This window comes from Anas platyrhynchos, chromosome 36 (assembly GCF_047663525.1).
Source record: "Anas platyrhynchos isolate ZD024472 breed Pekin duck chromosome 36, IASCAAS_PekinDuck_T2T, whole genome shotgun sequence".
NCBI classification, from domain to species: Eukaryota; Metazoa; Chordata; class Aves; order Anseriformes; family Anatidae; genus Anas; species Anas platyrhynchos.
The window spans coordinates 3,323,766-3,463,462 of NC_092624.1; the positions used below are offsets into that span (position 1 = coordinate 3,323,766).

The 139,697-nt window shown below is 48.0% G+C and overlaps 8 protein-coding genes across 13 annotated transcripts in view; 5 read left to right on the forward strand and 3 right to left on the reverse strand.

Moving 5' to 3' along the window:
• Positions 1-1,658: 1,658 nt before the first annotated feature.
• On the forward strand, positions 1,659-30,253 carry LOC119715110 (scavenger receptor cysteine-rich domain-containing protein DMBT1-like). Its single transcript, XM_072032092.1, has 18 exons — positions 1,659-1,831; positions 3,002-3,322; positions 4,446-4,775; positions 5,178-5,492; positions 5,909-6,223; positions 6,615-6,929; positions 7,166-7,480; positions 8,362-8,676; positions 9,542-9,856; positions 11,077-11,223; positions 21,338-21,499; positions 23,105-23,434; positions 24,787-25,134; positions 25,846-26,178; positions 26,671-27,000; positions 27,126-27,455; positions 28,124-28,240; positions 28,412-30,253. The coding sequence occupies exons 1-18, from the start codon at positions 1,759-1,761 to the stop codon at positions 28,462-28,464; spliced, it is 4,764 nt and encodes a 1,587-aa protein (XP_071888193.1). The 5' UTR covers positions 1,659-1,758; the 3' UTR covers positions 28,465-30,253.
• A 2,150-nt stretch (positions 30,254-32,403) lies between these two features.
• LOC101804154 (scavenger receptor cysteine-rich domain-containing protein DMBT1) lies at positions 32,404-49,415 on the forward strand. Its single transcript, XM_072032141.1, has 18 exons — positions 32,404-32,678; positions 35,199-35,528; positions 35,617-35,946; positions 36,779-37,108; positions 37,518-37,832; positions 38,368-38,697; positions 39,013-39,342; positions 39,947-40,285; positions 40,915-41,244; positions 41,950-42,279; positions 42,815-43,138; positions 43,842-44,171; positions 44,984-45,322; positions 46,147-46,476; positions 46,972-47,301; positions 47,573-47,902; positions 48,864-48,980; positions 49,146-49,415. Exons 1-18 carry the CDS (start codon positions 32,564-32,566, stop codon positions 49,286-49,288), a joined length of 5,322 nt encoding a protein of 1,773 aa, XP_071888242.1. The 5' UTR covers positions 32,404-32,563; the 3' UTR covers positions 49,289-49,415.
• Positions 49,416-52,979: 3,564 nt separating this feature from the next.
• LOC101804334 (uncharacterized) lies at positions 52,980-62,058 on the reverse strand. 3 transcript variants are annotated; one of them, XM_072032143.1, is made up of 3 exons: positions 62,036-62,058; positions 59,111-59,210; positions 52,980-56,563 (listed from the first exon to the last, which is right to left on the reverse strand). In XM_072032143.1, exon 3 carries the CDS (start codon positions 56,524-56,526, stop codon positions 54,826-54,828), a length of 1,701 nt encoding a protein of 566 aa, XP_071888244.1. In that variant the 5' UTR covers positions 56,527-56,563; positions 59,111-59,210; positions 62,036-62,058; the 3' UTR covers positions 52,980-54,825. The 3 variants fall into 3 exon arrangements, with proteins under 3 accessions (XP_071888244.1, XP_027326255.3, XP_027326256.3); XM_027470454.3 differs by lacking the exon at positions 62,036-62,058 and adding an exon at positions 60,725-60,880; XM_027470455.3 differs by lacking the exons at positions 59,111-59,210; positions 62,036-62,058 and adding an exon at positions 60,725-60,872.
• Positions 62,059-63,680: 1,622 nt separating this feature from the next.
• Positions 63,681-88,149, reverse strand: LOC101803440 (uncharacterized). 4 transcript variants are annotated; one of them, XM_027470530.3, is made up of 3 exons: positions 66,547-67,103; positions 65,847-65,962; positions 63,681-64,690 (listed from the first exon to the last, which is right to left on the reverse strand). In XM_027470530.3, the coding sequence occupies exons 1-3, from the start codon at positions 66,709-66,711 to the stop codon at positions 64,180-64,182; spliced, it is 792 nt and encodes a 263-aa protein (XP_027326331.3). In that variant the 5' UTR covers positions 66,712-67,103; the 3' UTR covers positions 63,681-64,179. The 4 variants fall into 4 exon arrangements, with proteins under 4 accessions (XP_027326331.3, XP_027326330.3, XP_038035152.2 ...); XM_027470529.3 differs by having other exon boundaries at positions 65,847-65,965; XM_038179224.2 differs by lacking the exon at positions 66,547-67,103 and adding an exon at positions 88,044-88,149 and having other exon boundaries at positions 63,683-64,690; positions 65,847-65,987.
• Positions 78,937-81,616, forward strand: LOC101803633 (sulfotransferase 2B1). The gene is made up of 6 exons (XM_072032144.1): positions 78,937-79,116; positions 79,760-79,968; positions 80,347-80,473; positions 80,830-80,924; positions 81,012-81,192; positions 81,447-81,616. The coding sequence occupies exons 1-6, from the start codon at positions 78,981-78,983 to the stop codon at positions 81,560-81,562; spliced, it is 864 nt and encodes a 287-aa protein (XP_071888245.1). The 5' UTR covers positions 78,937-78,980; the 3' UTR covers positions 81,563-81,616.
• Positions 87,339-93,949, forward strand: LOC101803976 (soluble scavenger receptor cysteine-rich domain-containing protein SSC5D). Its single transcript, XM_005021808.6, has 7 exons — positions 87,339-87,471; positions 89,097-89,123; positions 89,876-90,202; positions 90,650-90,979; positions 91,438-91,767; positions 92,402-92,731; positions 93,656-93,949. Exons 1-7 carry the CDS (start codon positions 87,372-87,374, stop codon positions 93,688-93,690), a joined length of 1,479 nt encoding a protein of 492 aa, XP_005021865.4. The 5' UTR covers positions 87,339-87,371; the 3' UTR covers positions 93,691-93,949.
• A 2,368-nt stretch (positions 93,950-96,317) lies between these two features.
• LOC101804519 (scavenger receptor cysteine-rich domain-containing protein DMBT1) lies at positions 96,318-114,522 on the reverse strand. The gene is made up of 10 exons (XM_027470371.3): positions 114,289-114,522; positions 111,208-111,531; positions 109,511-109,834; positions 107,683-108,006; positions 105,975-106,298; positions 104,964-105,287; positions 102,647-102,970; positions 100,384-100,707; positions 99,254-99,577; positions 96,318-96,688 (listed from the first exon to the last, which is right to left on the reverse strand). The coding sequence occupies exons 1-10, from the start codon at positions 114,398-114,400 to the stop codon at positions 96,318-96,320; spliced, it is 3,075 nt and encodes a 1,024-aa protein (XP_027326172.3). The 5' UTR covers positions 114,401-114,522.
• A 24,647-nt stretch (positions 114,523-139,169) lies between these two features.
• LOC106017786 (butyrophilin subfamily 3 member A3) overlaps positions 139,170-139,697 on the forward strand; it is an 8,648-nt gene continuing 8,120 nt past the window's right edge. Inside the window, exon 1 of the mRNA XM_038179216.2 lies at positions 139,170-139,302. Coding sequence (XP_038035144.2) covers positions 139,272-139,302 — 31 coding nt within the window. The 5' untranslated portion in view covers positions 139,170-139,271. The remainder of the gene's footprint in view (positions 139,303-139,697) is intronic.

Sequence of the window (139,697 nt, forward strand, 5' to 3'; positions counted from 1 at the left end):
CCAAAAAGTCCTAGGAGATGCCGGGGTGCATTTAGAAGAGGGTTGCCAGCAGCTCAAGGGAGGTGATATGCTCTAGGTGATCCTGCGCAGCAGAAGGTCAGGCTAGATGACCTTCAGAGGCCCCTTCCAACCTCAGCCATTCTGTGATTCTGTGGCAAGTCCACCATGGTCATCATGTTTTCCAACCCTTTCAACTACGTCATATCCCACGTTGAGTTTTGGCCATTCTGTGATTCTGTGAACACACAAGCTCCACACACTGCAGGAAGCTGCATCCAAAAATATGCAGACGCACAGCTCTGGGAAATTCAGTGTAAGCACCAGAGGCTGGCTGTTTTGTTATCACGATTGTAAGAAGCCCCAAGGGAGCTGCTCACACTACTTAGGACATCACGGAAGGAGTGGGAATGCAAGAGGATGCTGAGCAAATACCAGTGTGTCCTGTAAGCTAAGTGGGCACAGCAAGTTATGGCTTAATTTTCCAATATTTTTTAGGTATCAAGAAATCATACCCTAGTAACAGATATTTATTTATTTATTTATTTATTTATTTATTTATTTATTTATTTATTTATTTATTTATTTATTTATTTTAACAGCTAGGGAACAAGTATTTGGCAGAAGGAGCTTTTTTGTCTTCCATCCTCCATATGAAGTTCTTCTTAGCCACTTGCAATCCTAGAATCCTAGAATCATGATGCAGCTTCTGCTCTGGCTCCTGGAGCCCCTCCTGCCCTCCTTCTTCACTGACCTGGGTGCCTGCAGGGTTCTTTCTCTCTCACTTTATCTCATAGCTTCTGCTGTCCCTTTTCAACCTGTCTGGAACTGGCTTGTCTCTAACATGGGGCAGCTTCTGGTCTTTTGTCACAGAGGCCACCCCTGCAGCTCCCCCGTGCTACCAAACCCTTGATGTGGAAGCCCAATACAAGGATTTTCATTTATTTATGTATTTGTTGGTTTATTTTGAGGAAGTTGGGAATGATGGCAGGGCCACAGGAGGGTGGTGGCTGCAGGTCCAGGGCATGGACATGGGCATGTCTACAGGCCAGGAGGAGCCTCACAACCCACATTTAAATTCATATAAGCATTTAGTTTGTAAAAACCCTCTAAATCCAACTGTTAGCCTAACACTGTCAAGTCTACCACCAAAGGAGGTCCAGCAGGTCCCCAGGCACCATCTCTACATGTCTTTTGAGTACCTACAAGGATGGTGACTCAACAGCTTCCCTGGGCAGCCAGTTCCAAAGGTCCACAACCCTTTAAGTAAAGAAAGTTCTCCCCATATCCAACCTAAACCTCCCCCTGTGCAACATCATATGTTACAGAGGGGGTAGGTTGTTATGCTGGACCTAAGCTAAGACTGTACCCAAGCGCTGCAACTCTCCCAGTCCTTCCTGTCCCCTCTCTCTTGTCCTCTTGTGAAATGTACCCATAGGACATCTCCGAAGTGCCCACAGTGTCTGCTCCCAGAACATGTTTGCTCATCACCAAGGGTCAAGCTGAAAGCAGATTCGGTTCCCCCTCAGAAACTCGGCTCCACGTGCTGCAAGTGCAAGCAGGGATGGGAGGAACAAGCAGCAGGGAGGAGCAGTGTGGGAAGCATCCTCCTGTAGCTGCCTCTATCGGTCTTTGCTATATTTCCTCCCCAGCTGGTAAGGGTGGACCTGAGCTCAGCCCCTGCTGAGCCACCTCCTCCTTTATTCCTGCTGGACTGGTAACAACTTCTCAAAAATTCTGCTGCTGCTGGATGAAGCACCCATGGGTGAGAGGCTGTCTGCTCGCGCTGGGCTTGGGACTGCAGAGGTCGTCCTCATCCTAGCAGGGCTGTGTGGTGAGTGCCTTGTGCAGTCTCCTCCCTGTGCTGGCTGCAGTCTATGTTTTCAGAAACACCATGTTGGGTTGCTGCTTCTCTTCATTTCTGTGCAGCTTAATTATCGTTATAAGGTACTTGTCTAGAGCAACCTGCATGGGCTTTGTGGACGCTGCTGGAAGTGGCATAGATGCAGAACTCCCAAGCCCTCCTGCCAAGGGCAGCTCTCTTCCAGCTGGTTGCTGCAGAAGGCTTGAGTTTTCCTCAGAAGTGCTGATACCTTCTAGAAGGTGGATGTCACAAAGTGGGAGAAATTTTTATAGTGGTAGAGTCACGTGGCAAATTAGGAATGAGAAAACAACCTACTGGGAATGGAGAGGAGTGCTGCCCAGCTGCCCTCATCATACATTGATGATCAGAAGAAAACAGTGAATTGCAAAGGGATGGCAGAGGGAGCCAAGTAAAAATTGGGAAAGGTATAGAAATCAAGTGTGGTGAGTGAGTGCGGTGCTGCCTTCTCAGTAGTGTCAACTACGTGTTGTAGAGCTTGAATGGCTGAAAAAAAAGAGGGGGAATTGGAAATGAGGGGTAGTAAATGGTGTGGGGTTGATCTGCTTGGGCCAGACTGATCTGAGGAAGCAGGATAGGGGTTTGCAGAAATAAAGGAAAATAAAGGACCTCTTCTGTTCCTTATGCTGTGGTAAGGCTGTTCATTCAATAAAGCCAACCGAGATTTGTGAATGCAACATTTCTGGCCCATGGTGCTCTGAGTGCACAGCCTCACTCAAAATTGCTCCAACAAAGTGCCTGCAATTCAAGTATTCGCTACTTTTTTTTAAAAAAAATATTATTTTTATTTATTTATTTATTTATTTTGAGTAATGTAAATTCATCCTGAAGCCTGTTCACTTGAAAAAATTGGTCTTAATGTATTTTGGTTTTCCTTGTTTTGAGGGACCATATTTTCACCTGTCAGTAGGTGGAACAGCCTGGGGTTTGCTCAAGGGCTATCTGTCACGTGTCCTTGCCAAAATTATGATAATAAAGTTATAAGTGCTTGTGTCCTTCTCTTGCTGGTTCATCCCTATTCCTTTCAGCCAACAGGTAGAGACCGTCAAGATGTTCCTTAGCATTTTCTTGTCCAAGATATCCTACTAACTTTTCCTTCCCTTTGCTCTCCCTCATTGCCAGCATCAAGTCCTGCCCAAATAAGACTTGTGAATGGCCCTGACCCCTGCACGGGGCGACTGGAGGTGTTTTACAATGGCACCTGGGGGACGGTGTGTGACGACCACTGGAGCCTCGCGGAAGCCCGTGTGGTGTGCCGGCAGCTGGGCTGCGGGATGGGCCTGTCTGCTGTTGGCGGGGCTCGGTATGGGCGAGGAGAAGACCCCATCTGGCTGGACAATGTGCAGTGCAGCGGGACAGAAGCTGCTCTTTCTGAGTGCCGGGCACGGCCCTGGGGAGATCACAACTGTGGGCATGGGGAAGACGTCAGCATTGTGTGCTCGGGTGAGTCTGGCTCGTACCGCGTCTTGGACCAGATGACCTCCAGAGGTCCCTTCCAACCTAAACCGTTCTGTTATTTGGTTCTGCAGCAACTGCTGGAGACAGCTGAGGGATGAAATTATGGGCAGGACAACTACTGTTCATCCTAGGAAGATGTGCTGCTAATGTCAGGTGGTCCTGATCACAAAGCAGCCCCATGGACCATGCAAGATCAGTCTTAGAAGACAGGTTTCTGTCTCACACCGTTGTTTCCAATGGGTGCCAGATCAGAATTATAGAGTGGTTTGGGTTGGAAGGGACTTTTAAAGATCCAACCCTCCTGACATGGGCAGGGTAACCCTTCACTACATCCGATTTCTCAGGGCTCCAGCCAATCTGACCTTAAAGATTTCCTCTTGGGGGCATCCACCTCCTCTTCAGGAAAGCTGCTCCAGTGTTTCACCAGTCCCATAGTACAGAATGTCTTCCTTATATCTATGGCTTGAGTTCACCTCTCTGAATATCCCTGTCTGCAGTCATCTGCTTTGGAACAGTGCAGTGCACTGTTATAATGAGGTCTAATCAATATGGTTAAAAGTGTTGGGACATAAGTCATGCCATCCTAAAGCAGCATTTGCTGGAGCACTCAGTTCTCCATCAGCACCTATTTTAGGAAGAGATGGACCTCTTGTCACCCCCAGATGATGTTGTTGGCTGGGTGTCCTCTGATTGTGCTGTGAGTGTTGGCACCTGGCTCACAGATTTTGAGCTGAATCCTGCCCCTACAGGTAGGCAGAATTACTTCCCTCACATGATTTTGCAAAGAATTCACACTCTTCACACTTGCTCCAGATAACTTCCAAATGTTATTCTTGGATTCAAGACCTCTTTATATCTGTCATGGAGTCTGCATTCCCCTGACTATTTCTCAGCTTCAACACCTCCTGACTTCACAGGGAATAAACCCTTCATGGGTATACCCTGACTGTCAGACACTGTCCAGAAGGGCCTTTGAGAATAAACTGAGCCTAAGAATTGTAGGCAACTGCATGCTCAGCAAAGTTACTGATCATTTGCTCCTAAGCACTGTAAGCAGCTGGTTTTCCAGCAGAGGCTCTGACTGTTTTCTCCTTGGTGGTGTTTGCAGGGGCACCTGCTCCAAGTCTGACCCGTGCCAGGCTGGTGAGTGGCTCTGGCCCCTGCTCGGGCAGAGTGGAAGTCTTCCATGACAGCAGATGGGGCACCGTGTGTGATGATGGCTGGAACCTGCTGGATGCTGAGGTGGTGTGCAGGGAGGTGGGCTGTGGCTCAGCTCTATCAGCTCCCCCTGGCGCTGCCTTTGGGCAAGGGGCAGGACCCATCTGGCTGGATGAAGTGACCTGTGCTGGGACAGAGGCTTCCCTTTCTCTGTGTCAGGCCAGTTCCTGGGGAAGTCATAATTGCAAGCATAGTGAGGATGCTGGTGTTGAATGCTCAGGTAACTGCCTCTCCCCCCCCTCCCCCCTCCCCTCCCCCCCCCCCTTTTTTTTTTTTAAGGGATTAGTGGAGAAAAAAGAAGAGTTTGAAATGTTCCTAGTTGTAGACATGTACATTGTAGCCCTGCAAATGGAGCTGGGAGAAAACCTGTGATGGGCTGATGTGTGCAAGGGAAACGAACAGGGAGCTTCAGAGGTGGTATTCATCCAGATGTTACACTCGTGGGATGAGTGGGGAGGAGATGAGAGCCCTAGGGAAGCCTGCTCTTCTCAGCTTGTGTCTGCAACCTTCTCACCCTCCAGCTGTGAGATTCTGTGATGATTTAAGCACTGGGCTTCCTGCTCCCAGGGCAGCTCCAGTCCTGGCCTGGATATCCAGATATTTGGTGCTTGTCTCTTTCCAGAACCAACTCAAGTACGTTTGGTGAATGGCTCCAGCCATTGCTCAGGGAGAGTTGAGATCCACCACAACCAGCAGTGGGGGACAATTTGTGATGATGGCTGGGACCTGAGAGATGCAGAGGTGGTGTGCCGGCAGCTGGGCTGTGGGATGGCCGTGTCAGTCCCTGGCAAGGCTCACTTTGGGCAAGGACACGCTCCCATCTGGCTGGATGAGGTGAACTGCACAGGGACAGAAGGCGCCATCACAGAATGTAGATTGGAGCCCTGGGGGGAACACAACTGCAATCACAACGAAGATGCTAGCGTTGTGTGTTCAGGTAAGTGACCAGGTCATGGTGTCAGAAAGGAAAGTGAATCTAATTTTAGTCTGTTCCCTGCATACATGTTGTTCTCCTTTGTGTATGATGCCATTGCAAGCAGCAGTGCTTGGGAGGTGAGGTAACTCCACTCCTGTAGGCATCAGCACAGATTATCTGGATGCACCCTTGCGTGTCTGTGTTAATCCTCTATCTGACACCGTAAAATGTCTCTTCTCAAGTGGCTTGCCATGTCCATCATGTCATCATCCTCTCTGTATGTTGAAATGTGTGCACTCAGATGAGTCATTTGGCCTTTGACACTTGCCATACGTGGCTGCAGGCTATTCCATTTCTACGTGCCAAATTTCTTTTGGATCTTTAGAGGTGGTGCAAGATTGGAAGATATTTATTAATTTATCTCATTCCCTTTTTAGAGCCCACAGAACTGCGGCTAGTGAATGGCCCAAATCGCTGTGCTGGGCGGGTGGAGGTGCTTCACCACCAGCAGTGGGGCAGTGTGTGTGACAATCACTGGGACATGGAGGATGCCAAAGTGGTGTGTCGGCAGCTGGGCTGTGGTGCTCCAATCTCTGCTCCAGGCTGGGCCAAGTTTGGCAGAGGCTACGATCCCATCTGGCTGGAGAAAGTGACCTGCTCGGGGACTGAGGCTGCCCTTAGTGAGTGCGAAGCCCAGACATGGGGAGTCCACAACTGCCACCACGGGGAAGACGCCAGTGTGGTGTGCTCAGGTAACCCTCTGCCACATTCCTCCTGCCTGTCTTCACGGAGAACTCTGCTGCCCCTTAGACACGGATGTGTCTTCTTCAGAAGGCAAGGGGATAATAATAAGATTCCTGCTGCCAAGAAGCGTTGCGAGGAGGATCCCATCACTGCTGCTTATCCCATTTTTCCTGGCTCATTTTCAGCTTGAGTGAATAGTCACTGAACTTCTTGCGGAGCTCCCATAGTGCAAAAACCTGTGCTGAGTCTCATGGGAATCCCTGTCTAGTAAAGGCATGATATCAGGGAGCTCAGAGCACAGAGTCACCATCTCTTGCAAGATCCCATGCCCAAGCTTGTCTCCACCAACTCTTCCTGAAGGTTTTTTTTTTTTTTTGTGTGTGTATTCCTTTGTTTCAGAACCAGAGGTGGTTCGGTTGGTGAACGGCCCAAGCCGCTGTGCTGGGAGAGTTGAAGTCCTTGAGCAGCGCCAATGGGGGACAGTGTGTGATGATGCCTGGGACCTGCGTGACGCAGAAGTGGTGTGCTGGCAGCTGGGCTGTGGGACAGCAACTGCAGCTCCAGGCTTGGCTTACTTTGGCCAGGGATATGGTCCCATCTGGCTGGCCAAGGTCAACTGCACGGGGACAGAAGCTGCCCTCTCCAAGTGCAGGGCCAGGCCCGAAGGAGTCCACCTCTGCCACCATGGAGAAGATGCTGGTGTGGTGTGCTCAGGTAGCTGTTGATCATCTGCCCATGAGCTTGTGGGTTCCAACACTGCAGGAGCTCAGTGGATTGCTTTTCCTTTCTTCTCTATGTCACTGCTCTTCCCACATGTGAATCTTGAACTCCAAGGCTAGACCGATGCTGAACAAGTGGGGATTCCCCCTCGCTGTCATATCAGGCACTTGGTCTCTCCTTTACCAGGTCCGGCACCAAGAGATGACGTGCTCTGCCTCTTTCCATTTCAGAGCCTCCTGAGGTCCGGCTGGTGAACGGCTCCAACCGCTGCTCTGGGAGAGTCGAGGTGCTGCATAACCAGCAATGGGGAAGTGTGTGTGATGATGACTGGGACCTGGATGATGCACAAGTGGTGTGCCGGCAACTGGGCTGTGGTACAGCTATCTGGGCTCCACGTGCAGCTCGGTTTGGGCTGGGGAATGACCCCATCTGGCTTGATGATGTGAACTGCACAGGCTCAGAGGCTGCCCTCTCTGAGTGCAGGGCCAGGCCATGGGGTGACAACAACTGTAACCACCGAGAAGATGCCAGTGTGGTGTGTGCAGGTAAGCCACCTTCATTCCTTCATCACAGAAGCACAGAATTTCTCGGTTGCAAGAGACCTCAAGATCATCGAGTCCAACCTCTGAGCTAACACTAGGAAGTCCTCCACTAAACCATATCACTAAGGTCTACATCTAAACGTCTTTTAAAGACCTCCAGGGATGGTGACTCCACCACTTCCCTGGGCAGCCCGTTCCAATGCCTAACAACCCTTTCGGTAACGAAGTTCTTCCTAAGATCCAACCTAAAACTCCCCTGGCGCAACTTAAGCCCATTCCCCCTCGTCCTGTCTCCAGGCAGGTGGGAGAACAGACCAACCCCCACCTTGCTTCATGGTGCAGCTCTGGAAGGAGCAATGTTGGCAGCCCTGGTGAACTCGGTATGTTGCTGTGTCTCTTATGGGAAGCATATGGATGGCTCTATTTTGCTTGTGTCTCTTGCCTCTGTATAGAGACCTATTTTCAGGTCCCTTTACACATTGACCCTTCTCACTACCTTTGGTCCATGTAGTCTTGATGGACTGCCAGGCTCTTGCTCTGTATTTCCATAGCACTATGTTGCCATAGCACTTTAGGTCGATGTTCAGGTTTCTCCACGTGAACTACGTGGCTGAGCCACCCCCTCCTGTTCAAGTCCAGGGTGGCCTTGTTGATACAGCTAATGAATGTTGAATGAACTCCAGACTGGTGTAGGTCTTCCATTTGTCCCTGTATCCTGTCTGTTCCCTCCTCATGGTTTCTTTGGATGCCTGAGAACACATCAAATGGGATTAGATACCTCTGTTTATGCCAACGGGAGCCTTCACATCACATTGTACCTGGCTACCACTCAAGGTCCTGTCTTCTACTTGGTTTTTGACCTGCAGGTGTCTTTTGAATTCCAGGACCACTCCAGCTCCAGCTGGTGAATGGCTCCAGCCGCTGCTCTGGGAGGGTCGAGGTTCTTCACAACCAGCAGTGGGGGACTGTGTGTGATGACGACTGGGACCTGAGAGATGCAGAGGTGGTGTGCCGGCAGCTGGGCTGCGGGATGGCCGTGTCAGCTCCAGGCTCAGCTGAGTTTGGGCAGGGCTCCAGCCACATCTGGCTGCAAGGTGTTGAGTGCACAGGGACAGAAGCTGCCCTCTCTGAATGCAGCTCCAGGATGGGGCAACAGAGTTATTGCAACCATGGTAAAGATGCTGGTGTTGTGTGCTCAGGTAAGTTTTTTTCTTGAATATCAGTATTCAGGAGAGCATTGAGTGTGCTAGAGGAAGGAAGAGCATGACTTTGCTGGTGACTCACTCTTCCCCTATTCTGGGTAATGCTAAGCCCCATAGAAGAGTTCAGGTCGCTGTTCTGCAGAGGTTTGGTCAGTGGCTGGGCTTGCCAGTGAAACCTTAGGGAGATGGGAGATCCTGAAAGAGTTTGAGCTGGTGTTGGGAATGAGAATCTGAGCAAAGCAATGGGAGACACAACCGAGCCTCCAAGGGATAGGAAGAATAAGGCTTTGTTTAGGGACCTATTGGATGGGTTTTAAAGTTTGATGTGATCAAGAAAACAAGTAAAAAATGTCAGATTAAGAGCAGGTAGGAAGAAAGGCTCATCTTACAAAGATCAAAAAGGGAGATTTTTACAAATTGCTCTGTTTTTATTCTTTTCCAGCAAGCATGCCCGAATTTTCTCTGTCACAGAAGTTTTCTTATTATAGTTGGTACTAATTACATCTTAGCTTTAAATATTCAAAGTCCCTCTGGAGTTTGGGGATGTTCAGTATAATAAAGGAATCAGACACCTCCTTCACAAAGGTCCAGGTAATTCAACATCTCTGAACAGCATGAGAGCAGCAGCATGCCTGCTTTCACTTTGATGCTAAAGGAGTCCAAATTGCAAGGTTGTTGGCTAGTGCAGAAGCTTTTTGGCATGTCATTTTCAGTGGCTGGAAATGCATACAGAAGTTCCTCAGTTACAAATGTCATAAAAGGTACAAAAATCAGTGACATGCATTAGCTATATGATCTCTGTGAGCAGTGCAGACATGGATGGAGGCTTCCAAAAAGTGCATTCATTTATTTTTTTTTCCAGATCCTGTGGCACTACGACTGGTGAATGGCTCGAGTTTCTGCGCTGGGAGAGTCGAAGTGCTCCACAAGCAACTGTGGGGAACCGTGTGTGATGACGGCTGGGACATGAATGATGCTGCAGTCGTGTGCAGGCAGCTGGGCTGTGGGGTGGCAGTCTCAGCCCCTGACAGAGCTTGGTTTGGGCGAGGGCATATTGCCATCTGGATGGATGACGTGAACTGCACAGGGGGGGAAGACAACCTCTTGGAGTGCCTGGCCAAACCATGGGGGGAACACAATTGTGACCACGGGGAAGATGCTGGTGTGGTGTGCTCAGGTAAGGTGGCCCTGTTGGTATGGAAAAGCCTTTGGGCATGCAGGTGTCATCTCCTTGCTGAATTAGTGCTGCTCTGAGAGTACATGCTTGCTGGTGGCTGAGGAGGCAGAGACAAATGGAAAATGAAGATGGAATTTCCTTCAACACAAGCTGAGTCTGACCTTGCTAGACTCCACCTGACCTACAGGATTAGTGGATCCATGGTCTCTGTGGTCAACACCATGGTCACCATGCACCATGGTCAACAGTGTCATCCCAGGATGTGGGTAACTTGAGTATGTGCTCAACACAAGTTGCAGGGATGATCATGACAATAGGGATAAAAATGACGAAAACCTTTCAGAAAGGCTGAAGGAGAAAAGACTACACCATGGGGAATATCCTTACAGCTGAGCTGGGAAGCTGAGAGTCATGATTGGCAAGACTTGTCCTGGCATTCCCATTTGCTCCACTCTTTCCATCCACTTTTGGACAAATCTCAAAATGTGTTCTCCTCATGGCCAGTAAAATAGCAAGTTGTCTCTAGGACATCTGTACGCAGTGAATTATCCTGGAATGGATGCACTTGCTTGGAAACCACCCAGACTGAGGTACTCTCCTTTATGCATCTGGTACATCCTGCAGAACACTCCATCTTAACTGGTCACCCAGGTTTCTTTAAGGAAAGAAACCCGTGGTTGTGGGATGTGGTTTGCAGAAAGGACCATTTTGCAGTCATCCAGCCCTGCCAATGCCCACTGCAAATAAGTTGCTCTACAGAACGAGCAGTCAGACCGATGGCACCTTGAGTGGCCTTGACTTCCCCTTGAGTGGTCCACCAAAGTGGTCCACCTCTGAGGCAAAGGCAGCTGTGATGCACAGGGACCTAACAGAAGCTCTCTTGGTGTCTCCTCTTTGGAATCATATATCACAGAATAATACAGATTGGAAAGGATCTCTGGAGAACACCGATCTAGTCCTCCATTCACTGTGAGACCAACTAAACCTTGTGAATGGCCTTGACCAGTGAAAATGTAAAAGTCCCCAGGGATGAGGGTCCTAGTGCCTTTCTGGTCTCTGTTACAATATTTAACCATCCTTATGTGGAAAAAGAATATTTTCCGCTATCTAATGTGAATTTCTATTGGTGCACATTGTGCCTGTTTCTTCTTGTCCTTGTGTACTGCTAATTATCTCCTCGATTAGCTCTGGATGAAGGAAAATTTGCTTTTTCCCTACAGGCTATGCTTCAATCACACCATCACAGACTCTGCCACTGCTCCCATTGCTGGTCTCAGTCATTTGTCCAGTGTTGATACTGGTCTGTGGGGCTGTTCTGTGCCTGAAGAGGAGGCAAATGCGAAATAGGACTTCTAGTCCCTCTCCAGGTGAGCTCCGTTGTGGATGAAGAGGGAAATGAAGTTTCCAGAAGGGTATGGTTGGAAGTAGGATTGCTAAAATGTTGATGTCAGCATACTTTGGGCAGATTTCTTTCCTATGGCTCATATTGAAAGGGACTTCCTATTCTACTTTGAGTCCTTTGGTTCCATTCTCTTTTCTCTTTCTATCCACTGTCCCTCTTTCACATTAACATCTTATTTCCAGCTGGGTGGAAATATGATGCTCTTGGTGGTGGGATGGTCCTTCAAGTGGGAGCACCTCCTTGAATGCTCCTCTTTGTTGCCTGCTCCACTTGTTCATTAAGCGGGAGCTCTGAGCTTTGCTCTGTTCCCAGCTCCCCCTTGGGAAGGATATCGGGGATATTTCATCTTTATCCAACAGCTGAGAAAGGATCAGGAACTGTGTCTGTGCCTGAGTTTTTAAGGATGTGGTGGAGACTCTTGGAAACCAGGGTTGAGTGGTTGGAGACACCTTTGTTGAACATCTGCATGTTGTCTTTTTGGGAATGAGGGATGGGGTTGGGTATGATGCTGCCAGTTTTACCAGCGTTGTTCTCAAGCTTTTTCACCTCAGGAAAAGGACAGGGCAGTGGGAAGGCACCAAGACTGAGCAGATCCAAAGGGCTGGGTTGTCCAGAGATGTTCCTATGAGTGGTGTGTTGGAGTCCAAAAGAACATGCCCATCTATCTCACTCATGGCAAGGTCACTCCTAGGCCCCTGTGTGACCCAACCAAGGAGATATCTTTTCACAGAATCACAGAATCACAGAATTTCTAGGTTGGAAGAGACCTCAAGATCATCGAGTCCAACCTCTAACCTAACACTAACAGTCCCCACTAAACCATATCCCTAAGCTCTACATCTAAACGTCTTTTAAAGACCTCCAGGGATGGTGACTCCACCACTTCCCTGGGCAGCCCATTCCAATGTCTAACAACCCTCTCAGTAAAGAAGTTCTTCCTAACATCTAACCTAAAACTCCCCTGGCGCAACTTTAGCCCATTCCCCCTCGTCCTGTCACCAGGCAGGTGGGAGAACAGACCAACCCCCACCTCACTACAGCCTGCCTTTAAGGTATCTGTAAAGAGCAATAAGGTCGCCCCTGAGCCTCCTTTTCTCCAGGCTGAACAAGCCCAGCTCCCTCAGCCGCCCCTCGTAGGACTTGTTCTCCAGGCCCCTCACCAGCTTCGTCGCCCTTCTCTGGACCCACTCAAGCACCTCGATGTCCTTCTTGTAGCGAGGGGCCCAAAACTGAACACAGTACTCGAGGTGCGGCCTCACCAGAGCCGAGTCCAGGGGGACGATCACCTCCCTAGCCCTGCTGGTCACACTGTTTCTGATACAAGCCAGGATGCCGTTGGCCTTCTTGGCCACCTGAGCACACTGCTGCCTCATATTCAGCTGACTGTCCATCATCACTCCCAGGTCCTTCTCTGCCTGGCAGCTCTCCAACCATTCCTCTCCCAGCCTGTAGCTCTGCTTGGGTTATTGCGCCCCAGGTTCAGGACCCGGCACTTGGCCTTGTTGAACTTCATGCAGTTGACCTCAGCCCATCGGTGCAGCCTATCCAGATCCTCCTGCAGAGCCTTCCTACCCTCGAGCAGATCGACACACGCACCTAGCTTGGTGTCATCTGCAAACTTACTGAGGGTGCACTCAATGCCCTTGTCCAGATCATTGATGAAGATATTAAAGAGGACCGGCCCCAGCACCGAGCCCTGGGGGACGCCACTAGTGACCGGCCTCCAGCTGGACTTGACTCCATTTACCACGACTCTTTGGGCCCAGCTATCCAACCAGTTTCTAACCCAACGAAGCGTGCGCCAGTCCAAGTCCAGAGCAGCCAGTTTCTTGAGGAGAATGCTGTGGGAGATGGTGTCAAAAGCCTTGCTGAAGTCAAGGTAGACCACATCCACAGCCTTTCCCTCATCCACCCAGCACGTCACTTTGTCATAGAAGGAGATCAGGTTCGTCAAGCAGGATCTGCCTTCCATAAACCCATGCTGACTGGGCCTGATCGCCTGCTTGCCCTGCAAGTGCTGCGTGATGACTCTCAAGAGGATCTGCTCCATGAGCTTCCCTGGTACTGAGGTCAAACTGACAGGCCTGTAGTTTCCTGGGTCTGCCCTCCGGCCCTTCTTGTAGATGGGCGTCACGTTTGCTAGCTGCCAGTCAACTGGGACCTCCCCCGATAGCCAGGACTTCTGATAAATGATGGATAGGGGCTTGGCCAGCTCCTCTGCCAGTTCTCTCAGTACCCTTGGGTGGATCCCATCCAGCCCCATCGACTTGTGCACATCCAAGTGCCGTAGCAGGTCACCAACCAGTTCTTCGTGGATAGTGAGGGTCACATCCTGCTCCCCATCCCCTTCCACCAGCTCAGGGTACTGGGTATCCAGATGACAACCGGTATTGCCGCTAAAGACTGAGGCGAAGAAGGCATTAAGCACCTCCGCCTTTTCCTCATCTCTTGTAACTAAGTTTCCCCCCCGCATCCAGTAAAGGATGGAGATTCTCCTTAGTCCTCCTTTTTGTGTTGATGTATTTATAAAAACGTTTTTTGTTATCTTTAACGGCAGTAGCCAGATTGCATCCTGTTTCTTTGCCAAGTGCTGAACCTTTGTTTTGAAAGGAATGCCATCTGTAGGCTCTTTGCATGTAGGAGGAAGCTTGGGTGGGTGGATCAGCATGTAGTTTTGATGGTGGGAAAAATCTTTGGGATGAAGGGTGCTGCGTGTGGACCAAACGTTTGATCAAGGGTGGTTTCTGCAAAGGAGACTTCATGTCTGAGTACTGGCAGTCAACAGTGTATACCCTGTGCTGCTGGTATTAGTCAAGTCAACTTGATTTGTGCTGTCTCCAAAGCAGTGAGCATCCTCAATGGTCTTGTAAAAGAGGAGGAAAACTCAGGCAGCACTGCCTAGGATGCCTAGATCGACCCACTGACTGAATCCTTGTGGTCTGCAGGCTTTGTACACATGGACCAGCTGGCTGACATGTCCACCTAGATGCCTGGAGCAGAGCAAGTGGAGGCAAAGGAGTCTCACGCTGATGATGCCAGCAACAAGTGAGCTCAGTTCCTGTGACCATCCCAGATACAAGACTCCAGCTGATGCAGCTCCATCCCAGTGCACAGCCCTGTCACCATGAAGGGCCCTGGACGATCCCTTCTCTACAGAGTGAAATCACCAGAGATTGACCCATTGTCAGCTCCATGCCCACATCAGCCAGCCACCCGAAGTGATACAGGGCATGAAGCACCAGCTGGCAGAAATGGTCTGTGTGCACAAGAGAAGTGATGCATAGAAATATTTCAGGTTCCTGTTTTCATTTTTTTTTTCTTGGTGCATTTGTGAAAATAAAAAAATAATAATTCTGTAACACATAAGCAATGTTTTACTGTTTTTTTTCTTTCTTTCTTTTCTTCTTTCTTCTCCTCTTTTATTTTTTTGTTTTTATTTTTTTTTTAGTCAATGGAGGCTGCAAAGCTTTTCCCTACATATATGCAATGGCTTGTTTCTGTTCACCTGTGAAGCTGAGTAGCTTTACTAACTCCACCAACTGAAAGCTCAGGTGAGGCCTCACATAGACATTTAGAGCCACCTTAGATGTCCTAGGTCTCAGACGCTGGCATGGGACTGTCAAATAGGACAAAGGACCTACAGGTAACTAGATGTGTCTCTGTGTGGGCAGCTAGACCATGCTGAGCTCTTCCTTCTGCTGCATGCCCAAATGTTTCTGCATGTTGTCCTTGGAGAGTAGTCTTGTGGGGCACCTGAGACAACAGTGCTCTGACAAAAGAAGAGCTTGGAAGGCACAGAGATGCGAGCTGGATATGCAGAGGGATGCTGGCTGGGGTTTTAAGCAGCACTGGTCATAAAAAGATGTGCTGGGTTCTCCAGTGGCTAGTGATACAGCCCATCTCACACAACCCAAAACAGCTGCTTGGAAGCATCAGAGAAAGCCTCAGCATGGGGACTCAGGCTGTGACGGCTATGATAGCTGTGATGAGTTAAAAGCATGAACACCTGGAAGGCCGGGGAGGAGGGGAGGTGAGCAGGAAACAGGATGCCTGCTGAGTCATCGGGACTTAGAAGATGAAGGCTTGGAATGCCCAGGGATGATTTAATCTAGAAAACAGAAGATTACTTTTGTTACAGGTAGGAATGCACCTTATTGCAGGCACTTTGAGATGATGCTGTCCTGGTTTTAGTTAGCACAGAATTAATTTTCTTCCTAGTAGCTGGTGGAATGCTGTGTTTTGGCTTAGGATGAGAAGAGTGCTGATAACACCCCGATGCTTTAATTGTTGCAGAGCAGTGCTTATACTAAGCCAAGGACATCTCAGCCTTTTGCTCTGTCCTGCCAACGGACAGGCTGGGGGTGCAGTAAGAGCTGGGAGGGGACAGACCCAGGACAGGTGACCCAAACTAGCCAAAGGGGTATTCCATACCATCTGACGTCATGCTAAACAATATATAGGGGTGGCTAGCCGGGGGAAGGGGGCTGGACTGCTCGGGGTTAGGCTGGGCATCGGTCAGCGAGTGGTGAGCAATTGCATTGTGCATCACTTGTTTGTACATATTATTATTATTTCCCTATTATCACCATATTATTATTATTGTTATTATTGTTATTATTATTTTGTTATTATTATTTTCCTGTCTTATTAAACTGTCTTTATCTCAACTCACGGGCTTCACTTTCCATTTCTCTCCCCCGTCCCAGAGAGGGAGGGGGGAGGGTGAGCGAACGGCTGCGTGGTGTTTAGCTGCCGGCTGGGTTAAACCACGACAGATGCATACATTGGTCCTGCTGTCTGCTAATGAGCACGATAATGGTTGTTACCCTTGTGACCTAGTGACCCTAAAGAGGTCAGGGTAATGGAGAGGTCTTTCTCCAGAATGCAGGCAGTGCTTGCAGAATTAGCTTTTCTTTGTTCTCGTTCCTGAAGCTGCAGTTCTCACCCACTTTGACACGAGGTTATCTTCTTCCTAGGAATCACAGTTCCCTTTTCAGCATTTTCCTGGCATGGTTTTGAAGAGTTCAGCTGCAGGGTCCCCACCCATGGCTGGCTAGTGACCTTGTGCTGCTGCAGAGCTTCCAGTCCTTCATCTGCTCAACAAAAGAACGATTCTGGAAACTTCCCTGGATTGCTCCAGTTTGATGTGAGCTGGATACGTGATCAGGGAGGTTCATCTGGCTCTTTGCAGGGGTTTGGGAAGTAGAGGCATTTGAGATAGGGGAGCCCACCAGTGTGGTGGGACTAGTAGTCCATCCACCACCCAGCAGCTCCTCAGGTTTTATGAATCTACAATCAGCCCATCATACAATTTATGTACTTTTGTTTAAAGGGTGGCAAGTGAGAGTTAAAAGTGGAATAATGCTCTCTTAATGATAGAAATGGGATCTAGGGACCTTAGTCTATGAGTCTAGAAACACTGAGGCAAGTAAGGGTACCTTGCAAAAAGAAATTCACATGTGTGTAGGTCCCCAAAATGTCTGAGCTTGGAGTGTGCAATTTACACACATGCACTTTATAGCCTGTCCCTGAAGTCTCTTTTCAGTGTCATCTGCAAATGGGCCATGGGGTAACCCCAGAACATGCCCTGCTGTCCCAGGATGCTGTTACTTCTCCAACACATTGCCTTCTCTGTGGGGTGGTAAATGAGGGTCCTTGCTAACAGACAGGCATCTCTGTGGGAGTTTCATTTTTATGTTTCTTGAGTATCACTGCAGCGAGGATCCCATGGGAGGCAGCTTCTTCAGGAGGCCCTCTGGGGAGGTTCAGTATGGGGGACACCAAAGGATGAGCAGATGAAGGGGAGTTAGAGTCTGGGCAGGCTCAGAATGGGAAGAGTTCTTCATGACCTGCTCCCACATTCCCTGTCCTCTCTCACTTAACCATTTCTGAAGCCATGCAATTGCCAGTACTGGGGCATCTGAACTTAAAAAATTAAAGCTGTGAGCTTCCTCTGTCCTTGTTATGGCTGATGGACTTACTCTGGCTCAAACCATTCCCTGAGACCTCTTCTTTACCTGTATTATTTATACCAGTTTTCAATAGATTAGTTCATTGTTGAAGGGGAGAATGAGAGAATTTGTCTGCTGCAGGTTAGCAAAAGACACTGAAATGCAAAAGCTGGGAGGGACAAGATGAGTCTGTGTTAAAAGCCTTGCAGCAGCTGGGGAGAGCTAACCCTGGAGATGCTGGCACAGGCAGAGCTCAACCATATGGAAAGGCTCCATGGGCTCAAGTGCAGATGTCTGTGCTGGACTGCTGCTAGAGTCACTGGGAGTGTCAGCAGAGAAAAATGAACCACATGAGAAGTCCCTGATGGTTTCCCTCATCTTGTATTCCAGCCTCTCAGAAAACCATACACAGAGCAGTCCCGGGGTAATGCTTCTGAGAGTGCTTGCTCTTGAATAATGAAGTGATTTCCTGCCATCTAGCTATACATCAATGAAATGCAACAAAAAGGAATTGATAGTACAACACATCTGGCTTTGAATGTTTCATTTTTCTGGTACACAACTGCTAGCATGTTGCCTGAAATCATTGCCTCTGTATGTCGTAACAGCTAAGGAATTAAGGAATCCAAAGAAATATTGTATACTTTAAGAAAGGTGTCAAGATGAAGACAAGGGGTTTAATTTTGCCATGTTATACAACTCTGGATTTTCCACGTCTTCTGTTCTGCGAGTAGTTCTGGTTGCCACATCCCAGGAAGGATGTACTGGAACTAGAGCAGGTCCAGAGACTGCACAAAGGTCTGGGACCTTCTGGAAGGTAGCGGAGTTGGGGTTGTTCTCTTCTCCCAAGCAACAAGCAATAGGACAAGAAGTAATGGCCTCAAGTTGCACCAGGAAAGGTATGGATTGGATATTAGGAGAAATTTCTTTACTGAAAGGGTTGCGAGGCATTGTAATAGGCTGCCCAGGGAAGTGGTTGAGTCACCATCCCTGGAGATATTCAAGAAACGTGCAGATTTAGAACATAGTAGACTTAGAACATGGTTTAGTGGTGGACTTTAGGACTAGGTTAAAGGTTGAACTAGATGATCTTACAGGTATTTTCCAACCTAAATGGTTCTACAATTCCATGGAATTCATACATGGACACCCTGTCCTTCTGCAGCTTCCCCAGCTTTACTGCAGGCCCACTTTAGGTACTGGAAGGCTGTTCTAAGGTCTCCCCAGAGCCATCTCTTCTCCAGGCTGAACAACCCCAACTCCCTCAGCCTGTTTTCACAGGAGAGGTGCTCCAGCCCCTCGATCATCTCTGTGCCCTCCTCTGGACTCGTTCTAATAGGTCCATGTCCTTCTGATTCTGGGGGCCCCAGAACTGAGCACATTACTCCAGGCGGGGTCTCACAAGAGCTGAGTAGAGGAGGAGAATACCCTCCCTTGCCCTGCTGGCCGTGCTTCTTTCAATGCATCCCAGGATGCGGTTGGTTTCTGGGCTACAAGCTCACATTCCCAGCTCATGTTGAGCTTCTCGTCAACCAAAACCCCCAGGCTGTTCTCCTTAGGACTGCTTTCAATCCATCCTCTGCCTGTAGTTGTGCTTTGGATTGCCCCAGACCAGATGCAGAACCTTGCCCTTGGCCTTGTTGAACTTCATGAGGTTTGCACAAGGCCACCTCTCAAGCCTGTCCAGGACCCTGTGGATGGCATCCCTTCCCTCCAGCATGTTGACTGAACACCCAGATGGTGTCACTAGCTAACTTGCTCAATCCCACTGTCCGTGCCACGGCCAAAGATGTTAAAAATCCCAGATGTTTGTAGCATTTGGTATATTTGTAGAAACAAACAAACAAACAAAACACAAAAACAAAACAAACAACAACAACAAAACACCCTAGCTCTCTGTGACATACTTAGAATTCATGTGTGTCTCCCTGAGAGGGGCTGAAGGCTCTCAGAGAGCAGGAGCTGAATGGATGCAGTCCTTGGGGCACTAAGAGGAGGAAGGGCTCTGGTGGGTGCATATGAAGGCATCTGGATGCAGAAAAAGGTTGCAGAGCATCCCAGCAAAGAGCACAAGATGCCAGCATTTAGTCAGTTAGTATTCAGCAACGAACATCTCCGCTCACAAGAGGCTGCCTGCTTCTAGGAACCACTTTTTCGCAAGCACAATAATATAAGAAATAAAAAAAAGGTTCACAGGAGATTTCTCTTCTGTGACAGTTTCAGCTATGTCTTGGGTCTTGGCAGAACACAGGGACTGCAGAAGGAGCTGGTGTGGGTGCTGCAACAAGGAAGCTTTTTCTTGGCTGGAAAGTGGGACATATGTGCGCAATGAGTCTTGCATGTGTGCAAGATTGCATGAGATCTTGGAAACCCTGGTGCAAAGGGTTAATTATGGACAGACTTGCTGATTGGGTTTCTGTTAGGATGTGAAATTTATGGGCTGCAATATTCACGGGCTGTGATGCAGCAATAGGAAGTGTGGGAAATGTGTGGCTGTGTCATGAAAGAAAAACGTCTTGGCACGGACAGCTCCGTTCACTTGCCAGAGAGGAGCTTTTCCAAAAGACATGATGGATAAATGGGGCAAGAGACATCCTTTCATTTCCTTTCAGACAAGCTGCTGCACCTTATATGTTTTTAGTCAGGCTAAATTGAGGAGGAAGGCCGAGGTGGCTCATTATACTATTTGCTGAAAGCCTGAAGTGTAAGCACAGGGAAAGGCTCAGGGTGTTGTGCCAAAGCATCCCATGGTTCAGAGATCAGCCAGGAAAATCTCTGAATTCACTTATACTGGGGGTCAGAATCAATGCAATAGGGCACCCATAACCTGGACATGCTTATAACTAAACCTCAGCAGTTCATTCATGATTTCTGGAACCCCCTCATTCTTTACATGATACTCCCAGAATACAGACTGTGTATTTTATGTGTCTTTTAGTGTGAGGGGTCAGGTCTCATCAACACAATTTCTGATAGTGGCCTTGGGGACAGACAGACTTCAGCTGGAGCAAGCTCTTCCATGTATGTAAAGGACCTGCTCCTTAGAATTCCTTATTTTGGCAGGGGAAAGGAGACTTTCCTTTCCTCACCTATATGGTGAGGCAGATCTTACCTTCAGCCCTGAAGAAAGAGATCTGGGGGTGCTGGTCAACAGCAAGTTGAATGTGAGCCAGCAGGGTGCCTGGCAGCCGAGAGGGCAAACATCATTTTGGGATGCTTTTAATACAGCATAGACAGCTGGTAAAAAAAAATAAAAAATAAAAATAAATAAAATAAAATAAAAAAGAGGTGATTCTCCTGCTATATATTACTGAAGCCTCACTTTGAATATTGTGTGCAGTTTTGGTCTCCACATCAAAAGGATGTGAAGATTGTGTCCAGAGGAGGGCAACAAAGCTGGTAAAAGAGCTGGATGGCATGTTCTGTGAGGAGAGGTTGAGGACACGTTTTTTTTGAGAAAACTCTACTCTACTCTACTCTGCTCTACTCTACTCTACTCTACTCTACTCTACTCTACTCTACTCTACTCTACCCCAATTCTACCCCACCCCATCCCATCCCATCCCATCCCATCCCATCCCATCCCATCCCATCCCATCCTCTGGTTTTATGAGGGTCTCAGTGAGAACTGAACTCTCCTAGGACATACTTCTCCCCACCTTAGCATCAAGGACTCCAGGTGAAGCACCCACTTTTCCCCCAGCTAGCTTTAATGGGGACCTCAGTGTATGGGCCTAAATGAAGCCCCAGCTTCAAAGACATTTAAATTAAGGGAAATGATTTCCACTCCTTTTCAATAGATGAACATATATGCTTATCTGGGACAATGGTGGTTGTTTATTAACATTCCCTGAAGAACAGGAAGGCTTGTCTTTTCCCAAGGCTCCAAATCCCCAGATGTGAGAGTTGCAAACCTTCCTGCTGCAGGACCAGAGCTGGCTGGAGGGTCAGGGAAGTGGGGATGAAAGGGGGAGTCTCTGAGCAGGTACTGCTGCAGCGGAGAGGCCACTTAAACCAATTCAAACTGGAGGGCTCGATCCCAGGGACAGCAGGGAGGAGGGATCAGTGCAGGAGGAGGGATGAGCATGGGACAAACACAGGTCAGAGGAGGGGACTGACCATAACCTTTCTGGCAGTGGCATTGTCCAGCTCAGCTTGCAGTTCTCACTACAAGGATAACCTGCCCTAAAACTACTGGCATGGGGTGCTCAGGACATTTTCTGCCCCTGCAGATCACCCTGGCTGGTTGTGCTGGAGCAGGGCTCCTCATCTACTTGGCATGCCTCTGTGGTGAGTAGCTCATGCATGGGGGAAGGTGCATTTTAGTAGACCATGTGCATGGGACGAGAGAGGTCTGTGATATGTAGGAATGGGGGGTCTGGGCTTGCAGACAAACAGGGCAAAGACTCCTTTGACCTGCCAGGCTTTAAAAGGAAGGGAAAATGGCAGATGGGGAAGGAGACCTTATTGGCCAGGTAATTATTTTGGCCTCTGTGCTGTTGCCCTTGTGCAGAGTAGTTGGGAAATGTTTGGAGCCTTACCAACCTGTGACAATTAGGACCAGAAATTGCATATTTGTGTTGGCCACTTCTTCAGGGCCAGCCTGTATATTTAGAAATATGGGGCCCAAAGTCCTCTTTCCTCCAGTGCAAACAGGAACAGGCACTTCTACTACTCTCCAACCCACAGAAAGGAGGTGAGTGGTTGTGCTGTACATCCTCTAGCAGGTGGGATGCTGAGTTGCTGTTATTTTTTCCTGCTTCTGCCTACTTCATTTTTTGTTCTTTTTTTTTTTTTTTTTTTTTTTTTTTTTTTTTTTTTCAAATAACATCCCTTGGCTTTCCAGTCCACCAAAATTCATTATTTCTGTGCACAGCAGGAGCGCTTGCTCTTGTGCATGATGGGCAAAAAAATCTGATGCTCTGTTGTTGGCTCCATATCACAATATGTATACAAATGTAATTAAAATGCAAGGCTGCACACAGACAACTCCCATTGCTGTCTTAGCACAGAAACACAGAATCATGGAATGGTTGAGGTTGGAAGGGACCTCCTTTGGTCCAGCACCTCTGCTCCAACAGGGACACCCAGAGCAGGGTGCCCAGGACCACGTCCAGGTGGCTTTTGAAGATCTCCCAGCAGAGAGACTCTACAACCTCTGGGCAACCTGTGCCTGGGCTCCATCACCTGCACAGCACAGATGTTTCCTGATGTTTAGACAGAACCACTTGTATTCTAGTTTGTGCCCACTGCATCTTGTCCTGGCACTGGGCACCCCTGAAAAGAGCCCAGCTTCATCTTCTTTGCACCCTTCCTTCAGGGATTTATGGGCATTGATAAGATCCCCGCTGAGCCTTCTCTTCTCCAGGCTCTCAGCCTCTCCTTGTAGGAGAGGTGCTCCCTTGATCACCTTGGTGGCCCTCCCTTGACTCTCCCCAGCATGTCCATGTCTGTCTTGGACTGGGGGCGCAGCACTGGACCCAGCACTTGAGGTGCAGCCTCCCCAGTGCTGAGCAGAGGGGAAGGATCACCTCTCTTGACCTGCTGGTGATGCTTTGCCTAATGCAACAGCCAGCTGACAGACAATCCCTATGTCCAGAGTTCTCAATCCAGACTGCAGTGTGGTCTTTTTTTTTTGTTCCTGAATTTGTTTGGGAATATCCAGTAAGAATATCCAAAGCCACATTGAAGATTGATGTCTTTTATTAGGAATATGGGATTTGCAGAGCATTTTTTTCTCCTAGATCTGGATTTTTTGGGGTTTGCCTACCAAAGGAGAAGCATGTTGGTGGTGCACATAAACCATAGCTATTTGCAGAGCCCATGTGAAGCTAGCACAGGTAGTGTAGGCTTTCTCAGCTCTTCTGCATGGGGCTGTTTCTGCATTCTGTGCAGAACCAGTTGCATCCCAGAGGGTTCCCCTCCGCTTGCTGGATGGACCGCACCGCTGCGCTGGCCGAGTTGAGGTGTACTACAGCAACAGATGGGGCACGGTGTGCGATGACCAATGGGACCTGGATGATGCCAACGTGGTGTGCCGTCAGCTGCACTGTGGCATCGCCTTGTCCACCAGCAGACCTGGCGAGTTCAGGGCGGGGTCTGGCCCCATCTGGCTGGACGATGTCAACTGCACGGGGACGGAGGTGGCGCTTTCCTACTGCAGAGCAAATGACTGGGGGAAGACCAATTGCCACCACGGTGAAGATGCTGGTGTGGTTTGTGCAGGTAACACCCTGAAGAAATTATGGGTTGGGAGGACACAGTTAGATGTTTTGCGGTTTATCTCACACAGCACAAGGGTTTGCAGGTTTGGAAACGTTAGCAGCCCAGGAAATCAGTGTTAATTGCATCTTGCAAGTGTCCTGAGATGATGAATTTCCCCTAGGGGGTGTGTACTCTCCAAGATCTTTGTTTTGTCTGAATTTCTGGGGGAAGTGGACACAGATAGAGATACAGCCACCCATTCTGTTTTGCCGACAGGCTCCATAAAATGCATCCCTAGGCAGAGGAGAGGGGCCAGAAGGAGACTTTGACTCCTCCTTGCTGCCACCAATATAATGGATACTAGATCATTTCCATGCTTTTACCTCTGGCAATCTCCAATCAGCTTGGGATGCTGGAGAATGTCCAAAGAAGGGCAACAAAGCTGGTGAAGGGTCTAGAGAGCAAGAATTATGAGGAGAAGCTGAGGGAGCTGGGGCAGTTGAGCTTGGAGAAAAGAAAGCTCAGGGGACACCTTACCTTTCCACAATTACCTCAAAGGAGGTTGTAGTGGAGTGGGAGTTGGTCTCTTCTTCCGAGCAACAAGCAATAGGACAAGTGAAAATAGCCTCAAGTTGCACCATGGGAAGTATAGTTTGGATATTAGAAAAAAAAATATTAGGAAAAAAAAAAAAACACACACACACACAAAAAAAAACAAACACTAAAATGGTTGTGAGACTTTGGAATAGACAGCCCAGGGAAGTGGTTGTCACCATCCCTGGAGGTATTCAAAAAATGTGTTAACGTGGAGGGACCTGGTTTAGTGGTAGACTTGGCAGTGCTAGGTTAACGGTTGGACTTGATGATCTTAGAGGTCTTTTCCAACCTGAATCATTTTGTGATTCTATGATTCTATGTTCAGATGGAACCTGTTGAGTTCCAGTTTGTGTCCATTGCTTCTTTTCTCAGTCCAGAGGTAGCTGCATGTTAGCGATTACTGGGTGCAGCCAGCAAACATGGTGGAGTGCAGAATGGTCATGCTGGATGTTGCAGTGCCCCAAGGAGGGGCAGAAGAGGTTTAGGTTGGATATTAGGAAGAATAATTTTCTTTACTGAAGTTTTCTTTACTGAAAGGGTTGTTAGGCATTGGGATGGGCTGCCCAGGGAAGTGGTTGAGTCACCATCCCTGGAGGTCTTCAAAAGACATTTAGATGTAGAGCTTAGCGATACGGTTTAGTGGAGGACTTGTTGGTGTTAGGTCAGAGGCTGGACTGGGTGTTCTTGGAGGTCTCTTCCAACCTAGATAATTCTGTAATTCTGAGAAATGAGGGACAAGGAAGGGTTTCAAGGTACATCTCCTGTGCTTCTCGTAGAGTCAGCCAGCCACCACCAGGACTCCAGAGCTGGTTCCACAGAGCTGCGCCTGGTAAACGGCCCAAACCGCTGTGCCGGGAGAGTGGAGCTGCTGTATGGTCATGAGTGGGGAACCGTGTGTGATGATGACTGGAGCTTCACAGATGCCAAAGTCGTGTGTCGGCAGCTGGGCTGTGGGACGGCAGTCTCAGCTTATAGCTCAGCATACTTTGGCCAGGGAACAGGCCCCATTTGGCTAGACAACGTTCAGTGCAGTGGGACAGAAGCTTCCCTGTCTGAATGCCAGGCCAAGCCATGGGGAGTCAATAACTGTGACCACGGAGAAGATGCTGGAGTTGTGTGTGCAGGTAACCACTGGTAGATAATATCAGGCTTGATACCAGAAGAAGAAGTTCAGTGGAGGATGCTTGGCTCCAAGGACTAATGCCACTTTGACAGCATTAGCCAAGGGTGAAAGGGTGACCTCGTCCCCTCTCTTTTTTTTCTGAAATGCACTCCTTAGAACACAGGTCATCCTTTTGCAGTAAGTAAGGAGCAGCAGTGATGATGAGGGGTAGGTAGCATACAAAAAATATGCTGGTATGGGCAAAAAGAGCATACACCAAGGACAGAGGGAGAGCACAGGGCTGGGTGGCAGAACTGCTCCCCAGCAAGGTCCCAACCCTCTGTGCTATAGGACCAGCAGCTTACAAACTCATGGGCAAAAGTGAGGAGTCCTGGGGCCTTTTTGAAGAAAGGAAAGAAGCAAGGGGGTCTTCAGGAAGCTGGAGGTTGCTGGAGTCACCAAGCCAATGTTATAGGTTCCTGGATCCCTTAAAACCAGATTGCAGCAGCTTACAGGGACAGTTTGCTTGTGTTCATGTTGAACATGCATGGGCTTTGAGGTCACACAGTTGGTTCATCTACACACCTCAACAGGTTTGCATGGACATGAGAACCCTCTCAAGCAAAACACGGGGGAGTACCCCCTGGGGAAGGTGCTGAGGGCATGGGTGGCATGTGGATGTGCTTTCAGATCAGGTCTGATGCTCCTTTTCTCTCTCACCCTGTGCCACCAGAAGGCACAGCTGTCAAAGTGCCAGCTCAGCTGCGCCTGCAGAATGGCCCCAGCCGCTGCGCAGGAAGAGTGGAGGTGCTCCACGAGCATCAGTGGGGGACGGTGTGTGATGACGGCTGGAGCCTCAGCGAGGCCACGGTGGTGTGCCGACAGCTGAGCTGCGGGACGGCAGTCTCAGCTCCGGTTCTGGCTCACTTTGGGCCAGGGTCTGGCCGTGTCTGGCTGGATAACGTGAACTGCACCGGGGCTGAAGCCGCCCTCTCCGAGTGCCATGCCAGGCCATGGGGATCCAACGACTGTGACCACGGGGAGGATGCTGGAGTGGTGTGCTCAGGTGAGTCATGTTCATAAGTACTGTGCAGCTTGGGTGCAACCTGATCATGTCCTCAAAAGCCAGAAATGGGGGCTTTTTCCACACCCTGGTGAAAAAAATAAATAAATAATAATAATCAGAGAATGGTGTGAATGCCACACCAGGTGATGCTATTCCCTGTGCAAGACCTTAGGAAGGTTTTGTGCAGAAAGAAGCACAGTTAGAGAGCCATTCTCCTATCCCTTTCTGATAGCACTAGCTGCATAAACTCATCTGTCAGTGCCTCCTACCACTTTTTGTGGTGGGTATTGATCCCAATACCCTTTGTTGGGCACTGAATCCCAGGCTCTGTAGCTGTGGTCCCTTTTTATCTGAGCTGAGAATCTTTGTCAATGTAGAACATTTCCCAGGCCTCTTGAAAGGATGTTCTAGTTTTTTCCATGGCTCAATGCATTTCAAAGCCTGTCTGCAGCTGATGATCAGGTATGAACGTGCACTTTGCTCCCTCCTCAGACACGGACACATCGAGGCACCGTCTGCTGCGGCTGGTGAATGGATCGAACAGCTGCATTGGGAGAGTTGAGGTTCTTCACGACCAGAAGTGGGGGACCGTGTGTGATGACACGTGGGACATAAACGATGCTGCAGTTGTGTGCAGGGAGCTGGGCTGTGGGACGGCAATGTCAGCACCGGGCTCAGCTCATTTTGGGCAAGGGTCGGACCCCATTTGGCTGGACAATGTGCACTGCGTGGGGACAGAGTCAACCTTTGCGGAGTGCGGGCTGAAAAGCTGGGGAGAGCACAACTGTGGCCACAGTGAGGATGCCGGTGTGGTGTGCTCAGGTAAATCCACAGGGACCAGGGTGGGCCATCCAGGACAGGCTGAATTAATTCCTGTCCACTCAACATGGGGTTGGACACCAAAGCTGTCCTGCCTGAGACCTCACCCCCTCTGCTCTCTGCTGCAGGCACCAACCCCTTGCAGCTGCGGGTTAAGGATGGTCCAGGTCCCTGCTCAGGGCGTGTGGAGGTGCTGTACAATGCCACCTGGTACGGCGTCTGTGACAGTGACTGGAGCTTGCTGGAGGCGCAGGTGGTCTGCAAGCAGCTGGGCTGTGGGCCAGCACGGTCTGCACCCATCGGAGGCCAGTTCAGCCCAGAACATGGCCACGCTTTGCTGGAAGGGCTGAGCTGCCGCGGCTCAGAGAGTCTGCTCCTGGAGTGCCAGCATAGGAACATGGGTCCGGGGCAGTGCAAGCACGGCTTTGCAGCTGGAGTGGTGTGTACGGAGATGGAAGGTGAGTGCCAGGAACCTCTGTTGTCCTACTGCAGATGGCACCGCTCTTGCTGAACTAGTGGCCAACTTAGTGTCTAGGATGGGCAGAGCCAAGTAGCCACTGCAGTGATAACACACCGTGGGGTAACACTCCTGTCTCTGTGCCAGTCTTAGCAGAAGTGATGCCAGAAACCTCCCTGACAGAAACCATTAGATGGACAGGATGGAGGCACCTGGAGGAAAAAAGCTGTAGGTGATGGAGGGGGATTAATTAGGAGAAGGTGTGGATATCATGCTGATATGCTCCCTCAGAAAGTCTCCCTCCATGGGCAGGGAGAGACAATTCCTAATGCACAGAGATTTCTGTTAAGGTGCAGCCTCTTGCATCTAAACTAGTTCTGCCATGCCTTGCTGTATCCCACGTAGCATGGGTGTTTGGAAATGCCAAGGGTTCCCCTTGTGGATATGTTCTCTTGGCATTAATCCAAGTTGGGGGGTCCTTGCACCCATCCTACAAAAGTGGAGGGCAAGCCAACAGGGGTAAACCCCAGCCCCATGGAGTGCTGTGATGGAAGATGTTGAGAGTCCCCCAAAAATGTGCAGCAGAAAGGAAGGGTGAGCAGGAACCCTGAGGGATGGCGCAGGTCTGACCATCCAACCAAACTGCTCTGAGCTTAACTCTTTCCACAGATCTCACCCAGGCCTGCTCAGTGCTGTCGGGTCTGCTTGGCGTGGTGGCAACACTCTGTGGGATCCTGCTGGTCCTGTACCTGGTGAGGTGTGGAAGACAGGCTGGCCGCTCCCATGGTAAGAGCAGGACCTCTGTGCATGGTACATCTGGTGTCCCTACAGGGCTCATGGTGCTTTTGGCCTCACTTCTTGGGCTGGGGTTGGGGTTTGCACATTGTTGGTCTGTGCAACACTTCTTGGGTTGGGATTTGTACCCTCTGAACATCACCCTGCTCCTTTGTTTTACAGAAAAATCACAAGCAAAGAAGGTGGATGATGCCGGGACATCATCTGAGGCTTAGGTGGCCACACTCCTGGTAATGAAGGCAAGGCTCCCTAGGACCCCAGAAGGCAGCAAAGACACTGTTTTGTGGAGCCAGAGCAGAGCAGCCCTTCAAGGATCAGCAGAGATGATCTCCTCTGGCAGAGTCCTGTCTTGTGTGCCCTAAAGCCCCCGGCCCACTGCACTGAGCTTCTGGGGGTCCTACTTCCCCCACGGTCACACACAGCACCATAAATCCCCCAGTTTCCAAGCCAGGTCTTCTCAGAGTGATAACCCCTATCTGGTTCTCCAGGTAGGCTCCAGCATCCCAGCTCCATCTGCTTGCACAGATGCTTCATTCCCACCACTGCAATCCTGTGCCTTCACCCAACAGCCACCCCTTGCCATCACCCCAACAGTCATCATACTTTTTCCTCTAATCTCCCATGGAAATGGCTTCATGATCCAAGAAAAAGAGAGCACAATGCTCTACTGCACTGCACATAGCTAACTTTGCAAAAGGAGCAATGCACTTCGAAGTCTGTCCAGCATGGGCTGGGAAGTACCTCGTCTGTTGTATTTATTCAGTATAGTTTTGAATACCAGTAAAGTATCCTGAAACCTGAAAGAACAAGAATGAAATATTGTATGCATGTTCAGGGTTATGTAGTGACTTGGCCTGAAGTTTAGGCAAAGCGTATGTGATGAAAGAATGGGTTCTTTGGCTACAGAGGGAAGATTGGGTCACATATTGGAGACTGATGATTGCTAATTCTGGGTGAGATATGGTCCTGGCCAAAACCAAGGAAGGGTCTGTGGGTGGTCACACTCTTAATAGAGCAACCCATAAGTCAGGTGTGAGCCCCAAACCACCCACCACTTTGGTGAAGCCAGAGGGTCCCACGGTCAAGATTGGGGAACATCCCAGTGCCACAGGGAGGGAACAAATGACCACAAGCTTCATCAGATTGCGATGAAGCCACAGAGAAAGAAGCATTGTCTTAGGGACCAAAGAGCCTACTTGACATGGCAACATCTCAAATTAGCTGCTGGAAGAGGTAGAAAAAGCTGGCAAGGATTTCACCAGGTAGAAGACAAAGCAGGAAGAGAGGGGCCATTAGGTACATGCAGAAGAAGATGAGTATTTAGAGCACTGTGAGGTGCAGCTGAGGACATGACAATGAAATACAGAAGGCAGGAAACGGCATTGCAGGTTCTTTTCAGCAGTGGAGAGGGCTTGGGGAATTAAGCTAGACCTCCCATGCTCTCTGTTCAATGACAACGTTGCAGGATCTGTTCAGTCCTTCCAACAGCAAGGTTGCCTTTGCGAACTGGTGGGGCAACAGGGTCTTGTTATCCTCCTCTCCTGGATTCGGCTAGGATAGAGTTATTTTCCTCCTAGTAGTTGGTAGAGTGCTGTGTTTGGGATTTAGGGTGAGAATAATGTTGATAACATGCTGATGTTTCAAATGGTGCAGAGCAGTGCTTACTGAGCCAAGGGCTTTTCAGCTTCTCACACTGCCCTGCCAGCAGGCAGGCTGGGGGTGCAGCAGGAGCTGGGAGGGGACAGACCCAGGACAGCTGACCCAAACTGGCCAAAGGAGTATTCTGTACCATATGGGGTCATGTTGAACAATTAATACAGGGGGCTGGCCGGGGTTGGGGGACTGGCTGCTCAGGGATAGGCTGGGCATTGGTCAGCGGGTGGTGAGCAATTGCATTGTGCATCACTTGTTTTGTACACATTGTTAGGAGTATTATCATTATTATTATTATTATTATTTTCCTTTCTTTTCTGTCCTAATAAACTGTCTTTATCTCAACCTGCAGGGTTGCATTTCTTTGTAATTCTGTCCCTCATCCCAGAGAGGGAATGGGAGTGAGTGGGTGCTGCCAGATATGTTAAGCCACACCACCTACCACCTCTCATTTCCTTCCAGCCAGCAGTTGAAGCTGTTATCAGTTTGCATCTTTCTACCTGTCCTAAGCCTCAGCCATGCAGTCCCTGGCCCCTTCTGTCAATGTGTGGTTGCAAGGTCATCTTCTGGTCCTCCCTGGACATCCTAGGACTTTGGGATTTCTTATCCTTCTGCTGGCACTTGAATCTTTTAATTTTTCTTCTGGCTGATCCGGCAGACCCAGTTCTCCAGTCTTGTTTGTCCCAGAGTTTACACCAAAGGCTCAGCACTCCTGAGCTCTTATAGGTCTGTGCGTCTGCACATGAGCGCCTCAGAATAGGAGGAACTTGGACCCAATTGTCTGGGGTGTTTTCACTGCCTCGGGAAAGGAGGAAAAGACTGGAGCCCAAGTATCAGAAAGCACCAACTGTCTGCATCATTGTGTGTGTTTAATCACAGTTTGGAGAAGACCTTTACAACTGAAAAAGATCTGAGTTTGGGCTGTGGACTACTCTGCAGAGATTCCACAATATCTCAGGAAGGGGTTTCAGCCTTCCCAAGGGGACACAGCACACAAATTCAAAAGGAACAGAACAGACATAGGAAGACGACGCATTTCCAGAGCACCTATTTGAACAAACTACTGAAAACTACCAGCAGAAGCACCCCTACTCACAGCTGCATTGGCCAGGTCAGGCTTTGACAGTTTATAGCATTTTTGTGATGATGTCGGGAATTTCTTTGTTGCTGGCCTCTTTGTTTACAAAAGAGAGGCACAAAGTCCTTGGGCTCACTGAGCCTCAGGACAAATGAAAACACCTTTCCCAACTGCTCTACTTTTTATTAGCTTTGAATCGTTTCCAGCTGATTTTTTCACCCACTCATTCTCATACCAGTATTTCACTGTTTTTTAACACACATCTTTTTCCCTTTGGTCTGCAGCCCCTGCTCTGCTCACTCTCAGCATTCCTCTGCAGTTTGGACTTCTCTTATTTTCTCTTCCTATAGGTAGTGATCTTCTCTTTAATACCTCTCTTGGATTTTGCCAGGCTGAAGAGTTCAGTTCAGCCCAAGACCTCCCTAGCCATGCTAGGTCCTACTCCCGTAACATGCTCCGGTTTCATTTCTTATTTTTGCAGACTTGTACTTCCTGGGGCAATATCCTTTCTCATCCCTATCTTCAGTGCACCAGTAGTGCAGCATCCACCACAGCCTTAACATTCCCATTCGGAGCAACAAGTGATATTTATCTAATGACTTTTCAAACTCATTTTTCCAGTGCCATGCTTACTCTGGCTTCAGGCCCTCTTCTTGCAAAACATCAACATGCCACAAGGATGTGCACTCTGCAAGTGATGGGAGAGAGGGGACAGCAAACTCTACAGCTCACCTTCTTCCTCTGTTGAGCAAGAAAATAATGTCCATTTTCCCTCCACCTATGAATGGCCCGAACTGCTCTGCACTACCCTTCCAAATGGTTTTCCGTTGCTTATTCTAGTGGAAACCTACACTGGGTTGGGGAAAGTCCTGGATCACAGACTCTGCAAGTTTTCTTCATGTGTATGAGGAATTTTCTTTCCTTCTCTCCTGGCTGGAGAGGTGCTTCCTGCCCAGCTCAGCATCATATTAGCTCCAGCCTTCACAATAAAGGCATTTCCAAAATTTAGTAACATATTTGCTTGTAGAAGGTGGTCCCTTACACCTGAAACCCCAATAAAATACATTTTAATGAAGCTAAAGTAGCTAATTTTCCCCACTTCTGTGCAAAAAGGCTGCATTTACATTGTCAGAGGAAGGTCTCCTGCACTATCCCCAGGACACTGCTGGACAGCCGAGGTGCCTTTGGGGCTGTCACGTAGAACACGGGGCCTGGGTGCAGAGGGAGTTTTGTTTGCTCTGCCTTTTCCTGGAACAGCTCTCCATTTCACAACCCAGTGACAGGATCAGACGGCGGCACAGAGCAGAGGGTCACCTTCTGGCATGGATTCACACAAAGCCCAAGCCAATGCCCTGTGGCCTGGGGGCAGAGGAAGAGGAAGGCTAGCCAGGCAGGGAAAAGCACAGGGCAAAGGAGGGAACAGGAGGAGGGTTTGCTGCTGAAATGCCCATCACTCCCAACCCTGGGCATCTGCCTCGATCCCTCTCCATCCCTCCTAGTCAGCCAGCAGGACACAGAGCTCAGCTGCTGTCTCTCACCAGGACTTTCTGCTCCAGCTTCCAGCCCATGGCCAACCTGTGAAGATGGGGATGCCAAGTGGTCTCCATCCCTCCCCCAGGTACCCCTGGGGCAGAAACCAACCCACCTGCTCCGGAGCCAAGAGCGTGGGGATCCTCCTCCTGATGGTGTGCCTTTGGGGTGAGTGGTGTTTGCCTTTGCTTCTGATCCCAGGTGCCCCTCTGCTACGTGTGCTCCTCCAGTGTATTCATTTGGTGCTTTGTGGAGGACGGCTTGGTCTGGCCAAGGGTCCTGGGTTTCATTCATCAGTCTGGGGCAGGAAGGAATGGCTTGTGATTGTTTTGGAGGCAGAAGAAAAGTCTTTATGTGCAGCTATCCCTGCAGACTGCTCTCAAAGTCATGTATTGCCTATTTACTGCTACACATGTGGTTTTGCCACATAAATGAAGACTTGGGACTTAAGAGTGGAGAGAATCATGCTGAGTTTTGCCTCCTGAAGCTGTACCATAACTATGCATGCTCTTCTGCTCTGCTTAACCTTGTCTTATTCCGGACCTTGTGTGGCAAATTTATGGTATTGCAGGGTGGAGAGGGCCTGGACAAACTCAACGCCCCTGTACACAGCAAAAAGGGGCAGCTCCTTGTAAGATGAGGGGGTGACAAGTAGGGACCACAGACCTCAATTGCCAGGACAAGGCTGGGTGCACTCTGCCAAGCTGTGGTTTGTCCACCCAGGCACGGGCAGTCAACGCACCTGAGACTGCCCACAGTAAAAATGAAATTTCATACAAAGGCTCCCTACCGAAGGTAGTGCTTTCAGGAAACATGCCAAGAAGCTCTGCTAAGTCTCAGCTATGGGGTTGATCTGTTATTGCTTATCAATGGGTAACTCTTGGTAAAAATGAAGAAAATGAGCAAAAGGCCTTTAAGACTGCTTTTAGCCTGGGGTAGGAGAGCTTGCAAACTGAGAAGTGAATGCATGCCGCGCACCTGGTTCAGACTCATCTTAAATTTTAATAATATAATAATCTTAATTTTTAGGGTTGTCTTTGCAAAGATATTTTCATGCTCCCCAGGGCACATCCCTTATAAATAAGAGAGTTGAGCTACTGAAACCTGCATGCAGAGTGCCAGCTTGTCCCCTTTGGCAATGCTACAGCTACCCAGACCTTGCTTGGACCTGGGAATGACTCAAGGATTTAATTTCACAGATTTCACAGAATTTCTAGGTTGGAAGAGACCTCAAGATCATCGAGTCCAACCTCTAACCTAACACTAACAGTCCCCACTAAACCATATCCCTAAGCTCTACATCTAAACGTCTTTTGAAGACTTCCAGGGATGGTGACTCCAATTTGTAAACTGTTTCTTCCTCTTTCTGGCCTCAGTGACTTCCTGAGTGCTGTATCTGATCCTTTGCTTATCATCTGGGGAAATCCTTGCAGCTTACAGACCAAGGGTGTCAGGCCATCACTGAATGTCCTAACTCAGGCTTGTGATGTATCTTTTGGAGAGTGACAGGCCCCCACAGAAGGCAGGTCCCATTTTGGGTGGGCAGTGTTGCCTATTGCTCTGCACTGGTATTAAAAGGAGAAGAGGAGGAAAAAGCGTTTAGCTGCTCAACTTTAAGTATCTTTGGAGCATGGGGCACCTGGCTTAGGGAGCACATAGACACCAGCTCCTGACAGAACTTATGGGAGCAGCAAAACTGCTGGACGTCAGCACAGATCAGTGCCTGAACACTTTGGAAATCATTATCTGCAGTCAAAAAGGTATTTACAGAATGCAAACACAGTCCTCTTGAGCATTTTTTATGTGGACCTGGTTAGGAACTTGCAGCTAACTTATGGCTCCTTTCTGCACAGTCTCCACTTTTTTTAGTGCTCTTGCTAAGTGTATGTGAGGGGCTGGAGGCAATCTTATGCTGTAGATCCTGTAAACTGTGAAGACCTTCCCATAGCTGAATCACTTTTCCACTTCTCTCAACTCTCTGTGTAGTTATACCACACAAAGTTACTCTATGGTGAAACTATATCTTTGTTACCGACAAACAAGCATTTGCCTGTCTTTTTACATGAGTGAGAAAAAGACTCCTAGGGTGTCGGATCCACGTTGACATTAGGATTATTTAATTCAGGCATTTAGATACAAACATGAGACTCAGCTGCCTAAAAACAGACACCCAGGACCATCTGAGATGCTTCAGGACATGTAGAATCGTAGGGTATACCAAGTTGTAAGGGACCCACAAGGATCATTGAGTCCAACTCCTGACTCCATGCAGGGCAACCTAAGAATTAAACCATATACTTAAGAGTGTTGTTAAAAGGCTTCCTGACCTCCAGCAGGCTTGGGGATCTCCCTGGGGAGCTGGTTCCAGGGCCTGACCAGGCTTTCAGTGAAGATCTGATCTCCTAGCTGAACCTAGAAGTTCATGGAGGCAGCTCCATGACATTCCCTCAGGTCCTACTGCTGGTCACTAGCAAGAGACTAGCTTCTGCTCTCCCTCATGAGGAAGATGTAGGCTGCAATGGGGTCTTCTCTAAGCTGATGCTAAGTGTAGGATGTTCAGCTACTTCTCTGAAACCCTTTCTGAACAGCAGATAGGGGACAGCAGGCATCTCAAACGCATAAAGAGTTGAACCCCATCTACTCTTAGGATGTCACCTCCTTCTCCTTCTCCTCCTCCTGGCTCTGCAGGCACAGCCTCCCCAGATCCAGAGGGGCTTCGTCTGGTGGACGGCCCCGGCCGCTGCGCTGGGCGAGTGGAGGTGCTCCACAATGGGACATGGGGGACAGTGTGCGATGACAACTGGAGCGTCCATGAGGGACAGGTCGTGTGCCGCCAGCTGGGCTGTGGGACGGTGCTGTCCGTCTCAAAGGGGGCTCGGCACGGAGAAGGCATGGGCCAGATCTGGCTGGACGATGTGAACTGCACGGGGACGGAGGCTGCCCTCTCTGAATGCCAGTCCAGGCCATGGGGACAGCACAACTGCCACCACGTGGAAGATGCCAGCGTTGAGTGCTCAGGTAGTCCCAGTGCCCCACCGTGCAGCACCTCTGGGTCTGTCCCCCATGCACAGCCACCCTACAACTGATCCTCTCGGGGTGTTTGCAGACTCCAGGACCTCGGAGTTGGGCACGCTGCAGCTGCTCAATGGCCCCAACCGCTGCGCGGGGAGAGTGGAGGTGCTCCATGACCACATGTGGGGCACTGTCTGCGATGATGGCTGGGACCTCATGGATGCCACTGTGGTGTGCCGGCAGCTGGGCTGCGGGACGGCGCTGATGGCCACCAAGGGGGCTCACTATGGGAGAGGCCAGGACCCCATCTGGTTGGATGAGGTGAACTGCACGGGCACAGAGGCCACCATCTTCGACTGCAAGGCCCGTGCATGGGGGGTCAACAACTGCTACCACGGCGAGGATGCTGGTGTGGTGTGTTCAGGTAACTCTTGCTTAGACCTTCCAACACAGAAGGCTAAAAGTCAGCACCCTAAAATACTTGTAGGGGTTTTGAAAGGGGTGTCTGGAATGCTCAGAAGCACTGGGGGCATGAGGTGCATCTTGGAGTGCTCTCCTGCAGCATCCCTTTGCAGAGCTGGAGAGCACTTGCAGCATGCAGGCAGGCAAGTTGCAATGAAAAGACTTCTCCCACCTTTGCAGCCATGTGTCCAGTGCTGAGCTGCAAGACAAGTGAGCTGTCTGGGCTTCCCCTCTCACTGGATTCAGATGACCATTTGCAGTCACACGCAGGAGTTACCAAGCACCTGCACCAAGATCTATTGGTCTTGGGGACTATAGGCTAGTCAGCAAAAACCTTGCAAAGTTTTCTGCAGCTATAACTCACCCCAGCAAATCATAGAATCAGAGAATGGTTTGGGCTGGAAGGGACCCTTAAACATCACCTAGTCCAACATCCTTGTCATGGGTAGGGACATTTTTCAATAGATCAGCCTGCTCAGAGTTCCATCCAACCTGACTTTGAACACTTCCAATGGTGGTATATCCCATCTGTTGGCTTTTCTGGCCCACGTGTGCACACAGCTGGCTCGTATCCACTTTTCTTCCACCACTGTCCCAAAGTTCTTCTCTACAGAGCTTGCACGTGGCCTTGTTGAACTTCATGAGGTTTGCAGTTCCTGCCCATCCAGGTCTGTCTCACCCGTTACCTGAGTGTCAGAGGTGTTGAAGGAGGTTTTAGCGCACGTGCACTAGAGGATGCCCAGCTCTGTCAGGGAGGAGCAGGAGCAGCTATGGCTCTGTCCTGTTTTTTGCAGCCTCAGGAGTGTCCATCTCAGCGGAGCTCCGCCTGGCCAACGGTACAACGCACTGCAATGGAAGGGTCGAGGTCTTCCACAATGCCACCTGGGCAGCACTCTGCGATGACGGCTGGGGGCTGGCTGAGGCCCAAGTGGTGTGCAGGCAGCTGGGCTGTGGGACAGCGCTGTTGGCTCCCGGTGGGTCTCATTTTGGGCAAGGATCAGGACAGATGTGGCCGGGCAGTGTGAACTGCACGGGAGCAGAAACTGCCCTCTTTGCTTGCAAGATGAGACCCTGGAGCAACAGCACGCATCATCCTCGGACATCAGCTGGCGTGGTATGTGCAGGTAACCACCTTGGGAATGGCATGGGGGGAGAGATACTTGGCTCATCACCTTAATTTCTGCAACAAGCTTAGATAATATGGCCTCTTTGTGGCTGCCCTGTTGCCAGGGGGCGTTTGGGGTTGGACATAGTTGGGCTGGTCACCTTGAAGGGTTGATGAGAATGGTAGAGTTGCAATGGGATATTTCAAGTTTTGGCCCCTCTGCCATAAGTTTCTGGAGCCATGAGTCTCAAACATCTGGCTGGGCAGACCCTTTTCATGGTCATTAAATGAACCTAAGGTCATGAGCTTGAGGTCATTAAATGAAATGCTCAGCTCCAGTGGCAGGACAGACTTCTCATGCTGCAGAAAGAGACCACTTGTGGGTATGGTTTTGCCTTCTCTTCTTTATGCTCTTTTATTTAACTCAGAGGGTGACCAGGTCCGGCTGGTGAACTACGGGAGCCGCTGCGCTGGAAGGGTTGAGATCTTTCACAACAAGCAGTGGGGAACTGTGTGTGATGACAACTGGGATTTGCTGGATGCCAACGTGGTGTGCAGGCAGCTGGGCTGTGGGAGAGCCCTCTCAGCCCCTGGATGGGCTCAGTTTGGGCAAGGGACTGGCGTCATCTGGCTGGATGAGACGAATTGCACGGGGTTTGAGTATGCCCTGTCTACCTGCTGGGCCAGGCAGTGGGGCATCAATAATTGCTACCATGGGGAAGACGCTGGTGTGGTGTGCTCAGGTGAGCACTGCTCCTTCTACGTCTCTCTATGTGTCCCCTGGAGCAAGGAGGATTGGTGGGAGGTGCCAGGACAGATGGTTTATGCCCCTTGTAAGGCTGAGCTGGGACCCAGAGTCAGCATCAGCAGTCAGTGTGGTTTTCCTGGACTTGCCCTATAGCTGGTGAATGAAAGAGGTCCCTTCTGAAGTGTTTATTTAGGATGGTGGGAGGAATTCCTGCAGGGAACCCTATTTCTCCCCATAAACTCCCCAGGCTGACCAACTCCAACAGCAGGAAGACCGATATATTAGGGGCAAAGCTAGTGAAAGCAACCAAGATTTTCTTGAATGAAATGGGTCTGGGGTCTTGTGCAGTACAGGAGCAGTGCAGGCCATGGGAGGGGTTTTGGGTTGCAGTGAGAAGCCCTCCTGTTCCCACCTCCTCCATGCATTTTGATGGCTGGAAGAGGGACCAGGAGCTTAATTCTGACAGGATGAGCATGGGTGAAAATCTGTAGCCGTTAGAAGGGATGTATAACTCCCTTGGATGTTTGCAGATGCGCTCATCCCCGAGCCCGCTCGTCTCCGACTGGTGAACGGCTTTCACCGCTGTGCTGGCCGAGTGGAGGTGTTTCAGGATGAGGAGTGGGGAGCTGTGTGTGACCATGGATGGGATAAGAAGGATGCCGAGGTCGTGTGCCGGCAGCTGGGCTGTGGGACAGCGCTGTCAGCCTCGGGGGAAATTCACGTGGGTGCTGGATCTCTCCACACGTGGCTGGACAACGTGAGCTGCGAGGGGACTGAACAATCCCTCATGAAATGCAGGGCAAGCCCATTGGGAAAAAGCAGCTGCAGCCATGGGAAATACGCCAACGTGGTGTGCTCAGGTGGGTTTCAGTGTGCAGTAGCACTTCTCCCACTGGGAGTGGGTTAGGATGCTGGGATGCTCTGCTATAGCCAGGTCCTCTCTCCCCTGACCCAGCAGGTGCAAGGTGCCTGCTTTATCCCATGCTGTTGGACCAAATGCTCTCAGATCCTTTGAGAGGTATCTCCAAAGGAGTATGAGGTGGTGTGGGTTCAGAAGCAACATAACCATGATGCTCTGTGCAGCACTGCATGTAAAAATGAAGGGTCCCTCATCCTCCTGCATGGACCATGGATGGTTTTGCAGGGGCTGCTCTGAGTTTCTTGTCTCCTCGCAGGCTCTGCTGTTTCCAGCCTTGCCCCAGTCCGGCTGGTGGACGGCCCAGGCCGTTGTGCTGGGAGAGTGGAAGTGTTCCACAACGAGCAATGGGGAACCGTGTGTGATGACAGCTGGGAGTTCCCAGATGCTGCGGTGGTGTGCCGGCAGCTGGACTGTGGGGTGGTTATTTCGGCCCCACGGAGGGCTTACTTTGGCCAGGGACAGGGCCCCATCTGGCTGGACGACGTGAACTGCACGGGGACGGAGGCTGCTCTTTCTGAATGCAAGCTCAAGGGATGGGCTGTCCACAGCTGTGATCATGATGAAGATGCCAGCGTGGTGTGCTCAGGTAACCGCCACACATCACAGCACTGGGAGCACCACGGCAAGCATTACTGAGGCTTGGCTCGGTGTCTTCATGTGGTTGTAAGGGTTTGGGGTACAGGAACAGTTTGCAGCCAGCCTGGAGACCCTTGCCTTTGAAACCAGCTCCTCATGGTCCATCTTGGTGGCTTAGAATAGCACCTAGACATTAAAGCCCAGGAAAAATAAATGGCTTGCTCATTTGCATTATTGTCACAATAACAAGGCCCCTGGCATGCTTTTAACTGATGTTATTCACAAATCCTGGCAGTTAGCATGGGCCAGAGACCATTCCTAATAGTCTGGACTATGTTGGACTATAGTCCATTCTAATCAAGCCTTGGGTAACAATCTCTTCATTTATTTTTTATTTTTTATTTATTTATTTATTTATTTTTATTTATTTATATTTCCCCCCTCCCCCCAGCCATTTTTCATCACATCTGAAAATCCGGCACTGTCTCTTGCTGTGAGAGCATTCTCAACCCTCAAAGCTGCTCAGCCTCGTGTGTAAAGCTGTTTGCTGTCAGACCAAGGCTTTGGTGAGCAGAAGGTGCCTCCTTACATATTTATGCCTTTTGGTGTTGCAGGATCAGGCATTTCCGACCTCGGAGAGCTCCGCCTTGTGAATGGCTCAGACAAATGCTCGGGGAGACTTGAGGTTTTTCATGACCAGCGCTGGGGGACTGTCTGTGCTGATGGCTGGGACCTGGCCGAAGCCCATGTGGTGTGCAGACAGCTGGGCTGTGGGGCAGCACGCTCGGCCACGGACTCGCCCCAGTTTGGGAAAGGACCTGACCTGCTCTGGGTGGATGCTGTGCAGTGCACTGGGACGGAGCGAGCCCTCTTCGAATGCAAGGTCAAGCTCTGGGGAGCCCAGAACTGCAAGTCTAGGGGATATGCAGGTGTCGTGTGCTCTGTGGCCGTAGGTCAGTGTGGGTGAGTCAGGTACCAGTCCTCCCCCTGGGGAGGTTGTGCCACTTCTTGTCTGCATATTCACTCTTTCCAGCTCCTCCTTGTCTTGGCTTAACCACTGCTTGTTTCTATGGTCCCTCCAGAGAGCACAAAACCTTTTCCTTTTAGAGGTCTGCCAGTACTTGGCTTATGGCAGGAAAAGTGCTTGGAAATCCCATACCAAGGATTCCCTGAAACCTCAAGCCTGTAAGAGCCTGATTTTATGATGTAGGCATTCTCTAAGGGACCATCACACACCAAAAGCTCTGATGCTGTAGGGCAGGGAGTTATTCTGCCTGTATTTTTTTAATCACTGCTCTTCAGCCATGCTACCTTACAGCCACTAGTCCCTGGGGAATCCCTTCCCTTTGCCTTATTCAAGTATGTGTGCACTGGGTGCCTTGTTGCCTGGTCGTCCCCGTGAGAATAATCACATCATGGACCCACCCCCCTAATAATTAATGCCTTCACCTCCTCTCCCACGCAGCATGCTCACTCCTGAGAAAAAATGAGGCATCAGAAGTGAATGCTGCAGGGAGAGGGATGCTCTTAGGCCAGATAGTATCATTACTGGGACTTATTCTCATGCCAATTCTCTTTCCAGATGCAGACCTGGGCAGCCCAGAAGCCCTGCGGTTGGTGAATGGTCCCAACCGCTGCTCAGGGCGGGTGGAGGTGTTCCACAGCTGGCAGTGGGGCACCATCTGTGATGACGGCTGGGACCTGAACGATGCCAAAGTGGTGTGCCGGCAGCTGGGCTGTGGGACAGCGGTGTCAGCCCAAGGGTTATCTTCCTTTGGGCAAGGGTCTGGCCCCATCTGGCTAGAGGGGGTGAGATGTCTTGGGACAGAAGCAACACTTGCTGAATGCCCCTTCAAGCCCTGGGGACTCCACACATGTAGCCATATGGAAGATGCCAGTGTTGTGTGCTCAGGTAATCCTCATTGCATGCTTTTTCTGCAGATGGGTCAAGTCCTGTCCTGCAAGCTGCAGGCTGGGAACAGTTCGGGAACAAATAAATCTGGTGTCCAGAATTTTCCATTTCAGTAGAAACCACATTAAAGAACAGAGCTATCAGACACATAGAGAAATATGGACATGGACATGGGGGAAAAAGAGCATGGTGTAAGACACACCTCAGTGTCTGGAGATGTCCAAGGGTGTCCAAGGTATTTTCATGGGGCAAAGCACCTGTAGCCTTCTTGGAGTGGAAGCTGAGGGGTACAAGGATGCTGCCTGAGTGGCAGCAGATGCAACTGCACCATGCCCAGGGGTAGGACAGGCAAAGCGGATTGTGCTGCCAGTGCTTCTAAATGCTAGGTCATGCAGATAAATATGGAAAGATGCACCAGAACAAGCCTTTGCAATGCAGTGCACACACTGGCAGCTTTGAGCCAGCTACTACCAATCTAGCTTTTGTCTTGGAAGAGAAACCTCCAGAGACAGATCAATGTGGTGATCAGCAGTCAGGAAAGCACAGGATCAAACAAACAAATAAAAAACCATCCTTTGCCATGTGCAAGCAGGCTGCAGCAACGCCATCTACACCCACTGCTGGGATGCTCATCCTTCGCCAGCCCTGCAGATGCCGAGACATACAAGTGGGAACTCATAATGCCCATTTCTCTGTGTTTTTCAGGCTCAGGGATCTCCACAACCACCACGCTTCGGCTGGTGGGTGGTTTGAACAAGTGCATCGGGAGGGTCGAGATGTTTTATAACAACGAGTGGGGGACAGTCTGTGATGACAGCTGGGACATGAGCGATGCCATGGTGGTGTGCCGGCAGCTGGGCTGCGGGACGGCTCTTTCAGCCCCAGGATCGGCTCGGTTTGGGTGGGGATCCGGTCGCATCTGGCTGGATGAAGTCAACTGCACAGGGGAAGAAAATGACATCTCCCAGTGCAAAGCAAAGACTTGGGGTGTCCACAACTGCCACCATGGGGAAGATGCCGGCGTGGTGTGCTCAGGTGAGACGTGGGCTGGGGTGGGCAGGAGGCAGGCTTACAGCTGGACTCGTGACCAGAGCTCCTGCACACTTGGGACAGGGAGCAGGGCTTGTAAGAAGGACGGAGAAAGATATTTCACCAGGGCTTTGAGCGACCTGCTCCACTGAAAGATGTCCCTGCCCATGTCAGGGCATTGGAGTAGATGATGTTTAGGGGTCTCCTCTAACCCAAACCATTCTATAGGTTTGTGACTCTCCCCAGAGGAGATGTTGGGGTGCAGTGGAGGCAGGTTTAGGCTCCTTTTGCGGACCAATCCCATTTGCATCTCTTGGATCCTGTGTGCAGCACCCCTAAGCCAAATTTCACACCTGGTGTTTATTCCTTTGGCTATTCATCAGTGCCTAGCCATAGAAATCTTTTTTATATCCTGAATGTTATTTGTGTCCCAACACAGGTCCTATGTAGGATGCAGTCAGTGAATGAGATGGGGTGGGACAGAGGGAGGTGCTCTGCAATGATGCTTGTGTGAATTTCCCCGGCATCTCTACAAATGCAGGAAACTCGAGCTCAGCTGAACTGCGGCTGGTGAACGGCCCCAGCCGCTGCACCGGGAGAGTGGAGGTGCTGCACGATGGGCTGTGGGGGACGGTGTGTGACGATGGCTGGGACCTGAACGATGGCAAAGTGGTGTGCCGGCAGCTGGGCTGTGGGGTGGTGCTGTCAGCCCCTGGCAGGGCTCGCTTCGGGCAAGGCACCGGGCACATCTGGCTGGATGACGTGAACTGTGTTGGGACTGAGAACACCCTTTCCCACTGCCGAGCCAGCCCCTGGGGGCGGAATAACTGCAACCACAGAGAAGACGCCAGCGTGGTGTGCTCAGGTAAGCTGCACTCCTGCAACGTGGCGCATCATGGGGGACAGTGCTACGTTTGGGTGTCCCGGAGTCAATACATGAACTCTGCGATCTTGGAATCAATGTAAGGGCTTGGAGTCAACGTAAGGGCTTTCTCCTTCTGAGCTCACACCACTGGATTTCTGGCAATGGATTTAAACTGAGAGGGTAGATGTAAATGCCATAAAATAAATAAATTTTTCATGATGGGGGTAATAAGAAATGGGAGCAGGTTGCCCAGAGGAGTTGTGGATGCTTCATTGTTGGAAGTGTGCAAAGCCAGGTTGGATGGGGCTTTAAGCAACCTTCTCTGGCAAAACATGTTCCTGTCTACAGCAGGGAGGGGTGGATCAGATGAAGTTTAAGGGTCCCTTCCAACCCAAACCATCCTATGATTCTATGATCCCACATCCATGACTGTGACCAGCTCTAAGCCTAGGAAGTAATTAGCCTGAAGCAGAACGTCCCTGTTCCTAAAAGACAGATCCATCCTAAAGGATGGGTCGTATTATTCCCAGCTGAGCAGCACTGACTGCAGCCCAGAGATAGCTTCATCAGCTGCCCTGGAGCAAACTGCACAAGAGAAACTTTCTCTGCCTGAAAAAACAAACAACAACTACTAGGATAGGAATAACAGAGGTATGAACTGGCATGAATTTCTCCAAGGGCTTACCCCTGATTGTGTTTTCAGAGCCGGACACCTCAAAATCCTCCTTACTGCGTCTGGTGAATGGCCCCAACCGCTGCACCGGGAGAGTGGAGGTGTTTCATGACGGGCAGTGGGGGACGGTGTGTGACGACGGCTGGGACCTGCGGGCTGCCACCGTGGTGTGCCGGCAGCTGGGCTGTGGCAGGGCTGAGTCTGCCCCCAGCGGGGCTCGATATGGGCAAGGCACAGGGCACATCTGGCTGGATGACGTGAACTGTGCCGGGACTGAGGACACCCTTGCCCACTGCCAAGCCAGACCCTGGGGACAGAATAATTGCAACCACGGTGAAGATGCCGGTGTGGTGTGCTCAGGTCAGTAAAATTCTGCAATGAGAGGCATTGCAGGGGCCAGGGTGGGTGTAGGGGGTCTGTTCTGCACCTTACTGCCATTAGGGTGATGCTGCAGTGGGCTGGCGCTGGATTTCTCTGGTTTTGGGCTTCAGCCGAGGGGCAGACTCCATTTAGCTGAACAGAGTGGCCTGCACCAGGACAGAAAACGCCCTTTTCTGAATGCCTGGTGAATGATTCCACAGCCACCTGGATGATGCTGGTGTGGTGTGCTCAGGCGAGCTGTGGCTGCCCTGTTGCTGGAGGCCGGAGGGTGTGGGACTTGCCCCGGGAGGGCTGGAGCAGGATGGTGTAGGGAGGGTGCAGTTCATTTGCAGTAGGAAGGACTCTTTCCCCTCTCTGATACCCATAATGATGGAAAAAGGGAGTATCTACGAGAACTCCCCCTCTAAGTGGTCCCTGCACACCCTACAAGACAGCAGGATCTCAGGGGTCACTGGATCACGGAATCATACAAAATATCTAGGGTTGCATGGGACCTGTGGAGGTCATCTGGTCCAACCTGCCCACCCAAACTGAGCCCCTCAGAACAGGCTGCCCAGGAGCAAGTCAGAAGGCTTCAGAAGATCTCCAAGGTGGGAGGCTCCACAGCCTCTGTGGGAAACCTGCTCCAGTGCACGTGATCCCGAAGGATCACCCATTTAACGTGAGGGCACCTGCATCCTACAGACAGGTGGACACCTTGGTCCTGCGGGTGCAGATGTCAGTAAAACATCTAGGAGAGCCTTCCAACCCTCAGCACTTCTGACGCATGGTTTTCTCACCACGTTTTGCAGTGTTGTCAAACGCTGGCACTGCCAACAGGTCAACCATTCGGCTGGTGGACGGCCCTCACCGCTGTTCCGGGAGAGTCGAGGTGTTTCACAACGAGCAGTGGGGCACCGTGTGCGATGACGGCTGGGACCTGAATGATGCCGCAGTGGTGTGCCGGCAGCTGGGCTGCGGGGCAGCCGTGTCGGCCACAGCACATGCTTCCTTTGGACGAGGGATGGATCCCATCTGGCTGGACAGAGTTGCTTGCTCCGGGAGAGAAAGTGCCCTCACCGAATGCAGGGCCAGGCCCTGGGGAATCAATAGCTGCAATCACGAAGAAGATGCCGGTGTTGTGTGCTCAGGTGATGCTCATAACCCCAGACACAGGGATCCAGAAAAGCACGGGTTGGAGTCCCCTGCCCAAAAGCCTTCTCCTCTCTAAACTGACCCCTTTATTCAGTGGGAGGCAGATTTGCTGGGCATGGGGGCTCTTTGCTTTGCAGATGCCCCTGACTCCTCCACCCCCACATCCCAGTAGCCTAGGCCTACCTGATTTCATACAATCATAGAATATTCTGAGTTGGAAGAGACCCATGAGGACCATCAATTCCAGCTCCTGGCTCCACACAAGGAGCTGACCAAATGTTTCTTGGATAGAGAGTCTCGGGGCCGTGGCCACTTCCCTGAGGAGCCTATTCCAGTGCCTGACCACCCTCCCAATGAAGAACTTTCTCCTCATATCCAACCTGAACTTTCCCTGATGAACCTTAAGCCATCCCAATGAGTCCTATTGCTAATCACCAGAGGGAAGAGATCACCTCCCCCTACGCTTCCCATGCGGTTCACACACTGAGGTCACCCCTCAGCCTCCTGTTCTCTAAGCTGAACAAACCAAGTGACCTCAGCTGCTCATAAATCAGGCCCTCTAGTCCTTTCCCCATCTTCGTTGCCCTCCTTTGATCACATTCTAATATTTTTATATCTGTCCCGATCTGATTTCACTTTACCTGGTTGAATGGGATGTTGAGGCTCATTTGTGATTTGGGCTGTGCTGAGACTTTGTAAGACCTATAGGACACCAAGAAGAGGACTCCCCAAGGGAGTAAGGCACCAAGAAAGGGATTTTTTTCTCCTTCTTACAAGGCACTGAGCCAAGAAGCTAACTATAGGGATCCTCTGCTTGCAGACACGAGCATCACAGTGGAGGCACAGGTCCGCCTGGTGAATGGCCCCAACCGCTGCACCGGGAGAGTGGAGGTGCTGCACAACGGGCAGTGGGGGACGGTGTGTGACGACAGCTGGGACCTGCGGGCTGCCACCGTGGTGTGCCGGGAGCTGGGCTGTGGTAGGGCTGAGTCAGCCCCCGTCAGGGCTCACTTTGGGCAAGGCACCGGACGCATCTGGATGGATGATGTGAACTGTGTCGGGACTGAGGACAACCTTGCCCAATGCCAAGCCAGACCCTGGGGACAGAATAATTGCAACCACGCGGAAGATGCCGGCGTGGTGTGCTCAGGTTGGTTAAATTCTGCATCATGGGGGTCAGGGGGGTGTGGGTCTGTCTGGAAGGAGTGAGGTGCAAGGCAGAAACTGAGCCCTGTGCCAGGCTGAAGAAGCCAAGCACCAGCAGATGCTCTGCTCATAGCCAAAAACCCATAGGAATCCCCCATGGCACCAAGTGGAAGCAAGCCTGAGTGTGGGCATTCCTCTGTGTGCTCCCTGGGGGGACACATCCTTCATTCCTTTTCCCTCTTTTCCTTTTTCTTTTTTTTTTTTCTTTTTTATTTCCTCCTTCCTTCCTTCCTTCGTTCCTTCCTTCCTTCCTTCCTTCCTTCCTTCCTTCCTTCCTTCCTTCCTTCCTTCCTTCCTTCCTTATTTTTCCTTTCTTTTTCTTTTTCTTTTTTCTTTTTCTTTTTTTTTCTTCCTGTTGTTTTTTTTTTTTTTGTAATGTCACGAGATGACAATTCCCCCATTCTCTCCTAAACAGCAGGCCACATATTTCTCCTTGCAGACTCCAACACCACGGAGTCTGTGCAGGTCCGGCTGGTGAACGGCCCCAACCGCTGTGCCGGGAGAGTGGAGGTTTTTCACAACGCACAGTGGGGAACTGTGTGTGACGACGGCTGGGACCTGAGTGATGCCAAGGTGGTGTGCCAGCAGCTGGGCTGTGGGACAGCAGTGTCGGCCCCGGGCAAGGCTCATTTTGGACAAGGGGCTGACCCCATCTGGCTGGATGATGTGGAGTGCACGGGCACCGAAGCCAACTTCTCCCATTGCATCCTGAACGGCTGGGGGCTCCACAACTGCAACCACGAGGAAGATGCGGGAGTCGTGTGCTCAGGTGACCCCGGGGGTGATAAAAAATGCTCAGAAATCCCTAGCATCATTCTCCTGCACTGGGATGGAGTCAGCTCTGACACGTGCAGAAGTGTGAGATGATGGGGATGTTCTTGTAAGGGAGCGTTCATGCAAGGGAAGGGCACGGGTAGCACATTGCACATACACCTGGAGCACATGGGCGCACACAGTCCGTGTCTTTGTGTCTCTCCATCCCTGTGCTGCATGTGATGAAGTGAAGGAGCCCACCTCACCCCCTCTGCTCTCCGCTGCAGGCACCAACCCCTTGCAGCTGCGGGTTAAGGATGGTCGGAGCCCCTGCGCCGGGCGCGTGGAGGTGCAGTACAACGCCACCTGGTACAGCATCTGCAGCAGCGGATGGAGCTTGCTGGAGGCAGAGGTGGCCTGCAAGCAGCTGGGCTGTGGGCCGGCACAGTCCGTGCCCACGGGAGCCCATTTCAGCCGGGACCACCACCGTGCCTTCCTGGATGGGCTGAGCTGCCGGGGCACGGAGTCGCTCCTCCTGGAGTGCCAGCGGAGCAAGATCAGCCCAGGGCCGTGCAGGAACGGTGCGACAGCTGGCGTGGTGTGCTCAGAGCCGAAAGGTGAGTGCCCAGAACTTCCTATGGGAACTGGCAGTGTGGGGTGAGAGGCAAGGCTCACGGTGAGGATAAAGTGGAAAGGCAGTGCCCTCCACACTGCATCTCGTGGGACTGAGCTGCTTCTGCACAGAGGTCTGCCTACAAGGAGGGAGAGTTTAATGGTTTTGGGCCCAGAATGGTGTATGCAACCCTGGCGTGGCTATTTCAGTGCAAAAGGGGAGATATAAAGGTTGGGGCATGTATTTGCCTAAGCAAGCTCCCAAAGGCCTTCCTTGGTGGATATTGCTTGTTGTCTACATGCAGTGAACTCAGTATCACTGTTGGGCGTATCAGAGATGTTTGTATGATCTTAGAATAAGCCAGCATCTGCCATTTCCTCTTGAAGCTCTCAACCTTCAAAGACTCTCTGTGCTCTCTTCAGGACCTGCCCCCTTTCCTGAAATATGTTATAACAGAGGTAGGACAATTACGAAGGATTGATGAGGGCCAGAAGTATGCCTTTCTTTTCCTATGCATAGCCTTGTACTCCAAATGCTAAAGGGGACAATGCACCAGGGAGGTGATGGAGCTCTTGTAAGAGCAGGAGTGCAGCAGGGATGAGGAACACAAAAGGTTTCACAAACCCCACAGCTTATCGTATACCTAGGGACGTGATTATCGGTGGGGTATAAACCCTGTTAAGGGTTGCAGCATCCCACAGTCCTCACACAGTGCTGCAGAGACCACAGCGCTGCAGGGCAGTGCAAACTGGTTCAGAAAGGGACCAGTTGTGCTCATGGTGGGAAGCAGAGAATAATTAGCTCTGGCTATTAAAACACAGGTTTTAATACTAAACATAATTAAGGAAAGCTCTGCTCTGTCACCAGCTGAGATGCTGGAGGGACCGGGTCAAGTTTGGTCTGGTTTTCTTCCATCTGCTGCTGGCTGGGAGCAGGATCCTGATCTGGGGGTGCTCTCCCCACAGGCTCTCCATCGTCCTGCTCCGCGCTGGTGGCACTGCTTGCCCTGATGATGATGGCGAGTGGAGTCCTGCTGTGGCTCTACCTGAAAAGGAGGTGCATCGGCACAGACCTAGCTGCAGGTGAGTCCCCTCACCTCATTTCAATGTCCCCATCCCCATACATCAGACCCAGAGATCTGAGGTGATGCAGCACCCAGAGATGGGGTCACCTCAGCTCAGCTTAGGGGATTCCATCGCCCCCAGGCCAGTAAACATTGCGTGTCCTTGTCCCCATCTGCTTTGCAGACCGTGGGCGCCCCAGGGAGCAAGGTGCCTCTGCAACACCTTTCCAGGCTCCAGGAGCCATCTACTACCCGGCCAAAGGAGAGTCTCCCGAGGATGCCGACACGGAGATGACTCAGCTAATGAAGGAAGATGCTGCCCCGTGATGCTGGCACGATTCCTGGTGCAGGAGTGGCCCCTGAGATGGCACAGGCCTCCCCCTGTCCCTTTTCCTCATGCACCTCATTCTTCAGCGCAGGACCTTTCCCCCCAAGCTCCTGTAGACCTGCAGGAAGCCCTACCATGCTTTCCAGGAGACTGCAAAGCAGCAGCTGATGGGCTGGACATTTATAAGTTATCCTTTACTAATGACTTATATAGCCCTAAAACAGCTGCCCAAAGGGATGCCAGTCTTCTGAAGGTTATTTAATCCATTTTGGCACTCTGCAGTCAGCCTAAGGGGTTCTCTGGTGAGACAGAGCTCGATAGTCTGGTGGCCTTGCAGCCTGGCACAGTAGCACAGAACCTGAAACATGAGGAAAACTGCTAATGAATTAAAGGAGAAGCATCCCCATCCATCCCAGGTGTGATGAGCGTGAATGCTATGAGGGATACATGATGCTTTGTACTCATCTGCCATGGAGCCAGCAAGGGCTGCCCAATGCTTCCTGCACTGGGGGGGGCTTCCCCAGACCTTGCAGATACAGGCAAGCCCCCATTTATTGCCCAGCCCAGGTGCAAGAGCTACAAAGCTCACTATTCCTGGCTGCATTAGGCAAAGCATCGGCAGCAGGTCAAGGGAGGTGAGCCTTCCCCTCTGCTCAGCACTGGGGAGGCTGCACCTCGAGTGCTGGGTCCAGTGCTGAGCCCCCCATTCCAAGACAGACATGGAAATGCTGGGGAGAGTCAAGGGAGGGCCACCAAGGTGATCAAGGGAGCACCTCTCCCACAAAGAGAGGCCGAGAGCTTGGAGAAGGGAAGGCTCAGAGGGGATCTTATAAGTGTCCATAAATCCCTGAAGGAAGGGTGCAAAGAAGATGGAGCCAGGCTCTTCTCAAGGGTGCCCAGACACAGAGTGGCAAATGGGACAAAATTCACCTCCAGAGACCATTTGGGAAAACGTCCTGTGGAATAAATTGGCTCAAGGTTAAGCCCAGAATAGTTCATGTAATTACTTCCAAGCAATGGTCTACTGGCTGAGTAGTCCAGAACACTGTCACAGGTGCAGACAGCCTCTAATACAGACATTTATAGTACAAACACTTGAACTAATGCAGACAGGGCCTTTTGTACAACCCTTAGCAACTTCTGCACCTCATGAGATGTTAAATGGGGTGGGGATATCAAGTGGAACTGGGTACAGAGAAGCAGAACGCATGGCAATACCCTGCCTTTTTCAGTCTTGCCAGTTCATAGGCTTGTTGTGCCAGAACATGTCCAGCCCTACCTTCAACTTCCCTGGAGATGAACGACATCCCAAAACTGGGAAATGCATAGATTTGAATTAATGGAAGGTGAAAAATCTGTTTTGCTTCCCTAGTTCCCCACATTTCTCCTTTTTCTCTTGCCACTTCAGAGGGGCTGTTTTCTTTCCTAGTGTTCATCTGTGCTAGTCTGCCTAGCAGCTATAGCTATATAGCTGCCTAGCATCATTTGCAACAGGTTACAAGACATTTGTAGCAAAATAAATATCCACTGCCTTCATTACTTGGCCATATGATGAAAAACAGTGATGATACATGATACCATCATATATATTTCATATATACTCAAAAATATATGAACATGTGTTTCATATATGTACAAAATATGAAAAAGTATGATGAATATATATGAATATATATGACATCTATGAAAAACATGATGAAAACCAGTTTGCAGCAGTGTGCAAATGCCAGCCAGCTACACAGACACGCTATAGGTGCTGCACCTCCAAACACAGTGATCTGTCAAGGAACTGAGTCATGTCAATCAACTGCATCACAAAACAAACTCCATGTCCTCCTTAGACCAAAGCCCTGAAATTAGGAGCAATAAGAAAATAAACTGAAAGACCCCATCCAAGCCTTCTGATGCTCAGCCTCAGCCCAGGTAACCTGTCCTCTAGGTCTTTCATGATAAATCCAGCTCACTGGGTATTGGAACAAAATAGAGATCATCCTTTGGGCCACAGCTGAGAGGGTAGTAGGGGTCTGCAGGACATCCAAGTAGCACAAAACCAGAAGTACTTTCCTCCAGCAGCGAGGCCATACTTTCCCCTAATAATGTCAATGCTAGGCAACACACGACTCCAGCTCATGAGAACACCTTTAATTTGGAGATGGGTGTCTGGTAACAGCTATTCTGTGGAATGAACCACCACAGAGGATCCTTTTCGGCTACCACGACAGCACAGTCCAGCTAGCACCAACCAGTGTCACTTGAGATGCCCTCAGTCAACCCAGACACTCACAGGGGGCTGGTACATCAGATATAGGGTCTATAAGAGATGCATGCTCCCTTGGAAAAAAGCAGCTAACGGCCCTGGATACCCCAGGTCATCTCTGATGGCCTCAGCAGTTGAATTCGACTCCAAGGTCTCCATCAGCTGCTTGTAGCTGAGGCTTGAAGTGCTCAATTTAGCCGCTCCTACACAGGCAACAATTGCCACTGGAGATACCTCCAGGCGTGTGACACATCTGCAGAGATAAAACATGACACAGAGGAGACCTGGAGTGACACAAATGACACCATATCTTCTACCCCTCCTGCCACCACGGTCATCATCGGTCCTCCAAATCCCAGCCCTCAAGTTCTTGTTCATCCAGAGTTCACCCATTTCTCTATGGTTAGGGGCAAAGGGACAATATTGCTATAATGTACATCAAAAAGGTGCTTTATTAATGCAACAGCTTCAGTGTCCCACCAAGCTTTAAATGGTGAAGGACATTCTCTCCCTGTTGTCTCAGTCAAGGAGTGCCATTTCTGCTACCCCTCCTAGCCCCAGCCATCACATTCAGCTCGCTCCCACAGCCACACCATCCATCCAACCTCCCGAGGGCTGCTTGGGCAGTGTCTTCTCCAAGCTTTGCAGAAAGCAAAGGACAGAGTTATGACCTCACTTTCAATCAGCTCTCAGCAAAATACCTGGAAAGCCTGCAGTCAGCTGCAGGGCTGGGGAAAGGGCAGACCTAGCACACACTGTGGTGACGGAAGCCCTGCACACACCTGCACAAACACTGCAGGCAGTCCCACAGCACACAGCACCCTGGTGATAAACCTGTGACAAGAAGGGACTGCAGTGGGCCACCCTGACACCCTGGAGACAGAGAAATGTGGATTCAGCAAGAGGATTCAGGGGCTGTGCTGGCACTTTGTGGGCATCTATTCCTAGGAAAACGTATTGCTGCTTTTAAGCAGTGTCTCCGTCCTCTGAGCTCCTAACTACTGTGAAAATGTGAAGGTGATCTGGGTAGTAAATGCAAAGAGGCCAGAGCCCCTCCAGTGCCCATCTCCAGAGCTGAAATGGGAGGAAACTGGAAAGCCTTGGGGTAAGGGAGAGGCCAGCCTGACCAGGAGGCCCATGACCCTCCTTACAGTGCATCCGCAAAAGTGCAAATCCAAAACAGAGTTTGCTGGAAAGTCTTTGCATTGAATATCTGCAGGACATGGGCTTTGAAGTGGTGAAATCCAGACCTGAGTGATATACTAGCAGTGAGGACTCTGAGTTAGCTACACCAGCTCCTGAGACTGTTAACCCCCCCCCCAAAAAAACCCTCCCCATCCACAAGGTCGCCAGGCTCATGCCAAAAGCCCAGAGGCAAGCAGAGATTCAGCCAGATGCCACAGCGGGCTCAAAGAAGCAACGAGGCAAAGACATCGTTAAATAACTGTCCTGTAATTAGTGTGCAGAGTGCGGAGGAGCACACCTCCCCTCCCGCCCCCAGTGCTACAGGAACCATACAAAAGGGGGATGGGGTAGGACCAGGATCACCGGGAGTCCGAGGGTTGGCACCTCCAGGCCCACAGCGTGCAGGAAGGTGCCCGTGACACCGGGCCCCTCCAAGGCGGCTCAGATTGGAGGCCGGTGCTTGCCTTCGCAAGGAAAGGTCCACGCACCACCCTCTGCCCAGCAGCAGGAGCAGCCATCAGTCAAAGAGAACAAATCCAGACTTCGGTGGCAGCAGCAGCTCAGGTGGCTCTCGACCTGGTGCTGTCGTCAGACGCGCTGGGCACGCACAGCACGGGAACGAGGAGGATCCACACTGGTTTTGTGTGCTTACCCCTTCCTCGTCCAGGTCCCACAAGCAGCTAGGAACAGCTTACAGCACGGGTTGTCCCTTGACAAGGCTCCCAAAGCGGATCACAGCATTTGAACCCCCCTCTTCTGCTCCCTACCTGCCTCACCAGCACCCTGGGGCAGAAAAGAGGGTTAGTGTTTCCAATCCATGGCGGGCTCCTTCCTCCAGATGGGCTGGGAGAGGTAAGACAGTGGCTCCCAAAAGACACTCCACCACCAGCACAAATTGGGCAGCACCTTCTCCTCCTTGCTCCGGCTCTCCCAGTGTCACCCTTCCACTCCCACCCCTTCCCCTGTGCCTTGAGGCCAAATTTTAAGTGAGAACACTGGATCTGCAGCCAGCACAACCCCGCCTCTGCTCCCTGCCCGGGGGGAGAACCAGGCTGCTGAACAGAGGCAGCCTGCGTGGTGCTGTACCAGCAAAGCGCCCGCGTGGCCCCTGCACAGCAGGGCGAAGGGCACTGCTTTCATCATTAACCTGATCAGTAGCAGCAGCGTGAAATATGGACGGAACACTAAACATTCATTAGAAGGAAAGGGAGGTGCCTGCACACTGCTGTTCCCCACCATAATTTTCACTGTTATACACCTCCCAAAAGATGGATGGGGCTCCTGCTGCAGGGCTCAGTCACAGGCAGCAGCGTTCCCTTGCTTTGAGGGGCTCCCCAGGAACACTCAGCCTACACCTTGCACTCCAGGAAGGCAGCAGCGTGGCCCCAGAGCACCAGGCAGACGTGCTGACGGAGCCTGTTGGAGGGCCAGGCTGAGCTATGCTTACTGGGGTGACTAAATTAAGTCCTCTTTGCAGCACTGGGGGAGAAGAGGCATCCCTTAGCATCAGCCCAACAAAGGGCGTGCCACAGCCTGGCTGATGCTGCTCTTCAGAGCTCTGGACACTGGCTCTCAGCCGCACCGCAGCCTTGGCCAGCCCAGATCATCTCTGGAAGCCACCATGGCCTCCCAGCAGGACTCAAAGTTGCCCAACGGGGGTGTGCCACAAGCTACAGCTCGCTGCCACCGGCCAGCCTGCGGCCAGCAGCGCTCATGGACGGCATGCCACCTCCCTGCGGGCAGCACTGGCTGGGAGACAGGATCCTAAACCTCAGAGCTCAGTTAGGACCCCTGTGGGATCACCTCTCTGGGAGGAGTACGGGGAGAACGGCACACGTCAGGGTTTGGCAGAGAAAAGCCATGCAGCTGAAGCCCTGCTGGGTTCGGGCTCGGGAGAAGAGCTGCAGCAGCACCCACTTTTTGGGCTCCTCTCCAGGGACGCTGCAGCAGTCCCCTGCACACCTATGGGAACACGTGCTGCGGCGGGCCGGCCTGGGGCTCGTCTGTTGCTGCAGGCATGCTTGCAGCACACTCGCTTATGGCTGTGGGCTTCTTGGCCTCAAAACGCTCGCGCTGCGCACGCCGCCCTGGGGCTCAGCCGTCGCGGTGCACGCGCTGGTGCTGCAGCAGGTTGGACGGGTGAGCGAAGCCTTTGTCGCAGACGCTGCACTTGTAGGGGGTCTCGCCCGTGTGCACCTTCTCGTGCACAGCCAGGTAGGCCAGGTCCTTGAAGAACTTGTGGCAGAAGCTGCATTTGTAGGGCCGCTCTTGGCTGTGCACGCGGTGGTGCTGCAGCAGCAAGGAGGGCCGGGCGAAGGCTTTACCGCACGCCTCGCATTTGTAGGGCCGCTCCCCGGTGTGCGCCCGCTCGTGGATCACCAGGTAGGACGACTGCTTGAAGGCCTTCCCACAGGTTTTGCAGACAAAGGGGCGCTCGCCCGTGTGCACGCGTTCGTGGGAGGAGAGGGCGTTGGACTGCTTGAAGCCCTTGCCGCAGAGCGGGCAGACGAAGGGGCGGTCGCCCGTGTGCACGCGCTCGTGCACCTTGAGGCTGTGCCCGTAGGTGAACTTCTTGCCGCAGACGCCGCAGACGTGGGGCTTGTCGTCGCAGTGCTGCCGCTGGTGCAGGAGGAGGGCGTTGGAGGTGGGGAAGTCCTTCCCGCAGTCGGCGCACTTGAAGGGCTTCTCGGTGCAGTGGGTGAGCGTGTGGCGCTGCAGCTCATAGGGCGTCTTGAAGCTCTTGTCGCAGCAGGCGCAGTGGAAGGGCCGCTCGCCCGTGTGGATGCGCCGGTGCTCCTGGAGGTTGGAGGAGCGCTTGAAGCGCTTGCCGCAGAGCTCGCAGCGGAAGGGCCGCTCCTCCGTGTGCACCAGCCGGTGGCTCTTGAAGTCCGAGTGGCGCTTGAAGGAGGCCTCGCAGAGGTCGCAGCGGAAGGGGCGCTCCTCGTTGTGCACCACCTCGTGGCTGAAGAGCTCCCAGGCCCGCTTGAAGGCCTTCTCGCACACGCCGCACTGGAAGGGCTTCTCGTCCACGATCACCTCGCGGATCTCGAACTCGGCCCCGCTGCTGGCCACGCTCGCGCCCCGCTTCAGGTGGGGCGGCAGCACCACCGCCGCCTCCTCCAGTTCGCCCGCCGCGCCGCCCAGCACGAGTTTGGCGGTGGAGTAGATGCCGTGCTCGTCAATCAGCTGCACAAAGTCCGGCTTGGGACGGGCATCCCCGGGAAGAGGCGGCTCAGGGGAGCAGGACCGGGAACCTTTTCCCTCCTCCTCTTCTTCGCTGCTCTGGGGCACGAGGGGGGCCTCCTCCAGCCCGTTCTCCAAATGGCTTTTCTTCCGTCGGAAGTCGCCAGCCTGTCCCCAGATCAAGCGCAGCCTCTTTCCCCGGGAGGGCCCTGGCTCTTCGGCTCTCTCCCCAGGTCCTGGAGATGCCGGGGCCGGGCTCGATTTGGGCTTCAGGTAGAGCCGGTGCTTCCTCCGGAACGGCCTGCGCGGCTGCAGCTCCCCCGGTGCCTTGGGCTCGGGGCATGGGGCACCCCCCTCACCCTCTCCTGCCTTCTGGCTGGGGCTGTCCACGTCCTGAGGGGCGAGGGAACCACGTCCTTGCCAGCAGCGTCCTGAACGGCGAGGAGAAACCTGCCTGTGCCTCTCCGGGGAGTCTCCCACCAGCTGTGCCCGGGGGGCGTCCTTCTCTGGAGTCTCCTCCTGCTCCTCACCTTCAGGCCCATCTTCGGAAACGCAGACACGCCGCAGGGAAAAGGGGGGCTCGCAGGCTGGAGAACCTGGCTGCTCTTCCATGGCTCCAGGCACCGGCTGCCAAGCCAGACAGGACCCTCTGCAAAAATCAGGAAGGGGAGAAGATGAGAGAGGCAACTCATCACTGGGCAGGACTATACAAGAGGCGTGAAGACAAAAACACAGGCTGAACAGCATGCGGGGAGGTGTGCCACATGAGCAGGGACTGCAGAGCTTGCGAAACCTGCGGTCAGCAATTCCTCTTTACCTTAGGGAAATCGAGTTGGCTGGGTGGCGCTGGAGGAACAACACGGATCAATACTTCTTCGAAATCTTTTTACTGATTAACCTGTGATTAGCAACTGAACCAAACTGCTGGTGGTTATCCACTTGCACAGCTGACTGCCCACTCACCCACAGCTACTCGGCTGGAGCAGTGGTTGAGAAGCCAGCCTCAGCCCTCTACCCAGCAGCTGGGGGTCGTACCAGCTCGCCAGGAGCTCCCAGGCAAGGGTTTGGGAAGCTCTGTGCAGCCCTGAAGCCTGTCTGCCACGAGTTTATCAGCTCCCGTGGATTCACCAGCACACCTTGTTTCCTGTTTGGGCAGTTTCCTGCCTTCTTAGCACGAACACCTCCTTTTTCTGGCCACTGTTTCTCTGGGCTCCATTCAAACCCATGGGTACTCCCCAAGCTTGTTCACAGAATTCACACAGAACTGGCCTCGTAACACTGGTGTGTGGCCTGTACGGAGAGAGACGGTGTCCCTGGCTGGGGCAGAGCAACCTTCAGCCTCCACAACAGCCAACAAGCTAGCCTTCAGCCTTGAAGTTGTTGCCCCAAAGGCCCTGTGGGGAGGAAAGCCTGGGGACAGCAGTCGCAGGCATGCTGGCCAGCTCTGCCCTGCACCGTAGAGGCACCAGGATCTGCCTCACACACCTCCTGAGACGGATCTGCAATTCAAACCACGCATAGATCAGCTTGGACCTGACTGATAACAAGGGAGGAAAACAAGGCTGAAGGGTGATTTATCTCCTGGTACAGTGCAATCCTGAAACGCCACATCAAATCATGCTTAAAAGTACCTGACGCCCAGCAAGAGTGATCAGCTGAGACGAGGAGCTGCTCCTCACAGCCAATTTCAAACACCCAGCTTCACCTCTGAACTCCAAGGCAGGTGGCAGCAGTGTGCAGGTCCTCAGGAGCAACGCTTGGGCTTTTTAAGAGCATCTGAGCTCCACATCATGCAGAGGAGAGCATCTCTGCTGACCTAACACCAATGTTGAACAGCAACTGCTGCAAAACTAAACATGAAACCATCCCACAGGTCCCTTCCACTTCAGAATGGGCTCTACAGGCTTGAACAGAGAAGTAGCTACCAGGGAGTAACAAGCAGAAGAGGAGCTGAAGATGGGGAAGACAGACGCTGAGAAGGCACTTGGTTAAAGTTTCCCCAGGCCTGATTAAGTTGCAGACAGCTGGTGCTGCTGAACCTGCAAGAACTGATACACTCCAGACACAAAGACTCTGCTGAATCTGTCCCAAGGCCACCAGCGCGCACTGGAACCAGCACCAGGTTGTGAAACTCAGGCCACATCCCCGAGGGACGAGCCCCTGTGCCCCTAACACTGCTGGGGACGGGGCTTCAGCCAGGCAACTGCAAGGGAAGGCAAAGGGCTGAGACATTAGCAGGCAGAGAATGCACCATGTGAGGTTAAATGCTATTAATAACAGCACGATTCCATAAATAGCAAGAGCTTAATGAATAAAAGGTGCTCCAAGATCCATTGCTTATTATCTGTGCCTCCCGCCCCCACTCAATCTCAAGTTACAAAAAAAAAAAAAAGTCACAACAAAACTGAGTGGGTTTCAATGCAAGATTTGGTTTCATTGCCATAGAGAAAATATGATCAGTCCGAAGCTTTGTTAGTCCCTCACTCACAGCTGCAAACAAGGGTGGGCCTCAGAAGGGCATCTCGTGCTAGTTTATGAAGGTAGCAAGCTGAAAACAAGGGAAAAGAAGGTAGTTGTTAAATAGATCACACACAGCAAAGGGTGAAAGGGATGGGAATTTGAATGAATCAGAAGGTTAGAACCAAAGAAAGCCAGTGAAGGATGAAACCAGCAGAAATCTGTACCCAAGTGACCACTTTTCATCTCCTGCTGAGATGGGTACGTACCAGTTGCTTCCCTCACCACGCAGGCAGTCCATCCCTTAATTTGTCATGCACAAATAAGGCTGGAAGCAAGGATAAGGGCTCAGGACTGCCCTGCTCACCTTCTGGGATGGATCTGGACCTCCCTTTCAAGCCCATAACTCCTGGTCTTGTATTGAGGCTTCAGAGCTCTCACACAAGACTTTGGGTTGAGTCCTCAGGGTGACCAGAAATCCCCCGAGCAGACTCTGAGCCCCGTAACCAACACCTACACTTACCTCTAGGTATTTAAAAAACAACAAAAAAAAAAAAAAAAAGGAATTGCTTGCTTGTGGAGGAAGAGATGGTGCAGAGTCCAGGCTGACCCAACACCATAAATTCACGTAAGACAACAAACCACTGCTGCTGTGCCTCAGATTTTCGTGCCCAGCACAGATGGGATGCAAAGCACAGAGTCCTAACGGGGAAAGGAACTCAGCAAGACACTGACTTACCCCGTGCTGCGAGGGATCCTCCTCCAGCAGTCGGTTTAAACCACGCGGTGTTGGAGAGGGCTGCTCTTGGTGGCACATGCGCATGGTCACAGCAGGAAACCTAGGGGGCCACACCAGGCAAGAGGTCACACATGGGTGTTTTGTGCGCAGAGACAGCTGAATTTGCCAGTTTTATTGCCTGCCCCGAGCCCTGCCATCCCAGAGCCCACAGGGGTGTGGGGAAAGGACCGTGGGGCTGCACCAGGGCTCAGCCTGGCAGCATGGGAATGACTGCTGTGAAAATGATGGTTTGTGACCAAGAGATTTCCACAGCCTTGGCCCAGAACTGGGGGAGAGTTAAGGAGACCACTCGTAATGCAGGAAGGGATGAAAATACCTGCTGGCCTCGAGAGCTGAAGAGACAGGAAGGGGTGAAACAGAAAGGGCAAGGTGAAAAACAGGCGTCTGCTTAAAGAGAGCTTCTGAGTGCCAAGGTGGAGAAGATCTGGGGGTTAAAAGTGACTACAAGCATCAAAACGCTGTGGGAGAGGCAGTCCCAGTGCAGGCAGTGCTGACACCAAGCAAAGTCCTGGGGAAAAGCACTTGGGAGAAGATGGTGCAAAGCAGTTGAGAGCTGGAGAAGGAGCAGAGGGAGTCCTGGGACTGGTCAGGGGAACGTGTCCTACCCACGGCTATCTAACATCATTGAGCTGGTGCTGAGAAGGAAGAGCTAACTGCAGGCTGTAAAGATAATCAAAGATAAAACTCAGAGAACGGATATGTGTCAGAGAGGAAAAAGAACAGCTTAAACTGAAGGATGGTGCTGGCATCAGAGCGAAGAGGCACAGTGCAGAGATGGGTGAGAATTAGGATGAATTAGCTGCAGCTCGGTAGGAATGGCTGAGAAAAAAAAATATTCCTTTCCCCCCCCCTCCCCAAGGCAGCTGGAGCATTTCAGTGCTCTGGCTGGAACCAAGATGCGCTGCCAGCCCCACGGCACCACCTCAGGGAATGGGCAGGGTTAATTGAAGCAGAGAGGCGAGCTTGGCAGCCCCTGTGGGGGTCTTTCCTCAGGACCTCCCCCTCCCCAGTGGGCAGTCAGCTCGAAGTGAGCCCCGTCAGCTCGCTGCCTGCCCCCCTGCATTACAACCAGACCCTCCCTGTAGCCATCCCCTGCCCCCAGTACCAACACAGCCCTGCAGGATGCTTTGGCATGGAAAGAACCTTAAAAGCCATTTAATTTCATCCCCCTGCCCTGGGCTGGGACCCCTCCCACCAGCCCAGGCTGCCCAGAGCCCCATCCAGCCTGGCCTTGAACATTCCTATGAACAAGGCAGCCACAATTCCCTGGGCAGCCTCCTCCAGCGCCCCGCCACCCCCTGCGATGGTTTTTTTCCTTAAACCTAACCCAAATCTAATTTTTTTAACCCATTCCCCTTGCCCTATCCCCACACCCCTAACACCCAAGCCCCCTCAGGCACGGCCAGGCCGCTCCCAGCTCTCCCCGGACCCTCTCCGGCCTCAACGCCCCCAGCTCCGGCGGAGCGGGGCCGCGGCCCCCTGCCCACCACCGTGGGCACCCCCGGTACCCCCCAATCCCCCCGGTACCCCCCAGGCCCCCCCCCCGGGCCTCACCTCGGGGCCGCCCCCGCCGGGCCCCGCCGCCGCCCCTCACATCCGGCCGGTGCCGCCTCCTCCGCCGCCGCTTCCGGCCGCGCGCCGCGCCGCGGGGAACGTCACTTCCGGCGGCGGCAACGGCGGCGGGAACGGAGAGGGAGGGGGGGAGAGAGGCTGGGAGGGGGGAGCATGCGCAGAGCGCGCGGCAGAGAGGGGAGAGGCAGCGCATGCGCAGAGCGTGGGGGGGGGCGGGAGGAGAGGCGCATGCGCAGTTAGCGCCGCGCGCTGCGTGTGGCGGGGGGGGGGGGGGGCGCATAACGCCACAGGGTAATGGAGGGTGGGGGGGGACTTCAGGATCACCCAGTCCAGCCCCTGATCTAACACCAACCAGTCCTACACTAAAACACAGCACTAAGCACTACACCTTAACGTCTTCTAAAGACCTCCAGGGGTGGTGGCTGCACCCCCTCCCTGGGCAGCCCGTCCCACTGCCTCACAACCCCTTCGTTAAACAAGTTCTTCCTAATATCCAACCTAAACCTCAAATTTAGCCCGTTCCCCCTCGTCCTGTCACCAGTGAGAGAATAAACCAGCCCCCACCTTGCTGCAGCCTCCCTCAAGGTATCTATTAACGCCACAGATAGAAGAATGGGGGGTTGCTTAATCGCATTAATGCTTTTTAAATAAAACAATCATAATTATTAAAGCCCAGAACAGAAAAATATCATTAAAATAGATATTGCTGAGTGTCTTTGCTTACTACTGTGTAGATTAACCGAAACAAGGGGTCTCAGGGGCCCCTCACAGAGGACGTTTCCTGGCAAAAATGGGGAACCCGTCTCAAAAAACAGCTGAGACCGATCCTATGGTTTGGTCAAGAGCCAAGGAGCAGCCGAGTCTGCACAAAGGCAGGGGGTCAGCCAGGGGTGATGAAGAGGAGTTATTGGCCTTCATCCCCACGACTCCCCCCCACCCAAATAAAACAACTAGCAGAAGGCATCGCGCAGGCGCAGACGGGAGGGGTTTATGGAAATGACTTCTTGGAGCTAATTTTAATACAAAGCGGGGATAGGTTATGAATATGTATAGGCTTATTGGGAAACTTCACGCATATGTAACTCTTTGCAGCATAATAACCAAAGCAAGTCACTGCGTTAGGGTGCGTGTGCCTTTGGGAGCTATCCCACATGCGCCTGGTGCCGAAATAAACCACATACCTACTTTATAACTCATTTGCTTTGAGTTGTAGAGTTCTTCCATGAATCACTGTCACCAGGCACGTTGGAGAATAGACCGACCCCCACCTCACTACAGCCTCCTTTAAGGTACCTGTAGAGAGTGATAAGGTCGCCCCTGAGCCTCCTCTTCTCCAGGATGAACAAGCCCAGCTCCCTCAGCCGCTCCTCGTAGGACTTTTTCTCCAGGACCCTCACCAGCTTCGTCGCCCTTCTCTGGACCCGCTCAAGCACCTCGATGTCCTTCTTGTAGCGAGGGGCCCAAAACTGAACACAGTACTCGAGGTGCGGCCTCACCAGAGCCGAGTACAGGGGGACGATCACTTCCCTAGCCCTGCTGGTCACACTGTTTCTGATACAAGCCAGGATGCCGTTGGCCTTCTTGGCCACCTGAGTACGCTGCTGGCTCATATTCAGCTGACTATCGACCAATACTCCCAGGCATGCGCCGTCAGACATGTGGGGGGGCAGTGGGGACATGCATGAGCGTGGGACATGTGTGTGGGGGATATTGTGTGTGGGATATGTGTTTGTGGGTAATGCATGTGTGTGGCAATGATGTGCAGGAGGACACATGTGGAACATGTGTGTGCGGGACATGTTGTGGGGTGTGTGGGTCACACATGTGTGTGGGACATATGTGGGACATATTTGGGACATGTATGTGTGGGACACATGTGGGATATGTTTGTGGGGCACACGTGTGTGGGATATGTTTGTGGGGCACACGTGTGTGGGATATGTTTGTGGGACATGTGCATGTGGGACACATGTGGGACATGCGTGGGGGGGACACGAGTGTGTGGAACATGCATGTGTGGGACGTGTGTGTGGGATGTGTGAGTGTGGGACACTCATCTGTGGGACATGTGTGTGTAGGACATGTATGTAGGGGATGTGTGTGGGACACATGTGGGGGACACGTGTGTGTGGGATGCGTCTGGGAAATGGGGACACGCATGTGTGGGACACGTGTGTGTCAGATACGTATGTGTGGGTAACACGTGTGTGGCAGGGATGTTCAGGAGGATGCATGTGGGACGTGTTGGATGTGCATGTGTGGGACACATGTGCATGGCAGGGATCTACAGGAGGATCTGTGTGTGTTGGACATGGGTGTGGGGGGGACACGTGTGTGTGGGGGACACGCATGTGCATGTCAGGGATGTGCAGGACCACACACGTATGTTAAATACATGTGTGTTGTAGAGACATGCCTGGAGCACATGTATGTGTATGGAACGTGTGTGTGCAAGGCACGGACGTGTTTGGAGCACATGTTTGTGTGCCTCTGCAATTCCTGGTGCTCGGGGATTTCCAGGCAAGCCCATGTTCATTCCATGCGGAAGCTCTGTGAGTTGTTTTAACCCCCAGCGAGGCACTTTGCCCTCCCGTCATGGTCTCAAAAGCCACCATAACACACGGAAGACAGAGTAATAAAATACAGCAATGAGTGACTGCAGGGAGTGCGTGCCAGCTGCCCGGCAGCCAGCCTTGAAACCACAACAAATCGCCCCAAATTCCTGCAACCCGCCCCTGCTGCAGCCCCAGCAGCAGCTCCCGGAGCAGCTGGGTGTTTAGTTTGTCGGCTGTGACTCACTGTAAGAAAAGCTGGTTTCAGATGTCACCAGGACAGAATTAACAGGAAAAAATATATATTGAAAAAAAATGTATTTTCCCATTCCTCCCCCGCCTCCCCTCCTTTTTCTGAAGGTTGTGCCAAGCAAGATGGGTGTGTTTGTGGTAAACTGATCTGAGGAGCCACAATCCCAGCAGGTGGAGAAAGTGCCAGTGCACGTTATCGGGGAATTCAGCACCGAAAAAAACCCATTGTTCTCCCTCAGTCTGGACAAGAGATTTTATTTCAGGAAATGGAAATTGTGACGGCTGAAAACTTGAGATGCTGGAGCCCTCACTGCCTTCTTCCTTCTGCCGTGGTTATGATCAACCCCAAAAGCATGAAGGGCAGCTCTCAGAGAAATGTGTTGATTTATTTTTCTTCAGTATTTCCTAATTTCTCAGCTTTGGAGAATGGAGATCTGTAAAACTTCACTGTGAAATCTGAAAATGATTTGTTTCTTGGGTTGCCTGCCCAGTTTGTCGGCAGGCTTGGTGAAAAGGGCATGAAATCAGAGGAGACACATAAATTAAAACCAAACCTGCACGCTTTGTGCAGAAACTGTTGGGTTTCCAACGTGGGGACGAAATTCCAGGACATGGAGCTTTTTTGGCAAGTCACTATTTTGGCAAGTAGGTGAAAGCCTGGGGGTGCCTGTCCTTGGAGATGTCCTTGGGGTGAGGAAAGCAGTTGGGTGTATACTTTGGCGGAGGCCCCCGCGTCTCCTCCACCAGCACCTTCAGGACGGCTTTGTTGTGGTTGGACATGGTGGCTGAGATGCTGTAGGGCCCATCGGACACAACGATGGAGGAGTTTTTTTTGTCCAGCACCTCCTTCCTGTAGGTTTGGGACTGGGGTCGGGCCCCACGCATAGACCAGTAGAGGCTCTCCAGGCTCCCAGAGATGGTTGGCCCTTGGAAGATCTCCACCGCGTACTGGTGGTCAAATATCGTGTTGTTCCTAGGGTTGTAGAACATCACCGCGAAGGAGAAGGGCTCCGAGACGTACAAGAGGGCTCCGGATACGCCCCAGGCGCTCAGGTGGCGTTTCACAAAGACGCACATCTCCCTGGACTGGGGGCTGATGGATGGTGACGGGGGCGTGAAGACTTCACCGCTTTGGCAGAAATAGCTGTGGGGAGACCAGAAAGAACCATAAAATCAGGATGGAAGGTTTCCACGTTGCTCCTGAGTTAGCTGAAAGGAGGCAACAGCGAGGTGGGATCGGTCTCTTCTCCCAGGCACCAAGAGGAAATGGCCTCAAGTTGCACCAGGGGAGGTTTAGGTTGGATATTAGGAAAAAATTATTCACTGGAAGGGTTGTGAGGCATTGGAATAGGCTGCCCGGGGAAGTGGTGGAGTCACCACTTCCAAGTCACCACTGGAGTGTCACCAAGTCACCAAGTCACCAAGGAGTCACCACTGACCCCAAGGGGTCAGTACAGGGTCTGGCTTCATTAATGATCTGGATGATGGGGCAGATTATAGCAACACAAAACCCTAGGGGGTGGTGGATACACCAGAGGGTCACACTGTCATCCAGAGAGACTTGGACAGGCTGGAGATGTGGGTGACAGGAACCTCATGAAGTTCAACAAGGAGAAGTGGAAGGTCTTGAAGCTGGGAGAAACAACCCCAGGCACCAGGAGGCACCCAGCTGGGAACCAGCTTGGCAGAAAAGGCTCTTTCCAGTGGCACCCAGTGACAGGACAAGAGGCAAGGGGCACAAACTGAAAGAGGAGAGGTTCCCTTTGAACATATGAACATCATTTATGGTGATGGAGCACTGGCATGGGTTGCCCAGAGAGGTGGTGGAGGCTCCTTGGAGATATCCAAAAGCTGTCGGGATGTGGTCCTGAGCAGCCTCCTGTAGGTGCCCCTGCTTGACATGGACAAAACGACCTCCAAAGGTCCCTCCCAACCTCAGCCCTTTCACCATTTTGTGATCCCAGACCCTGCAGCAAACAGTGGGTGGGAGTGGATGGGCTGCCCTTTACCTCAGATAAACAAGCCCCAAGGAACCCAGGCATTTGTCCAGCCCTGTGTTTTCTCAGGGCTGAGCATTTTCTCTGCAAGGTGTGTGCTAACGAGGCTAACGAGGCTCTGGCAGTACCCTCACCCCGCTGGCACCAGCCCAGGCTGTGGGTGCCTCTACCTCCCGTCTGCTTCCTTGTTCCCCCTGCAGCTTTTACGCAGCACCTTGTGCACACCAGGTTTTGCTGCTCTCAGATTCATGCCCAAGCTTTGGGGATGTTGTAAATCTGGGGGTTGGTGGGCACCGTACAAACCTGGGATTGCGGAGGGTCACGCTTGTCTTGTTGGTGATCTCAATTCCCACGCTCCGGGACTGGGGCACGCTGAGGAGGATCTCCTCGAGGTCTCTGTGCTTCTCCATGGGGTCAGGCTGCTGGTGCACAGAAAAGGACAGCCTAGAGGGGTTGGAAATCCAGAGTGCAGTGGGGTTTGAGGGGCACAATCTGCCTTTGGGCAGGGTCCAGGCTGGAGCCAAGCCCCACTGAAGCAAGCTGACACATCCATCTTCAAAATAATGTCAGAGGGGACAGGCTGGGGTGGGCAGCAGAAGCAGGGAGCTTCTGATTTCTTTGCTCTGATTTCTCATCCATTTCTTTGCTCTGATTTCTCATCCGAGCCATGGGAGCAGGAGATGAGAGGATCCAACCCTTTGGTGTGGGGAGATGAGGCAGCATGGAGATGCCCTAGGGAGCTTGGTCCTGTAAGTCCACATCATGCCCCACTGATGTGCTGGGATATCCCAAGGGCATCTCAAATAAAAAAGGACTGGTGTGGGTTGGATGAATGAGGCAAAACAAAAAACCTACCAAGACACCCCAGAATAAGATGTCTCGGACTGGAGCTGGGCTCTGACAGCAGAGGTGAGTGAGAGAGAGAAAAAGCAAGCACAGAAATCACTCCTGGACCCCAGCCCTGCTCTCCTGGGACACACAGAGAGACCAAGAGGACCCTTACCTGGTGCTGCCCAAGTTGTGCAGATGGGGAGAAGAAACCCACTGCCTCTTGGGTTCCCAGGGCTGCGGATGGAGCCTTCTGGGCTGCCCTGCTCCTCCCTGAGAGCCCGATCACACCCAGGGCAGGCAGGAGGCAGGGTGAAGTGGGGGTGTTGTCTTTGGACATGCAATCCTCTACGGGTTCTGGTGGCGGCAAAGTTAATTTTCTCCCTAGCACCTGGTACGCTGCCGTGTTTTGGATTTGTGATGAAAACAGCAACGACACACCAATGTTTTAGCTGTTGCTGAGCGACACTTGTATGGGACCAAGGACTTCTCTGCTCCTGATGCTGCCCTGCCTGCAAGGAGGATGAGGATGCACAAGGAGCTGGGAAGGGACAGACCCAGGACAGCTGTCCCCAAACAACCAGAGGGATGTCCCATGCTGTACAGTGTCATGCTCAGCAATATAAGGCCAAGGAAAGGAGAAGAAAACGGGGACATGTGGAGAGATGGAGTTGGTCTTCCCAAGTAATCCTTATGCAGGATGGAGCCCTGCTTATCCTGGAAGTGTCCAAACACTTGCCTGCTGGTGGGAAGGACTAAATGAGTTTGTGTTTTGCCTTGCTTGCAGATGCAGCTTTGGTTTTGCCTATTAAACTCTCTTTACCTCAACCCATCCCATTCTGGGGGATTCTTTTTCTCTTCCTCGTCCCATTCTGGGGATAGCGAGCAAGTAGCTGAGCCCGCTGGTGCTCACCCACGGCAACCCACCCAAGATGCAGGGATGCAGAAGAAGGATGGGTTTCAAAGTCCAGGGGCAGTGTTTCTGACCACCAGCTCATGAGGCTGCAGCACTGCTGGCACTTGTGCACTTGTTTCCCCTGCACGAAGTGGATGAGGAAACCAGCCCTTGTGTTTGTTTTCAAACAAGGAGCCAGTGTTTGCCTTCCAGATTGTGTGGCTCTGATGTAGCTGCTCAGGCAACCCTCAGCTGTCCTTATAAATTACCATCTTCCCTTCTTCAGGACAGCTGAGAGTGTTTTATCTGCTCTTTGTATTTATGAACACCCATTTGCACTCCTTTTATTTTTATTTTCCCTCCTTTTTTTTTTTTTTTGAATTTCTTGAGTATTTTCCCTTTACCTCCTTGCTTCCCTTCCCCCAAATTCAGAAGTCGCAGCAGCTCTTGCTGCACTATAGGAAACAGAGGCTTCCCCATAGTTTTTTATTGACGTGGGGCACAAACCAGCTGAAAACCTCCCACCTGGAGGTCAGAGGATGGAAAAGGTTGGGGTGGAGGGGAAGGGATGGAGCCCGGCTGCTCCAGCTACTTGTTTTGTCCCTTTTCTGCTCGGTTTCTGCTGTTGGGAATCCAACGCATTTCCTGTAATTGCACAGCTCAGTGCCTGAAGCATTCAGCCGGGAACCCCAGGGTGATTTCTGCTGTCTGTGGGCTAGGATGAATCTTAAGCTGTACCAGGCGGCTTCCTAAAGCTGTCAGAGTCTTGGCTCAAGCACTGGGTAAATGGTCACACCTAAGGAGGCTGTATTAAGGGCTTTGTCTCAGCACCCACCCCTTCCAGCTCAGATTCGTCCTTGCAGGTGAGCTGTTTCGGTTTTGCTGTTTGGTAATGTGACCCAGGAACATTTCCAACCCCTCCACCTCCCCTCTACAGAGCAGGGTAAACAGCTGAGGCTGCCTTCAGGGCATGGCTGTTTCGCTTCACATCCTTTGTACTCCCAGCACAGGGACAATGAAAGGAAAAATACTAACTCAGCAGCTCTCCCTGGAGGTGCAGGGGCCCTATTTTGAGTTGGCAGCACGTGGGCAGAAAAGTGTTGCTCAAACACATTCCTCAGCAAGGCAGAGGGGTCACGTCCCCAGGGGATGTGGCTTCATCTGAGCCTGAAGTCTGCTGGAGGCTGCACCAGCAAATCCCACCTGTAGGATTTCCTGATGGGATTTCCTCCTGCTGTGCACTACAGCCCTGGCTGCTGGAGCCAAGATACATCAAGACAGCAAGGGAGGATGCTTGATGGCAGCACAGCTATTGCACTTGCGGAGGGGGAGTTTCCTGAAGCCAGCACTTTGAGGAAAGGATGAATTTGAAACCTTTTGGAGGAGATGAAAAGTAGAAAAAAAAAAATCAATGCAAGGAAAGTGCAGTGTTGCAGGTAAGTTTTGTACATACTTGTTTCAGGATGCTTTTCTTTAAAGTGAAGACTCTGTGCAGTGCTGGGGAGCTCATTCTTCCATAAGCACTGCTGTACAGTTTGGAATTAATATAGAGCAGGGCAGCAGGGTCACTCTTATTGCGCCAGGTCAATGTGTGACCCCTTCTCTTGGCAAGCTGTGAATCTGTGTGTAAATACTTGCCAGTAAATGTCCTGTTTCTGTGTGCTAAATGTCCTATTTCTGTGTGCACCCCTGCTTTAGACCCTAGAGCCCAGGTGGGCATGGGTTTGGCGTGTACATATTCACATGCATGATGCATCCCAGGAGAAAACCCCACTTTCTATAGCTTTTTGCTGGGCAGGGCTTTGGTCCGAGGTCAGTGTTGGCCCATTTTCTCACCAAAACCAGAGCCGGTGCCACAGAGCCAGGGACAGCCCTTCCCAAACTGAGCTGCAGCAAGCCAGCAGCTGGGAGCACCAGGGGCCACAACCAAGGTCCCCTTCCAGGGCTGATGGTGCCATCCAGTGGCTACAGCTGCTTTCCCTGTGTCTCAACAGCCTGTGCAGCCCAACGCAGCACTGGGACCAATCCTGCACTGGGCAGAAGCTCCAAATCCCCTTCCTGGTGGCTGTTGCATGCCTGAGCATCCTCCAGATTGGCATCTGTGTGCTGGAAACATGGTGATGCCAGCGGTGGCAGAGGGAAAGGGGTGAGGAGCTATCAGCCCACTCGTGTCCCCGTGGGAGGACTGGGATTTCAAGCAGTCCCTGTCTTCAGTCACATCCTGGTTGCCTCTAGACTTATGTGAAATAGGGATATGACTCCTAACCAGATTTATCTTGAAAATAGAACACCCAAGCTTAAGAGAAAGGACTTACAGCAGACAAATTAGGTGCAATTCAGATGCTTAATGCAGCTGTTTACTCTTCTGCAGTGGCAGCTGTTTATCGAGCCGGCTGTGATGCATCCCCATTTTAGTTGCATCCCCCATCCCCAGGAGAAATGCTGTTTCAGCAAAAGCTCCTGCTCTGCTCCCCTGGAAAACTGGAGTCTGCTTTAGTTTTGCTGCTTCCCCTGGGAAACTGGAAGCTTTTCTGCAGTGCCCTATTTCCCATTCTTATTTGCACGAGAAGGCAAAGGTGTTGCTAAACAGGGGCTGACTGCAAACCTTATTTTTAAAAACAAGTTTAAGCTGCAATATGCTTTTAAAACACAGTGAGCTGCACTTGGGAGGAAAAAGATGTATCTGATATATAGTCCTGGGTTCCTACTATTTTTCCCAGGCAGAGCAATAAGCATTTTGGAGGCACAGGGGTGACAGTATCAGGGCAGTGGCAGGCACAGGATGTTTCTATAGGCTAGACTACAGGAATATGACAGCTGCTGTGTTGCTGACTGGTCCTAGCATTTGATCTAAATTCTCTTTGCAGTCATCTGAGAGAAATGTACACCTCCAGGACTCACTTCACCTCACCTTAGGGAGACATCAACATCAATTGTGTTGAGTCAGGTCTTCTGGTACATGTTTCTGCACAGTGACAGCAAGGGTGGTTGGCTTGGCTGACACCATCTGCACTCCAGCTATGTGAATTTGGGTAAGTTAACCCTGTTCTGAGCTAAAGCTGGTTTTAGCTCTGCTGTGTTTGGTTCATTTACTGCCCCTAATCCCCATGATGCTCTCCAGCTTTACAGGACATTGTCTCCTCGGCAAAATACAAATCTGTACAGATTTGTCTTTAGATCTGTAAATTCTGCTAATTTAGATAATAAATAACAGCACCTATGTGGCTGACCTGGCCTCCCAGTGCCATGCAGAGCAGGTCTCTGCACCAAGCTCTTTAGGTATGGAGATCTACTTCATATCAGCCTTTGTGTCACGTTTGTATGAGTTAAGAAGTAATCCATGTTGTGCCTGGGTCAAAAGTACTGATAATATCGTAAAGTCCTTGCTTTTCTTATCTTGTAAGTCTGGTATGGTTATTTATGTGCTGATGTACTTTCATCTATGTCTTATCTAATGTACTAAGGTTGCTGAGAGATTACAATTTGTTTTCTAAAGAAACACCTCAGGCTGCATTATCGTGGCTTTTTACAATGCTGTTAAATATACTTTGGCTTCTGGCTTTATGACAAAAAGGTCAAGAACAGGGAAAAAAAATCTCTGATTTTCCTCTTTTAGTAGCTTTTCTGCTAGTAAAAGAAGGTGAACCTTGACATACTGCAGAAATGAGGCACTAAACTTGCATGCGTTTATGGCACATTGCTTTTTCTTTAAAAGCCTTTTTTTTATATAAAAAAAAAAAAAGTGCAGCTACAGCCTGATCCAAAAGTACCCTCTGAAAACAGACCGAAGAAGGAAAATAGAGCAAGAAGCCTTAAAATCCCTAAAAATGCATGAACCCAAAACATCTGCCCCACTCTCATCCCTGAAAAGACAAACACCTGTGACCTGCTGGGAGCAGGGGGCATCTTGTCTCAGCACAGCTCTTGCTCTTTCTCCACTGTTTATCCTCCAACCCTGAGCTGATAAATGGGGAGAAATGAGCCCAGATCCTTGGGAATTGAGCCTTGGAGAACTCCCTGGGGTCATTCTCTAAAGGGAAAAGACTCACTTCAGCCTCCAAAACAGTTACCTGCTGGGATCCCCCTCTCAGCCCATAAATACAGATGGGTTCTGGCATTTTATAGCTTGATGGCATTACAGTGCACTGTGCACCGGTGTCTACTAAAGCCTTATACTTCTGTGCATCTGACGTGCCAGGCCATTGAATCTACACAGTCCAATAAACTCAGTTGTTCCTTTCCTCCCCCTGGCTGGAGGTGGAGCCCCTCTAATTCTGGTCAGAACCTTCATTTCTGTGTCTGGAGGACTGCCCACTGGAAATTGGAGCAGCAAATTTCTTAGAATCTCCCCCTTTTCTGATTGTTTTTCCTTGCAATTCACGTACTTGTGCCTCTAGTGCCGAGGTAGATTTTCCATCCCATTTTCTCATGTCTTCTTCATGGTTACATAGATAAAACCACAGGGTGGCACAGGGTGGCTACCCGCTATATCTTACTACATGAATGGAAGGATGCTTACCCTGATAGCTGAGACACTGTTTCATGCAAGTGGGGAGGAAAATATATTCTCTTTAAGCTGGTGGACATCTTTTCTCCCAAGCATTCTCTTTGAGTTGGTGAACCTCTTCAGAAAGCTTCTCCACAACTGAGGTTCCAGCCTATAGGGATGAGGAGAGACTTTCTTTGTGCTGCTGGAGTTGTCTAGTCAATTTATCCACTGTGGGTTCCTCATGGTCTTTTCAGGTCATTACTGCCAATGAGCTGGCACATAATAATGGTGTGCTCCATACAAACTTCCACCACGGGGGTCCTGTACATTTGACTTCACCTGGATCTTTGGATAGATATTCGTTGTCTAGGTCATCATAAATCACCTCCAGCATGGCTAATTCTCATGGTTAGATTCCCCTGTCCATGGTGGTCTGCTTGCCTGTTTCACATCCAAGATCTTCCTTGAAGGGACACCTTTCCTTCAAGCCCAACAGGAGACACCTCCAGAGGGTGAAGATTTGTGCTCCTCTTCCAATTGCTTTGTCAATACCCCCTTCCCTAGCAAGGGATCCCAGCTGCCTGGTTCCTGCCCTCTAATTCCAGACTATTGGCTTCGCTGTCCCAGCACCAGAGCAGCCAGGTGACAAGGTGCTCACCTGGACAACAACCAAAATCTTTTTGCAAATCTCATAGCCCAAGGATATTCAAAGTTTTGAAGAGCTATCGTAACTCACCTGGAGGAGAAGGGGGAGGTGAAGGAGAAAGGGAGAGTGAACAAGTGGGAAAAATCCCTAGATTGGCTCCCTGAAGAGAAGGTAAAAGTTGTAATTATCAATAGTTTCTGAGCCGTGGTTTCTGAATTATGGAATTGGGGGTGATACTGAGTACAAATACCAGATTAGTCTCATGATCAGTAATTTTATCATACCATAAGCCAGCATTACACCGTACACTAAAATAATAACCCTATACCAACCCCTGGAAAGGATAAGCAGCAAGACAGGGAACACATACAGTAAGTCATGTGCTATATAACTCAGTTCAGAAAACAGGCACAGCAGACCTGAGATTTAAAATAAATAAATAAAAAATAAACATTGTGATTAGCAACTATTAAACTGGTCTAATGTTTATAACAATTTTGCTCACCCTCCCTGCCCAGTGATATTCTTACATATCTCCAGGGATAGGGACTGCACTGCTTCCCTGGACAGCTTGTACCAAGGCTTGACCCTCCCCTCCATGAAGAAATTTGGGTAAGAACCTGGGAATGAAACAGAAAAAGATGAAGCACCAGACCCCAGCCTTGCTGCATCCAGTCCCAGGACCCAAACGGTTCAGGGTATCTCTTTACTCATGCCTGTTACTGTTTTATGATGTGTTTATTCCTTGTTTTATGAAGTATAGGTATACAATTCTTAGAAAACCAATTGTGTCCTCCAAAGTGTCAGGAGAGTTGCTGTTATCTCTACATTGATCCAAATGTCTCTCTTTCCTTTTTCTTTCCCAAAATTCCAGTTATTTTCTCAATGCTGAATACCACAGGGTGTGGGAAGAGGAGTGCACGGGCTGCACCGAAGAAACAAGCTCAGACGCAGAACATCTGTATGCAGGGGGCACAGCTTGACATACAGAAATACTGACAGTAGGAAGAAATCAGGATTTAAGGCACTTTCAGCTTGTGCAGGTAAGAAGTAATATCAAGTAATATCTCCTCAGTCTTTCATATGGGGAGAGGGTTTGCTGATATACCAGTTTAGATTTTTTTTTTGTCAGCTGTAATAATGTTCAGCAATGTTAAATGCATTATTTTTCCCAATCCATGCTTATATTTTTGAAAGAAAAATGCGTTAATAATGGCATGCTTAAATAAATCTGCATTTGTTTATTTATTTATTTGTTTGTTTGTTTGTTTGTTTGTTTTTCTCCTTCCTCTCTCTCCTGGCTTTCTCTTGCTGTACTTGACACATCCTGAATCCACTTGGGAGACCTTGTGGGTACCTTGTGGCTGGTTGCCCTTGCTGTACTTGCACTGGTCTGCAACCAGATGTCTTCTGCACCTCGTTCTGCCTCAATGCCTCCTTCCTAGAGTGGATGCTGTACTGCAGATACCCAGCCTGGAAAGGAACAAGGGGAAGGAGCTACCCGTGTCAGAAAAGGACAGGGGTGCAGCAAGCACTCCCCAAAGAAGGAAAAAAACCTCTTTGGCATCTTATGTATGTTATTTGGAGCTGCTTTCTGCTGCAGCTGCTACCCACAAAGCACCAACACCTTGATAATCCCTGTCTGCAGCCACATTTATTCAGTAGCAGTGAAGGAGAAAGCTCAGGAGAGGGAAAAAAATGTTTTTCCTGCCCCACAGTTAGAAGTGATCTTGATTAATCTCATCCAACAGCCTTGGAGGAAATTAGAGCCAGAGAATCAAATGGAAAAGCAGGGGGAACCATAGCCTGGTTTGCATCAATCCATGAAGACTCCATGAAAAGATTTTAAGTGAGGGAAACTGAGGAATGGGGGAGGTTGAGGCAGAGAGAGGGAGGGAGGAGTGGAGAGAGAGATGGACCTTGGAGAACTGTTGCAGACATGCAATAAGAAGACCAGGAATCATGGAAAGTGTTTTGAGAGGATATGAAAGATATGACAGTGTGTGACTGGAGGTACACGGGGTGGTGCTGGTGGAGAGTATGGGGGCTATGATCATGAAGACCTTGCAGGTGCAGAAATTTTCAATTCAGCTGCAGAGAAAAAAGTCAAAGGTGATATTGAGATGGATGCATGCCTTGCCATCTCTGTTAGTCTTTAATACCTCTGTTGCTACCTTTTCTCTTTTTGTACCACCTGTATAAGGTCTGGGCAATTCTGGAGGTTGTTAAAGGACATTAAGGGCAAATTAAAATTCCTGCATACAAGTCCCAAGATCTAAGTTACTGAAAGGGGCAAGACCCTTCACAGTGCTTGTGACTCTGCAGGCCCTGAGCACTGGAAGCAGCATCTCAGCTCCACTGTAGGGTTATGAAGATGGTTTTCCACCAGCAAGACTGGCAGATGGCTCATCCTCTGTGAAGATGTGATTTGTGCAGTCAGTATGAATTGCCCATTCCAGCAGAGCAGCCAACAGTTTTTAGAAATTATGCTTAAATAAGCAAAATATCTCAAAATAGGTGCAAAAAGTGTGTTTTAGGACAGCTTCTTAGGATTATTCTCTGGGTAGTGTATTCTCTAAGCTACAGATGTGGAACGGCAGCTGTGTGTTTTTTTAAGGAGCAGCCAGCCCCTGTCCCTTGGAAGGACTGACCCTGCCACTTGCCATCTGCAGTTCCTGAAGCCATTTTGTTGGGTCACGACTCTGCTAACCAAACCTGTCCTTTGGTATTTGCTTTGGGGAATTTCTGAGATGCTTCTGCCACCTTTTATCCTCATGCCAAAGTTTCGGTACAAGAGGGCTTAGGATAAACCAATAGCATGGACAATCACCATCAGGATTTACGTAAACCTTTTCAAAGAGCTCAAATACAAAATCACCCGCATTGTGTAACATAGCCTCTTAAACCAATCTCCCCAGCACAAGAACAAGGCAGGGAAATGTAAGCCTAATTGTTTGCAAGGGCTGCAAGCGATTCCAAGGACCCAGGGATAATCCAGCTCTTTGAATTAAGTTTGCCAAGAGGCAGAGCAAACAAAGAGATACAGGGCTGCATGGAGCTGCTCCAGGCAGGGAGTAAAAGAAATGCAGGAACTGTTTGAAAAGCCACACCCAAAACAAACAGGTTTGCAAACAAGCACAGTCAGAGGAGGTGAAGGGGTCTCTGGAGGCGCTTCAAACATTCAAAATGAGATTTTCCTTCATGTCTCCCCAAGCTGCTTGGACTCTGACATCACCTCGGTGCTGCAATTTACTTTGTTGCCTTCTTGGGAGGTGGGGAACGGCTTGGTTTGGGGCAACTGGCATACACGGGGACATGATGACATGGTGACACGGACTTCCTTGTGGCTTATCCCAATGGGGACCATTGTGTTCACCAGCCTGGAGGACTGCATTTATAAGCACCTGAGAATTAGAGATGTCAATTTCTTTATGCATCCCTTTATGTTCAGAGGGGAAGGGCAGAGTGTCATGTCTCAAAGCAGCAGGCATTTGATGTTCCTCATAATCCCATCCGGACATGCTGCTGCTCAGCATCACTTATCACAGGACCACCACTAGGTGCCTCCAGAGGAGACCCAGAAGCCTGCCTTATGCTGAGACAAATCACCCTTCTGCAGTCTACATCTAATTAACAAGTCATTAGGTATCCAGAGAGGGTAGTGCATTACCACTGCATCGCCTTTAGGTGAGATCTGTGAAAAAAATAAATCTCTTTTCCTTTCAGTTCCAAACCTGATATTGACTTTTGGTTCCTTATTTATTTTTAATTTCCACCCTACTAGGGATTTGGTCTTTTTGGAGCTGGAGCAACAGGGTGATTGCACAGGTTGCTCGGAAGTGTGGCATGTTTGACTTCTGTTCCCCTTTGGCATGAATGTTTTTTCTTTAATGAGACCACTCTGCTATCATAACCTTAATTAGGTTAATTTACATTAAAGTAATAATTTCAATTAATGACTCTAATTGATTTTAAATAATTTTAATTTCCTTTGAATTCAGGTTTAATTGGATTCATTTGGGGCTTCTTTCTCAGTGCTCAAAAAGGAATTTATTATTCATACATCATAATTACATTTTAAAAGACAAGCATGTCTTAATTCTTTCTTAGCTTTTTGTCCTGGTTTTGGATAGGACAGAGTTATTTTTTCCTCCTAGTAGCTGGTATGGTGCTGTGTTTTGGATTTAGGATGAGAATAGTCTCTATCCTAGCCAAAACCAGGATACTTTTAAATACTTCTTACTTTCTGTTAATTGTGCTGTAACAAGAATAATTTGAAATTGTTGCATATTAGTATTTTTACTTGACAATCTTGAAAATTACAGGTTTTTCCTTAAAGTTTGACTTAAAACGCTTGGTTACATTTTAAAATCCTCTCTTTTTTCCTTTTTTTTCCTTTTTTTCCTTTTTTTCCTTTTTCTTTTTTCTTTTTTTTTTTTTTTTCCTAGTAGCATGGATGATTTTATGCTACTTTTTTAATTTTAATTTTATGTTTTTCAATATATCTAAAACTTAGTATCATATTTTTCATTTTTGTCTCTATCTTAACTAACCAAACATTTTTTACTGTTTTACTGCCTTCTAAATATGATGAGATATATGTTTCTAGAATACAGATGATGACCTTATTTTTTAAATAACTATACATCTAAGATAGGGTGTGTACAAACACATTAATTGCCCATTTTAAAATGATCATTTAGGCTAGTATATTTACTTACTGGAGTCAGGCAAGTCTAGTTATTTATTAACTGCTGAGTATAAAAAGACAGCTAGATTCTCTTTAGGTCTGTTCTGAAGAATGTAGATTCTCTTCTGGACTGCAAGGAAAAAAATATTTTTTTTGCAATTCTGGGGGGGCTTTCCTTGAAGCTTTTAGTTTTATTTAACTTTTTTCTTAGTTTAGAGCAACAAAGGTGATGGGTAGTCCCAGGGATTAATTGCATTCCTTGCTTCTGCTGTTAATTGATTGCCTGTGTTCAGTTAACATTTCTCTTTGAAGTGTTTAAACATTTCTTAATTTCCGTTTTTTCTCCTGTTTGCTTTGAAAACAGGACGTGATCAAAAGGGAAACTGCTGTTTTAGTTGTTTGTCTTATAAACAACTGTCCTATGCACTCAAAGCCAATATTTGCTACTACTCAGGCACTTTTCACACACACCATGTACTTAACTTATTTTTTCAGTGTACTTAATCAGAACATTGTGTTACATAAGTTTTTCAAAATACCTTTTTTTTTTTAAATAATAAAAAAAGCTTCAAGAAATAGTTTATTGCATTCATCCCTAGTGTAGCATTTAGAAAATACCTTTAATTTCACATGTGACTATGTGGCTGCCTTATTTACTAAAAGTATTGGTTGGTGTTTTCTTGCTTCTAATTAAGGCCATTAAACATCCCTGTCCTTGGAGTGGAGCACTATATAATGCCTCACTGGCAAAAGAATTTCCCCTATTCCTCTCCCTGTAGTTCAGTTGTTCAGTTAAGAAGGTTTTTCATGAAGAAGAGGAAGAGTAACCAAGAATTACCCCATCCCTTATTGCTGCAGAGGCAACTCTTCTTTTCCTGGCAGGTTATTGTTTAATGGTGGATTTGCTAAATTGCCTTTTATTTATTTTTTTTCCCTTTTTTCTTTTCCTGAGTAGCACTGAGCTCCATTCTCCTCCTTTTGGAGGATACAGCATTTTTTAAGATGCAATCTCAGCATAGTTTGACATGATGGAAAGGACCTTCAGCTCATGGGAATAGAATGGATTTTTCAAAGTGGCTGTGGGAAATATAAATGGTAAGAAATGCAGGCACTGCAGTAGGACTCCTTGGGTCTTTCTGGGGGCTTTAAATAGTATATTTGGAGGAAAATGGATCGTTACATGGGAAAATAAAGGGGCATGGGAGAAAACTGGGATTCTTGCAGGGGGTCTGGGTTCAGGGCAGAGGATGTGGGGGACCAGCTTTGATCTCTGCCCCCTCTACCCGCCCCCTTCCCCCCTGCAAGAAAGGGAGGGCTGCTGGACTTTGGAGCTTGTTAATCATTGCTCCAGAACGGCAGCACAAGGGTAGGAAAACTTTTCCTCTCCTTTTTATTCTCTCTCCAGCATCTGGAAGCCTTGAGGTCCTATAGATCCTGCAGCAGAGTAAAGCTGTGTTTTGGGTACCGGACAGGGAATTTTTGGCTTCCAGCTGCCTCCTGTCTCCCTGGCCTGCCCAAAATCCTGCTAAGATAACTGCTCCCATCCAAGCTGTGAGGGCAGGCAAACACCTGGGGCAAAAAGGGAGAAAGAAGAAACATTGGTCCATTAGCAAGAATTTAGCCCCAGGGCTTTTTAAACGCCCTATAAGCCAGCAGTTCCCCATCTGGACAACCTGCTGTTGATGTAGGATCCTCAAGAGGAAGTATTAGAGAGTGTGTGTCACTGCATAACACACTCCTACCCTGATGTTTGCAAATGGGATGGATGGGGTCCTCTTCAGGGCCTGCTATATGGGAAGATGTTTCCTAGCTTGGAGTCAGCACCCTGTCTCTCTCCCTCCCCAGTGTAGGGCTGCAGAGCTGCAGTGCCCCGTCCCTATCCGGGCACAATGCCAGTTCACTACGTGACGTACAAAGGCATTAAATTCCCCCCTGCCTACAATTCTGAGCACAGCTTGAGTTTTGCCCACAACGAGTTCTTGGTGCGGGATGATGATGTCTTCAACGTGACCTACCCCAAGTCTGGTATGGCAGGGGTGGCTGAGGGGGTGGGGGTGGGGGGTGGGGAGACTGGGGGAGTGCTCTGTAGGTATCAGGGGAAGGTCTGTGGCAGAAAATAGGTTGGGATTGTGGAATCATCTCCAGGGGCTGTTTGGAGGGTGAGTCTTCTTTTGTGGTGGGGAACAGGAATGTTTTGGGTGAGATTTCCTCTCCTTTCCTTTCCTTTCCTTTCCTTTCCTTTCCTTTCCTTTCCTTTCCTTTCCTTTCCTTTCCTTTCCTTTCCTTTCCTTTCCTTTCCTTTCCTTTCCTTTCCTTTCCTTTCCTTTCCTTTCCTTTCCTTTCCTTTCCTTTCCTTTCCTTTCCTTTCCTTTCCTTTCCTTTCCTTTCCTTTCCTTTCCTTTCCTTTCCTTTCCTTTCCTTTCCTTTCCTTTCCTTTCCTTTCCTTTCCTTTCCTTTCCTTTCCTTTCCTTTCCTTTCTTCTTGCTTCTTTTCTTCCTTCTTCCTTTTCTTCCTTCTTCCTTTTTCCTTCTATCTTCTTCTTCCCTTCCCCTACAGTGACTTCGCATGGGCAAGGGAGAACTTTTTCCTAGGGAGCACAGCCTTGGTGATGAGGGTGCTGGTGAGGTCCACCCATCCCAACCCCCTGCATCTCTGCTATCCCTGGCAGGCACTGTGTGGATGACTGAGATCTTGAGCCTCATTCGCAGCCATGGCCACCCCAGCTGGAACCAAACCATCCTCAATTCGGACCGTATGCCTTGGTTCTCCACCCGTCTGGGCCTGGAGGCAGCCCTCAGCTACCCCTCACCTCGTCTGCTGACTTGCCACCTCCCTAGGCACATCTTCCCCAAGTCTTTCTCCCATTCCACTGCCAAGGTGGGACGGGCACCCACGCAGAGCTTGAAGGGGACTGGGAGGCTGGGAGGGCCGCTGCCCGTGATCAGGGAAATCTTGGGGTAAGGAGGCCTTGGGGAGTGAGAACTTTGGTGTTGGCCTAGGGTGGGAGTCCTACACATCCCCCAGATGGAAATATGCAACCCCCTATCTCACATCTTGCATCCTTGGATATTTTGGGGAAGCTCTGATAACTCTAGGGAACCAGTGTGTTCATGGACCCCTGCCCAAGGTGTGTGTGATGGAGCACAGCATTGATCCTTCTCTGCCAGACCCCTCAATTTACAGAGCCAGTGACAGTGCCAGCAATTTGCCTTCCCTTAGTAGGAGTGTCTCACTCCTGTATGCACTCTACCCCAGGTTATTTACACCCTACGGGATCCTCGAGATGTCGTTGTCTCCTACTACTACTTCTCCAAGATGTGCAGCAGCTATGAGGACCCCACGTCCTTTGACCAGTTCCTGAGGGACTTTCTCAATGGAGAGCGTGAGTGTGGTTTGTGGCTTGCTCAGAGCATTTGTGTGTGGGGGTCTCTCATCACCTCTGACTCAGGGCTCTTTTCCTATGGTCCACTGATGATGGCTGTGAAGCCAAACTTCCCCCAGAAGAAGGGTGAATGGCTCAGGAAGGAAAAAAACAAAAAAAAAAACAAACACAAAAATACTTCTGGAGAGAGGCCCACAGGCCCACAAAGCCCTGCTGGGCTCTGAAACAGATGGAAATTCCATTTCCCTGCCTTCTTCTGCAGAGCTCAGATGTCTTCAGGAAGTCGTGGTCAGCAAACCCTATAAAACCCTGGCAGGATCTGACCCATGCCCCTGCTGCCTTTTGTCTCCCATCAGTGCCCCATGGCTCCTGGTTTGAACATGTCCAAGGCTGGATGGAGATGAAGGACCAGGAAAACTTCTTCTTCATCACCTACGAAGAGCTGAAACAGGTAGAGACCTTGGCGGACCCACCAGCTCCAAATGTGCTGATGTGTCACAAGCCCCTGAGTGCTAACAGGCTCCATCTGTTCCCCTAGGACCTGCAAGGCAGTGTGAGACGCATCTGCCAGTTCTTGGGACAGGATTTAGATGATGCTGCTGTCTCCTCGGTAGTTCGAAATGCCTCCTTCTCAGCCATGAGGGAGAACCCCATGTGCAGCTCTGTCCTGCTCCCTGCGGACATCATGGACCAGACTAAGGGACAGTTCCTGAGGAAGGGTGAGCAGGGTGGGCCCATGGAGGGTGAAGCAGTGGGGCTTTGGTGTCCCCAAGGGGACAGACAGACAGAGGGTGTCTGGAGAGCAACAGCACCTGCATTTGGGAGTGTAGAATGGGGTCCATGAGGAAGGTATCTCATTTTGGACAGCCCCTCAGGGTGGTGACTGGACCCAGGGGTTGTGCCTGTGCCTTTGAGCAGAAAGGGGGGCTGTTGCTCTGGGGTGTGCTCTGAGATAGAAATGTTCCTTCCACAGGCATCTGCGGGGACTGGAAGAACCATTTCACAGTGGCACAGAGTGAGACCTTCAACAGGATCTATCAGGACAGGATGCAGGGCCTGAACATGGCCTTTCCCTGGGACAGACATTAGGATCCAGACCAAACTGAAGCCAGCTGAGCACTGGATACAAACCAGCTATTGGCACCAGGGCTACCTGTCTCTTTTCTGCCACTGCCTTGGACCCAGGGATACAAACGTCTCTAAACCTCAGTGTGCAAGCAGTTAAGTTGCACCCCTTCTGCTTGGGGATTGAACCTCCTGAGTTGTACATCTCTTGTCTGTTTCATTCCTCAACCTTTTTTGGCCTTGAGATAAGCTCTGGGCACCCTCCAGGGTAGGACACATGTCCCTGCCCCCAAACTTGTTACTCTCCTGCTGCTAGAGGAGGGTAGCACACCCCTGAGAACACAGGTGAAACATGTCCTATCCACGGAGCACAGACCAGGTCAGCTTGTTCAGTAGCTGCAGCCAGCTGAGATGTTTCCCTGGGACTTCTCACTGAATGCACTGTGGTCTCTTACTTCAAGGTTCAGTTACTCAGACTCCTTTTCCAGCAGGAGAAGAGCCCAACGAAAATAGAACAAATAGAGCTGTTTTAGCAAAAAAGTTCAGTTCATGGTTACCCTTTCTCCCCCTAACTCACTCCTAAATGCTGGGCCCTCACTAACAGGTAGGAACTAATATATGCTCAGGGCAAGTGCTAAGTGCTTTTATAGCCTCCAGAGGGAGAATGCAAAGGGAGTACGCTTCATGTGTCTTAGCATGCATCTCCTCATACACATGGAGAGCATCCTTCACCTTTTTATACCCTTACATCTCACCTCAGATCAACCAGCTGCAGTTATAAATCCTACCTTGCAGCGGGGCACAAATATCAGGTCCCAAATGAGATAACTCTTTTTACACTTGATTCAGTTCTCACCTGTTCCCTGTGTCTTAAAAACATGCACACTAATTCTGCCCAACCCTCTCTGCTAGACTGACCCACTTGTTTTCTCCAGGGAAAACCAGAGCACAGCTTTGCTCACACCAGAGCCTGTCCCAGATGAGCTTAGCAGAGTTGTAGCAAACTGCTTTTGCCTCTCAAAACTCTAGCACTATTCTGGCCAGCTCTGACTCCCTGTGCACACACTTCCCTGTCACTCCCTGGTACACCCAACACATCTGATCTTCTTCCTATATAAAATAACTCTGGCAGGCGTGAAAAAGATCCCTTTATTTCAAATATTTTGATCTGAAAAACACAGCACATCTATCCTTACACCTAAAAAAGACAATGAGCATCTCCAGGTGAAGCACTATGAAAAACATCCAATGCAGTAGGTCTGATGACAAAAGGACAAATGGCAGAGTTCTCACTGTAAGAATGTCAATGATACTGAAGCTTTTTCCTGGCATGTCTGAGAAAGTGGTGATATTATTGAAAGATAGCATGAGCACTGATGATCAAGATGATCAAGTCAAACTGCCAAGGCACTTCATGGTAAATTAAATGTTAAAGCATACTATTAACAGCATTATCCAAACACCTCTTGCCATGGTTTTGGCTGACATAGAGATAATTTATTTACACAGAGACTTGTATGATACTGGGTTTTGGATTTTTGATGAAGATAGTGGTGATAACACACCAGTGTTTTAGTTGTCACAGAACAGTGCTTGCACAGAGTCAAGGACATTTCAGCTTCTTATACTGTACTGGAAGTAAGGAGGCTGGGGGTGCACAAGGAGCTGGGAGAGGACAGAACCAGGATAGCTGACCCCAAATGGCCAAAGGGGTATCCCATACCATGTTCAGCAGTAAAACCTGGGGTAAAGAAGGAGGGGAAGGCGACACTTGGAGTGATGGTGTTTGTCTTCCCAAGTAAGTTACACATGATGAGCCCTGCTTTATGTGGTGTGTCTGAACACCTGCCCACTGATGGGTAGGAGTAAACTAATTCCTTCTTTTGCTTTGCTTGCATGCAAAGCTTTTGCTTCATCTAGTCAACTGTCTTTTTCTCAGCCTGTGAGTTCTTGCACTTTTACCTGTCCTTGTAAATGACTCTCCTGGTAGAGAGTGAGCAAGCAGTTTTTTGGTGCTGAGCTGCCTACTGGATTAAAACACATCACTTTTGAACACTGACAGTCATGAGACATCAACCACCCCTCTAGAAAGCTTATTCCAGTACTGACCACCCTCACAGCAAAGAAATTTTTCCTAATATCTAGTCTGAACCTCCCCTGCTGCAGCTTTGTGCCATTCCCATGAATCCTATCATCAGCTTCTAGGGAGAAGAGGCTGACACTTCACTCCGTGCATCCCTTCCTCAGGAAGCTGCAGACAGCAATGAGGTTGTCTCTTGGCCTTCTTGTCTTCAAACTAAACAACCCAAGTGTTCACAGCCTCTCCTGTGGGAGAGTCACCTCTTTTTGCCAGCTGGCTATGCTGTGTTTAACGCATCTCAATTTCTTTTTTTTTTTTTTTTTTTTTTGACAAGTAGTTGGCCTTGTCATAGAAGGAGATTGATCTACTAAAGCAGGATTTTCCCTTGATGACTCATGTTGACTCTGCCTGATCACAGCTTTGTTCCTTAATGTCATTCAATAGCTCCCAGGACAATCTTCTGCACAACTTTTCCACGATGGAGGTCAAACTAACATGTCTGTAGTTTCCTGGGTCTTCTCTCATGCCCTTTTTATGGCTGGGTGTAACATTGCCTAGCTTCCAGTCAGCAGGGACCTCTACGCACTCCCAAGATCTTTGGTAAGTTGTAGAGAGGGGTACAGCTACTTCTTTCACCTGAAGAGCAGCACAGAGGAATTCCAGCTTCTCTAGCCAGTAAGGAAGCTTCATCAGGGGTCTAACTCAAATGTCTCTATACTAACTAAACTAGAATAAACCAGAGGAGTTAGAGATGTAGGGCTAGGCTGGGGGTGCAGAAGGAACTGGGAGAGGACAGAACCAGGACAGCTGACCCAAACTGGCCAAAGGGGTATTCCATACCATATGGCATCATGCTGAACAATTAATATGGGGGGCTGGTCAGGGTTGTGGGGGCTGCTCTGGGACAGGCTGATAGGAGTGATAGGGATACAATGTTCAGGGAAAAATCATCCAGAAGAACAAAATCACACCAAATTACTAAGGAGAGAATATGACAGAATGGCTTATTGGGTCATAATTAAAAAGCCAACAGTACAAAATGAAATACATAGATCAAAGGTTATAGCAGGTAATAAGAATACATTGCGTAATCACATCTGCAACAAGGGAAAGAGTAAGGAAAGTTTACCAGCAATGCAGAGAAGAAGAGAAGCTAGTGAAAGTGTATACAAACCATGCTGAAGTGTTTAATTTTTTCGCACTTTCTTCCATTCTTACTAAAATATTTACTATTTTGACAGGGCTAAAATAATTACAAGTAACAATAAAGGTGGAAGTCAAGTTGAAATACTGAGTGTACACCTAGGAAAGACAGATATTTTAATCTTAATTTGAAATCCCAATCCTTTCAAAAATAACCCTTTAATATTTTTGTGAAATGGCAATGATCGTCATCAACAATGCTTGTGAGATGGGGGAGATTCCAGGTAACTGGCAGCTTTGACCTGGTGTGTATGCTTAGGAATGAATGAATGAATAAATGGATGAATGAGAGAAAAAATATGATCATGATAGGAAAGAAGAAAGGGTGGAAAGAAGGAAGGGAGGCTGGGAAGAAAGGAAGGAAGCAACCCCAGTGTATTTTAGAAGATTTAGTCTAAGTTCAGTTCCTGGAAAAACACAGAGCAGAGAGCCAATACTTCTATTTGTAGTCACCTAGTAGATAACATTCTAGGAGTTATCAGTGAACACAGGTTTGTTGAGTTTAGCTATCAAGTGAGCAATCAACTGTACAAATACAAATCGGGAATTACTGGCCAACACAGACAGACAGAACCTAAGGATCAGTATCAAAGCGCAACAGGCTGCAAATCAGTAACATATGGGTGTTGTGAAAAAACAAAAACAAACAAGCAAACAAACAAAAAAACACACACACAAAAAAACACACAAACCTCATCTGAGACTTCTATAACAAGGGTTCTCATTTACGAGTAATGTGTGTGACACGCTTATCTTCCCATGGGCTCTGGGGTCTCTGCCACACATCAGTGTCTGGGTGTAGGCATCAGTCTTTGATAAAGGTGTTGGCCAGATGCTGGCCTGCTTGAGATAGACCATGAGTGAGGCAGCAACTGCTATCAGAACATAGAAAACAGGGCAAAGATGGAGAGGGTAAAAAGTCTGCTTGATGGACAAACCCTGAAACTAAGCAGATGGATGTGAACAGTCTTCAGACAATAGGATATGAAACTCAGCTGCTGAGTTAGATGAAATGCTCTCTTTCACCACACACAGCTTTGATATTAAATGTAATAATAAAATCTGAATAAAATTTGTACTGATGCATGTCTGCAACTGAGAGTCATGACCCAGGTAGCTTGACATTTATACTAATTCAGGCCTGCTTTTCTGGTCTATTACCTCCACTTTTCATCCTCTAGACATGCTGTTGCAATGAAAGGATTTGCTAGCTCTACGTTCATTTGCATTCCTTGTGAGTCGTCACCCGTTCCTACACTCCATCTCTGCCAGAGATTTTCTCTCCTTGTCTGTCATTTCCAGAGGCTATCTCAGCTTCACTCTCTTCCTTGGCTTGGGGAAGACAAGGTGTTGCAAATAGTCCCTGGGTTGCACAGTCTAAGCAGAGGTGTATATCAAAGATGCACAAAATCTGCAGCTTTTTCACCAAGCTTTTTCACTGGGATTAAAGACATCTGTATGTATTTTCAGCAGTAATATTTTCTGTGTGTTCAGCTGAGCTATTCTGTACCCATCTCTGGGATTCCTAGGGATGATGCTGAGCAATGGTCATACTGGTCAACCACACACATGTTGCTCATCTAAATGCAAGGAGTATTTTCTGAGCCCCTCTTGTACAGCAGTGGGGGGTGCAGTGTGATTCTCCTATCTATCACTCTCCTTTTGGCATATCCACCTCCTCAGACAGCCTGATGGCATTTCCCTGCTTAGACATCTTCAATACTGGTGTCTGACTCCAAAAAACGAATGCAATCGCCTCCTAGGAGTGCTTGATGAGCTCTGCTGAGCATGCAAGTTATCTGAGTGCAAGAAGTTGGTATGAAGTAGATCCCACACATGATAGCAGCAGCATCATATCCCTGTAGCATCATTTCTATGCTTGGGCATGTGACTGTCTGGGTGATCCAACTTCACAGGGGACCTGGGAGCTTGGCTTTCATTGCCAGCAACAGAGCATCCTGCTGCTTCTGTATCTGACATTGTCAAGACTAGGAGAAGTAATCACACTGACAGAAAAATTAACTAAACTGTGAACACAGACAAATATTAAAACAATATTGCACAAAGTTTTCTTTGGAACAAACATAGGAGAAAAAGGGAAAAAAAAATCTCATCTTAGGATAAAGCCACTGCTTTCAGCACTGGGAAAAGTTTTTTTTTTTTTTTTCTTTTAACAGACTCCCTTGCTGAACTAGTGCCAAGGGATAAATTTAGTTTTCCCATATATATTAGTGCCCTATTCCTGCCTGAAGCCAGTCCTGGAAGATGAGTTGCAAAACACCAGGTGCCCCTATCCTTGCCATCAGTGGTCCAGAAAGATCTGAACTGAGAGGACATTTTTGCTCAGCAAATTCCCGAAACAGCCCAGTTTCACAATCCTATGGCTTACGGCTTACGTGACACTTATGGCACAAGGGTCACTTCCCAGCAGAGCCCCTTGGCTTCTTGCACTTTGCTGAACACCTGCCATGGGGCACAGAGGGTGGTTTTGGGATGGAGGGGAGGAGCCAGGGCCATGGGGACTTCTCAAATACCCTGTCCCTTGGGTGCATGTCCTGCCTCTTCCCTGCCCTCCTCTCCCGTGGAGACACAGAGCACACGTTTCCCTCTGCTACTAACATGAGGTTCGTCCTCCTGGCATGCCTCTGGGGTAAGTGAGGTGGGATTCTTTTCTCTCCGCTTTTGGCTTGTCATAACTTTACCAACAGTCTTTCCCTTCCATCATTGCTTCTTCCATAGTCCATAGCACAAAACAGATGTGACATTGCAGGGAAGTGAAATGCAATTGGTGGTGTCTACTTTGCAGTGAGCTGAATCCCTCTCTAGACTACCAGGGCTGCAACTGGTGACTTGGATCCCCTCTGGCATCTCAGACAGCCACAGGTGGACAGCTAGATGATGCCCCATCTAACACCAATACCTAGACACTTAAGAAGTGTCTCGTTCAGGAACTGAATCCCAACCCTTATGAGATAAGACAGCACTGCACAAAATGGGTGCCCTTGTTTCTCCCCTGTGGTTCTCCAGGCTTTGTGGGTTTCCATGTGTCAGGGACAGGACCAGACCTGGTGGCAATGGGCAGGGGATGATCTGTGGTTGCAGTACATTGGTAGGCACTGAGGATGATAAGCTATCTGAACATAACTGGAATTTAGAGAGAGAAGGAAGTAATTATGAATTTTAAAAGTAGCTCAAAAGAGAGTGAGTGGTAAAAACACCTACCTGGGCAATAGTGCTAATGTCACTTCTGGTGTCAGCAATTCTGCCTTTGCCTGAAGTTGTTGGTCAGTGCTTGGGACCTTGCCAGGCTGTTACATGTAGGAGCATAAACCGTTGTTTGTGTTGAGCTCTTTTTTGCTTCTGACCTTCTATAGTGAGTACAAAGTCTTCTTTTCCTGAGTTTCCAGGACAAACAGATTCTGGCAAGCTTTCCCTTCCCAACTTTGCCTCAGCCTCTAATTAATCCCCAGAGAAAGCCTCTGGGCAGCAATACCGCTCTTCACAGATTTCCACCTTGAAGACGCTTTTTTGCACAGCCCCATTCTTTGGCCCATAACTGTCCCAATTGCATATCATTCCTACCATTAATGTCTACAGGCCTCGCAGTAGCCCTGGAGTTAGTTCTGTCCAGTGTCTACCCAAAGTTAAGAAGCAGCAATGCCCCTTTAATGGGTCTAGTCCTTACAAAAAAAAGGAAGCAATGCTGTGGCACTTGCAGCTTATCAGATTTTCAGCAGTTTCATCCAGATGTGCACCTCTTGCCTAGCTGTTGCTGAGATCTGTGTGCCTATCCAGAGCCTCTAGGGAGAGACAAACACATCCAGATGCAGTTCGACCCACTGCTCTGGCTCCAGTCTTAGGATGAGCAGCCTGTGCTTCAGCCACAACTCAGATCTTTCTGCTGACTATTACAGGAACCTAGGTAATTTAATCAGTCTGCACAAAGAATTTCAGATCACCGAGTATGGACAAAATGAGTCTCAATTGATCTCTTATGATATTTTCACATTATCTGCCCAAATAATTTTTTCCCAGTACACACACACACACATATATATATATATCTCCACATTTTCTCTCTTTATCTGAACTCTCTATCACAAATGCTCTAAAATGGGCAAAACCCATTGACAGCAGGATTTGAGAGGCTGAGAACAATGATGGGCTTTAGCAGAGTTCACAGGGTCTTGCCTCCTGTCTGGTGTTTTGCTGCCCTGAATCTCTGCACTTTGCAGAGCTAATTCAGACTAATGTCCTGTATTTCTTCTATTTCAGCTTCCCTCACAGGAGTCCTGCTGGCAGGTCAGTATTTGTAGTAGAGTGGATCATGGGTCATAAATACTGGAGTCTGATCTCAGTCACATGAATGCCTGGTGTCCCCTTGACCATTATGAGCCAATATGAAGGTGTTCCATATTTTAGACCCTGGTACTTTCCAGTCACTGAATTATTCCCACTGGAGTTCCCCAGATCCATGAAAAGGGGTGATGGTGTCTAGAGATACTCAGTTCTTGATATAGGGGTGGCAGGTATTGTGATTAGGGGACAGGTAACTGGGGCTGAGACAGATTTTGAGACAGATTTTGTGGCCTTGTGAGTTTAATAACTGGAGCAGGACTGAGTCACAGAGACAATCCTTTCCAGTCCTGAGAGCTTTTCCAGGGAAAGGGCGAAAACTTCTCAATTCTCTCTTCCCTTCTGCTATCCCAATGCCTTGTAGCAGTGTCTGTTGGGAGACATTGGCCTTAACCATGGGCAAACTCAGACAGAAAAAGAATGTTGGGGTAGTTTTGGGGTGGCTACACTTCTCCCATTAAGGTTGAAAATGAACCCTGCAATTTGTTTCTCAAAATGGACTTTTGGTCACAAAGGCACCTGCAGCATTTGGCCATTCCCAACTCAAAACCAGGTTCCCAGACACCAAAGATCTCGGATGCTAGGATACACCAGGCTTTTGTTCCCCCTGGTCTGGCAATAAGGACAGCCTTCTGGGGAGGAACAGCCCTCTTTCTCATTCCCTATCTTCACCCTGGGGTGTTTGTTCTTCCCTGAAGATGTAGACACAACCAAACTTGAGATCCGTCTGGTGGATGGCCCGAACAGCTGCTCTGGGAGAGTCGAGGTGCTTCACAAGGATACCTGGGGGACTGTGTGTGATGATGGCTGGGATTTACGAGAGGCCAGGGTGGTGTGCAGGCATCTGGGCTGTGGAACGGCGCTGTCAGCCCCCCATGAGTCAAAATATGGAGAAGGGAAGGGCCAGATCTGGCTGAGTGACATGAACTGCAAAGGCACAGAAGGGTCCCTCACCGAATGCAAAGCAAAACCATGGGGAGAGAACACCTGCAACCATGTGGAAGATGCCAGTGTGGAGTGCTCAGGTAAGTTCCAGATGTCTTCTATTTTATGCCACATTGTCCCTTCTGCCTCTTGTAAGCTATGGTGCAATTTCTGACTTGTCCAACTAGGAGGTTAGGGATGCAGAGTGACTTTGTTGAGCTCCATCTCCCTATCCACTTTGACCCAGAGAAGCTGCATGGTAAGTCCAACAGAGCTGGGATTAAACACAGACAGTCTGCTCCCTCTCCTAACACCTTCCATGCAGTTTTTTTTTTTTTCTTTTCTTTTTTTTTTCTTTTGTCAACCTTTCTTCTTAAGCCAGAAGATAGGAAGGGAGCTGTTGATAGGTGTTAGGAAATTTTGGTGTTTCACAGGAGATTCTGCTTTCTCCAGGTGATCAAGGGCACAGACACTTCTCTAAAACTTCTCCGTTTTTTCCTTTTTTTTTTTTTCTTTCTTTATATTTCTTTCTTTGTTCTTTTTTTTAGGAACTGACATACCTGAGCCAGGGCCTGTCCGTCTGGTGGGAGGCCCAGACCGATGTGCTGGGAGAGTTGAGGTGCTTCATGAAGAGCAGTGGGGCAGCGTATGCCATGATGACTGGGACATAAAAGATGCCCAAGTTGTGTGCAAACAGCTGGGTTGTGGGGATGCAGTGCTGGCCCCCATTGGAGCCAAATTTGGACGAGGCTTTGACACCATTTGGCTGGATGATGTGAACTGCACGGGGTTAGAAGCTGATCTCTCTGAATGTCAGGCGAGGCCATGGGGGGATCACAACTGTTACCACGGGGAAGATGCCAGTGCAATCTGTTCAGGTAATCCTTATATCCCCCAACTTTTGCCAGCTATGTGTTGGGGTGCACTTACAAGTGTGGATACAATCATGGACAGTAACTCGGACTTAACCTCTTAGGTCAGAGGTTGGACTTTAGGTCAGAGGTTGGACTCGATGATCTTGAGGTCTCTTCCAACCTAGAAATTCTGTGATTCTGTGAACACAAAGCACTCACCTTCTGTATTTGTGTTGCTGGTGGTTTGGGGTCCTTACACCCTAGAAGAGGGCTCCAGTCTGGAAGGTTTTCTCCTGTCTGCTCACTGGGGCATTCTGTGGTCATTTTTCTCCAGTTCAGGCTTGAGGTTAAGAACATGCACAAGAGCGTGGACCATGTCCATGAGTGTGGGAGGGAGAGGTTATGTGGGGGGGGTGGATACCAAGGTATGAGTGCACAGCCTTCTGCCTTCCTGAGCATGCCCTCTCTGGATGTCTCTGCAGAATCAGGGATTACCATCTCCACCTCAGTCCGCCTGGTGGATGGCCCAAACCGCTGCACTGGGAGAGTCGAGGTTCTTCACAATGATGTCTGGGGGACTGTGTGTGACGACGGCTGGGATTTAAGGGAAGCAAAGGTTGTGTGCAAGCAGCTGGGCTGTGGAACAGCACTATCAGCCCTCCCAGAGTCAAAATACGGAGAAGGGAAGGGCCAGATATGGCTGACTGATGTGAACTGCACAGGAACAGAAGGGTCTATCACTGAATGTGAAACCAAGCCATGGGGAGAGAACACCTGCAACCACGTGGAAGATGCCAGCGTGGTGTGCTCAGGTAACCACCTCTGAGCCCACCCCTGCATGTGCTGGGCAGTAGGATGACAGATCCTACTGTATATAAACCTGAATCAGGTATCATCCCAAGCCCCTGTGAAAGGTGCAGTGCAGTTCTGTGTATGTTTTCTAATGGAAACAGGGGGACACAGCTGAGGAACTCATCCCATCACTGGGTGCCATCCCTGTGATGCAGAGCAGAGGTGACCAGTGGTGACACACTGATGTAGCTGTGCCAGGGTTGCATTAAATTCTCTCCTACACTGTGGTCCCTTGTCCCACCTCTGTCCGGCAGGGTGCTTATGATCAACAGACGCCTTGAATCAGATACCCAGTAGAGCCTGAGGTGTCCATGAAGCCCAGAAAAACTTCCTCCTGCCCTTTTCCTACAGCCTCTTATTTCTTTTATTTTTTATTTATTTTTTTTTGTTTTTGTTTTTGTTTGTTTGTTTGTTTTCTGTCCTTCCTTCCCACCCCCAGAAAAGCCCAGGTGTCATTAGAAGAACGCTGATGGCATATCTTCATTGTGCTCAGGGGCACCTGAGCCCCTGTTGAGCAGGCATATTTTCCACAGGGGATGGGGCACATAAGATGCTCCCTTAACAATTTTTTTTTTTTTTTTGGTGTTTGTGCAGAGGTAGATGTTCCTGAGACTGGACCAGTCCGGCTTGTGGATGGCCCAAACAAGTGTGCTGGAAGAGTTGAGGTACTCCATGAGAATCGGTGGGGCAGCGTGTGTGATGACCACTGGGACATGGAGGATGCCAAAGTGGTGTGCAAGCAGGTGGGCTGTGGGTCACCACTGTCAGCCCTGGGAGGTGCCCGCTACGGCCGAGGGCCAGATGTCATCTGGCTGGATGATGTGAACTGCACGGGGACAGAAGAAAGCATCTTTGACTGTCAGGCCAGGCCATGGGGTCAACACGACTGCTATCATGGAGAGGATGCTGATGTTGTCTGTGCATGTAAGCCACCCATTACTGTGACACCTGAACTGATGAGGGGACAGGGTCAAGCAGTTCTGGCAAAGCCAGCAGGCTGGACTGGATGGGACATAATGGAAATCACAAGGCAGGAAGGCTCTTGCTCTCGGGAAGATGCTGTTGGAGGCAGGGAAATGAGTGAAGCAGGGAGTCCTAAGGAATACGGAACATCTGATTAGGGTGGATGTGGTGGGTTAGATGTGATTAGCAGGGCACAGACAAACACACCAGTGACAGTCTGACTATGGGATGGGTTCTGATGGAGAGATGCTTACAAGGGAGTTTTGTATAGGGCAAGGTTCCTAATGGGCAGAAAAAGGGAAGGTAGAACAGTTTTTGGAATAGGAGGTGATGACAAACATCTGTGGAGGACAGGAGGAGGACAGCTGGAATGATGTCTAGGGAGAGACACCTCTCATCTGTACTCAAGAAATATCTAAGTTTAACTCTCTGAAACCTCTGTGCATTTAACTCCTCACTTCTCATGCTCTGTTTCCTGGAAGAGAAGGCTGGACAGGCCCTGCATAGGTGAAGGAAGGAATCCTTGGGGGTTTTTGATTGGTTTTGTTATGGAGGAAAAGGGCTGTAGGGTGTTGGCAGACCTGCAGGCTTTCACCTGGGGCCTGCACAAACTTGTTCTGTCAGGACTACATGCTGCAGTCCTCTGGATCAAGCAGTGCATTTTGCATCAGGGTAAGAGCTTGGTCTTTGTGCAGCCATAACCTAACTTCCAGAGGGGCCAGTTCAAGGCTCTGGTGTCCACAGTATTCTTCGTGAATAGACCCAAATATATCAGTATAACCTAACATGAAGACCTTCTTCTAGAGCAGAACCCATGTCACTTCTGGGTGCCAATTCTGGTGCAGAATTCCTGACAGCAGATTTCATTTTTCCCTTTCTCTGCAGTTAACAAGAATCTGGAGGAGCCGGAAACATCGTGAATGCCATGCTGACCCCACCAGACCATGCTCACCTTGCCACAGGAGAAGGGCCAGTAAGATTCAGCTGAGAAGAGAATATTTGTGATGCTAAAGAACCACCAGTGTGCCTTAACAGAATTCAAGTTTTGGCAAAACCATTCTCTCATCCGTTGAGTGATCTAGTTTGTTTATAACTACATTGATAGAAAACACATCTCAAAATGTTTTCCCACTGAAAAGCAAACATCAAAAAATATCAATAAATTTCCCCTAAAACTGATATTCTGTCTGTCTCATAAATTGCTTATGGACCTCTGCTGCCTGAGCATATATCTGTCAAGAAGCCGTTTATCCTACATGACGAATATTTATACCAAGTTTATGAAAGAATTTGAAAGATGTCTGCTGAGAAGCATGTGTTTTCACTGGTATTCTAACTGGTAAGAAGGACAACCATAAAAGCCTTGGAAAGGGTATTGGACATTGAACAGCATAAGTTTAGTTTTGTAGATTTGTCTGCCCCTCCTGAGAGGCGCCCAAGGAAACTGACCCCATAGAGGAGAACACACTCTTTTTCCTCTCTCACTCTTCCTAAAAGCCAAAACTGGCACTTTCTGGGGATGTCCAATCAAGGCTTAGGCTCTAACATATTTTTGTGTATGTGTGTGTCTGATTTGTTGCTTTCCAAAAAGCAATATGCTTTGTGCCCATCAGTACCATGCGAATGTTTTGTCCCAGCAAAGCAAAGCACTAAGGTCTTCATCTCAGTATTGACATTGGGGTGTCTCCAAGTTGGTCAGCCAACTCAAGCTGTTGTTATGGACAGGAGAGATGACTGTATATCCCAGTTTTGTTTGGGATAGTGTTAATTTCCTTCATAGTGGCTGGTATGGTGTTGTGTTTTGGATTTAAGATGAAAATAATGTTGATAACGCACCAATGTTTTAGCTGTTGCTGAGCAGTGGTTGCACAGTCAAGGACTTCACAGCTTCTTGTGGTACCCTGCTGGTGAGGAGGCTGGGGGTGCACAAAAAGCTGTGGGGGAACAGATCCCCACCTGGCCAGAGGGATATTCTGTACGATATGACATCATGTTCAGCAATAAAACCGGGGAAAGTTGGCTGGAAAAAAAGAAAGCTCCTTTTTATTAAACTATACTTACCTCAACCCATGAGTTCTTGCACTTTTACCTTTTTTAAATTCCCTCCCTCATCCCACTGTGGGGGAGTGAGTGAACGGTTGCGTGATGCTGAGCCAGGTTACAACACAACACTGTCTCCATTCCCGCCTCCTCCTCATGGAAGAGTTCATCCCCTCCCCAAGCAAGTCTAAAGGAGCTTGGATCATCTGCTTTTTGGGAAGTGCCTGGTTCAGTACGGCTCCAAGGAGAACAGAAATGAGGTAAAGCTGGTGGTGACCTCACTGTGACACAGAGCACCAGACAGACTCACAGAAACATAAAATTCAGGTCACATGCCTATATATATATATATTTAGATGAAAAGTGAGAAGCAACACAGAAGTGGTTCGAGGTTTGGTGGAAATATCGCAGAGAGGGGCCACTAGGTACAATCTGTTTTACTTATCAGAGGGAAGGTTGCATGAGGATTTCATTACAGTAGCTAAACATCTTCTGGGGGCGGGTGATGGCTACCCAAGGGAACCTCAAGCTGTTCGAGCCAATACAGCAAAAGCTGGATGTTTATATAATGTATTCTACAATCAGCACAAGAAAGCTTTCATGGATTAGAGGCATTATCAGCTGGAGAAGTTGAACTGGCATGGGAACGGTATGATCTCTTGGGCACCAAGGGCATGATAATGTGAGATGTTGCAGGGATCCAAACTGACTTCAAATGCCCACTCGTGTTCTCCAGATAATCCCTTCCCCCCCCCCCCCCCCAAGGGAATATGCCTGGAAAATTATCTTGTGGCCAAGATAAGCAATTGTGGTCAGTGGAACCCAATGATCTGCAGGCATCCACAGAGGTACCCAAATCAGACACAAAATCACCCAAGGCTGTAGAAGGATCTACAGCCAGGGGAGGAAAAGGCTTCTGAAGTTACTCTGGAGACAACCGGGCTGACTTGCCTCATGCAAGTGCCTCTCTGTCTTCATTAGCTGAAGATTCCTGGGGCAAGCATGCCCCCAGTTTGGGCACATTGTTTTTATGTTTGCATTTCAGTGTGATAGATCTGAGTTTCAGGGATTTTCTTCTGTACTGCATGCTCTTTGGCCTTCAAGGATCACTTTGGTTTGGGTTTAATAAATGTCATACACATGTCGGCTGGCACTATTTCACTCTTCTCCACTCTGGAAGATCTGTGAGGTTTAGATCCAACCTGGAAGGAAATGAATGCAATCCAGATCCGTAAAAGTAGTTTGCTTTATCCTGCAAGGCCACTGAAAGTAGTAGTATACATATAATATCCTAGTGATATTTCAAAGACGCAAATAGGAAAAATGAGCTGCTATGTGGATAGACGGGAATCATCCCTCAAAATACCAACCTCCGACTTCAAACCTCTCCCTACCCCATGGCACTTGTCAGAGACATGGAAAGAGACAGTGAAAGTGAGACAAGTGCTACTTGTCTGAGACTGAGAAGGGATGAAGGGCCACCAGTGCCAAAACCCAGCTTAGAGGCTTAATGGCTACTACTGTCTAGCAGGATGGGACATCGATGAAGGTTACCTGAACATATGACACCTGCATCTTCTCCATGGTTGCAGTTATGGACTCCCCAAGGCCTTGCCACACACTTGGAGAGGGCTGATTCTTTGCCGGAGCATTTCACATCATCCAGCCAGATACGGCCATAACCTTGCCCAAAATAAGCGGATCCTGGGGCTGACATGGCCTTCCCACAGCCCAGCTGCTGGCACACCACTTCAGCATCGCTCAGGTCCCAGTTGTCATCGCACACTGTTCCCCACTGCTGGCTCTGAAGCACCTCAACTCTCCCAGCACAACGAGTGGGGCCGTTCACCAGGCGGAGTGGAGCTATTTCTGCAATCCCTGCACATAAAGCAACCCCGAAATATAAATGCACACGTAAATGCCCTGCACCTAAACCCTACTGACGGTAGGCATGTCATGGTGTCCTAGTGCCAACCAAGCTGTCCCATGGATAAAGAGGACCTTCTGGGTGGACAGAGCTCCTCCCAGGGTTGCCTCCATTCTGTCATAGAATCATTGAATATCCCGAGTTGGAAGGGACCCACAAGGATCATCGAGTCCAACTCCTGGATCCCCAAAGGATGACCCAAAAATTCATACCATGTGTCTGAGAGCATTATCCAAACACTTCTGGAAAGAAAAACTGGCAGGCTTAGTGTTGTGATCAGTTCCCTGGGGAGCCTATTCCAGTGCCCAGCCACCCTCTCAGTGAAGAACCTTTTCCTGATATCCAGCCTGAACTGCCCCTGTCACAGCTTCAAGCCATTCCCTCAGGTCCTGTCCATGTTACTTCTCCGTTCCCTCTGCCTACAGACTTTCTAAAACATCTTGATAAGGACTGAGAGTGGTATTTCAGTTTCCCAGTCAGTAAGAAAAGTTAATTCATCCCTTCTGAGCAGGCATATTTCAGATAGTTTATTTGAATCACTGTGTGAAACAGGGCACCATACCTGCTCTATATAAAGAGTAATATGCTCTGCAGAGCTCTGAAATAAAAATGCAATGTTGTGTACAGATATTACAGATGAAACCCATACAAAAGGAACAATTCAGGAACCTCCAGTTAGGTGTCTTCTCCCATATGAGATGCCATGAAACATCTTCGGCATTCTTCAGCTCTCATGTCAGAAGGGTGGAAATTTCACATAGCTCCTGGGCTCATATTGGCCCTACATAGATTTCTGCATCCTGTTAGGTGTCTTATTATCATTAGATACCTATGTTCTGAACATAGGTATCATTAGATACCTATGTTCAGAAACGTGATGCATTCCTAAATAAATGGGGTCACATGTGTGAGGCTTCATAATGTCCATCAGTGAATAGACCATGTTCCTGAAACCTTCTTTTGGCCTTACATTTTACTCCAGTTACTGAAATATTCATCATATGTGTTCTGGATAATTTGCTAGGAGAAACTAGATTACAGTAGTGTATATTAATATACACTTACTCTTCCTTGAAATCTCTCTTGCCTGGTGAAGACAGAAGGACTGGAAAATAAGTTGTCTTAGAAAGTGTCAGCCTACTCTTTTCTGCACTGAAACCATGCGCTGCAGAGTCAGTCAAAAAGAGAGAGTAAAATAAATACTTCGGTTTACAAACGGCCTGTTCTGTACTAGCATCAGATGACAGCATTTCAATCCATCATGACAATGAAGCCAAAGGAGGAGTAACATCATCTACCACATTTGTAAGCCTTTGGATGTAAGCATTTCAGGAGAGCAGAACTGTTCCTCTTTGCAATGCTGCCGTTTTTCTGCTCCTGACGGAGGCAGTCAGCACCTCTGGGAGATACCCTATATCTAGATATATAGAGCAGAAAGGGTTTTTTTTTCCCCACAAGCAGAGCTGTGGAACTGTACACCTACAACTCCCATCATCCAAGGTGATTCAGGTGAACTTGTGGAACATTTTTCTTTCCGCTGACTTTAGAGGGGGAGATGCACAGCCAGGTCATCTGCAGATGTGCACTTTTCTATGTTCAGGTTAGAGTCCTTTTGAAAGAGCTTTTCATGGAAAGAAGGAGGGACTGCAGGACAGTTTTGATAATTTCTCCATCCCCAAAAAGTAGAAAAGAAAGGCTAAAAGAGAAGAAAATAGGCTACCAGATCTTAAAGAAAACCTTGTGAATCTTTAGGATTACCCTGAGGGATGATTGTCCTGATGTTTTCAAGCCTGGATGAAGGCCTCCTTGTCTGCCCTCACAGCTGACCTTGCTTTGATCATGAATCTGGCATAGAGACCTCCTGAGGCGTGAATTGTCCTATGATCCAAGGAGCCTCTCTACTGCTTTAACAAAGCAGGAGACTTCTTGCAGGTATGCAAGAGACACCAGAGAAAAAAATGAAAAAGCATTTAGATAAAAGTGCTGTAAAGACACATTCTGTGGTTTCAGTTTTTCAAAACATCCTGAAATGTGATGTTATTACTTCTCATGACAGCATAAAATAGACTTCCCAGTCAGCCAGAGGCCAAGACTTGCTGAAAACATTTCTTAGTTTTACATGTGATCTTTATGTAAAACTATCAGTCTGAGAGATGACTCTATTCATATGAGACTACAAACCTGAACCTTGTAAATCAATCAGGAATGGGATGTTTATGGTACCTATCCAGCCCTAGTAAAATTCTTGGAGCATTCAGAAGCTGCATGATGGGATACAACTATCAGATTGAAGCTTGCTGATGGCAACTCAGTAATTATGGATTATCTTCCAGTGTTGCCTGCTGACCATGGCCAGGGCCATGAGCATTGTATACATCACACAAGATTGGGTTTATACACAACAGTCGTTAACAGCAGACATTAGGAGCAGCTTAAGCTCAAAAATGTCCTTTTGCTGAAGATGAAAATCTTATTCCCATGTTTGTGGACACCACTGAGACTGAGACAGGAGTTACCTGAGCATACCACACCAGCGTCTTCTCCGTGTCTGCAGTTATGGGATCCCCAAGGCTGGAACTGGCATTCAGAGAGGACAGACTCAGTTCCTATACAATTCACATCATCCAGCCAGATGGGGTTGGAGCCTTCTCCAAAGCGAGCTGAGCCAGGGGCTGACAGTGCTGCCCCACAGCCCAGCTGCCTGCACACGACATTGGCGTCAGCTGTGTCCCAGCCATCATCACACACGGTTCCCCACTGCTGGTCATGAAACACCTCAACTCTACCAGCACAAGGACTTGAGCCATTCACAAGCCGGATGGGAGCAGCTTCTGCAACACCTGGAGCAAAACACAGAAGAATCACAGAAAAAGGTCAGGGAGCATTTCATGACTCAGTGCTCTATGGAAGTGAGAAAATATCTTTCCTCACAGGGGACTTGTGCCAAAAAAAAAAATGGTGAGGTGAGGATGTGGATCATCCAGAACATCAGTGAGATTTGCTTTGATAGTGCCTCAGAGTTCATTTGTACCTGTAGCAGATTGCTACCGGACAGAGCACCAAGAGCTGAGCTCTTGCTTTAGGGCCTCAGGGAAAGCAGCAGATGATGCCAGTGTTATCACTGGTTACACAACGCTCCCCTTTTCTGGGGATCTAGGGTCTAGGATGGCCAGGGTAGTCTGTGTCATCTGTTTCTCCTTCCCACATTCCCCAGTGACTGTGCTATGGGTCTCTGTCATGATGTGCAGTCATGATTTAAAGAGCGCCATTTACCTCATTACTCAACACAACGGTTCTGCACATCACCAGCTAACTACACTCTGCAGCACGTTGGGATACCCTCTCCCCACATGGCCCACACTTCTGATGTGATTTCAGCAACCAGAAAACATATTCATTTTGGTAGCCAATCAATGTCATCTGACTTCCAGCTTCAGCTCCGTAGGAACACCGGGCTTCTTTAAATACTGTGTCGTATCCTTCAGCAATGTGCAGGTGTGTAAATTAGTCTAAATAACACTCGGTTCAATCCTCTTGTATCTCATCCAAGAGCAACATTGATAAACATGTCCCCCAGGGCCACAGGCACCTCTCCCCAAAACAGCTTCCATTGTACCCCATGTTACATGGTATCAATTAGCTGTACCTGAGCAGAACACACTAGCATCTTCTTTGTGGTTACAGTTGTGGTCTCCCCAAGACCGTGCCTTGCAATCAGAGAGGGCAGTTTCGGCTCCTGCACAGTTCACATCATCCAGCCAAATTTGGCCAGTTCCTTGTCCAAACCGAGCAGAGCCAGGGGCTGAGATTGCTGCCCCACAGCCCAGCTGCCTGCACACCACTTGAGCATCTGCCAAATCCCAGCTGTCATCGCAGACGGTCCCCCACTGCTGCTCATGAAACACCTCGACTCTCCCAGAGCAGAAGTTTGAACCATTCACCAGCCGGACTGGGACTGGTTCTGGAACACCTGAGCCACAAAGGTAAGACAAGATAAGTTATTCTGGCAAAGACATTCCTGCTTGCCACATCAACAAGCACTGCATGCACTCCTTGGCTTAGTATGTATTCCAGAGACGAGCACCATGGAGAAAAGGAGGTTCATTGTGATTGCTCTTGCCCCAAAAGTCAAGGAAAAAGTCAAGGAAAAGTGCTGACAGAAACAAAGGAGAAGAGATGTACTGATGGTTCAAATCCCAAAATCTGAGGTGCTTGAAGCCCTTTTATCCCTCTCTTTGAAAGATATCCATGCCCAGATAGCAAATCCAAGTAACTCCACGACTCAAGGGAAAGGACATTTGCCAGAGTGTGCTCTTTAGGCAACATGGTGGGAACACTGGGGTATGACTCACCTCAGCTAGACTTAAGCTTCAAGAAGCTGATTTGTTTTCGTTATTATTGGTACCTAGTGCTATTTGATATACCCAGGGAATCCCAGACATCCCAATGGGGCTGGCAGGCTTGATACAAGATCAAGAGTAATTTGTGCCCTTCTGGATCTGCAATTAGAGACTGTAGGATATCACAGGATATCTCAGATGACACAAGACAGGTATGTGTTGGCAGATGAACCCCACTTTTACAACTCCACTGAGGACCCTTTATAGTCACAGAAAAAAAAAAAAAAAAAAAAAAAAGCTCTGTTGGGTTGCAGTTTCTTTAATCTGCTTTGGGTGTCTGCATCCCAAATGTATCTGGGGCCAAATCCTGCCACAGACTCTTCTGTATTAGTCTTTGCTGGCTGCAAAGGGACAACAGTACATTTAATTCAGACACAGGCAGTGAATCCACAGGGTATTTTCAAGCTGTTGGCAAGTAGCCAGAGAGAAACAGGTTATCTCCAGGAAGGGCAATTCAAGTGTTCTACTACTCTGGGGAGGTAATATGATTGCACAGAGGATGAAGAGGAATTAAATGGCAATTCTTCACAAAGAGATAAAAAGGATTGCAAGTGGCACTGTAAAGTGTTGTGCTGTTTGAAGAAAGACATAGACAAGTATAAGAGGCAGTGCTAACTACAGGACATCCAAATCAAGCCTTCAGAGCTACTCAGGATTTCCAAAACCTCATCTGGGTAACAGATTAGAAGAAATATGCCTAATATCTGAGAAGCCAGAGAAGAATAAGGGGAATGAGAAGAAGGTTAAAAACCTTATCTCAAGAGGTGGATATGAATAGGATGAGAAAACTGAGAGGGGATATAATACACTTAACAAAAGGCAAAGAGTAAATAACAGTACACACTACAAAGAGAGAAGAGGCTGTACAATAAATTCCAGGTAAAGGTAGTCAGGTCAGAGTTTCCTACTAGTGGCAAAGAAGTGCAGTGCAACAATTTTGAGGAAATTGTCAGCTGTAGAGGTTTCAGAGAAGATGCTGGAAAAACATATGTGAAAACAGGTCTTCTGAAGATGGTTCTAGCAAGGAAGGGAAAAGGGAAGGTAGATTAACTAGTTTCTGCAAGACTTCTTCATGTTCTTGACTTGAAGAGGAAAGAAAGAAAACTGAGACTGTATCTTGATTTTTCAAGTGTGATATGTTCATTGGGGTTGTCACTGACAAAATCAGAAGAGCCCAAGTGACAGTGTGCCGTTCTCTATACTAGGATGAATAACACCAGTCCTGCAAGCCGTCAAGGTTGCCAGTAGCTCATGTGGGAAAGAGTCCCAAATTTAAATTCTTGAGCACAGCAAGTGGCAGACTGCAGCACCACAGTGTTATGATGAGATTTTGAATGGGAAGGAGAGGGGAACACAAATGGATTTACAAACATCCCTGCTCGAAGCACTTTTTCTGTCTAGTACTGTGGTTTGAGATTTGTAAGATGGTAAGAGAGCACTTTATGGCATTTCAAGCATCCCTCCACATACCATAAATGTCAATCAAAAGGTGAAATAGAAGAGACTTACCCAAGCACACAACACCAGCATCTTCTCCATGACTACAGTTATGGGCTCCCCATAGACTGGTCTCACATTTGGAAAGAGCAGTTTCAGTTCCTGTGCAATTCACATCATCCAGCCAGATGGGGCCAGACCCTTTTCCAAAATAAGCAGAGGCTGGAGTGGATAGTGCTTTCCCACAGCCCAGCTGCTGGCAAACGACTTCTGCATCTCTTACATCCCAGCTGTCACCACACACTGTTCCCCACTGCTGGCCATAAAAAATTTCAACTCTCCCACTGCAACGATTTGGCCCATCCATTAATCGAAGTGGAGCTACTCTTGGTATGTCTAAATAAAATAGAAAGGGCAGGAATATACATTACTGAGTTGCTATTAGCCTAATTAAAAGTAAGATAAAATGCATAATCACAGTGAGTATCTTGGGACATCCAGGGTACAGTTATCCAGTTGCCTGAAGTTGGGATATCTTCACCAGTTCAAAACTAATTAGGAAATAGTCTGTGTACCATATTTTACAGAATATAATTTAGATATAGTATAGCGTAAGTTGGAATCATTTAATAAAGGTCTTGGGAGTGTGGAGAGGTACCTGCTGACTGGAAGCTAGGCAATGTTATACCCATCCATAAAAAGGGCATGATAGAAGACCCAGGAAACTACAGACCTGTTACTTTGACTTCAGTCCCTGGAAAAGTTATGCAGAAGATTGTCCTGGGGGATATTGAATGACATTAAGGAACATAGATATTATCAGGCAGAGTCAACATGAGTTCATCAAGAGAAAGTCCTGCTTTAGTAAATCAATCTCCTTCTATGACAAAGCCACTAGCTTGGTGGATGAAGGGAAGGCAGTGGATGCAGTCTTTTTGGATTTCAGTGTGGTCTATGATACTGCTCCTCACAGCATCCTTTTGGATGAATTGTCCAACTGTAAGATTCACGGTACACTGCGTGATGAACTGGCTTGATGGTAGAGCACTAAATGTTGTAGTGAATGGGGCTACATCTGCCAGGCAGATGATCCCTGGCAGTGTTCTCCAGGGCTCATTCTAGGGCCAGTCCCGCTCAACATTTTAATCCATGATCTGGCTGCATGAGTGGAGCTCATCCTCAGCAAGTTTAGGATTACACTAAACCAGGAGGTGCTGTTGATTCCCTAGGAGGATGAGAGGCCTTGCAGAGGGATCTAGATAGATTGGATCACTGGGCGGTAAGTAACTGTATGAAGTTCAACAGAGGAAAACGCTGGATTCTGTACCTGTGATGGAGCAATGCCAGACACAGGAACAGGCTGGAGAACAGCTCAGCAGAAAGGGACCCAGGGGTGTTGGTTGACAGCATGCTCAAGGGTATGAGCCAGCTGTGTGCCTTGGCAGCCAAGAGGGCAAACCACATTTTGAGATGCATTAAATGCAGCACAGCCAGATGGTAAAAAGAGGTGGTTGTCTTGCTATATTTAGTGTTGGTGTGGCCTCACCTTGAATATTATGTGCTGTTCTGGCCTCCACATTATAAAAATGAAGTTAATTCCTTGAAAGCATGCAGAGGAAAGCAACAAATCTGGTAAAAGGGCTGGATAGCATGTCCTGTGAGGAGAGGCTGAGGACACTTCTTTAGAAAATGAGAGTCCCAGATGTGACCTCATTACTCTCTATAATTACCTGAGGAGGGGAAGCATAGAGGGAGCTGCTGGCCTCTTCTCCCTGGTAGCCGATAAAAACATGGGAATGGCAGAAAGCTGCACCAGGGGAGGTTCAGACTGGGCTTTAGGAAAAATTTATTCACTGTGAAGGTGATCAATGCTTGAATGGGCTTCCTTGTAAGGTGGCTAATGCACCATGCCTGTCAGTGTTCAAGGGGCGTTTGGACAATACCTTCAATTATATGCTCTAACTTTTGGTTAACCCTGAAGTGGTCAGGGAATTGGGCTAGATGATCTTTGTAGGTCCTTTCCAACTGATCTGATCTATTCTATTCTATTCTATTCTATTCTATTCTATTCTATTCTATTCTATTCTATTCTATTCTATTCTATTCTATTCTATTCTATTCGACTCGACTCGACTCGACTCGACTCGACTCGACTCGACTCGACTCGACTCTAATTTTTCTAAGCCAAGTGAAACACAGCTTCTGTGTTCAAGGACACCTACACGCATGCCAAAAAAGAGGAATTTGTAACACGTCTCCAGTATGATGACAGAGAGCTCACAACACATTCAGGAACTAAGGACACATGGGCACATCATAAAGACAGAGCCTTCAGGTAGGTTGGTGCAGAAAACCTTCCCTATTATGCAGAGACACAGACAGGGGTTACCTGAGCATACCACACCAGCGTCTTCTCCGTGTCTGCAGTTATGGGATCCCCAAGGCTGGAACTGGCATTCAGAGAGGGCAGCCTCGGTTCCTATACAATTCACATCATCCAGCCAGATGGGGTCAGAGCCTTCTCCAAAGCGAGCTGAGCCAGGGGCTGACAGTGCTGCCCCACAGCCCAGCTGCCTGCACACGACATTGGCTTCAGCTATGTCCCAGCCATCATCACACACGGTTCCCCACTGCTGGTCATGAAACACCTCAACTCTACCAGCACAATGACTCGGACCATTCACAAGCCGGATGAGAGCTGTTTCTGCAACATCTGGAGCAAAACACAGTTGAAAAATGTTTAGGAGCATTGCATGCCTCAGTGTGCTGTGGAGGGGTCAAAACAGAACATCATCACAATGGTCTAGTAGCCAACAGCACCTGACCCCCGGTGCGTAAAGTTGCAGTGGAAGGCCTCAGAATTTGTTCCCACACCCTTGGCTGGTACTTTAGCAATGAATTTTTTATCTTTACAGTGTTCAGAGCTGAGCACCCAGATTTCTTCCCTAATAGTAGGGCATCAAAATGGGGTTGGGGAGCATTGACTGAACCAGAGTGCAGGGGGAAACTGTGCCTTTGGGAGTGCAGAGTTTGTACTTGTGAGCCTCTATAAATCCAGCCATCAGGACTCACTGTCAAAGTCCATAGCACTCTAGTCCCCGTGAGAGCTCCAAACTGCTCCCTGGAGCATGGCTCCGTGTTCTGGGCACAATGGGTAACACAGTGCCCTAGGCCTCCTCCATGGCTCACATCCTCCAGGGATTATCCTGAGCAGTGGGATTAGTGCAGAAGGAAAAACAACCTTAGCATCCATGTATTACTCTCGTTATATCTCAGCCCACAGCTGCATGATCAGCACACTGTCTCCTGGTCCTGAGGGGACTCCAGAGCTACCAGCACCCTTCTCACAAGTGCATTCCCTCCATTGTACTCCACATGTCATGGCATACATTAGCAGTACCTGAACACTCCACAGCAGCATCTTCTTTGTGGTTACAGTTGTGGTCTCCCCAAGGCTTGGCCCGGCACTCTGTGAGGACACTTTCAGATCCTGCACAGTTCACATCATCCAGCCAAATTTGGCCAGTTCCTTGTCCAAACTGAGCAGAGCCAGGGGCTGAGATTGCTGCCCCACAGCCCAGCTGCCTGCACACCACTTGAGCATCTGCCAAATCCCAGCTGTCATCGCAGACGGTCCCCCACTGCTGCTCATGAAACACCTCGACTCTCCCAGAGCAGGAATTTGAACCATTCACCAGCCGGACTGGAAACAGCTCAGAAAATCCTGTATTAAGAAATAGTAAAGACATCAATTTTTTGGGCTTTCGGTCATGTGTATTGAGGACTTGTTAGTGTTAGTGTTAGGTCAGAGGTTGGACTAGGTGATCTTTGAGGTCTCATCCAACCTAGATGATTCCATGATTCTATGTTTTGGTTCATACTGATTCTGTGCTGCCTGGATTGCAGCTCTGTGTTGTGGGCAGACACTGGTCTTTATTCATAACAGACGAGCAGATCCTTGCAGCAGTTCCTGTCTCCTAGAATGGTGGTCTTCAGGTGACCTCACTTGTTGACTGGTCCTGACTAAAAATCAGACAGATTTGGTGAACCCTTATTCCATCACAGGATAACAGTTATGCCTGCACCTCATCACACATTATTGTGATGAGTCAGACTAGGGGGAATAGCCTGTGCTGGTGAGCTGAACTTGGAAGGGACAGAAAACTGTGGACTAACACCAGTCCAGGAGCACCAAGGGGACTTATAGTCTAGGCTGTGTTAAGGACTCTTGACAGCTTAGATCAGCAATTTCTGTAAGGCACAAGGCATTGATTGAGGACTGACAGTAAGAGATGCTGAAGCTGTAAAGCTCTGTTGATGCTGAGCATCAAGTATTTGGTGCTGGGGGACTTGCTTGGGTGAAGTTATGCAATAACATCTCACTGAGGAATATTACTTGAACAGCAGCAAGCTTGAAGGATAGAATTAATGTGGCCTATTATAGGTGTTTAAACACTCAGCAGCATCTGTCTTGGGACAACTGTGAGGTAAGACATACAAATTTCACCAGAGGCGTCCGTTTCCTTCATAGATGTGTAGTCAAACCACAGTTTTAGATTTCATATTTGCACTTTTTATATCTCAGGTTTGAAAGACAAATCTCTTCTCCTTAAACTCAGCAGCTGATGATGGGAACTACTCAAGATTATCTGGGCAGAGCACGGGAGTGGGAGACCTACAGCCATTCCTCACAGACATTTTTTGAATGTGTGAAGGAAGAGGAACAGGAAAAAGAACAGTAACATTTGAGAACCAGAGCTGTCAGCCCTGGATGAATGGGCTTCAGTCTGACTTATGCAATGATACTCCTCATACTTCACGTGTTTTTCTCTGTTAGGCCAGAAGAATTGCAAAATGATTGGGTTAAAGAGTAGCTGAGATGAGAAAACAGCCCATAATGGGGGTTTCATGCTCTGCTTTAGCAAACTGGCCCCCAGAAGCAAGCCCTTTAAAAAGACATAGGTTATAATTGCCTATGGATTTAGGCACATCGTTTTCTTAAGTACTCTATGTCACTTCCTTTGGAAGACCTATTTGTGGTGAAGGACCTGAACCCCAGGTTCACTCACAGATAACTTCCCCCATGATTTAAGGTGAGTTATGGGTACCTTCACAAACCACTCCAGCATCTTCTCCATGCCCACAGTTATGGACTCCCCAGGGAGTGGCCATGCATTCGGAGAGAGCAGCTTCTGTCCCTGTGCAGTTGACATTATCAAGCCAGATGGGGTCAGATCCTTGTCCAAAGTAAGCCCTATGGGGAGCTGATAAGGCCTTCCCACAGCCTAGCTGCCTGCACACAACTTCTGCATCAACCAAGTCCCAGTCATCATCACACACTGTTCCCCAACGTTGGCCGTAAAACACCTCGATTCTCCCAGAGCAGGGGGTCAAGCCATCCACTAATCGAAGTGGGGCAGGTTTTGCAAAGCCTGTAAGAAAAAAAAAAAAAAAAAAAAAAAAAGGAGAAAAGGAGAAATATCTCATGCAAATTTTGTTTTGTCTGTCTCCCACTTGTCAATGAGTATAGTGACTCTCACTTATGGCTTTGCATTTTGTAGATTTTGACAAGAGAAAATATTGCATAAAGAAGCAACACAAACTATTCCTCTACCATCACAGCATTATCTGTTCAGCAGTGTCACCAGGAAGGTTCCAAAGACATCCATTTGGGGGCCAGTTCTCTCTAATACTTTCTATAGGTATTCTGGATTCAGGACTCAAATGCAAACTAAGTTTGCAGATGATACTGAATTAGGAGGAGCTTTTGACTCCCTCAAGGGTGAAGAGGCCTTACAGAGACATCTTGACAGATTGCAGAGCTGGGCAATCGCCAACAATGTGAAGTTTAACAAAACTGAGCACCAGATTGTGCACCCAGGAAGGGGCAGTCCTGGATAGATGTATGGACTGGGGGATGAGAGACTGGAGAGCAGCCCAGTGGAAAAGGATCTGGGGGTTCTGGTCAATGGCAAGTTAAATATGAATCAACAGTGTGCCTTGGCAGCCAAAAGGGCCAAGAGTATCCTGGCTGTATTAAGCATGGTAGAGCTAGGTGGTCTAGGGGAGTGTTTGTCTCACTGCCCTCTGTGTTAGTGTGGCTGGCCTTCACCTTGAGTCCTGTGGGCACCACAAGAGGAGAAGGACATCGACCTCCTAGAATGGTTTTAAAGGAGGGAAACAAAGATGGTGAAGGGTCTAGAGGGCACAACAGAAGGAGTGGCTGAGGTAATTTGGTTTGTTCAGCTTAGAAGAGAAGGTTGTAGGTTTTCAGTAGACCTCATTGTAATATACAGCTTCTTTTTGAGGGAGAGCAGAGGGACAGGTGCTCATCTCTTCTGTCTGATTACCAGTGACAGGATCCAATGGAAAAGCGTGAAGCTGTGTCAGTGGAAGTATTAATTGGATTGGAAAGGTTTCTTCACTGACAGCACTGACAGGGTGGTTGGGCACTGGAAGATGCCCCCCAGGGAACTGGTCATGGCACCAAGCCTGCCAGAGTTAAGAAACATTTGGACAAGGCTCTCACACATATGGCTTATTTTGAATGGTCCTGTGTGGAGCCAGGATTTGGACTTGATGATTCTTGTGGATCCCTTCCAACTCAGGATATTCTATGATTTAATGTATTTCATAAACTAAAATATACTTGGGGTGCCAGAAGGCAATCCCCAGTCTTGTTTAAATGTCAATGTCCAGTGCTATTTAAGATGCTCTAGCCTCTATCTGCCATTACAAGGGGACTTAGCTCTCCTGTATGTCTAGTAGCATGTTTGCCAGCCCTTTGTAGATGTCCAAGGTGTGTTAAAGGGTCTAGAAAACTAGAGGTTCCAGAATCACTCTCATACTGGGTAAATCAGCTGTGGCATATGCTGCCTCTGCTTTACATTTCTAGTATATGTCCACCCCCTACAAACCCACTTGTGTGAGAATTACCTGAGCAAACAACACCAGCATCTTCTCCGTGCACACAGTCATGGAGTCCCCAAGGCTTTGTACTGCATTCAGACAGGGCAGCTTCAGTTCCTCTGCAGATAACCTCATCAAGCCAGATGGGTTCAGAGCCTCTCCCAAAATAAGCTGATGAAGGAGCGGATAGGGCTGTCCCACAGCCCAGCTGCCGGCATACAACTTCAGCATCAACTATATCCCAGTTGTCATCACAGACAGTTCCCCATTGATGGCCATAAAAAACCTCCACTCTCCCAGAACAGTGACTTGTACCATTCACTAATCGTATTGGAACTGTTTTATTAAGTCCTGCATTAAAAAATAACAAACAAACAAACAAAAGAAAACAATCGACAAACCATCACTAACAACAACAATCCAACAGGATCAGGGATTGCACGTGGAAAGATCCCCTGGAGACTGAAGGAAAGTCTGTCCAGGGCCTGAAAAGGCTGATGAGGATAAGCTTCTGAACTTTTCTCTGATTTCCTAGTTAGAGAGATAAACAGAAAGTATTTGGATTTTCTTATGAAGCAGAATTTCAACTGACATTGTGAAACTGTTCCAGGGTGGCAACTGGCTGCATATCCAGACACCTACGTCTTACATGTCTATACATGTTGGTATCTCCATGTGAGATGAGTATTGAAATTCTGGTTAGTTGATGGTGTCTCAGCTCACCAAATATTGAGGTTTGAGTCAATGGCCCAAAAAGGTGATCAACAATGTTTGCAATGCTTCACATATTCCTCCATCAGAGTCCAGCTGGTATCCTGTTGGGTCTATCTTAGGGAATCTGTCTCATCTGCTAGTCCCATGCAGTTATGTCAGATGCCCCAGAGCATTTAGAGCTGTGTGGCAACTGTGTAGGGAATGGACTACACTACTCCTATCAGAAAGACACCCAGCCCAAACTGTGACAGCTGCATTTAGACACAGATAAATCTAGGCCTTAATACGGAGTTGAATCCCATTCCAGATCCAACTAGGTAGATGTCTAGGAGCAGAGTCTTTGGGAAATACTGCCATGAAAAGGGGCAATGGGCAGCCCATTCACCTCCCAACACTCTCTCTACTGCCTGGTACCTATGGGAAACTTGATTATGCTTTAGTCCCCAGTTAACTGTGATGTAGAAGGGTAAGAAACATCCTCAAGCCTTTCCCACCCAGTTCCAGGAGCTCAGCATTCATCAACACCACGACATCCAGGTCAGAACTGGCTCATAGACAAATGATCCAGTACTGGTCATCTCTCATCACAGTGCCAGTCTGGAGAATAGATGTATCCACCAGGAGTATCACAAAATACAAATGGAACATAAAAATAAAAATAGAAATGCTCAACTTCTAAGTCATATTTAAGCCATGCATGCATGGAAAGCATATACATCCAGGTGGTGTTCCTTTTAGTTTTTTTGCCCACTAGCAGTATGGTGATGGAATAAAAAACAGACCAGCACAGACAGAACAAATCAATGCTCTACCAGACGTACTATTTAACTGACAACAGAACTGAGCTTGTCCTTGTCATGGTACAGGACAGTTCTGAAGCATCCATCTCCAATCTGAGTCCTAAGAGTGGCACTGACTGAGAATAAAATCTTGCAAACAGGCTTAAAAATAACCCTCTACACAGCACAGCCTCTTGGTGCCACATGAGGAGTGGTGTAAACAGAAGTTACCTGAGCACACAACGCCTGCGTCTTCTCCATGATTGCAGTTGTGCTCTCCCCAGGGTCTGGTCCTGCATGCAGAAAGGTCAACTTCCGTACCATTACAATTCATGTCATCCAGCCAGATACGACCAGTTCCTTGACCAAACTGAGCCAATCCAGGAGCTGACAGTGCTTCCCCACACTCCAATTGCCTGCATACAACCATGGCATCAGGTAGATCCCAGTTATCATCACACACTGTTCCCCACTGCTGATTCCAAAGCACCTCAAGCCGCCCTGTGCAGCGGTTGGGGCCATTTACGAGTCTGATTGGAGCTGAGTTGGCAACACCTGAATCACAAAACAAGACGATGTGAAATAGGCATGAACCAGGTTTTGGCTGACAGTGGAGAATGTTAACATCTTGCTCTTGTAGGAATAATGCCTCTTTGGGTTTGGCTGCAGAAGGACTGCTGAAATGCCAACCACTGGTACTTTCAGCAAGAACACAGAAATAAAAGTTTGTTGGCTAATTAGTGGTGCAACTGTGACACGATGTGACAGCACCACACCACAGAAACCTTAGGCTCTATCATGTAGCTTCAGAGGAAAATCTCAGATCATAAGGAGATGGAGGTGACAGTGTTTCCATGCAACCTGAGCAACTGCAGCACTGCAGGTCTCGTGTCATCCCTACCCACCCTCTTTGTGCAGCTTCCTCCACCATGAATGCTTCTCTCAAGACCTGTCACTTTCCCTGTATATTGCAAATTGTTGAAGGAAGTTTTTAGTTCACTACTCTGAGTGTAAATTGGGATTTCCACATACTTGTCAAAAACATTTGCCAGAACTGTGCTATCCAGAGCTTCTCAGCTGGGGCCATGGGAAGCATACTTTATGTGTCTAACTATAGGTTGCTGGTGTCATTTGTAGCTCTGCACTCTGTAAAGCAGTAGCTGGAGCCCTGAAAAGAGAAACTAGAGCAACTTAAATGGCTCTAGGCACCTATTTTCAGACAAATGCCTACAGTGTATAGGGTAGGATTGACTTCCCACATGCTGACAGTTACAGCATTGTCTGTGCTAAACAAATGGGCTCCCACACAGTGACGAGAAAATGTTATTTACAATTATCATCCATCTTATAACAAGGGAGGAGGACTTGAGGTACAGAAGTGCCTGTTTCTCTTCGTTGTTGAAAGGAAAATTCAGGCAGCTATTGGGATCCAAACCTGTCAGAAGACACCATAGTTCCTTCCGTATTGAGAAAGACCTTGTCTGATGCATAAATTGTGTATATGTCTTTGATCCTGGGTGCTGTTTCCCACAGCCTTTATGCATTATAAGAGAGGGTTTTATGTAAAAGGCTGCTATATAAAGGCTTTCCAGGTCCACTTTTCTATGATAATACATGTAAGAAGCACAGATATTGCCAAGATGGATCCTATCAGGGTTGGACAAGGGCCTGGGCAACCTGATCTAGTGGGTGGAATCCCTGCCCATGGCAGGGAGGTTGAAAGTAGTTGATCTTCAAGGTACCTTCTAGACCGAAGCCATTCTATCATTCTGTGATTTTCTTAAGCCTGAAATTGCCAAATCATGCTATTTGATTATTTACAATTCTGGCCCAGCTGTTGCTTCACCCTAGTCCCTGAAGCAGCCTTAGCTTATGTCAGGCTTGGTTAAAGATTAACAGTACTGTCTCCAGATAATCCTTATCCCATTATTTTAGTTTTTTTTTTTTTTTTTTTTTTTTTTTTTAAAGTTATCTGAAACTGAAAATGCTGGTTTGTGGAATATAAATGCAATTCCATTACGCAGTAGCTCTTACAGAGAAGCAGGGAAGGTCTGCTATACTGATTCCTTCTTAGGTCCTGGTTCAAATCTAGTCTGTGAATGTAGAGGGGAGGGAAAAATAAAAGGATTAAGTTTTGGATTACAGAGATCAATCAAGAAAAGATCTGTCTTTATGCTTGCATTTGTTTGTTTCCAGTGTTTGCATCTGTATGTTTGCATTCATAATACCTCTAAATCTCCATGTGAGCTTTGGAAGCCAAATGATGATCTCTGCTACTACCTTTTCTTGCCTGAGAAAGGTCATGTCCTTCTCCAGTACCAGGAGTTTAATTTATCATAGAATCATAGAATGGTTTGGGTCAGTTCCAACTAGGGACCTAGTTCCAACCTCTTTGCCATGGGCAGGGACATCTTCACGTTCCCCAAAGCCCCATACAACCTGGCTTTCAGGAATTTCAGGGAGGGAGCACCTTCAACTTCTTTGGTCAACCAGTTCCTGTGCCTCACCACACTCAGAATGAAGAATTTCTTCCTTATATCCAATCTAAATCGACCCTCTTTCAGTTTACAACCATTACCCTTTGTCCTATTATTATATGTCCTTATAAAAATATCTCTTCATCTTTCTTGTAAGTTCCCTTTAATTAATGAAAGGTGGCAATAATGTCTCCCCAGAGCCTTCTCTTCTCCAAGCTGAACAAACTCAGATCTCTCAGTCTGTCTTCAAACTGTAAGTGATCCAACACTCTGATCATTTTTGTGGCCCTCTTCTGGACCTGCTGTAACAGGTACATGTCTTCCTTTTGCTGTGGGACCCAGAGCTGAACACACTACTACAGGTGGGGTATGACAGGAGCGGAGTAGAGGGGGAGAATCACCTCTGTCACCCTCTGGTCACGCTTCTATTGATGCAGGTTATGGTTGGCTTTCTGCAAGTGCACACTACCAGCTAATGCAGAGGTTTTCTTTCACCAACATCCACAAGTCCTTCTCCACTCAGATTCAGAGGGCTGCTCTCAGTCCTTTTATCCCCCAGCCTGTGTTCATGTTTGGGATTGCCCTGACCCAGGTGCAGATACTTGGACTTGTTCAACTCCATTATGTTCATATTGGCCCCTCTCTCACGCCTGTCCAGGTCCCCCTGGATGTCATCCCTTCCTTAAGCTTACTGAATTTTCAGTCCTTTTTTTCCAGCCACTAAACCCATTTCCCTGCTGGAACCAGGGATATAAGACAGGTCAATCCATCATCAGCACCATATATCAGACCATATCTGGAACCCCATTCTCCAGGAGCAAAGGAGGAAACTTACCCCAAAGCCATGCCAGGAGGAAAAGCACAGTTTCCATCCTCATTCCTCCAAAGGCAGACAGACTCCTGCTGTGGGAATCTCTGGATGGGAGAAGACTTCCTGGCGGTCCCATGGTAGCAGCAGAAACCTTGTACAATCCAGTCCTTGAAGGCCTGGACAATGTAGAGCAGGAATAATGTCCTTTTTAGGAGAGACAAAGAGCTCAGAGTCAGTGACTGGCTGGGCAAGAAGGAGAGAAGACAGTAAGGACCAAGAGTTAAGGTAAATGACAAATATTCCTTACACTGACTCCTCCCCTTAATTGGCCTCTCCCTCTTCACCCACCAGAGCTCTGGCCACCTCCCATCTGCTTTCCTGCATCTCCCTATTACTGTTTCCATCTTCCCGTGCTCTTTTGTTTGTCAACGTAATGAGGAAAAATAACCCATGCTAGAAAGTAATCTTTTGTCCTCTGTTATTTTAGCAAAAATCAAACTGTTTCTGCTACTTCTCTAAAAGTATTCTCCTGGCAGGACAAGGTTGTGAATAGGCAGTGCCCTGGGAAGAATTCTTGGAGAAGGCAGGAGTGATGTGTGGGTCTGCCTGTTTGACCAGTTCTTGAGTGCAGTCTAGGAATGGGGAGCATATGGAAAACAAGAAAAGACTTTTTTTACAGTGAGGGTGGCCAAATACAGGAACAGGCTGTTCACAGATGTATCCATCCCTGGAGATCTCCAAAACCAACTTAACACAGCTTTTGACAACTGCTCTAGCTGGCTGTGCTTGAGCAGGGGGTTCGTCTAGATGAAGAATAACAGGCCTGTTCCTACCTCAGTGATGTTGTGGATTAACTCTTGCTTGAGCTGGGGGACAGTGAAACTCTCCAGGTAGTGGGGGTGTGGAGGAGTCACTTGGGAATTGGATGGGGCTGCACTGGTGAAGTCACTGTAAACCAATTGCAAGAATGAGAACTTCAGGATCAAAGTGTTCAATATGAGATATTGTCCCATGAAAGGGACATTGCATGCACACATATGAGAGTAAATTAGGGTGCACAAAATAAACAGGGCCTGCAGAGGAGATATCGCTTGCAAAGAATTTGCTTAACATGAGCTGAAATAGCACTCAGTTGTACTACTGGTGATTAAAATAAACTTTGTTTTCAGAAAACAAAACACAAAAAAACAAGTAAACAAACAAACAAAAAACACAAAAACCAGCAAATGTCCAGCTAGCCTGCAGTACATGATTTTTCAGGAAGCAATTTTTCTTTAAAGAAATGTTTTTCATTGGTGCAATTCTTTAGAAGAGTGATCTCTGAGGCCTACAGGCTTAAACTTTGTTGTTGTTATTATAGATTTTTTTTTTCCTTTTTTGATTCACCTTGATGATATTTTTGATGTCACAACCCAGTTATTTTCTTGGACGTAGATCACAGATGAAGTTTTGGGCAGGGATTTCTGCTTATCTGGAGGCATGACGAGCAGTGGAAGCTGCAGGGGCCACTTCATAAGTAAGTCAAAGATGGACATTTTGTGTTCAAATAGCACAGCTAAAGGCTACAGGGATGCTTAATTTTGGATCTGGTTTAATAGTTTATGACTCACAGAGATGTTTTTGAGGAAGTGCTTTTGCTGATTTCTAGTCAAAACACTGATCAAAGCATGACTACTGCTCAAATTCACTACTACTGATCAAATTCACTGCAGCTTTGTCCAGCTACATCTTGAAAAACTCCACAGTCTCTATAGCCTGAAGACTGAAACACCATTCAGCATTTTTTTTTCTTAAATTCCAACCTCCCAAGATGCAATTTGTTGTTGCTCCTTGTTATACATGTATTTCCTGTCCTTGTCAAAAACCTTTTGACTCCGTTATCTTTGTTGCTGACTTTCAAGTGATTATAAGTTGCTATTTCATCACCATTTGCTTTCTCTTCTTCAGAAGAAACACACTGTTCTTTCAACCTCATCTTACTGAACATGCATTCTAGGTCCCTTTCTATTTTGGTAGATCCTTTGAGCTAAACCATGGCACAGACCAAGATAGAATGTGGAAACCCTTTAAATCATGCAGATAGTCAGGAGGTTCAATTTATTTAGTTTTTCCAATTTTTTCCCCTCTCAGCATATGGGAGTATGAAAAGCTCGTGAATGGAAAAGAAAGCATATATGCCCAGAAAATTGTTAAGAGGTGGAGTTTACTGAATCACATGACACAAAGAAAATTGAACAGATGTGCTGGCTACTTGAAGGAAGGCTTGGAACAGAGTGGGCTGCGAGACGGAAAGGGACAATACTGAAGAGACCGTGAGCCAAGAGAGGAGATCTCATGAAATATCAAAACAACAATGAACAAGACTTTTCTGCTGTGGACAAACTATCAGCAATGCCTTCTGTGTCTCTGAAGGGAGCCACAAAGTCCTCATGCACAGGTTTTTGTCAGAGGTGCCAATTAGACTCCCTGCTCTACCTTATTACTTCACATTTTCAATCAAGTTGTCTTTTTTTTCAAGTAGCCATTGTTCCTTCAGCTTGTGTTCTGAGCCTTCTATTCACTATTTGCTTCAACTTCAATTGGTTTTGTAGTTCCTTGTTTACCCTTCAGTCCTATTCCTTTTGACCTTCAATATAACCTTATATATCTTCTTTGTCCTCACTGAAAACAATAGGCCTTTGGCCAAGTAGTGGAGCAGTTCTGCATTCCCTTGTTACTGTATCTCCCTTCGGTTTTGGAAGTATGCAGACTGGTCTTACCTCCCTTCCCCATATTTGAAGGAGGGGAGTCTGTTGCACTGTTCTTTCCTAAATTCTTCTCAGAAGTATATGACATAATCTGTTCAAAGTGCTGCAGCACTGATCTATTTGCAGTATTAACAGGATGGGAAGGAGCATCGTGCTAGATGTTGGATGAGACACATTTGGCTTGAATGCAAGTTTTAAATAAGGCATGCAAACATTTGGAACACAGCATACAAGTAAAGCCATTTGATTGTAGTATATATATAAGGACAGAGCCATTCTCTAAATGAAGAAAAGCCAGGAGTTGAGGGCAGGCATCACACAGGTGCTGATGCACCTCACCACCAGGGAATAGTCCCACAACACCAGAAGTAGGGAAGCAGAGCACGGTGATGATAGCAATGTGTCCCAACCACAATACGATGAACATCAAACGAAGGCAAACACTAGGACTGAATAGACCAGGTAGTATCTTGTCAAGCCTGGAGCCATGCCCTGATGTGTCTAGCTGGATGTCCCAGGAAATAAAGCTGTGTCTTTTTTACAAGCTGTACTTTGGCAGCTGTGAAGAGATGGGTTTCCTCAAAGGCTCTGTGGAGGCTTGGGGATACATAAATCATAGAACCATCTCTAAGCCAATATTTGCAAAGAAGGACTTCCTTCCTTGATTCCCCAGAATCCTTCTATGGGGTTTGACGTAAAATGTCTATAAAGGCTGACTACCCGCAAAGCTCTTGGCCAGGTTGGATGGGGCTTTAAGCAGCCTGGTGTAGTGGAAGGTGTCTCTGCCCATGGAACTAGATGGTACCTAATGTTCCTTCAAAAAACAAATCATTCAGTGATTCTTAGGGAGTTCCTGTCCTGTAATACAATGTTTTCCCTGTGCAAAGACTAAGCTATACTTCTAAATCCCCATGAAATAATGTACAGCTGGTCTTGCTGTATTAAAACCCATCACCTGGTTTAGTCTCTCTTAGGCTGCATCAACAGAGCTGCTGTGTCTTGTCTGAACACCTTTTGCTAAACTCTTGTAAAGCACCCTCGGCTCTGGACCTGATAGTGCATGTTGTGCTTGGACAAGTCTGTGTTTGAAATTTCCTTTTTTTTTTTTTTTTTTTTGGCTGGGAAAGTGGAACAGATATTCTAGCAGCACACAGTCATACCAGTGGGTATTCGTGTTTTGCAGTGTGGAGTCAGGTGTTTGGTAGCTTTGTAACTACAGGAGGCTTTTCTAACCATGTCTTTCTTTTATGCTAACCTTCATAGTCAAAAGAAAGTACATCTCTTTCTTATAAAAACCTAGACACTTGAAATTGGGGTGATACTACACCACTGAATTTTATTGTCTGAGCTATCCTCTATACAATCTTTTCTTTTGTGGAATCTGTAAGGAGTTTCTCTGACACCTGCTCTCTCCTGATGTACTTGTAGGTCTGTGATCTCTTCTGCTTGTGCTGGTGTCTGGGCTCCCTTTCTCCTCCACCTAGGGGTGCTATCAAGGCTGCTCAATATCTACCTTATTTCTCCTCTAAACCCTTTAAGATTGACAAGCACCTCCCAAGATGACCCCCACAGATGACTATTTGTGGCATTGCTCATGGTGACCTGAACATTCAGAAACCCTAGAGCCAATGCAGGCAACTCCAAACTTTAGAGCTGCATTCTTCAGCATTGCTGGTACCAGTTTGCTGGCAGGCTGCTAAGGACACTGCTGCTGAAACAGAAATTGCTCATTCTGGGTTTGCTGGAGCCTGATCTCACAGAGGAAAACTGTACTTGGGATACGGGACAAACACACCATACAAATTTCATTGCTGGATCACCATAATTCCTGTGGATAGGTTGCATATAAGTGGGATTGTCCTTCAGGTATTTCCAGTCTCTCCCTGCAGCAGATGCTGAGGTTCTTGCAGAGACCTCTGACACTCATGTGAGCTTAGCAAGCAGATATGCTGGGGCCTGCATGCCATATCGTCCTACCACTGTGTCCTATCCCTGCCACTGTGTGACCCTAAAGCTGTGCATTAAATCAGCAAGCACCACAAAGAGGCTGAATTCATGCAAACAAAAAGTATTTCAGTGAAAGGTCAGGGTGGCCTCATCAAAAGAAAGGTAGTTGAAGCCAAGCTCCAGCAGCCACCTCAAATTTGGCTTAAAAGGTGGAAAGCAAAGGCGTAAACAATAATATCCTTAATAATATGTTTGTATTATTATTATCATCATCATCATCATCAGTGTGTGACCCAGGCTCATATCTGGGATGCAGGATGGAAGGAAGACATCAGATTAAATGCAGGTTTACTATTAAATAATATATTTATGACCTTATCAGAGACAGCTTCACCACCAAATATGAGTGTGGGGAAAGAGCAGGAAGATTTCAAGACACAGGAACAACTTTTTATTGTCTCTCCTGTGATCTCAATTCAATGTCAGCCTTTATAAAGCATAATTAAAACATGTGAAGGTCCCTGAGGACATATTCTCTTGCTGGGACTTAACAAGTCTCAGATTAGTGGAGTAGTGGAGTATGCCACTCAACTCTTAGTCAGCTATGGTATTTTATGGAGGCTTAAAGTTAGCAATATAGATAAAGCATCAACAAATGTGGACAGAACAAGCCTGGCTCGACTTTTATCCTATAAGCAAGAAATCAAATGGAAATGAAAGTTTTGGAACTAGGGGGAAATAAAAGAGGTTTTCAGAAACAAAGCTCAGACACTGACTAGATTTGTGTGCTTCTCTTGTATAGGATGAGATAATGTTAGCAATGGATGCATTCATTTATCTTATAAAACACATTACATAATACTGCAGTATGGTGGTATATCCACTTGCCTATAGGCAATTGTCTTACTTTCTCCCCTTGTCCTCCTTGTATTGAGTAGAGAGAGTGAGAATGTGATTTGGAGAGTGCCTGGCAGCCTGCTGAGGTTAACCCACCACAGATATCAACAAAAGATGAGGATGCCTTGCTTCTCTGGAAAAGTTTGAACTTGAAAGTTTGGAGGGATAAGTAGAATTTGGGTCAGTTCCATCCAACTCGAGCAGGCAAAACAAAAAATTCAAACTGTTTGAAGAACTCCACTGCCTTCTGGTGTCCTTACAGATTATCAGCAACAGTGTAGATACTTATTCTTCACTTGCTTTCTTCAGCCCTAGTTGTACTCTTCTCCCTTACCTTTGGGGTCAGAACATTTACTGCAGATGTATTACGCAGGGTTGCCTTTCAACAGTGCTCTTACTCTATTCTGGAGTCAGTCCTGCCAAATCACAGACAATGAAAGCCTGATGTTACTGGAATGAGATGGAGATGTAGCAGCAACAAACAGCTTGCATTGCACCTCTTTGTCCAGCAACCTTTGCAAACACTGACTTGGAGAAAGGGGCAAATGCAAGTAGGGGACTGCAAATTCATAAAGGTCTGCAAGCATCCGCAGTTCCATTTAGGCAGGTATTCTGTCTCACCTTGTGGTTGTTTTTTTGTCTGTTGAAACCACCTTTTGTGTAATGAAACCACCAAATTACATTTGTGGGCAGGGAAATCTAGCTATGCAGGCCCCAAGACTGTTTATTTCTTCCAGGTTTCAAGGATGATACTCGAGTAGCGACTGCTTTAAATTCAATCCTGGTTCTTACTGGTGGCAATGAAGATCTGGCTGAAGAGTGACACCAACATAAAAACATGATGCAAAATGAATTAGGATTAAAGAAAAAAAAAAAAAGGAGAGGCGGGGGGAGAAGACTAAATTATATACATAATTTTTTTTTTTTTTTAAAAGCATAAAGTTTTCTAATTTGTCTCTGTGGCCAGGTCGTTTAAGGTGTTAAGGAAGCTGGGTTCACTGATCTGACACAATGAAAATTTCTGGTTCTCTTGGAGGCTGTAACTTACTCCAGCCACAAATTTCTGATTTTTTGTTTCCTTAAATAAATCAGCTGATGGTTGCATGTTTTATAGATCATGTCTATTTAATTTATCCAGCTGTGACATTTGCACACTACGGCTTTGTAGTTCCACTAGGTACAGCCTTTTGATTACCAGTAAAAAGTCATAGGTTTGTGAGGCTAGAGGATTTGCTTTGATCTAAGCAGGCTAGAAAGGATTGCATTGATCTAAGCAGATGTAGTGGGTTTATGTGGCAAAGTTTTGGTAGCAGGGGGGCCATAGGGGTGGATTCTGTGAGAAGAATCCAGAAGCTGCCCCATGTTAGATAAGGGCCTTGCCACTGGCCAGAGCCAAGCCAATAAGCTATGTTGTTTGTGCCTCTGTGAGAGCATATTTAAGAAAGGAAAAAACAAACAAACAAACAAACAACACTGCTACACACAGCAGCTGGGAGAGTGAGAGGAGGGAGAAACAGCCTTGCAGTTGCCAAGATCAGTGAAGCAGGAGGGGGAGAGGTGCTCCAGGTGCCAGAGCAGAAGTCCCATGAGGCCTGTGGAGAGGCACCTGGTGGAGCAGGCTGTCCCCCTGCACCCATGGGTCCCACATGGAGCAGATCTCCATGCTGCAGCCCCTCCATGGGTGGAGAAGCCCCCGGTGGAGCAGGTGTTGGTGGCCTGGAGGAGGCTGTAGCCCATGGAGAGCCCCCACAGGAGCAGGCCTGAGGCCGGAGCTGCAGCCCGTGATTAGGAGCCCACGCGGAAGCAAGGTTCTGGGGGGAGCTGCCACCTGTGGGGACCCAGGTTGGAGCAGATCTTGAAGAGCTGCTGCCTGTGGGAAGCCCAAGCAGGATCAGCTTGGAAGGACGGCATCCCGGGGGAGGGACCCCACACAGAGCAGGGGCAAAGAGTGACCATGAGGGAGTGGCGGAGACAAAGCATTACGGACTGACCACAACCCTTGTTCCCCTGTGCCACCTGGGGGGAGGAGGTGGAAGAGGATGGATGGGGGGAAGGTGTTTTTGGTTTCTTTCCTTTATTTCTTACTTCTCTAGCTTATTAGTAATAATAAGACAATATTAATAATAATAATAAGACAATAAGACAATAAATCTTACTATCTCACTACTCTGAGTCTCTTTTGCCTGTCACGATAACTGTTGAGCTATCTCCCCATCCTTATCTCAACCCTTGAAACCTTTGCATTTTATTTTCTTCCCCTTTCCCTTTGAGGAGGGGGAGTGAAAGAGTGGCCATGGTGGAGCTCGGCCGCCCACCCGAATAAAACCACTGCAGCAGATTTTAGCTTTTTTAGATGTTACAATAATCTTCTAAAGCTCATGTGACTTTTCCTTAGTGAAATTCCATCAAATAAACTATAAACAAATATGAAAAGCATAAGAAAAGCTATGGAGCTGTTAAGAAATATTAACGTATTTTCATTGAGTTTGAGGGGTGATGGTATAATTTTAACTGTAGTTATGTTGAACATACATATGAGACCCTGAGAGATAAAAAAAAAAAAAGCATGCATTACCCCATAGAAAAAAAAGGTGGATTCTAGGCTGTTTATGTATATATACCACTTTCAAATTTTGTTTTATCTTGTAGTAATTGGATAATTATGGCTATAAGTGTTAATATTATGATTACAGAAATATTTTTATTTTAATTGAATTGTCATAGCATGAATTAATCTACCAGTAAATTTCTGGCTCCATGTTGTTCCCCTTGTTTGTTCCCCTTGTTTGCCTGTAATAAGAAGGCAATTAAATGCAATAATAGTTCACAAAATTCTTGCAGATTGTGTTCATATCTGTCTGTATTATAGAGTAACTAAAATTATATGTTTTTTTTGTTTGTTTTAGGTCTGAGAACTGTGCATAGTGTAATACAGGACCAAATACACCTGACATATAATTCCTTTAAACACCTCCAAATAACATATTTGAAAGTGAGTTATTGAGCTACTGAAATAGTTACACCACTGTCTTCACCTTGCCACAGCCCTGCTGCAGATATGTACATGTTGAACCAACTCTGCTATAATTTTTCAGCTTCCCCATCAGTAATTCTTATCTCAACAACTTTACACCTGACTTTCACCTTTCTTCCCTTGCTTGGTGTTAGCTTGTTAGCTGTCTGGCAGCTTAGCAATGTTCTCTTGCAAAGGGAAGCAGGAGCGTTGCTGTGTTGTACCAAACTGCTGCTGTGCACCAAGGGATTCAATCTGTAATATTTTTTTGTGTTATGTTGTAGAAAGAATGATACAAGTAGAAAGGTAAATGATATAACCACTAGCAATTGTGATGTTTGACCTCCTTCAAAATGGAATGCTGCTTGGAAAATCATAATAGCTCCTGGGCCTGTTTACATTTGTTTGTTTGTTTGTTTTCATTAGTAACTAGTGGCCTTGTTACAATTTGTTGAAGGCTTTGCCTACCTTACACCAGGCATGCTGCATGAAATTTGAGACTTGTTCTGCAACTCTGACTGTATGATCCATTAAAGAGTACATGAAGGAGTTCAAGAGCTATGCTGTAATTGCAAAAACAACTGTAGAGGTTCATTTACTTAAAAAAAACCTGTTTGCATACAGAAAGTTGTTTGATTTAACTTGAATGTTCATATTAAAACATCATGTTCTAATGCATATACATTTTTGTTTGACATCAGTCACTGCAGACATTATAGCCCTCAGGCAAAGTATCTTAGGAAACCATGATCTCTATAAACATCAGCAGTCTGTAGGGGTGATGAAAGACACAGGAATTAATCACTAAAAGTTTTGACATACGATGTCTGTTAATGACTAGATTTTGATGAACCTGCTTAATCTGTGACTGAAATAATGCACTAGTACAACTTTGCCAAGGGCTAACAATGGCTCAGCTCTTATGACATATAAATTCTGCATTAATAATTATAACTTTCTTTTTTTTTTTCTTTTTCAGACTGTATAGTTTGTTTGTCTTTTCAGTTGTAAACATTTTTTGATCAATATTTTCTGCCAGGTTTTGATAACTGACATCTTTCTTCAGGTCAAGTGCCATCATCTTCAACTGTTGATGATGAAGTTAAAAAATTAAAAAAAAACACTTGTTCTTCCCTTCCATTTGAGGAATTTACCTGTTGGACATATTGCTCATTATAAAAAATAAAATAAAATTAATAAAATAAAATAAAATAAAATAAAATAAAATAAAATAAAATAAAATAAAATAAAATAAAATAAAATAAAATAAAATAAATCTCCACTGTAAGTTATTTTAATTGACACATGTATTGCCTGCTTCAAATATATAACCTGTGATTTCTTTAACAGTTAACTCACATTCCTGAAGCACTAATAAGTGTGTTTTTCTGCTTGAAACATTTTCCCACTATTGCTACTGAATTTGCCTCAAATGTATACACCACCTACGTTCCCTTTAAAGAAATACACATTTTCTCAAAAGCTTTTTTTTTTTTCTTCTTTTTTTCTTCTTCTTCTTCTTTTCTTTTTCTTTTATTTATTCATTCATTTATTTATTTATTTTTGATTTGATTGGGGTATCTTCCTACTACCTTAAGTTTCTGAGAGCAGAACAGGATTGGATAGGGTTATTTCAGATGCTCAAATAAGTAACTGTTTTTCATGGTGAATAGTATGTGAATTTCTCCCTTCTCCCAGTACCTACCTGGCAGTGTCTCTAGCTGGTGAGGTGCCTCAGACTTTCTCTGTTGCAGAACAGACGTGCCATTATTTATTACAGGTCTTGGAAAGTTTCCAGCTATTTAAGGCAAAACAAATCTTTGCCATGTACAGAACAACTTTGCAGAAACAGAGAGTGTTCCTCGTTCTTGAAACATATCTTAGGGGAAATCAAGTGCCACATCCTTCCCATGCACACCTTTCTTTGGGTGAGGCTTTGTGGCTTGTGCCATGCAAGAACACAGAAGCAACTTTGGTTAGGCTTCTAGCTCCTCACAGTGACATCAAAACCTTTCTTTCTCCTCCTGCTTAGAGAGCTTTCATCCTCAAAAGAACACACTGTACATTTATAGTCAATTTCTTCCTGGTGGTATATTTGGATGATAGCTAAGAGGAACTAAAGTTGGTATCAGGGCATAAAGCAGAACGTTGCTAGTAAGGAGAGCTGTTCAGAGACATAATTGTGGCCAAACAAGTGATATCTTTTTTTTTTTTTTTTTTCCACTGTAGATACATCCTGACTGGCATGGTGTCACTCCCATTTCCATTGTCCTGCACTAAACCAGCAATGAGATGTTCTGTGTTGTAGCTGTTATGCTAGAAGTCTCATGGATGACATCCTTGTGTAAATGGGGACAGTGAGGACTCACCTGTGACAAGGACTAGGATGAGGAGAAGGCCGGTGAGATCTGCTAAACTCCTGAAAATCCTGGAGGTAGATGAATGGCTGTGATGAGGACGATACCAGAAAGGAACCTTGGTTCTGAGATATGACAAAACTAAGCCACAAAAATAAGATGCATATGCAGTGGAGGCAGGGATATTCTTCCTGTGAATATTATAGGCCTGGGAGTGCAGGGAGGGGATCAGGAAAGTCACAGCACAGAAGTAGCTGAGCTTGGCTCGAGATGTTAAAAAATAACAAGAAAGGTTTCTTCAAATACATATGTCAACAAAGGGAGTTAAAAGAAACTGTACTCCCTGTGATGAGTGAAGAGGCAGACCTGGCTAAAACTGACATGGAAGGGTGAGGTACTCAATGAATATTTTGCCTCAGTTCTCACTGGCAAGAGCTCAAGCCATATAGCCTTGGCCCCAGAAGAACAAGACAGGGACTGGGAGAATGAAGCACCATCCACTGCAGGAGAAGATCAGGTCTGAGACCTTCTAAGGAGTACGAAGGAGCACAAGTCCATGGTATCTGAGGAGAGGCATTCATGGGTCCTGAGGGAATTGGTAATTCCTGAGGGAACATCTAATCTGGTCTTGAACACCTCCAGGGATGCGTCCAACTTCTGTGGGCAACCTGTTCCAGCGCCTTACCACCTTCTGAGTGAAAAACTTCCTCCTAACCTCTAATCTAAATCTCCCCTCTTTTAGTTTAAAACCATTCCCCCTCATCATTAACTGCATGAAGTTCAACAAGGCCAAGTGCCAGGTCCTGCACCTGGGGCGCAATAACCCCAAGCAGAGCTACAGGCTGGGAGATGAGTGGTTGGAGAGCTGCCAGGCAGAGAAGAACCTGGGAGTGATGATGGACAGTCAGCTGAATATGAGCCAGCAGTGTGCTCAGGAGGCCAAGAAGGCCAACGGCATCCTGGCTTGTATCAGAAACAGTGTGACCAGCAGGGCTAGGGAGGTGATCGTCCCCCTGGACTCGGCTCTGGTGAGGCCACACCTCGAGTACTGTGTTCAGTTTTGGGCCCCTCACTACACGAAGGACATCGAGGTGCTTGAGCGGGTCCAGAGAAGGGCGACGAAGCTGGTGAGGGGCCTGGAGAACAAGTCCTATGAGGAGCGGCTGAAGGAGCTGGGCTTGTTCAGCCTGGAGAAGAGGAGGCTCAGGGGCGACCTTATTGCTCTTTACAGGTACCTTAAAGGAGGCTGTAGCGAGGTGGGGGATGGCCTGTTCTCCCATGTGCCTGGTGACAGGACGAGGGGGAATGGGCTTAAGTTGCGCCAGGGGAGTTTTAGGTTAGATGTTAGGAAGAACTTCTTTACCGAAAGGGTTGTCAGACACTGGAACAGGCTGCCCAGGGAGGTGGTGGAGTCACCATCCCTGGAAGTCTTTAAAAGACGTTTAGATGTAGAGCTTAGGGATATGGGTTAGTGGGGACCGTTAGTGTTAGGTCAGAGGTTGGACTCGATGATCTTGAGGTCTCTTCCAACCTAGAAATTCTGTGTGATTCTGTGTGTGATCCTGTCAATATCTGACTGAGCAAAGAATTGCTTTCCATCTTTTTATAAGCCCCCTTCATGCACTGAAAGGCTGCAATGAGGTCCCTCCTGAGGCTTCTCTTCTGCATGCTGAACAGCTCTAGCTCTCTTAGCCTGTTTTCGTAGGAGAGGTGCTGCAGCCCCTTGATCATCTTTGTGGCCCTACTCTGGACTCACTAACTGCTCCACATCCTTCTTGTGCTGGGGGCTCCGGACGTGGACACAGTACTCCAGGTGGGGCCTCACAAGGGCTGATTAGAAGGGGACAATCATCTCCCCTGACCTTCTGGCCACTCCTCTTTTAATGCAGCCCAGGATGGGGTTGGTTTTCTGGGTGGCAAGTGCACGCGCTGCTAACTCATGTCGAGTTTTTCATCCATCACAACCCCAAGTCCTTCTCTGCATGGCTACTTTCAATGAGTTCTTCTCCTAATCTGTACTCATGTCTGAGATTGCCCCATCCCAGGTGCATAACTTGCATTTAGACTTAGTGAACCTCATTAGGTTCACGTGGGCCCAGTTCTCCAGCCTCTCCAGGTCCCTTTGGATGGCATCCCTTCCTTCTACCGTATCCACCGCACCACTCAGCTTGGTGTCATCTGCAAATTTGCTGAGGGTGCACTCAATCCCACTGTCTATGTCATTGATGAAGATATTAAATGGTACTGGTCTGAGGACATTCCTGAGAGACACCACTTGTCACCGGCTTCCACTTGGACATAGAACCATTGACCACTACTCTCTGGGTGTAACCTTCAAGCCAATTCCTTATCCACTGAATGTCTTACCATTCAAATCCATATCTCTCCAATTTTGAGACCAGGATGTCATGTCAAAGGCCTTGCAGAAATCCAGGTAGATGACATCGGTAGGTCTTCACTTGTCAACTGATGCAGTCAATCCATCATAGAAAACCACCGGATTGGTCAGGCACTAATTGCTCTTGGTCAGGACATGCTGGCTGTTTTGGATTACCTCCTTGCATGTGCATTAACATTTCTTCTAGGAGGTTCCTTTCCATAATCTTCACAGGCACAGAGGTGACACTCACTGGTCTGTAGTTCCCTGGGTCCTCCTTTCTACCCTTCTTAAAAATGGGAGTGATGTTTGCTTTGTCCTTAAGGATAGTGTTCCAGAGGATCTCAGCTACTGGGTCTTTAAGCAGCTCGAAGTTTCCTCTTTAGAAGTTCAGTGTCCTGACTTTGCTGTTTGTCAGGCCCATATTCCTCGAGATCATAAACTCAACCAGGGCTTGGTCACTACAGCCCAGACTGCCTCCAGTCTTGACCTCTTTAATGAGCTCTTCCACGTTGATGAGCACCAGGTCTGGTAACGCTTCTCCTCTGGTTGGTTTGTCTAGTACCTGGACCAGGAAGTTATCCTCAGTGCACTCTAGAAATCTTATGGATTGCTTACAGCCTGCTGTGTAGTTTTCCCAGCAGACATCTAGATGGTCAAAATCCTCCCTCAGGATGAGACTGTGTGAGCACAATCCTTCTTGTAGTTCATAGAATCATAGAATCATTAAGGTTGGAAAAGACCTCCAAGATCATCTGGTCCAACCATCACCCTAATATCGATGTTGCCCACTAGACCATGTGTCTAAGCACCATGTCCAACCTCTCCTTAAATACCCTCAGGGACGGTGACTCCACTACCTCCCTGGACAACCCATTCCAATGCCTGACTGCTCTTTCTGAGAAGAAATGTCTCCTAATTTCCACCCTGAACCTCCCCTAGTGCAAATCGAGACCATTCCCCCTAGTCTTATCACTAGTTATCTGTGAGAAGAGGCTGACCCCCAGCTCCTCACAGCTTCCTTTCAGGTAGCTGTAGAGACCAATAAGGTTTCCCCTGAACCTCATCTTCTCCAGACTAAACAATCCCAGTTCCCTCACCTGTTCCTCACAGGGCTTGTGTTCCAGGCCCTTCACCAGCTTCATAGTCATTCTCTGGACATGCTCCAGGGTGTCAACGTCCTCAATGACAATCACCTCCTTCATCCTGCTGGCCATACTATTCCTGATACAAGCCAGGATGCTGTTGGCCTTCTTGGCCACCTGAGCACAGTTGAAGCAAGAAGGCCTCATCCACAGGCTCCCCTTGATCAGGCACCCTGTATTAGACCACAACCACAAGCTGTCATTTGTTGACGCAGTCTTTGACTTTCCCCCACAAGCTCTCAACCTGTCTGGGGCTGTTTCTCCAAGGCAACAGTTCACAGTCAATTCCTTCCTTAATGTAGAGGGCAACACCCCCTCTCTTCCTTCCCTATCTATCCCTTTTGAAGAGCTTGTAGTCCTCTGTTCCAGTGTTCCAGTTATGTGATCCATCCCACAACGTTTCTGTGATAGCAGTCAGGTTTTATTTGTCTAATTGCACCATGGTTTCCAACTCTTCTTGCTTGTTTCCTGTGCTGTGTGCATTGGTGTAGAAGCATTGAGACTGGGCAATAGGTTGTATCATTTTTCTAGAATCATCTTGATTGCATTGGGACAGTTCACAAGTATTTTCCTGTTGTTAGTTAGAGCGACAGTGTTGTCAGGTATGATTTCTTCACTCAAAGGTGAATCCCCTTCCCCTACTGCATCTAGTTTAAAGCCCTCCTGATAAGCCCAACCAGCTTACTTCCCACAACACTCTTGCCCCACATGGACAACTGTGCCCCATCTGGCATCAACATGCCTGGTCCCTCAAAAGTGTGTCCAAGGTCATAGAACCCAAAACATCAGGCACAGCACCAGCCTCTCAGCCAATCATTCACCTGGCTGCTCTTTCAGTCCTCAGGAGGTCTGTTTGAGTGGAGGCATCTGTCGGGGAGCCTGTGGTCTGGGTTTCAGCTGCAGACCGGCAGGCTCGCTGGACAGACACCATTTCTTCAGTAGAAGGTCCTTGCCAGAACACAGATATGACCGACCCTGCTTGCCCTGCCTATGTGAACTGTTGTGCCATGTCCTGACTACCTGCCCTGTTTGCCATGCTCCTGGTTGCTTGTGTTCTCGATGCTACAGAACACATCTGCCCTGGAGCAGATCTTGCCTGCAAAATTAATGGAGTACTTCAAATAAAAGTTTTGCACTGGAAAGAAGCTAAAGAGCTCCTAGCAGCTGAAAAGCCAGAAGCTCCTAGGTTACTCATTCAAGCTCAATTTCCCGTGCAAGGGCTATCTGCCTTGTGACACAAACCAGATCTTCTTGCAGATATCCTGCTTGTGAATAGCCCAGCACAGCCTGGAATTACCAAGGCAGAAACCCATGGACAAGGGGCTACAAACCCAAGTTACCAAATCCTGTCAGAGTGTTTTTCTTTTGAGCAGCCTCTTGGCAGAGACATGGAGGTGTTTGAGCTTGTCTTTTGGCAGATGTCCAGAGACAACTAATTTTTCCAAAATCCCTTTCCAGCATATTTACACATGTATATGTACTGTAGCATTAAAAAAAGAATTAATGGTAAGAAATGTAAAGACTTTGTAATTTTGACACATTGTCATAATTTTTAGTACTAAGGATTTTTGGAGGCAGCCAGTAATATAATTCCAAATGCACTTTTGATCAAAACCAAAAAACACTATAAAAATCATATTTATATCATATTAATAGACAATAGCATTTATTATCTTGGTCGTCAGGAATGTCCAGTTGGTAGTGGCTGAGGCAGGAAAGAGTATTCTTAATTTCTACATCCAGATAGATAAAGGGAACCAAGTAACTCCGGGGAGAATGTACTTTCTAGCATGGTTTTATTGTTTGTTTGTTGTTTTCTTGGTCAGAAAATCCAAATGCTTCCAGTGGTCTGTAGGAGGAAAAGGAGGCTCTTACTGGTTTCCAAATCCACGAAAAGGAAAAGTATTGGTAGAAAGAATATATCTTGCCTTTTGGTTCACAGCAAATTCAAAGTAGCTCAACTGAGGTTTCAACTCCCTCTTGTGGGATAACACTGTCGTTTCATTAAGTGTTTTATCAGACACAACAGAATAAGTTTATTCTTTTTGACTTTCTATCGCCAAGTCTTTTTACTTGCTAAAAATCCTACTCTGCATATATTCACTGAAGGGATTTTTTAGTGCACAGAAATAACATTTTAACGAGGACCTCGCACAGATCGTCTGCAGCGAGGACTTCTGGCAGGGAGACGGATGGAGCCAACCCCTAATCCCCGGCCGCCGCCCCTGATAACGCGGCACAGAGCTGTTTTTGGTCAGAGCCGCAACTCTGACCCCACACCCCCTCCCCGAGCAGTCAGGAGCTGTGATTGTGCCGCCGCCTGCCCTGACGTGCTGAGGGCAAAGCCAGGGGTGACAGCAGCCAACCAACCCCCTGATGGTATAAAAGCAGTCCTTAGGGAGCACTGCAACCCAGGAGCACCGCCAACAGGATGCGCAAACAGGACTGACTTGGGCAGCTAGCGCAGGCAGTTTGTGTGGGGCAGTTCAGGCAGGGTAGGGAGGAGCGCAGGGAGGATCCTCTCCTCCCTTTCCCACCTCCCTTTTTCTTCTTCTCCTCTCCTCTGGGAACTGTACATTTTATAACTTATAATTCACCATGGTGGGCACCTGTCGCAGCAGTTGAGCTGAGGAAGCAACCCAACCTGAGGGGACGCAGCCTCTCTGGGCTCATGTGGGCACCCAGGTGGATCCTCTGAGGGGTGATGTGGCAGTCCAGACCAGAGAGTGTGTAGAGCTCTGGAATCTGGAGGCCCCCCTGGGTCCTGAGGGAAGAGAGGGCTGTTGTGGATGCAGGTGTGCCCTGCTCAAGGAGCTGCTTGAGAAGATGGCCAGGCTGCAGTGAGAAATTGGAAGCCTGAGGGGCTCCTGGGAGACTCTGAGGGAGACGGATAGTTTTTTGAGGAGGCATCAACTTGCCCATACTGAGACTTGCCCATACTGGCAGCTCCCTCCAAAGTCCCTGCAAGGGGCAGTAGCTGATCCAGCTGCTCACCTGCAGGACAGAGGGCTTGACCACCCATGAGAGGAATGAGGCTGGCCCCTTGTCTCTGCTCAAAGCAGAAGGAGGTGTCTGCCCCCAACACCCACTTTGCCACCAACCCCCACGGAGTCCCTGGGTAATAGATTCGAGGCTCTCGGGCAGGAAAAGGAAAAGGATGAGGGTCTGGACAGCAGTCAGAAACCTGGGCCCTGACAAGCATGTTAAGAATGAGGGGAGTACCAAACATAGGGAGCAGGGCCAGACAGGGCACTGCATCAAAACCAGTGCCACAAAAAAAAGGAGGAGAGTCTTAGTGACTGGAGACTTCTTGCTGGGGGGCACTGAGGCCCTGTTTGCCATCCGGATAACCTCTCCAGAGAGGTGTGCTGTCTTCCCGGGGCATGTCAGAGATGTTAGGAAGGCTTTGCCACAGCTTGTTAAACCAGAGGACTACCAACCTCTAGTTGTCATTCAGGTTGGGTCCTGGGAAGCTGCAACAAGAAAAGTGAGTAATATTAAACAGGACTTTGCATCCCTGGGAAGGATGTTGAAGGGATCGGGGGTGCAGGTAATGTTCTCCTCTGTCCTCCCCATAGGTGACTGGGACCCAGAAAGAAGGAGGAGAACAGGACTGGTAAATGACTGGCTGAGAGGATGGTGTCTGGGTCAAGGCTTTGGGTATTTTGATCTTGGGCAGGCCTCTGAGAAGCCGTGGTATATGGGCTGCTGGTGGACTCTGGCTCAGCAAGTGGGGCACAAGTGTATTGGGGAGCAAGCTCTCTGGACTGATTACCAAGGCTTTAAATTAGGTTTGATGGGGGAAGGGAGGGGAATTAGAAGTGACAGAGAATGGCTGGGGGTATGTTGTCCCTGCTGACTCTGATGAAGACAATAAGGAAAAACCTCTGAATGGTCCCATAGGATCATCTGAGGGCTCCTCAAGGAAGGTAATATTCCTGATACCCCATCCGGAATCTTCTTCTTGTGACCCTCTAGGGGTATCTGAGCCTGCTGTTTCCCTAAAATGCCTAGATACCAATGCACGAAGCAGAGGAAATAAAGAAGATGCGCTAGAGATCTGTGTACAGTCGCGGGGCCATGATCTCATTGTGATCACCATTGTCCTGGTTTCAGTTAGCACAGAATTAATTTTCTTCCTAGTAGCTGGTGGAATGCTGTGTTTTGGCTTAGGATGAGAAGAGTGCTGATAACACCCCGATGCTTTAATTGTTGCAGAGCAGTGCTTATACTAAGCCAAGGACATCTCAGCCTTTTGCTCTGTCCTGCCAACGGGCAGGCTGGGGGTGCAGTAAGAGCTGGGAGGGGACAGACCCGGGACAGGTGACCCAAACTAGCCAAAGGGGTATTCCATACCATCTGACGTCATGCTAAACAATATATAGGGGTGGCTAGCCGGGGGAAGGGGGCCGGACTGCTCGGGGTTAGGCTGGGCATCGGTCAGCGAGTGGTGAGCAATTGCATTGTGCATCACTTGTTTGTACATACTATTATTACTTTCCTATTATCACCATTGTATTATTATTGTTATTATTTTATTATTATTTTGTTATTATTATTTTCCTGTCTTATTAAACTGTCTTTATCTCAACTCACGGGCTTCACTTTCCATTTCTCTCCCCCGTCCCAGAGAGGGAGGGGGGAGGGTGAGCGAACGGCTGCGTGGTGTTTAGCTGCCGGCTGGGTTAAACCACGACAACCATGGTGGGACAGCTCGCATGACTGGAACGCAGTCATGGAAGGCTATGTCCTTTTTAGAAAAGACAGGCTGAGGAAGCATGGGGGATGAGTTGCCCTTTATGTGAGGGAGCAATTAGAGTGTACCCAGCTCCAGCTGGGGGAGGGTGATGAACAAGTGGAGAGCTTCTGGGTGAGAATTAAGGGGCTGGCTGTTATGGGTGACACTGTTGTGGGGGTGTACTACGGGTCACCTGATCAGAAGGAGGAGGTCGACGAGACCTTCTACAAGCAACTGGAAGTAGCCCCATGATCCTGGGCACTGGTTCTCATGGGGAACTTCAATTATCCAGACATCTGCTGGATAAGCAACTCAATCACGAACGTGCAGTCCAAACAGTTCCTTTGATGTGTGGAAGATAATTTTCTGATGCAGGTGGTGGAGGAACCAATGAGGCTGGGGGTGCTTTTGCACCTTGTTCTTACCAACAAGGATGGGCTTTTTAGGGATATGAAGGTAGGGGGCAGCTTGGGATACAGCGACCATGAGACGGTGGAGTTCAAGATGGAACTTGGTGGAAGAAGTAAGGCAAAAAGTAGGATTGCCACCTTGGGTTTTTGGAGAGCCAACTTCGACCTCTTCTGGGACCTCCTTGGGGGTTTCTCATGGGCTAGATTGCTAGAAGGCAAGGGTGCTTGTGAGAACTGGATGACATTTAAACCGTACTTCTTCCAAGCTCAGGATTGGTGCTTCCCTTAGAGTAAGAAATCGGGAAAGAGGGGCAGGAGACCTGTGTGGATGAACAAGGAGCTCATCGACAAGATAAAAAGGAAGAGGAAGGTCTATGAAATGTGGAAAAAGGGCCTGTCCTCTTGGGAGGAGTATAGAAGTGTTGTCAGGGCCGCGACAAGGAAGGCTAAAGCCCACCTGGAGGTGAAGCTTGCAAAAGAGATAAAAGATAATAATATTTTTTTTTCTTTTTTTTTTTTCTTTTTTTTTTTCTTAAGGTGTGTAAACAGTAAAAGGAAGACTAGGGATAATGCGTGTCCCCTGATGAATGAGGGGGTGTCCTGGTAATGGGGGATGCTGAGAAGGCGGAGATACTGAATGCTTTCTTTGCTTCGGTCTTTCTTTCAAAGACTCGCCCCCTGGGACTCTTGGATCCTGGAGGGAAGAGAAAGGATCTGGGAAGAAGAGATCTCCCCCCTGCTTGACGAGGGAGTGGTTTGGGAGCGTCTGAATGGGCTCAACGCACACAAATCCATGGGTCCTGATGGGATGCATCCATATGTGCTAAGGGAGTTGGCAGAGGTGATCACTGAACTTCACTCTATCATTTTTGAAAAGTCCTGGAGAACAGGAGAGGTGCCTGAAGACTGGAGGATAGCCAATGTCACTCCAGTCTTCAAGAAGGGTAAGAAGGAAGATCCAGGAAACTACAGGCCAGTCAGTCTCACCTCTGTCCCTGGAAAGGTGTTGGAACAGCTTGTTCTGGATGCCATCTCCAAGCAATTGGAAGAGAAGAAGGTTATGAGGAGTAGTCAACATGAATTCACCAAGGAGAAATCATGTTCAACCAACCATATTGCCTTCTATGATGGCATCACCAGCTGGGTAGATTGGAGGAGAGCAGTGGATGTCCTCTTCCTTGACTTAAGCAAGGCTTTTGATACTGTCTCCCATGACATCCTGCTAACAAAGCTGAGAAAGCGTGGGATAGACAAGTGGGCAGCAAGGTGGGTTGAGAACTGGCTGACTGGCTGAGCTCGGAGGGTGGTGATTGGCTGTGCAGAGTCCAGCTGGAGAGCTGTGACTGGTGGTGTTCCCCAGGGGTCGGTGCTGGGTCTGGTCTTGTTCAACATCTTAATCAATGACCTTGATGAGGGAATAGTGTCCACCATCAGCAAGTATGCCAATGATACAAAGCTGTGAGGAGTGGCCAACATGCCAGAAGGCTGTGCTGCCACTCAGCGAGACTTGGACAGTCTGGAGATCTGGACAGGAAGTAACCAAATGAGGTTTAACAAGAGCAAGCGTAGTCCTGCGCCTGGGAAGGAACAACCGCATATATCAGTACAGGCTGGGGGATGACCTGCTGGAGAGGAGCTCTGTGGAGGAGGACCTGGGGGTCCTGGTGGACGACAGGTTGACCATGAGCCAGCAGTGTGCCCTGGTGGCCAAGAAAGCCAGTGGGATCCTGGTGTGCATTAAAAGGAGAGTGGCCAGCAGGTCAAGGGAGGTGATCCTCCCCCTCTACTCTGCCCTGCTCAGGCCTCACCTGAAGTACTGGGTCCAGTTCTGGGCTCCCCAGTACAAAAATACAATGATCTCCTGGAAAGAGTACAGTGGAGGGCCACAGAGATGATATGGGGCCTGAAGCATCTTCCCTATGAAGAAAGGCTGAGAGACCTGGGTCTGTTCAGCCTTGAGAAGAGAAGACTGAGGGGGCATCTTATTAATGTTTATAAGTATCTTAACTATGGGAGACAGTGGTATTTGGCCAACCTCTTTTCAGTGGTTTGTGGGGACAGGACAAGGGGCAATGGCCAAAAAATGGAGCCCAGGAAGTTTCGCACCAACATCCAAAAGAACTTCTTCACGGTGAGGGTGATGGAGCACTGGAACAGGCTGCCCAGGGAGGTTGTGGAGTCTTCTTCTCTGGAGATATTCAAGGCCCATCTGGATGCCTACCTGAGCAACCTGCTCTAGGGAACCTGCTTTGGCAGAGGGGTTGGACCCGATGATCTTTTGAGGTCACTTCCAACCCCACCAATTCTGTGATTCTGTGAAATAGTCTCAGAAGGATGCAACACTTCCTGAGGGAGGTTTTATGCCAAATATTTAACATTCTTTTATACACAAATAGTGAATGCTGCCAGTCTGGAGAGGCACACCTTTTGTATTCTAATCTCAAAGTAAATGAAGACACAGATACCAAATTTTAAGTAGGAATGCTCTTCTTTTCTTGAAAAACCTCCTCCAATACATCCAACCGTAAACTCACATTTTTAGATTAGCACCAGTATAAACTGGCCCATAATGGCCAACCCTAGTAGTTACTTGGATTCATTTTCCACAACACTATAGAAAGCTTCCATTGTGTGAAGTTTTCTGAGGGTATTTTACACTTCTTTTTAACTACCATAGAGTATTTGACCCCTAATAGTATAAATCCCCAACCCAACCAACAATCCCATTTTTTTTTTCCTTTTTCATCCCCTCCCTTATTTTACTGTTGCATTGCAAAGGTTACTGGGCAACGTACGGGAATAAATTAATTAGTTTTATGGTCAGGAAAGCTGTGGCTGTCAGGGTCCAAAGGTACCAGGAACTTTCTGAGTATCGCCAACAAATGTAAGCACCTGCATGCAGATTTCTTTAGGGTACAGCTGCATTTGTGGAAATGCAGGTTTGTATTTCTCATTAACAAATACAGTAATTTCTTTGTCTTTTTATGTAGGGAGTACTTCTGAATATTTTCTTAGCTCTCTGTTTCTGGTAGGCGTTGTGTTGTGTTGCGTTGTGCTGAGTTGAATTGCATTGGTTGGTAGATATTTTCAGTTATTGTCTTGAAAGATTTCTTGGGATTATGTCTGGGAACTGCTGAACTCTGTTTTGTATGTATTTCTGAATGGTGAGCTGCTACCTGCAAGAGATGGTAAAATCTTCAACCATACTGTCCTATCTACCTGTCTTGAAGCCATTCTTTCTTTTACATTTGACTTCAGGCTCAAATAAGATCAGATTAGCAGAGGGAAATCCACACTCTTGAAGTGAGATACGGATGTACAGTCCTTTTGGTAAGACCCAGATGAGATTATACATTAATAGCATGAAATGGGAGCAGATCCCTTAACTCACTCCTCCATTTTGTCTTCTTTCTTAGGTATAAGGCATTACTTTCATTTTTGATGTTCATAATACTCTTTGCCCCTGCTTGTAGCTGGTGCAGTGTTTTTCTTCATTCTCAGGGTGTTCATTGCTGTCTTTACAATGACAATGGCACAACAAATGCAGCCATAATAGATGGCAGACACCTTAATTTTTTGATCCCATTTGTTTGTTTTCCTTTTTTTTTTTTTTCTTTCAATATATTGTGCTTTTTCCTTTCCTGTTTCCTCAAATCCCAGGCATCTCAGTTCTTGTATTTCCATCAGAATCTTAGCTATGATTAAAAAACAAAGTGAAAACTTTTCTCTAGGTACCTTGCCAGGAAAGGAAGACCTTAAAATGTGTGAAGGGTCAAAAAATGAGCAATTTTTAAAAAGTAAAAAAAAAAAAAGTTGATAAAGCCAATCATAAATGTGTCAATGTCCTACATTCTTAATGGCTTTAAAAATAGACTACAATGCTCCTCAAAAAGTATAAAAAGTAGAACTCATATATATATATATATAATTCAGTTTCCTGCTCTCCTTTTACAGTCAGCGAAGAAAAATAGGCATCTCACAGTCATGGTATTTGTCTTTTTTTTTTCCCGTGAAAGTGACCTTACTGTGTGTTAAGTGATTAGTTGTCTTAGTCATTATAACCAGAGGAAATGCTGAAAATGCTCAGGGAAGTAATGAGACGTTCCATTTTACATTGCAAACAAACAAGCAAAACAAAACAAAACAAAGAACAAACTATATATAGATAGTGCATGTGGGGGGGAAGGGAGAAGAAAACATATGACCTACCAAGAAATACGGTGGTCTTCAAAGCAGAACACTGTTCGTTTTACTAGGTTAAAGGAAGATCTGTCTTTTCCCTTACTCCCTCCCTCCTTCTCCCTCCCTCCCTCCCTTCATCCCTTCTCTCTTTTTTTAAATTATGAGATATGAGTTTTTAAAAGTTAATTTTTACTGTTTCCAAGGTGAAACATTCTTATTTGACTATATATGCAGAGTTATATTTATTCTAATGATATCTTTTATAGTTTTGTATCTATCTATACATACAGAAAGCAATACAGGGTTTGGTTATATAAATATTGGAAACTTCTGCTTTAAATTCACAGTTAATTTACTTTTTTAAAAAATTATTTAAACAGTTTCATTTAAAATATCTAAGGAAAATAGGGTTATACTGTTTCCAAAGTGAAATATTTAATTTAGAAAATACCAATCCCAATATGCCATTTTATTTAAAGAGTGTATTTATTTATTTATTTTAGGTTATACTTTGTTAGGGATATTTATGGAACTCTATAATTAGGGATGGTCCCTCAAAACAAAAAAAAGATGCCGGGCTTGAAATTTGAATGTCTTTAAAAACTGTTGACTTAATTTTCAAGTTTTAGTTTCAACAGCAACCACAAGAATCACAAGAGGGAGCCACAGATCAACAGCACTTCATCAGACTCAAATTGGGATTGCAGTATTCAATGGAGATTAGTTGGCATGAAAAAAAAAAGGCTTTTCAGTGTCCATACCATAGCTTTACATATCAAAATATAGCAGATTTTGTGTTCTGTTTTGTACCAATATTGTCTTTGCCCTTAACTCAAAAGAGTCATCCCAAGTCCTTTTACTAGTATGACTAATGAGACACATGTCTACCTGGCTCAGGAACTGCTCAATTCATAATCATCAACTGCTATCAGTGTTGGAGCATCTCCATGCAGCTCACAGGAGCAGTCATAGGACTGTTCTGGCCACTGCTTCACTTGGGTTGCAGTTAAGCATGTAAGTACTGTACATGAGCAGTCGACAAGATCTTAGAGTGAAAGAGTGAATTTGGGGATGTTGTAATTCAGCTATGCAGACCCCCCACATCCTTTATTTTACCTTCAAACAGATATTTTTTTTTCTACCATATAGGCATGGGACTCTTCAGTCCAGCTGACACCAGTCATCTTCATCTTGATGTTGGTATCTACATACCAGCCCATTGAAGGTAATTGAACTCTGTAATAAGTACACTCTGTACTAAGTTTGTTTAAGAGACTATGAACACATTTGAATGGATGCCTCCTATGACTGTCTTCTCCTCTCCAGGAGGGCCAGGTTTAGATGATTTCTTTGGATTTCAGGGAGCACAGATGCGAATTCTAGAATTCAGTGTGCTCAAGTGCAGGCATTAAAACTGAGCATCTGAGAGCTCAGTTTTATCTAAGATACCTGTACAGTCAGTAGGAGAAGACAGGAGCTCAAAAAGTATAACATATCTTATGCTGTCATCTTCCACATGAATGAAACACTGTGTGGTAAGTTCTGTTTCTCCACATTTTCTCTATAATTGCTTCCATGAGGTACTTATCTTTTAGATAGCTAAGATTTGATGAGATGAAC

Coding starts and splice junctions, on each gene's coding strand:
- LOC119715110 (XM_072032092.1), top strand. CDS start 1,759: ATGGGTGAGAGGCTGTCTGCTCGCGCTGGGCTTGGGACTGCAGAGGTC. Junction 5,493..5,908: donor TGCTAGCGTTGTGTGTTCAG/GTAAGTGACCAG, acceptor TTCCCTTTTTAG/AGCCCACAGAACTGCGGCTA. Junction 6,224..6,614: donor CGCCAGTGTGGTGTGCTCAG/GTAACCCTCTGC, acceptor CCTTTGTTTCAG/AACCAGAGGTGGTTCGGTTG.
- LOC101804154 (XM_072032141.1), top strand. CDS start 32,564: ATGGGGATGCCAAGTGGTCTCCATCCCTCCCCCAGGTACCCCTGGGGC. Junction 32,679..35,198: donor CCTGATGGTGTGCCTTTGGG/GTGAGTGGTGTT, acceptor CTGGCTCTGCAG/GCACAGCCTCCCCAGATCCA. Junction 47,302..47,572: donor TGCGGGAGTCGTGTGCTCAG/GTGACCCCGGGG, acceptor TCTCCGCTGCAG/GCACCAACCCCTTGCAGCTG.
- LOC101804334 (XM_072032143.1), bottom strand. CDS start 56,526: ATGGAAGAGCAGCCAGGTTCTCCAGCCTGCGAGCCCCCCTTTTCCCTG.
- LOC101803440 (XM_027470529.3), bottom strand. CDS start 66,711: ATGTCCAAAGACAACACCCCCACTTCACCCTGCCTCCTGCCTGCCCTG. Junction 65,966..66,546: donor CACAACTTGGGCAGCACCAG/GTAAGGGTCCTC, acceptor TCTGTGCACCAG/CAGCCTGACCCCATGGAGAA. Junction 64,691..65,846: donor GTGACCCTCCGCAATCCCAG/GTTTGTACGGTG, acceptor GTCTCCCCACAG/CTATTTCTGCCAAAGCGGTG.
- LOC101803976 (XM_005021808.6), top strand. CDS start 87,372: ATGTCCTGCCTCTTCCCTGCCCTCCTCTCCCGTGGAGACACAGAGCAC. Junction 87,472..89,096: donor CCTCCTGGCATGCCTCTGGG/GTAAGTGAGGTG, acceptor CTTCTATTTCAG/CTTCCCTCACAGGAGTCCTG. Junction 90,203..90,649: donor TGCCAGTGTGGAGTGCTCAG/GTAAGTTCCAGA, acceptor TCTTTTTTTTAG/GAACTGACATACCTGAGCCA.
- LOC101803633 (XM_072032144.1), top strand. CDS start 78,981: ATGCCAGTTCACTACGTGACGTACAAAGGCATTAAATTCCCCCCTGCC. Junction 80,925..81,011: donor CCTACGAAGAGCTGAAACAG/GTAGAGACCTTG, acceptor CTGTTCCCCTAG/GACCTGCAAGGCAGTGTGAG. Junction 81,193..81,446: donor GGGACAGTTCCTGAGGAAGG/GTGAGCAGGGTG, acceptor TTCCTTCCACAG/GCATCTGCGGGGACTGGAAG.
- LOC101804519 (XM_027470371.3), bottom strand. CDS start 114,400: ATGGGACCGCCAGGAAGTCTTCTCCCATCCAGAGATTCCCACAGCAGG. Junction 108,007..109,510: donor TGCTGGTGTTGTTTGCTCAG/GTAATTCTCACA, acceptor TTTTTCTTACAG/GCTTTGCAAAACCTGCCCCA. Junction 105,288..105,974: donor TGCTGCTGTGGAGTGTTCAG/GTACTGCTAATG, acceptor GTTTTGCTCCAG/ATGTTGCAGAAACAGCTCTC.